The 144,179-nt window shown below is 35.5% G+C and overlaps 1 protein-coding gene across 2 annotated transcripts; it reads left to right on the top strand.

The window, feature by feature from the left end:
- Positions 1-23,800: 23,800 nt before the first annotated feature.
- Nlg3 (Neuroligin 3) lies at positions 23,801-140,426 on the top strand. 2 transcript variants are annotated; one of them, XM_073079420.1, is made up of 12 exons: positions 23,801-23,981; positions 80,884-81,437; positions 98,177-98,329; positions 108,173-108,370; positions 119,123-119,239; positions 120,016-120,141; positions 126,150-126,288; positions 126,722-126,934; positions 128,927-129,065; positions 136,572-136,723; positions 137,179-137,337; positions 137,518-140,426. In XM_073079420.1, the coding sequence occupies exons 2-12, from the start codon at positions 80,987-80,989 to the stop codon at positions 138,362-138,364; spliced, it is 2,694 nt and encodes an 897-aa protein (XP_072935521.1). In that variant the 5' UTR covers positions 23,801-23,981; positions 80,884-80,986; the 3' UTR covers positions 138,365-140,426. The 2 variants fall into 2 exon arrangements, with proteins under 2 accessions (XP_072935521.1, XP_072935520.1); XM_073079419.1 differs by having other exon boundaries at positions 98,174-98,329.
- Positions 140,427-144,179: the final 3,753 nt, after the last annotated feature.

Here is a 144,179-nt window from a genome sequence, read left to right as displayed (position 1 = left end):
AAATTGGGGTATAAAATGAGTTACGACCATAATATAGTTACTGTATATTATAGCTTATAGTGAAAGGCCGACTTAACGGAATAGAACCCGTCTAGTCCTAATTTAATAAAGCTGTTTTTATTTACAATGTAACATAAGGTTACTGTTATTTTATTTATGCCCTTTTTGAACAATAGATATTTCATGGTTTTACTTGCATTGTATTATAAAGTAATAATGTTGGAACGCGGTAAATAAAATATAGATTAAGGAGTATTTACTAATAGAAACATTTAAAAAATGTTAATTGTACAGACACAATAGTTAAATTTAAATAATGCCTACGTACAACTATATGAATATTTTATTAATGAAATGGTTGTTGAAAAAGAAAGTATTAAATGTTTAAAGAACAAAACATTTTATAATTCATCAGAGATTTAATTGAAAATTGAAAGCTGGAATTTCGGAACTCGCATATTTAAAAATTCATTCAAAAGAAATAAAATTCAACCAGGTGGCTCCATTGAAACCGAAACTGAGCCTGGAATAAAAAACTGTAAAGAGAATTCTTCATTAACACCAAAAAAGTAATGAATCTGAAAATCTTGTCAAATTTTGTTTAAACAGTAATGAACAATCTCTTTGATAATATAATGTGTAACTTTAAAATAAGATAACTTAGGTATATAAAAGTATATCACTGTATCAAAAATGATTATAAAATGTTGTTTAATGGTCTTTCCATGCAATTGCCACTCAAAAAGTTATTCTGAATTTATTGAGTTATAAAAATAAATCAGCTAATTTAACCATATATACCATATTATGGTATTGATATAATTGATTTAATATTAATGAAACTTATAAGATATGCAAATGTATAAGTAATTTAGTTAGGATAGGATTAGGATAGTTTTAATAGTTATAGCGACAGAAACAGGTGAAGGAATATCTGAACTGCAAAAATCACAAGTTGCTGGTTAAATGTTATTGTTTACTCATGTATAAGGCTTTCCTATACGATCAATGGTACATTGAATGAAATAACAAATAAGAACCAACGATTGAATGGAAACAAAATAAAACAGAATGTTTAACTGCAACTCCTTTCTGAATTCATTTGGAGATTCTTTCAAGAAATACGTCTACGAAGTATTGAACGAAAGAACAAACAAGAACGAAAGAGTGAATGAACAAAAACAAATAAACTACTCAACGGAGTTGTTTTCGTCTCACTACAAATTACCGTCGCTCCTCCCATCCGGTCGTATTGTTATTTCTTTAAAATGAAAACGACATAAAATTTGAACTGCGTCCTGTTATTGAGTTTCGATTCATTTGTTCTTCGTTCTTATAGTACTGCAATGTTTAAATGGAATTGAAACATCCATCTGCTACTTAAGGGTTGATACACACTGAGGTAAATTATATTGTCTACTATTAAATCTCTTGTTTTTGCTTTACAGCTTTTGCGAAAAGTATTTAAAACGGATCAACTGCTTGTACGGTAGTATTGCTCACAGGCATTTGTTATTAACAACAAATAGGACCGCAGTCTTATCTTATATCGGCCACAAAAAACACCTCATGTAGAATCTCACGGATCGATTTCTTCTAAATCTAAAGTTAAAAATACCTCGTATAATACGCGTACCTCTTTCCATATCAAAAAACAGCAGCTTAAAAACAACTTTCTCCTAAACCAAACAGACCGACCAAGCCGACTAACATGCCACCATTGTATCTGGTCGTAACAACACAGTTTCATTACATCCGAGTTAGAGATAGTCCTACATTGATGAAGTGTACTCAATGAGCTAATGTGCGGACCGCGATGCGGAGGCACGCGCCGCTGCGTGCACCAACACGGTCCCACCTCCGGCTTTATTAGGGCCATTGAAACACCGTGCATACGCTTAAAATATGGAGTTCCGTGCCTGATACTGGATGTTGGATCCATTTTATTATTAGATTGAAGTAGCTAACGAGCATACAGAGCTGACGATAAGTGGCTACTGCTGCCCTTGGATTTTTGTAATCAATCTCTGATACCATAAAAGTCGTGTTTGAGGTCGCCCACAATTGCTATCCATTAGGACTAAGTTGAATACGCCTTAGATAAGTGTTAAGTACATCGTCCTTACCACATCCTTCAAACCGGATCACAGAAACTCTGAACACTACTATTATTAGGCAGAAAAAGGTGTAGTACCGATGATGACTCCGAAGTCGAACCACAAAAAGATCACTTTTCAAAATATTATTTGACATCTTCACCACAACAAATATAGTAGGTATTTAACTAATCAGAAGAGATTGCTTAGACGATAAGCAAAACGTGTTTCAAACCAACCGCTGCTCTCATGAGGAAAGGTTCAGAAATCCTGAATCATACAGTATTTTGTTGAGCCATGTTCCCGAAAAACGACCTAACTTTCAACAACCACTTTATAAAGCTGACAACACAATGTCAAAAGCATTAACATGGCTTTACGATCGCAAGCAAAGGATAGTTCAAACAATCGTTTATGGTCGTCAGAATTGCCTTTTTATAGTCGTCGTTTATAGCGGTCGCGGTAAACTCATTAAGAGCGGTCAAAGCTATCAACAATAACCCGTTACTGGCCTGCTGGGCTTGATCTTCGAGAAACAGACGGGTTCTGGCAAAGTCTAAGTACGGATTAGTTTCATACATATAGAACATTTGACGCACTTTTAAAAACATTGTAAAAACTTCGCGATAAACAAACGCATTGAAATTCAAGGGTGTTAGAATCTTTTGAGGTTCGATTCCAGTGGCACCGCCGCCACATCTATTTCTGCCTAATAACAGGAGTGTTAAGCGCTGCTGTGTTCCACTTTTAAGAGTGCCATAAGAGAGATCAGTACTTATCCGCGGTGTTCCTACTTAATTCTCATGGGTAGTAACTATAAAATATACACATATAAATGTTACAATACATTTTGCGCATTATAACTGTGAATTGTTATAACTTTTATATAAAAAGTAAATACGTAACAACGTATTGTAGTAAACAACAAAAAGTTACAAAACACATCTATAAACAAATCAAAGCTTTCATTGAAAGCTGTTTGGTAGATTAAGCTCCTTACCCCCATTCATTTTTACTGCCGTTAGAGTAGTTTCAAAATTGTACCCCAAAACGAATACAAACAAAATCCGTATCTAATACAAGGTATAACGTTTCATTTTACAGTAAATTATATTGTACAACCCATCAAAATAGTTGTTTTATGCAATTTAAAACTACACACTAATGTAGCCCATATGTTTATAGATTTTAAACCTATAATTGCGTGTGGAATCTTGTATGGAAGAGAAACTTGTGTGAATATTGTAATGGTATTCACTGAATCGTAACGTTTCGAAGGTAACAAAAGGTAATTATGAGTAAAACCGTTTTGTTGAGTTATTTATCGAAATAATGTTCGCGGTTGTTGTAATAATTATTTATGTTTATGTGGGGTCTTCTCTGCGGGGTCCGAAATAATAGTTTTGGCTCTATAATTATTTTTTGTGAAAAATTACCAATAATGGATATCTTATGAAGCGGAGTTGAGATATTGTATATAGTATAATTATATATAGTGTGCGTAGGCTAGTGACTCAAACGTGACTGACCTACAGTAAGAAACATCGAACACGTCCGGGAGTTGGATGGGTGACCACCAGTGGCTATTTCATATGAGCCTCCATTCTCCAGACGTGACTTTAAGTTGATCCTGAGTGAAGTAGGCCAGTTTTCACTGTCGCCATGGAAAAATGACAATCTCAAATGGAATACGTGTTACACCTGAAATAGGTATTTTCTGGGTACTACCAATGAGGATTAAAAAGTGTCTCGTATAAGTGTCTCTGGAGATAGGATTAACTTCAGGCCTTCCAACTTAGTCCTCGGGGGTAGCAAAGCATCTATGACCTCAGATGGGACTCTTATCTTATCTAAGGTTGATAACACGTGTTATATGAGTGTAAGTGACCACTTACCGTCGGATGGACTGCTCATTTGTTACTTCTATTATATAAACTCAATGTTGAATTACAATCCTTATTAATAAGTTATACGCATTGCAACACAGAACGGAAGTTTTCGTCAGGTATAGATTTCACGTGATAAAATATCGCTTAAACATCGAACTTGAGAACTTTACCAAGTTTCCTGAACTGCAGCCAAGGAGAGCCTGATCTGCTGATTATTGAGACATATTGTGTGCCAAGAGCTTCGGCTTCGCCAAGATGTGAAAAGAAACTTAAAAAAGCCTCAGAAAATATTTAAGGACAATTTCTGCTCAATCTTTGTAACCAATGTTAAGAAAGATAAAATTATTCAAAACTAGAAATTCAATTTAAAACATAATTTTACTGTTTGTATATGAATAGTAATACTGTTTTAAGTTATTATACTTTTTACTCGGCGGCGGAATGCAATATGCATGTACGAGTATGTCTTATTTTTGGCTCTCCTAATAACCCGGCCAAAAGATTTTAACATGTGACAAACAAATAACAAATTGTAAGCTGACGTAGCCTATTTGTTTAAGCAGTTGAAAGTTTGTTTTTGTAATAATTCATCCAATAATATTTCTACGTAATGACATAATGTTTCTAATTCAAAAATATTTTTTTTTTCAAAAAATTTTAATATTATTTTAAGTCGGCCGATACGTTGCTAACCCTGAAGACTAAATTGGAATGCCTCGTGCGCAACTAAACACCGCTATTAGGCATTAATAAAGACGGTTGTATTCCAGCACTCAAACCAAAAAGGGTCTTGAAGTACCTACGTATTTGTTCTGAATGTTACAAAAATAATCCACAGTTTAGTACACGTGCACTGAATAAAACAGCCCTATATTATTAAGAGAAAACAGTACAGACTAAAATACGATTCAATATACAGAAAATAAACGAGACGAAAGTATCTACTGTTGAACTAATAAACAGGCGCATAAATAACGTATATAAACATAACCTTTGTCTGTCACGTCCGTTCTGTGTTCCTTTCTCCAAATGTTGCAATGAAAGCGATAAGCGATGAACGATTTTAAAATATTTTTTCAAATCTATATATAGCGGTTTATATCAGTCAAACTAGTCTGCCGGTTTAGGATTCGATTTTTAAATGGAAATATACATTACAAATGGTTTCGGTCTCTGTGATATCTCGGCCTTTGTTGGTATATTTCCATACTATTCACGATATAAAATCAAAATGTGGGGATTCTGGTGAATCTCGACGTAGTCAATTTGAAATGAGAGCTATTTTAACAGAGAGTAAAACGTAGAAAAACATTCATCGCTAAAATATTGGAGACAGTATGAGATGGAGCGAGATTTAGCGGATTAAATCGGATAGAATCCGCTTAGAAGCGAAATTATTTTGAAACATTGAAAAATATATAAATGTATCTGTATACGCAAAAATATTTTATTTACATTCCCAAAATATGAAATCACAAGAATATAAAAAACTTATGCCTATAATATGTCCTTAGGAAGACGTGTTCCTAATTTAATCTTTACCTATAAATATTTTGCCGCTTGAATATCTCGCTAAAGTCATATTATATTCATCGTATATCCTACAGAATAAGTGCCTTACACAATAACCAATACAGCGTAGTCGAACAAGGAAAATCTTATACGAAAATATTCATCATGACTTGCAACGTAAAATAAATAGAGCAATAACTTAGAAACAAGAGGCTTCGTTTCGACTCCCGGGACCGTTTTCCATAATGCATCCAGTTAGAAAACTAATACTTTTACCAAAAAGTACACGCTAAACTATGCCGTATATTGACAGCCAATAGAAGCAGTATCCCGTGAAGGAATTTGGCATCTGTTTGCAATTGTATCTCACTCACAGTTTACACAAACTCAATACTGTTTGTTGTTTGAATCACGTTTCTCAGAACGTGCCCTAAAATGTGGTTAACGTTTAAATTTAGAAGATCGTTTGATGTGAACTGTTATGGCTTGAGAAGGAAGTCCGTAGATTTCTCGTTTATTCAAATTATTTTTAAAACACCAGATAATTATATAGATGATGACATGATGACAGATGTTATAAGATAATGATACTTTTATGGAACATATATGTAGTATTATTATGTTACTGCGTACTCTGACTCGGAAATTGGTTACGTAGTCCGTGCTTCATGATCGGTATCATAAGAATATCGGTGTTATATGTATGATATATTCCATTCGATGAAGTTTAGATATTACAAATATTGTTTACTAAAAACCGTCGCACGTCAACAGCTAAAATAAATGCCTGTAAATAGTTTTCTTGCTACAATTCTATAGTAGTATTATAGTTACTATACCGTGAAATTTGCTAAAATTTCAATATCATCCGATGATATTGCAGTTAAATTTTCTTGTAGCCACATTTCGTTGGTTGAAATGGGTTGGATAGAGTTGATGCATAATTAAATAACACAAAACATATTGCAGCCAGGATCATGTTACGGCTCCAGAGGTACCGAGACCACACTTCCTTTTGGGTAATAAAGGTAATTGTAAACTGTGAGTGAGATGCAATTGCAATTGTTAAGAATAAGATGCGAAGTAGTTTTAATTTAACTTAACTTGATACCATCCGCAAAGTAACGCCTGATACAATTAACTAATAAAGGTAGTAATAAGTACAGATGTGTTCTGGATTAAAGGGTGTGTAAGGAAGATGCCCTTAAACGATTATATACTATTCAGTCCTCAGGGTTAGCAAGGCATTTGCAGCCATCTGTTAGTTCATGCAAGTATATCTTTTAGATAAAATAGAGATTCAATCTCAGTTTTATAAAATACAAAAACAATGCAGAGCAAGTTCACCGGAGGACTTTCAGCAAGATGCATTTTATAGCTCCTTTACGAACTCTTCTTTCAGAATTTCATTACAAACTTACCCAATAAAGTAAGGACGTTTGTCCCAAAATATCAGACCTACAATAATCCGACGACACTCAAAAAAATAATTTAAATTAAAATTATTCGCTTCAACATCTCTCTCATTAATGCGGGTTCTTTCTACTCCTACCTCTTAATGGTTCTGAATTACAATCGCTCCTCCAATGAGCATTTTCCTCTAGTCGTATTTACCTCTCGAGCCACATTTACCTGCCGAGTGCCTCCAAAGGGACTCAAACAATTAATCGCCTTTGTCTCGCAGACCTAGTATAAGCTTCAGGACTTATAGAATGTTCGCACCTGTGTTACAGAATGGGAAACAGTGTATTAACGAGTGTTTAGGTAGACTGTGTTAAATTTGGAAACTGTTGTGTACAGACCTGAATATTAAGATGAATATTAGACTTTCTTCTTCATATAAAGGATATCCAAATTTCAATAACACACGATGGTAGGAGACTTTATTATGATTATCCATATTGGAATATTAGAATACTATTAAGCATTTAAAGATTCGAGTATTTGTCAGATTGATACTGGGTTCTATCTAGGTTGGACGATGAAGTATGGAATAGATGCTAATACGAGACATTTTAGTTTAGTCTTTAGGCACAGTAGCACTTCCATGAATAATCTCAGATAAGATTACAATCATCTGTGGAGTTTGTATAGATGTCCAAAAATGGCTATCGCCAAATATCGTCAGATTGATTGCACGATCGTTTGATACTTTGATTTTTTTCAAAATCTATGTTGAAATTTTATTAAGTCTATTAGAATACATATACTAATGTGTTCAATTAAACAAAACGTTAATATAAATAAATAATTCTATTAAATAAACACTAAAACCAATTCCTTAAAGCAAGCATATCAAATAGTCACTCTGCGTTTGAACGCCAGACCGAGCAGCCCCGCCTGCTCGCGCTCTAAGTGTTCGCTAACCCAGATTTTTTGTCTGGCCTTTCGGCCGGTTCTCGACTACTCGATTTTTATCGGTAGCGGTCCGTGCTTTGTTTATTGCCAATTTATTGGGAATAAACAAAACTCACGTCCCGACGCGTTTGAGTTGGTGGATACCTAACGGTGCCAACGAAACCAGCTAGCGTTGACCCGGTGCGCTTCTCAGACCTCTCGGTCTGAGAGAAACCGGCAGACCCGATCCCACTGCACTTGGGCTATCCCAAGGGTGACGGTAGCAGTTACTTTCCCTTAGGGGTAATTGCATTTCCTTCCCCCTCCCCGTTAGCTCCCTGCCTCGGCAGGGAGGCATCCCTGGTTACCATGGCCTACATGGTAACGGATAGGTTTTTCGAGGCTCTGTCCTCCCTCTTGAGCAAGGAGCTCAACCGCCCCATTGACGCTGTCAAACTCCGCTCCCTTTGCGAGCCCTTAAAGTCCGTAACGGATCCCCTGTCCGTTACCGATTCACCCGCATCCCCTGATGCCACCCCGAGACACGAGATGGACTTTGACGCCATCTCGCTAAAACGCCCCGCCTCCTCCGACGAATCATCGGAGAACACCCTCATCACCGCCCCCTCCTCCGACGACGACCAGGGTTTCACCCCTGTCAAGTCGAGGAAGACCAAGAAACGACCGGTCAAACGCGTCGCTAAGGCGACAAGTGAGACTTCTTCCGAGGCCTCTATCGAAGCCACCCCAGCCCCAGCGGCCCCCGCTCTGGCCCCCGTGCCAAAAGCCTCCACTCTGGCCCCCGTGCCAAAAACCTCCACCGAGCCCCAGAGCTCAACCCCCGCGGCTAAGCCCGCCAAGCCAGCCACGCGCTGCGAACCGGCACTTGCCAAGTGCAAACCGCCCCCACACATTTTCTTCAGAGATAAGTCGAAATGGTCCGACTTCTCTAAAACCCTAGTGGAAAAACAGATCCACTACACCAAGGCACGTAACCTTCGCGACTCTATTCGCGTTTCATGCCCCACCACCGAGGACTTCAGGAGCCTCATTAGGCTCCTAACTCACCTTCAACTCCCGTACCACACGTACGCTTTAGAAGAGGACCGCAAAATCAAAGCGGTCCTCAGGGGTCTCCCCTACGAGCTTCCCACCGACGAAATCCTAACGGATCTAGTCAACCAAGGGTTCCCCGTGGAAGGTGTACACAAGTTGTACAACCGCAACGGGGTCAAATACCCTCTAGCCCTGGCCATTCTAGCCAAAACCCCGTCCTCCAAGGACATTTTCAAGGAGAAGGAGCTCACAATCTGTGGCCTTTCTGAGATCAAGGTGGAACCACCTAACAAGCGTGGCTACCCTGCCCAGTGCCACCGCTGCCAGCTTTACGGCCATGCAGCGGCGAACTGCACTGCCCCCCCAAGGTGCGTCAAGTGCCTAGAACCCCACGCCACACGTGAGTGCAAGAGAACTCGTGAAGACGAGTCCCCTCCTGCCTGCGTGCTATGCACCACTTCAGGGCACCCGGCTAACTACCGTGGCTGCCCTAAAGCCCCCCGTCTCGCTCAAAAGAAGGTTGCTAAAAAGCAGCCCTCGAAAGCAGGCCCACCTCCGGTCAATTCGACCAATTTCCCGCGGCTAGGGGCCTCCAAAACCCCAACCGCTCCCATGAGTTGGAGGAAAGTCGCACCCGCGACCGCCCCACCAACCCCGGCCCCTAAGGCCACTCCCACTCCCCGTCCCACCCAAGACGCATCGGTAAGGGAACATATCATGTTCCTTAAGGACTGCGTTAAGGGCGTGAACCTCGACGAGATCATACTCGTCTCGCAAAAGATGCGTAACGCCAGCCAGGCGGAGCGCATCGCAATCTACTCTGAACACCTAGCGTTGTTCAAGTCCATTCAATGAGTAACGTTCATACTCAACCCCTTCATCCCGGTCGTCAAAAACCTAAAGGCGTCTCGCTTATCTCCTTCAATGCACGAGGTCTTAAGCCTTGCATTCCCGAACTCAAAGAGTTCGTCCGCAACAGGGATATCGACCTGTTGCTTGTTCAGGAAACTTTCCTCAAGCCCTCCCTTAAAGGCGTAAGTCTCCCCTCTTACGCGCTTGTACGTAATGACAGAGCCGACGACCGTCGTGGCGGAGGCACTGCCATCTACTACAAGAGATCCTTCCATTGCACCCCTCTGGAAACACCCAAGCTCACCAATATGGAAGCCACCATATGCAAATTAGGCATGACAGGACACCCGTCCCTGATCATAGCCTCAATTTACCTCCCCGCCAATAAAGCCCCTCTCCAAAGCGACTTGGAGGCCCTCCTCTCGCTCGGAGACTCTGTCGTACTATTTGGAGATTTCAATTGCAAACATACCGTTTGGAACAGTCGTCTGACTAACACCAACGGTAAGAAACTCTTAACCATTTCCCGCGCACTGGACTTTGATATCTTCTCTCCAACAGCGCCAACCCACTACCCCGATCGGGAAGACCAAGAACCCGACGTGCTGGATTTCGCCCTCCTTAAAGGCGTCGCGCTCAATACAAGAGCGATCGAAACACTGGACGATCTGGGCTCAGACCATCGTCCAGTCTCTCTACAGTTAGGTCCCTACGATCCAACTCCCCATACCTCCTCGAAAACCTTCACTAATTGGGAAGGGTACGAGAAATCTCTCACCTCGGCCATAGAGGCCCCCGATTCACCGTATACTATTCCCCCAGACTACCTTGTTAGCTCGGAGAAAATAGACAGTACGGTGAACTCACTCACCCAGCTAGTTCAGACTTCGCTTCATGACAACGCGAAGGTGGTAGAGGTCCCGAACCGCAAACTACCTCGCGAGGTCAGGAAGCTAATCCAAACTAAAAACGCAGCCCTCAGATGGGCCGCCAAGTATCCCACCCCTGTCCTTAGGAGGCGCGCTAACGCCCTCCAAAGGAAAGTCAGATCCCGGCTAGCCGAAATGAGGGACTCCAACTGGAACTCTCTCATGGAGGATATCCAACCTTCTCATAAGGCATTCTACAAAGTCGCTAGACGATTTCGTACCGAAGCCTTCTCAAGCACTCCCCCTCTCACGCGTCCCGACGGCAGCATAGCCTTCGAAGACGCTGAGAAGGCCGAATGCTTCGCAGATAGCATCGCTGCGCAGTGCTCCCCCAGCACTCAACCGTGCGACCCTATCCACATTCACAAGGTGGAGGAGGAGGTCCTTAAAAAGATCTCTCTCCCTGTCACCTCTGCTCCCATTAAAATCACTACAGACGAGGTCCGGACCGTCATCCGCGGTTTGAAACCTCGTAAAGCCCCAGGTCCGGATGGTATCTCCAACCTGGCGCTCAAACACTTCCCCGAGCAGGCACTGACCCTTCTGGTCATTATCTTCAATGCCTGCCTCGATCTCAGCTTCTTTCCAACAGCCTGGAAGACAGCAACAGTTATCGGTATTCCCAAGCCTGGGAAACCGAAACATATTCCCTCCAACCACCGCCCCATTAGCCTCCTCAATGCAATGGGCAAGGTTTTCGAACGGGTGATCCTCGTTCACATAAGAGGGCACCTCTTCCCAATAGATGCTCCCCCACTCATCATTCCTCACCAATTTGGCTTTCGCCTCCAGCACTCGTGCCCCCAACAAGTCCACCGCATTGTCGAGTACATCACAAGCGGGTTTTATCCAAGACGTAACAAGACACTAGCAGTCTTCTTCGACGTCGCCAAGGCTTTTGACAAAGTCTGGCATGGAGGACTGGTATACAAGCTATACCATTCTGGTCTTCCTGATCGCCTAGTCCGCATCGTGGCTTCCTACCTTCAGGACAGAACCTTCCGCTACAGGCACGAAGGTATCCTCTCTCCCCCACGCCCCGTAACAGCCGGAGTCCCTCAAGGCTCAGTGCTCGCTCCTACATTATTCATATCGTACTCCAACGATATTCCTATCCCCAAAAATGGGGTGCAGCTCTCACTCTTCGCCGATGACACCGCCCTTTACATCCAAGGGCAAAAGGAGTCATCTGTCCTCGCCAAACTCCAACGCTCGGTCAACGAGTTAGGAGACTGGTTTAGGAAATGGCGCATCGAAGTCAATGCGGAGAAAAGCTCCGCAATGCGCTTCGACCACAAACGCAGGCGCTTAAACAACCTGCCCTCCGTCAAATTACTTGGGGCCCCCATTCCATGGAGGCCCACAGTAAAATACCTAGGAGTTACCCTTGACCCGGGCCTCACCTTTAGACCCCACGTCTCTAAGGTCACCCATACCGCCCGCTCTTACATGAGCCGCCTCAACGCCATGATTGGCAGACACAGCAAGTTGTCAGCCAGGAATAAGCGAACGCTGTATAAGGTTTGCATTCGACCGGTGTTAACATACGCCTCCCCAGTCTTCGCTCACGCGAATCCCACCATCCTAGACAAACTCCAGGTCATACAAAATCTCTTTTGTCGTCGGGCACTTAATGCCCCCTGGTATGTCAGAAACGCTGACCTCCACCGCGACCTGGAGCTCGCTCCAATACAACAAGTCCTCAGACAATTCTCTGAAGCGTTCTTCAACCGCTCAGAAAACCATTCCAACCCCTTAATCAAGGGTGCAGCGGACTATGCTGCCCCTCTTCCTACCCGCTACAATTGCCGTCGGCCAAGAAATATCTTGACCGACGCTCCTAACAAACTCTCCACCGATGTGGAGAATCTTCTGGCCGCCCACAGGGGCGTACAACTCTCCATAGAGAATCGTCTTCCCGACGATTCTAATCTTATTCATGATACGTTGACACCTTCAGTGTCATCTATCCAGCGGTAGCTCTCTAGGGAGCGCCGCTAGCACCTCTCGCTCCGCAAACGAGAGGTCGCTATCCGATGTCGGCTGTACGGTCCCCTTGGACGAATGCCTTAAAGGAGTTTTTAGTGGGATGGTCCTCCCTTCAGGAGGACCTTTCAGTCAGCCCCACACGACGCAGGCACCGGCCGTCGCGGCCTGTAAGTGCTTGGACGCATTTTTGCTCCTCCCTCTCCGTAGAGGGTCAGCCCTTTTTCCACCTACATCTGGGCGCCAAAAAAAAAAAAAAAAAATCAAATAGTGTTAGAACATTTAAAACTAGAAGGCGTTAAGAAGCATTAAGAAAGGTGTACAACAACAATTTTATTACGAAAGCGTTAACTCGGTACCGAATTCCGTTTAATCCTCTCGGGGATCGCTGGCAGTAAGCAAATGCAGAAATGAACAACTTGCTGCTAAATCTCTCGCTACGAGACAAATAGATAGCGTTTAATATCTCGGTCTCTGCTGTATCTCATTTGAAGTTGTATACGACTACAGTTTAGAGGTGAGGATGAACTTTTGATTTGCTAGTTAATTTTGAATTTGAATGTGTGTATATATTTTATCATATTTTAAGCGGAATGAATAGTGAGCAAACACAAGTGTTTGTTCATGTCGGTGACGAAGCTTAATTCGTGTCCCTTTCTTGCGACTAAATTTAACTTAAATCTAAATATAATGCATACATACATAGACAAATACACAAATACTGTCAGCAAAAACTAATTCTAAATTTATTATTCAGTACCCTTAGTGAGAGGTTTTACGTTTTTACAAAAATGACTGTTTTTGTATTTGTTTACGTATTTGCCCATACATTTCTAATCATCGCCCCTAGCGGACTATATTAAAACTGATTGGAAATGTGTGGGAAATACGTAACCAAGTATAAAACTTCACTTTTGTGAAAACGTAAAAACTTACACTTAGGTTACTGATGTGGGTGGGGATCAAACCTGAACCTGCGTATCAGACTTATATCATTAGTGCTATATTACTCCATCATCAATAACATTTATTCAATCTAAGTATTTCGTTTTTGTATACATTTACATATATTTAGTTGATGATTAAATATTTTCAAGGAAATAGATGTACATTCCTAATTATCAAATTTTAATTAAATGTAATATGTATATAATAATGACAGTTAACAACATATTAATATATGAAATGCTCAGAAAATCCCTTTAAGATATAGGATTACAGTGAAGCCGCCGACTTGATACCTTGTATCGCTTAGCATAACGATGTTGTTAGGCTACGAAGACTGCTACGCCATGCCTACGAAATATGCTACGGCGTAGCTTCAAGCGTTCGGCTTTAAACTTATGGGTAGTTGTTACAAAAGTTTTAAAAGTGGTGGGATTTTTGGGTTAAATAATTTAAAAATTCAACAATACGTAAAAAAGTAATAGGTCTATAGTCTGATTCATAATTAGGTGTCCAAAATGTAAATAAAGGTGTTGACCTCTCAAGAAAATATGTTTCATATGGTAGTTTCTTATTTTTGACAATATTCAATTAATACAACGATAATAAAATAATCATCTAAATAAATTAATTCACATTTTCAAATATTCATATTAACTCAATTTCATTTCATACAGTAATAATAATAAAAAACAAGATTTATGGTAGACAATTAAATTGTGATGACGGTAACACAATCGGGACCCAAAACATTTTTGTACCGTCATTTTTAAGTTTCGTAATTGATATTATTCATTTTCGTGATCGTGGTCGAACACGAATGTTTTCTAGTTTTCATAGCGCGTTTTTTTAAATTGTGTGCAATTATTATTTTTTTGTGTTTAAGTAGTTGAGTTTGTGAAAGTTTTTCGTTTCTTGTTAATTTGTTAGGGTTTGCAATACCTCTAATCGTATTTTGACTATGACATTTCTTTGTTTACATTTTGGATATCTAATTATGAATCAGACTATAGATTAAAGGTGGTAGAACCCTTTGTGGTTCGACTCCGGCGGCACCACCGCCACACCTATTTCTACCTAATAACAGCAGTGTTAAGCGCTGCTGTGTTCCGGTTTGAAGGGTGTGGTAAGGGAGACAGACTTTTCCGAGGAGTTCCAGCTTAGTCCTCAGGGGTAGCGGCGCATCTGTGGCCGACCTCAGGTAGGAATATCTAATCCTATCTGGGGTTGATTACAGATGTCCATGGGCGGCAGTAGCCACTTACCATCAGGTGGACTGCATGCTCGTCTGCTACTCTTATATAATAAAAAAAAAAAAAAAGAATCAGACTATAGGTAGGTATAAAGTAGTCAGTCAATAGTTATCTCATAAAAGTTATACTTTTTGTATAGTTCGTATTATATGTAAACTTTTTAACTTATAAGATGAACTATAAGTTATTTTTTTACTCAATTGTAGAGTAGTAATAGCATATAGTTTGCTTGGTAGAAAATTATCGCAATTACCACATCCTTAGAACCAGAATATGTATGTTACAATGTTTTATAACGAATGCAAAAATAGTAGTGATGACAGGCGGTGGCAAATGTGAAAGAGTTTTATCAACTTCAAGCTTCTAATGTATAAACAAGGATGAATGTTTGTTAAAGCCCTATATTATAAAGATCTTAAAGAAAATACTATAAAGGAAAGGACGTCGTTCCTAGCTTTTTATAAGATCTAAGGAACCACTAAAGCTTTATGATACTTGTAATACAACATATCTTTACTTAAAACTCAGATATCATATCTAGACGTTAAGCAAAGATTTGTCTCCAAACGCAAAGAAAGGCTGTTCTTAAAAGCAAACAGTGCCTCCATGTACACAATGGAGGCAAGGACAAAGGCTTTCCAGCGCCACATGTCACTTCGTGCCTCGCGAGGTTTAGCAATCAACAATTACCCCTAAAACCTTCCGTTTCTTCCTCAAAGATAAATGTGTGGTTTTAGACTTAAGAAGACATTGCATGGTGGTAGAACCCATCGCATTTCGCCTCCGCGGGTACGTTTATAACCAACTAGTTTTTAGCACTAACGCCCGCGTTTAAAAGAAAATAATATGACATACTACTTAACATACACTAAAATGAAAATTCGTACCTTTATTGGAATGATAGTGGCGCCATCTGGCGAAAATTGGTCGTACCAACTCTGAAACCTTCGTGAGCTCATGGACAACAACTTTGCTGAAGATCATCACTTGATCAAATACATAGTTTACGATTCAATCCTTACTAATATCGATTAAAATAATCGATTTTTTGGTCCAAAAGATCGATTCTCCGATTAATTGATCTTAGATCGCCATCCCTAATTCCCGTGGGATTTCCGGGATAGAAACTATACTATGTCTTTTCTCGGGTCTCAGGCTATCTTTGCATCGCCCTATGCACGATCTTATTATCTGAAGTAAGCAAAGAAGATATGAGACCATATATGTTAACGTTACATATACTCGTATAAAGATAATTAATTTAGATTAATGATAAGAGCGTAGTTTGTACCATGTTACATTATAGCGTAAACACCCAACTAGTACACGCGTGCTAATTAAGAATCTTGACACTAAATCTGCTAAGGTTTAGTTACACTAATAACTTAGAACTTAACACCTCAGTGTAACGTTGTATGTACGAGGTATTAACTTCTCCAAGAAAACAAACATAATTGATACACCTATTATCTATTATACGGAGATATTAATATAATAACAGGATATTTTAGCTTTAAGCAGTAATAAATAATAATTCGGTGTCTCAATCAGAGAGTCAGAGGTTCGAATCCCGGGCTCTGATCCGTAGCTCTGATTTTTCAAAGTTATATGTGTATTAGAAATTAATTACCACTTACCTAAAAAATATCGTGAGAATTTAACGTATCAAGTTGTATGTGTCTGACTATCAGACTTTTGGACTATATGCTGTTCAATTAAAAAGTAATTGAATTAAAATGATCATCATGATGCACTGACTGCTAAACCACGCCTGAGATCCGTTCCGATTACAATTGTTTAGACCATAGTCCAATACATGTCCAGTTCGAGTTATTTGATTTCACACATGTTTGCGAATATTATTATGCTATATGTGTTTTCTTATTATATTTCTATTCAGTTTGAAAGTGACAACGAACAAATACGATGATTCGAACTCCGGACCCACAGCTTGAATAACACTGTACTCAGCAACTAAATTACATACAATGTAACATGAACTTACAATTTACACCCTTCCACCAAAATATAATTCGGAAAGAATATTATCCTACTCAACCTTTGAAGGATAACAAAACATTACATAAACGCGAAATTGCCTCAATTTAAATAAAATGACGTTCCTTGTAAATTCGCGTAATCTTCTTAATCCATACATCTGTTCTTCTCAACCCTTCAGCGACCTACTAACCTGGATGTGCGCAAACAACTAGAGAACGGGACATTGAAAAAAGGATATATTTCACGCGCATCGTATGGAGCATAAGCCTGTAGGATCCACCTGAAGTGGGCGGATTTTATTAATTTCTATTGAGATTTTGTTAGTGTGGTGTAAATTGTAACAGGTTATGAGCAGATGTTTGTAAATGCTGTTCATGAACAACCCATTAGTGTCCCACTGCTGGGCACGGGTCTCCTTTCATAATGAGAAGGATTAGGCCATAGTCCACCACGCTGGCTAAGTGCGTATTGGTAGACTTCACATACCTTTGAGATTTTTTTTTATAAATCTCTTAGGTATGCAGGTTTTCTCACGATGTTATACTTCACCGTTCATGCAAGTGATAATTAATTTCTAATACGCACATAACTTTGAAAAAATCAGAGGTGCGTCCCTGGGATTTGAACCTCGGGCCCCTCGTTCAAGAGGCCGAGTTTCTTAACCAAGCTATTATTTCTTGCATTGTAAATGCTGTTGTTGGTCTTAAACTATTTATTGGAATTGACTTGTAGACTTTTTATTATGTTATGTTTTAATTCTGCTTCGTTGGATTTTTCTTTTAGAAGGTCTATATTGAATCGTCTTGTCAAGATTTTGTAGGAAGCGATTAAGGTTCCAATCTACTAAGTTATTCATTAATTACGATCGTCAATACGTACAGCAGGGACTAGGGCAATACCACTACTTTAATATAAAATCAATTTCTATCAGCGGACTTACGAGTATGTGGTCTTTTTTAGTATTTTTGACTACAAGATAACTTTATGAATAGAAGTCTACTTAGAAGTACCAAGATATTTCTTCTTATAAACATTTTAGCTCGAATTACTCGCGTCCACCTCTATCTTGTAACCCGGAAACTTTCTTGGGAATACGTTTGCCGTGTCTGCACAGCCGTCAACTGATCGAGATGGGTAAAATGAACCCTTACCCCGCAATAAGCGGACATGACAGTTGAATAGACCACAATGGGTTGCAAAATTTGCAACAATTGTGGGAAGAAATGAATCTGTAGACCCTACGTTAAATGTATGGTCGCTGTTGATATATTATGTGAATGTATGTATGGTGCTTTTGTGCTTTTGACATTTTTATTGGAAAAAATATCGGGTAAATAGAATTTAACTACTAAAAAAATCCTGTCCTGTCCTAATGCAGTTTCATTAAGGCAGAATGGTGGATATATGGATACTTTAGGAGTATAAAATTATAAGGTTTGCAACAACTTAACAAAATTTACGTGTGTCTGAATGTTTCACTGATATTTGAAACTATTTAACCAATCTGAATAAGACAGTTAGTCCGCGTGGTGCAATCTTCAACTCAGAGAGTTTCTGGTTCGATACCAGCCAGGTACAAAAGCAAACGAAGTCTTTAAATGAGTCTGAGTAAGGGGGAGCTTACAAAAGGTCCGTTAATTTTAAAATATTTTGTTTATAAATAATATTTCACATAGATATCAAATACCCAGATAACCGTAGCCGTATGGGTTTAAGCCTCGGGCGTTCCAAGTAATTCTAAACGCAGAGGCGGTTCAAATAATAGGTGTGTTTTTAGGATAATTGAATATTCATGTTTTGTAAGCGGTTTCCGTAGCTGCAAGTGATATTATTTCATAACTCTTTATATAAAAACAAACCAACGTATGAGTCCAACGAGTCCCTTGAAATCTAAAGATCTCGTTGATTCAATATAATAAGTAAATATGATATTCATACGTGTATGCTAACATTAGGTGACCGATAGTTGTCCCTGTAGTTCTGGGTACAGAATAGGGCTACCGTTTCTCCGGTCTTTCGAAAGAGGTTTCTAAAAGGGGCCATCTAGGTAAGCGAGTGGCAAGGCGGCAGCTCTGAAGGTTTGTTCCGGCGAAAACAAAAAAAGGACACCGCTAGTGATTAAATTTGATATGCGCTTTCTTGCTTTGGAGGACACATTAAGCAATCAGCCCCGATTATTATCATTTGAAAAGCAATTGTTTAACTTATTCGGAGAACTTACGGGCGGATTGATATTGAAATCCGGGTAATACGACGGATATGCTCGAACCCGTAAATTCATTTAAACGTTCGTATTGGGGCAGCACGGTAGGGTAAGCTTTAAACAGTTAGCGTAGCAATGAAACATGAAATAATATATTTTGCCTAAATTTTTTATATTAAACTTATTTAGCACTCATGATTCTTTAATATTGTAACAAATATGCAACGCAAGGTGACCAGATTAATTTCTACCATATAACAAGCAAAGTCTAGTACTAAATCTACTGGTATAAAAGATGTAGCAAGGCACAATAAAATGAGATATTCGAGTCAACTTAATATGTTAATTTCTCTGAAAACTACGTTAGAATGGCTCGTATAATTAACTCTCCCTCACATCCATCAAACACTAACCACAAGAGCTAAATTACTAACACAACGTTTAATTCATTTAAGCCGATTTTATCTAGCCATAAAGATCCCATTGTTCTATCATACACCGCGAATTCAAATACTGGCTCCATGAATCATTAATATCTTCTACTGTTACAATACTATGACCATGATTTATGTGGAAAATATTTTTATAAAAAATATCGAAAGAAAGTGAAAATATAATCACTAATTCTTAACCAATAGTTTTAAGTGTAAAACATAAATAACATAAAAAAACTATTAAGTAAAACAATTGCTTCGTAATGCATGCTACGGTATTGTGCACGTTAGATTTTTTGTAATATAATAGAATTAGTTATGTATATAGCTCTGTACATTCTCAGGTGTTTATGAAACTGAAATAGAAAACAGCATAGAGATAGTGAGAGGTCACTGCGGCTTCATGCGTATCTGACATCAATCTCAATAAATATAGTTGAAAAAAACTAAATAATTATAGTTCAAAAAACTAAAAAACACGCTTTTATGATAAAATCAACTAAAAGGTAGAAAATAATTTTAAATCTAAGAATCAATTATGGAACAGTAAGTAGTATAACTGTGGAAAAGGCGTGGGGTGCTCCATTTATCAGGTTCGAAAAGCACACTTTTTCCACAATTATACTATTTACTGTTCCTTAATTGATTCCTATTGTCATCGGTTTTTGATAATTCTTCAAAATTTTGAATTAAACTGAACGTTCAAAGTGGATAGAAATCGGGTTCAAAGATTCCGTTACTGTTACGTACATACATACATGCATATATACCTACATACAAGCCAAGCTAATAAAAGCGTGTAAATAAAAAGAGTGGAGTCCTACCTGAGATCGGCCAATGATATGTTGCTATTCCTGAAAATTTGATTGCAACACGCTGTGTTTGTGTCGAACTAAACTATTCAAATCAGAATTTGGTATGAAGTATTATTACACTTTACACGCAGCTAAAATACCCACATACTTTTATATGTTCATAGATTCAACTTAGGATATTTAAGATACAGCAAAATGGTTATTTGTTTGTTAAAATACTACACGTGAGGCTGAAACATAAGTCAATATAATTTATATTGTATATTTGTAGCAATAAATACAAGTCCATAAATCTCATACTCCCAGTTACCTGGATACCCTACTCTTGACCCACATACGCTTCTATGAGCACAATTATCACGGACTTCTTGCTCTGTGATTTAATGTCTTTTGCGAATACCTATCTCTTGTTATTGCCTTGTTTGATCTAACCTATATAACGGAATTTATTTTTTAAGACTTTCCTAACAACGAAGTATCTTTTTAATGTTTTTCTTGCATTTAAAGTTTTTTTTTTTATAAATTGTAATATATAGCAATCACGCTAACGTACAATATTATTTGTTCCGTAAAACACACTTTGAGACTTTCAATCATTTTATCATTCATCAATTTTTTTTTATATAAGCAAAAGGATAATGAAAGAAATTGGCTTAAAGCATAGATTAGTAAAGATAGGTAGGTACTTCACCGCCTTGAAATTGAATGAAGCCACAAAAGGCTGGTTTATCAGTATTTTTTTTGAATTCTTGACAAATAAAAAACATTTTTAAACAAAATTTACGAATAAATAACTAATACTGCGTAATTTACATAATAAATAAGTGAGTATTTCAAATATTTTAAGGACCTTAGCACGGAGACGTGGCCAAACTTTTTTACACAACTACGAGTATTTCAATTCTCAAAACTGGTTACATTTTCTTGTTAGGAGTGAGTAATCTTTACTAATTTATGTCTTAAAGTAAAAAGTGTTAAGTATAATTATTAGATGGTAGTTGCTTAAGTATGAAATAAAGCAGAAAAGTAATTGCTTCAACGTTTCTATTTTAAAGATTTAAATGAGAAAAGATAAATACAGGCCTTGCATCATGAATACAAGTCCGGAACCGTCTTCGGACTTCCAGTGAAAAGTGCCAGAAATCAGTGCAACAAACAAAAAGATTTGAAGCAGTCAGACTACATGTTGAGTCGTGAAACCTCAACGACACACCTTAAATTCATTCGCGTAACTCCCTAATACATTTTCCTGGAAACTGTATACACATGTTTATTTCTTTACTCAAAGAAAGATGGCCGGAAAAAACGCCGAAAAGGCTATCAGGGCCGATTCTCTGCATACAAGCCACGATAACCATAACCCAGTCATTCTAAAACCAACTCTACCACTATGTAATAGGCTTAGGTGAAGTGCATTTATAAACTGGCCGGGTTCTGTAACTGTAGTGTCGTAAAAATAGCGTTCCGTTTACGGTGATACGATGATGACCGAATTGTTCCGAATTTACCCGAATAGGGCCAAGTTTCTAGTTTAAGGTATGAGATTTGGGTTTTATGACTGAAATTTATTAAGAACCTTTTGAACAGAATTAACAGAACTTTATCATGACGTAAGTTGAATGAGATTTTAACTTGCACTTGTCAAGTAATAAGATTCGTATGATATAAAATTCACAAATTGCGTTGTTATCTGTAACTTATTGAATAAAAAAAGAAAATTATGCGAAAAATAGAGTTCTTTTTAAAACACTAACAAACAAACGAGCATGCGGTCTATTTGATAGTATATGGCTACTTCCTCATACGCACATTTGTAATCCACCCCAGATAAGATTATATTTCTGCCTTAGGTTGGCTTTAGATTTATTGCTTCCACTGAAGACTAAATTAGAACACCGCGGATATGTCTTACCATACCCACTTCACACGGGAATACAGTAGTGGTTAATACTGCTGTTATCAGGCGGGAAACCTGTTAGCGCAAATCAAATCTAGGAACGCTAATCAAATCTATGTCTAAGTCACCACTTATAAATCGTAAGTGTTGTCACGCTTCATAACGAAGATGTCTACAGCGGAGATTTGAATTCGTTCCAAACTTCTTATTTATTTCACCGTAATAAATCAGATTTTTGTTTGACGCTCGTTAAACCTTAAAGGGGAATAATGTTTACCTATTAAATTACACGATCTTCATAAGTGCATCGGAATAAGAATTACCAGAAAATCCAAAAGAAACAACAAATTGACAGTAAAATACGCACAGCCGTGTGATGATCATGGTAGGCTCCCCTTCTAGGGATAGCAGCGCAAGGTTCAAACCCCTATTTTATCAAAATTGATTATCACTTGCCAAAAGAGCGAAAAAACATCGCGAGGAAACCTACACGCCTGCTAATTCTTTTAAAATAGGTCTGTGAAGTCCATCAGTTCACATTTGGTCAGCTTGTTGAATCTATGGCCTAACGCTTCTCATTTTAAGAGAGTCGAGTGCCCAGCAGTATAACGTGCCCAGCTATGGGATTATAATGGATGTGCTTCATAAAGCAGATTGATGTGACTGTACTGTTTTAATGCAATTTTGTCACTTATGAAAATTTACTCAACGGAGCGCAAATAAATAATTTCTTACGCGTCGGACAACCCATTATGCAGAACATTAATATGCATTCACAAAACGAGAAGTTACGATAGACGTCCATTTGTCTGTTAGGAAAATATCAGTTCATTAAATACCAGTTTATTTTGTATCTTTTGTATAACTTAAGTAGTATTAGAAGATTCCATTTGAAATCGTTGTAGCAAAATGTTTAAACATATAGCCATGATTCATCAAACCGTTGTAAAAAATATTAAAATTTTTGAGCTTTTGAAAAATTTTAGTTTTTGCAATCATTACAATTGGTAAATTCCGAATATGTTCCTATGACTATTTTGATTTGATGTGAGATCTAACGTATAAGGCTTGACAATTCAGTTCTTAGAAGCAGCGACCTAAACCACCACCTAAACGATTTTCGAAAACACACTGCGGTGGGAATATATAGTTTTTATTTTCATTCAATAATCTAACTTATATACATTATTACGTATCACATAGTTAATATATCAATAAAAGATTCCGAAAATAAATGAATATCATGTAAAACGCAAGAAGTTATCTTACAACTATTTATACCATCATCAGGTACGCGAACATATGTCCAATCAAATGTAGACATTAACAAAACGGGAGCCGGGAGAGCGAGCAAATTTCCCCAGACACGTACAAAATAAACGTCGTAAGACATTCACAATAAGTCACATCAATAAATCCGCGACACAATAACAGAATTAACGCGATTTATCGTCGCGCGATTTTCGGTCGAACCGTTAACGAGACCGAACGAATCGGTGCGGTTCGGAACAGTTCGGACGAGTTCGGGCTTCCCACCCGAGGCTGCGCGGGAAAGATGCGCAGTAAACGAATGCCTTCAAACCGGACCAGTGCTTCGCCGCGCGTTGCCGCTCCGACCGCGCCCGGTCCGTCGCGTACGATTGGTAAAACCGTAACCGCGATCCAGTCGCATCCGGTCACCGGTAAAACGGATCAGTGTTGTGTGTGTTCAGTGCAATGGAGTTTAGTGAGTGCAAGTTCAGACTTCGTGAGTGTACTTGACGGAATTTCGTAATGGTAAGTTTAAACATATGAGCGCGTAGCATGTATGTTTGTATGCTGAGTGGGGGAGGAAATGATTAATTTTAAATTATACACAACTCTGCCGTACAGAACCATTAAAGGAGATTTAAAGATTTAATTTTTAGAACCGTACAAGCATTTATTTTGTCCATAAATTGGATTCAAAAATTGGTCGCAAAGATATAGTCGTAAGTTTATGACATTTTTTAAGGTTCCACACCTGAAAAGGAAAATAGAAACCCTCATAGGATCAATTTGTTGCCCTTATATCTGTCAAGACCCCTTTTCTCAGGAATACGAAGAGATATCAAGTTAAAATTCATATTAAATATGCAGGGCTACGGTTTCTTCCAGCTGTAAATAATTGAAAATTATAGGTCAACGCCATCAAATGTAATTACCGTTTATATTACATCATTTTGCATAATTTGCCATTTCACAATAGAAACAAAATCTATAGGGTACTTCCCGCTGACCTAGAATCATAAAATTTGGCAAGAAGCAATGTCTTACAGCACATGTAAAGCAAAAAATATGAACACTGTAAATATGTACTCTGATAAAAAACCGATTTTACAAGAACAAAGTTATTACTTGTCGATGGAGCTGTTATTAACTTATTATTTGGTGAACGGATACGGAACCCTCTATGCGCGAGTCCAATTCACACCTTACTGTTTTAGACCTTTTAAAAATACGCCTTATACGCCTTCTAGTATGTACGTACCTGTGCGTAATTTTTCTTCTGTAACAAACTGATTTTCTACGTCCGTTGCGTGTTGTTTATAATTGCAGTATTTACCACAGGTTTATAAGTTTCGGATAAACTTCCGTTTAGAACATGCCTCCGATCGAACTGAATTTTGGTACACCTATCGATTTCGACCCGCAAATGAAGAATATCGTACTCAAAATACCCGCAAATAATATTTTCAAGGTCAAATTGCTCAAAAACTATTTTTTTGCTGCTATATTTCTCTGAAACAACTGGGTCCACGCAAAAAACATATAGAACAAAAAATATGTATTTCTTTACGGTCTACAACTTTTGTTTGGAACGTTTTTCTCTAACGTTCATATTTATCGCAAAAAGCGCAAAAAACATCAAAAAAAATCGTTTTTGAGCAATTTGACCTTGAAAATATTATTTGCGGGTATTTTGAGTACGATATAAATGTGCTCATGAATAAAGGTAAGGTCTGGATTGGACCCACCCGCTCGCAGGGCGCTGCCGCGCCCTGCTCGCTTAGTTTTATATTGTCTTATATGTTCCAACCTAACCTAACCAATTCAATACGAAACACTATAGGCTAGGCTATACGCAATACTATATTATTGGCTAGGTTAGGTTGGGACAGGGAAAATTACATTACCGACTAAAGAAAACTCCGCACTATATAAATATAACGCGCGTGCTAAAATGAAATTTTCACAATTTAATTTCTCGGTAACTATGGGTATGCGCCAAAAATCCCTTTAGGGGTTGTCTTCGAACATCCAAAGGAAAGTCCGAGCCAAGTTTCAAATCGATCGGACGTGGGGGTTTTCGGAAGTGCACCACATTTTTCTCCCAAACAACTGGGTTTATGCGGAAAACATACAGAACAAAAAATGTTGATCTTTTTAGCGTCTACAACTTTTGTTTGAAACATTTTTCTCTAACGTTCATGTTTGCTGCAATATACGCGGAAAACCAATAAAAAATCATTTTTCAGCAATTTGACCTTGAAAATATAATTTTCGGGTATTTTGAGTATGATATTCTTAATTAGGGAGCCAAAATCCATATGTGTACCAAAATTCAGATCGATTGGAGGTATGTTCTAAACGGAAGTACACCCTAAGTTTCTGGCATTAACCTCAAGTAAGTAAATTATCCGTAAAATAGTAGGTATATTTATAAGTCGAAATAAATTTTGTGTTTTTGTTATAATTTATTGTGTTTTGTTATAATGATTGATATAGTCCTTGTTTTCGTAAATAAACGTTATTATTATTATTATTAAATCTGTACTACGATTAATACTAACAAACACTTCTTACTACAAATAAACGTTAATTTAGGCATTTTATTAAGCTTTAAAATATTGTTATTTCCCATTTTTATTTATTAATTTTAAAAAGCAATGATAATAATAACATAATTATAATTACACACACAATTTACTAAATATTATCTATGACAAACAAATCATATCAAAGTTAAATCAATTTAACAATCAAAAATATTCAAGTACTTTGTACCGATTATTACATTTAATCTCTATAGAAACATTATTAATAATAATAAATGCAAAAAATAAAGAGGTATGTTCTTTAACGGATTAATAGCTACTTCAATGATAAAACTTGTCATTATGTTTTATATTAAGGTAGAAAAGCAAATAATAAATTTCTAATCAAGTCTGAGTCGGTCTTGCGCTAAGAATCCTGAATAAAATGAACACACGTTAAGCCGCATTACCCGCTTAAAGTTTTATTTTAAAACCTTTAAGTAAAAAAAAACAATTGAACAAAACTATCAAATTCATATTCTCTCTACCACACACAAATTGAGCCTATATAGCAAGTTGCGTAATATTTCAATTCAGTCTCCAACGGACAGTTCAGAGTGACAGTTGAAGCGTACTTGACGTATGTATGAAGCCTGTGTATGTATTCAAAAGCACTTGGAATCCGAATAATCTAAGCTTGGATCCTTCAAGGATACCTTCTATGTACGAGTGTTATATAGACGAACATTAGTTTACAGCACTAACAGCGATTAGCGATTAGCGATAATTTTAATCGCCAAATGAAATCTTCAGTTTGGCAAATTTCGAAGGTAGCAGCTAGATACTGCGCAGAAATATTATTGACATTAAAAGTTTATCTTCAACGAATCTGAAGACGGGTTGCAACCATATAATAGTGTAGCGATTGCAAGGCTTATGTCTTAAATGCCATACCACCATATCATCACCGCCTGCTTTAAAGCCAGAATATCCATGCATAAGTATTGACTTAATCCGCAGTAATCCTACCTGTAAGTGACTTCATAAAATAAAGCACAAATCAGTCAACTTTTAAAATCATTGTCCTGGCCTGACCTGACCACTACCGCCTACATTCCGATTTTTCTATAGAACATAAGTATAACGAATAAACTAGCTGACCTGGTAGCTAATAATGTCGTAAAGGTCATCTTATTCTATAAATATAGAATAATATAGATTTCTAATGACTTTACTACAATACCAATCGGATTCTAGCATGATGTGCGATGTCTCGACAAAACAAAATGATATTTTGACTGAAATTTATTTTATTTTATAACCTAAATGGGTAAAATCGTTCAGTAATATGATTTAATGCAGCATCGATTACACATGTAACCAGATTTCCATATACTTAACGGAATCTTTGATCTCAAGAAATGCAAAGAAGATACTTATCAAATCAATAATTCATTAAATACCTGCTTTAAGTTGTAAAAATACTTTAATACTATATTTCGCTCTTTCATCGCTGATAGTGAGACGGATCCATTAAGTGGAGATCCTTCAAGACACAATGGTCTATGGATATACATAGTTGAAGCTCCGCTCTTAATCCATTGTTTAACCCGCACTACCCTCATCATTATGATTGTGTTATGCAGTAGGACTGTAGGTCTGACATTTCTGTAGAAAAGTACTGGGATTTAAGTTTAAATTTTTTGTCATCAACATACTTATCATCTACTAAAGATTTCTTAACCTTAACGATTAACCGCTGTAGAGTCAACTTATCCTGATGATGCTCCGTTTTGGAGCAAAACACGTGTTGGTGATGGTATGTATAGCGGTGTATATTTTTTTTTCTTGCATTTGAATGCATCATTTGTGGGGGGGAGGGCAGTACATACTACATTTTTTTAAATATATACGATCATACTCGTACATACTGGGAGCGGATAGTTGCGTAGTGGTTTTAATCCTAACTTAATAGCATGGATTTCTGCAAAGCAACGCCTGATACAATCAACTATCTAACATACTTATGGCCATCAAACGATTAGTGTCCTAATGCTGAAAGGTCAAGGCCATAGTCCGTCAAAAACAGGTTTTGAATTTATAGAGAACAAATTCATTGGAAGAAAATTTAAATGATATTTCCTTACGATATTTATCTTGTCTGTGAAAGAAAATGAAAGTTAATTACGATTGGTAGACTATAAAGTCTCATTTGAAAAGGGTGTAAAACCCTTTGTAGTGACATAGAAGTCGGTTGTATTTTTTGTTAAAAAAATTTTTTCACCCTTTTTAGTGATGACATAATAACATTTATATTAATACAATATAAAATTGTATAGACGTGATCATGAATGAAGGTAAAGTCTGAATTTACATTGATTGGAACCGCCCGCTCGCAGGGCGCTGCCGCGCCCTGCTCGCTTAGTTTTATATTGTCTTATATGTTCCAACCTAACCTAACTAAATAGTCAATGATGAATTGGCTTTGCAATTTCATTAGAACCCACACCAAATATCTTCAAACAAAACTCAATTATACCCATCGGTTGAGGAGTTATATATTTTGTCTCCACAACCCACTCCGATCTTCATCATATTTAAATGGGACCAACTTGTAGCAATTGTCCACACACGAAATTAAAGGCATTAAAATAGGTTCATAAACGGCGAAGTTGGTACATGGGTGGGGGACTTCCCATCAGGTGCACTGCATACTAGTTTGCATCTTCTATATTATAAAAAGAAAACATATTCTAAATTCTTCGCTTAAATTCCAAAGTTTTGTAAATCTAAGTTGTGAATAACGTTGCAATATGAAAGGCGCTTTTGTACGGCGCCGCGCGATCATGAAATATTGATATAGCGTTTATGCACTTTTTATGTTTTGTTTGCAGTAGACCATTTTTCCCTATTTTGCGGAGTTTACATAAAAATTCACAAACAAAATTCTGAAAAATTTATACCTCGTACGTATGAAACTGCAAACTGAAATAATGAATCCAAATTGACTCCTAAAGTGGAATTAATTTCTTCCCAAAGTATTATCAGAACGCTATGAGATGGGATTTTACAAAAAGGTGAAAAAAGAGCTCTTGCTTTATTGCTAACCTAAACCATAAGAAAAAAATAAAGGCAACATTTCAAAGGAAAAACTTTACACAAATCACATGAAGCCTTGAGGTACATGTACAAGACAATAAAATACAAGAAACGTATTAATGGTTTTCTTAAAATCTATGTGATCAAAGTTGTCGAGAGTGTCTTTCACAAGATTAGGAGTCTATTCGGATCTTTGTATGTGGCTCGAATCGTTCTACTTGAGCTTGTTCTAAGGTAAGTACTTCTCAGAACTTGTCTGAGAAGACTCGAGTAGCGTTCCAATAGCTCTATTACAGTTTGAGCTACTCGTAAAACTATACTTGCATCGTTTACCTGCTATCTAGTGTGTAAACTTAGTGTAGTGAGTTATGTTTGTGTCGTCAAGCCATTACTGTCCCACAGTTGTGCACGGGTCTCTTAACAGAGTGAGACGGTTTGGGGCCATAGTCCATCACTCTGGGCAAGTGCGAATTGATAGACTTTACACATCTATGCATCGATAAGTATAGATATCTCACCGCCTTGTAATTGAAGGAAGCCATTAAATGGTTTAAACGGCTGACAAATGTGTCAGCCGTTTAATGGCTGTCATGGTGTAATTTACGCGGAACAATGCCGACATGTGCAGTTAGACGTGCAAAAACACGAAATCGAAGAAAAAATGCGGAGAAAAATCGCTTAATTCGTAAATGATCTAAAAACTACATTTTTAAAATATTTTTCATACACGAGAATAGATGACAGTGACAATTTCTATTGTCAAAACTGGTTACATTTTTTTGTTAAGGATGAGTGAGTTATTTTTACTAATCTATGCATCTATGAGACCTTTTTAAAAGTAAAATATTTGTTAATTAAAATCTTAGATTAATCTTTTTCAATTTGACTTATTAGGCACTTAAAATAATTTGAGCGAAAGTTTCTCCCAGATATATTTGTGAAACTTTAATTAAGCTTACAAATTAGTTACTAGTTAAAATACACTTATAAGAAGTCAGAAACTAATAACAATTAGTATCCAGCTAGTTGCCTTATTAATTAGTGACTAAGTTGGACTCGTTCTTACAAAAATATATTTTGTACACTTTAAATCCCAATCTAGTGTCACGTGTGCTGTGAACATACACAGGTTTGAAGGTGGTAGAACACTTTGTGGTTCGACTCCGGATTTTAAAAGAAATTAAAAAGTTATTTAGTTAATTGACAAATGTTTTTATAGTCTAGTCAACTTTCTCAACAACGCTAACGACTAGTGACATATTATGTCCATGAGCGGCAGAAGACACTTACCATCAGATGGACTGCATGCTCGTCTGCTACTCGTATATTATAAAAAAAAAGATTACCACTACATGAGAGGACACAGGGCAGAAATCGAAATCCATTTTAGGTCAGGGATCGAATTAAAGTGTTTTAGAATGATACCATTACAATGTGTATGTGCGTCCCGCAAAACATATGCAAGCAAGTTTAACTGAATTTAATTTCGCGACTTTGGAGAATAATAAGAATGGAGTTTTTCAAGCGTTTGGTTTTTGTTATTTTAATAATAATTTCCAGTTTATTGTGACATGTTTTTCCCGAGAGATAAGATTTATAATGTGACAGCTGGAAATAAATTCCATTCATCCATAATTCATCCACTAGCCCTTTTAAGTCTATTAGAATTAGGCTTCACTTAATTTCTCTAAGTACTTGCGTATACTCATTAAGTCTGAACTATTTCTGCATCACATATTCACACAGTTTCTATGAAACCATAATAACATCATCATATTAAGCCTTATTCCAAAACACGGCTAGTATAACGTGAATACGATAGTGCGATAACGTTGTAAGTTTGTAGTTTCGAAATTTTGTAATTCCACAGACACCAGGTGTGACTTCAAAGTGTAAAATGGAGTATGGAATAGGGATCCAATGGATTACATTATACTATTACTAGTATTTTTATGAGTTTTAAGCAGTAAAGAGATAAACGTTTGCAGTCCTCATAATTACGTGGTTAAGCGGTTACTACCGTGCATAGAAATCTATAACCAATTTCACACAGATCAAGGATTTTACCTGAAGAATTCGTAGATGCACTACCACTCCTCGGAACTAATATGATCTAATATAATAACTCTCGAATAAGTATAGTTTGTTTTGTATAAACTATAGACACAATCCGCCCGATTATATTTTATTGCTATTCTACAAATTATATTTTTCTGCAGTTTTATGACAAAACAATTGTTACATTTTTATACATTAATTTTAATGTGATACTCTAAATAAATGTTGCTTAAATTATGTAAGATAGCCTTACAAAAGCTTAACCAAATACCCTCAAGCAAGCATATGTGATGAAACTTGTACTTTAGCTAGTAGTTTCAAAATCCCGAATCCCCGGAGACGGCAGGTGCAACGAATTTCAAAGTGTAAATTGAAATGGTTTTTGAAAGTAATGGGTTTCTTGAAACAGATGGTAGTGTAATTTAAGGGTAAAGATTAAGTTTAAGGATAGATAGGAGTAGATGGTAGGATAGGTATTTTTGTGCACTGTTAGCGTGGTGGTGGTTATTATTAACATTATTTACTAGTTGTCCTCCAAGGGAGTGGTGAGACCTGCGTTAAAAATGTTATTGCTCTGGAAATTTCATGGGTTATATTTGTTTCCGCGGAACCCTAGTTCTTCTTATCAAAGGAATTTAGCCTAGTGCTTAATTGCCAATGAAAGTTCTGTCAAAATCAGACCACCCGTTTTGAATATTAATCGGAATAAACTGACAAAGCAACAAAATAATAATTATATATTATATTTTCGTTGCCTGGAATAACTTAAAATCATGTACAAAATTCAAACTGAAAAGTTACCTATCATCCGATCCCTCATTATATCTACCCTATCTATATAAAGTTAATGAATCCAAAACCCGCGTGACCTTTGTATAAATCCATTGAACTAGTGATCAACCTATATTATCTGAATGCAACTGACCCACCGTTCCGCCAGTGTCATTTGCTGATGTTTTTGCTCATTGACCCAAATACCGATTTCAGTGATGCACACCATTTCTGAGGGTGTGGTGTATTGGTTGGAAATTTGTAATTATTTTAGCAAATGTTCGGCTAATGTTGGTGACTGCTTTTTTATACTAGGATTTACATTGCCTCACAGACAACGTATGACCGTCTACAGCCTAGGTATGTAGTGTGACGATTTTTGGAATAACATTAACAGAACATTTCTCAAAATTCATTTCTGAGTAATGATAAATTATGAAATGTTCCTACATTAAATGAAATGTATGTAATTAATGAATTAGAAGAGTTTTTTTATTTCAAAATATTTATCACCTGTCTACAAAATTCTCGAATGGTAAGGAGTGTCCTTATCACAAAATTCTTACACAAAGAGGATACTAGAACTACGTATTTATATTACCAAGTTCAATACACACATGAGATAGGAAATCATTATAACATTTTGTTTTTTGTATATCGTAACTTGGATGGACGGGGCATCAATATTAATAGTGAATACATTTCTCACCTCCGTTTTGCTGACGATATCGTCATCTTAGCGGAGTCTCTGCAGGACATCGAAGAGATGCTGCACAGCCTGAGTGATGCATCCGACGTGTTGGTCTCGGCATGAACCTCGACAAGACAAAGGTCATGTTTAACGAGCACGTCATGCCGAGACCAGTAATGATCGAAACATCGGCTATTGAAGTTGTTTCTGAGTACATTTATCTGGGCCAAACTCTAAGACTCGGCAGGAACAGCTTCAATCGTGAAGTCGATACACGCATACAGTCGGGCTGGGCAGCATACAGGAAGTTTCGTCAAGTCTTCTCGTCGCCAATACCACAATGCCTAAAGACTAAGGTCTTTAACCAGTGCGGCTTGCCGGCTATGACCTACGCTGCCGAAACGTGGACTCTGACTTTGGGACTAGTCCACAAGTTAAAGGTGGCTCAGCGAGCTATGGAACGAGCTATGCTCGGAGTCTCTTTGCGGGATAAAATCCGTAATACGGAGATCCGGCAAAGAACGGGAGTAACCGACATAGCTCAAAGAATCAGCAAGCTGAAATGGCAGTGGGCTGGTCACATATGTCGCAGAACCGATGGCCGATGGGGCAGGCGAGTTCTCGAATGGCGACCACGTATCGGCAGACGGAGCGTAGGACGAGTAGAATGAGGGCAGCGGAGGACTGAGTGTTGTGGCACACCTTAGGGGAGGCCTATGTCCAGCAGTGGAATAACAAGGGCTGAAATGATGATATCGTAACTTAATACACTCTTGGATTCGACCAAAATATAAGAACAACTTAAAATACACCTATCAGAATGTACACGCTAATCTTAGAAATGGGGACGAAAGCTTGCTTTAAATAAAGTCTAGTAATAAAGTTCAAAGGTTATCAGTTCCACCGAAATACAATAAAAACAAAATAGCGAGACATAAAAAGATAAATTTCTCGTAATTTGGAAGTCAGTCCTTTTGGTACTTGACAAGTTTTTGTGGCATGGAAATACAGAAAGATATATCTGTAAATAAAAGATAACACCTGTAGAGAGTTACATGAATAAAAAATTAGCTTTTGTCTCTTAAGATTAAAACGTTAAACTTACAAATATTACATTTTGTATACATTTTACACCTTCAAATTTAATCCTATGTTTCGTGTTTTACTTTTATTTTCTTACTCGCCAAGTTTCGTGAATCTTTTAAGTCGTGTCATGCTTTAACTTTGGTCCTGAATGCTTAATAAAGTCCTAGATTTTGTCTGTATTTTACAACAAGATTTAATACTTAGGGCTATAGAGCGGACATTGTCATGATTTTTATTCAAAAACTTTTTGGCCGCTTCATACGGACACCATTTTGGATTTATTGACGTTTGAATACGTAATACCATTGGTCTTAAGTCACTGACAGAATTCATTCTTTACATAATTAGATAGTTTTCGAGTAAAGTATCTTTATTATAATATGAACAGACAGACACATAGATTTCTTTTTCTAAAATTTTTCGTTGACAGACCATAACAACAGATAGTAAAACGGAACGTAAATATAGGGAGTTTTCATAATTTCACTACAGAACCCTAAAAATAGAACGAAATTACGACGAATTTCAAATTGTATATTTATATTCCGAATCTTGAATAGTTACACTTAGTACATACATATTACTTATTCAATATACCTTACCTTTTTCGAGACTACTCTCATTGGACACTAAATAAGCATTTAAACAGTTCCGTTTGTCACCTTCCGAAATTAATAAGCAAGAGATCGATATTCGGTGTTCAAGTCAAGGGGCTCTCAAGCGCTGCTTATAACGCGTAACGTTTCGCTTTTCGATAGCGATCGTTTGAAGGAGCCTTAAATAAATTGTAAAGATACTGTTTAATTAGAGCGATTATTCATTTCTAGGCTCTTACTGTAATTTTTTGTAGATATATCCTCGGACTTTGTAAAAGAATTACACTTCATGTTCGGGTGTCTTACAGTTTGACTTTATGAAACAGTCATTTTTATACCATATTTTCCTATCCGAATTCAAAATTGAAAATTCCATCAGCAGTCCAGTTTCATGGCCTGGCGATCCATTTAAATAGATACAACACCATCTATAGGGACACTGACAACATAATGTTGCACTAACGGTGAAGGAAATCCTTGGGAGGATCTTAATGTCTGAATCTTCTTTGGACAAAAGTTTTCACGGACCTGTGAAGTGCACCAACCCATATTGAGCCTGCGTTATAGAGGGTTTCAAACTCTTATCACTCTTGGACAAGTAATCCGTGACCAACAATCGAAGACAATTAGTCGAAAATAATGACGATGATGACGTAAACTTGGCCTCTTATACCAGTGCTTAAACCTGCTTAAACCTTAAAGAAGAGATCCTTATTACATCTATGCGTCTAAACATTAACAAGGACGCAGATCACATCGAAAATACGTTTATAAATATCTTATAAGTCAGGTATATTTTTATGTTCTTGGGTGGCGGTACAATGAGACCGTTAAATTTGATCACCGATTGCGGTAACACTTGACGTTGGAGCTAACTAGTAATGTTCACTAAAATTTTACGCTAGAATTGGGAAGACTGTGTTATGGACTTATAAACGTGGGTAGGGAAACTAAGGCACATAATGGTTAAACTATACTACTTCTCTCTTACTTATAATTTTGTCTTATAGTGATCTTAACTTTATGGACATTTACAGCTCCATATGTCATGGGTGCCATGTAGTCAACCACATATCCAGATCTAAAGTATTCCTTTCATAACAAACGAGTAAGATGACCATTTAGATTACGTTGTAATATTTTTTCAAAGAACGCTGCTAAAATTGTTTATGTATTGTGTTCAGCAACACATACAAAGAAACTATAAGAACCGCATCAAAATCTATGTTTCTCAAATTCTATATCCTGCAGTGAGCTAACAAGGCCTTATACCTTACGAATACATTTCTCGCAGTGCTATTGATACCGTTCACATATCCTCAGCAATTACACCTGTAATAGGATTACAGGTTGTTACCGAGGAGGTTACAGATGTGCGGCTCTACACTCCGTAGTCAATACATTTAGTGGTATGGGATGAGAGTCACTTGTTTAACTAGAATGGGTAAGCGAGTAACGATATCTGAAGAAATCTTTTTTCATCGTAATCTATGATTCCGAATGTGCTTTACATCAGTTAGTCCATATGATATTCAGTGCTACATACTTCGTTTAAAAAAAAAAGTTTCCGCATCATTTTTGCGCTATGTTGATGACGTCATTCAGGACTATCCCTTAGAATTGGTACATATTTTAACTAAGTAAAAATGCCAGGTTTCTAGCACAAAAGTGTTTAGTTCAGCAAAATCACCACATAGCATATCAGTATTGCTTGTAGTATTTCCGTTAAATACCTTACCATAAAATATTTGATACAAGTTTCCTCCTTTTATAACTTCTTTAAATCCCATTATATCCTTACGTGCGATTTCATCTTTCCTCGTTTTAAAGTTGCTCGTTATAAGGGAAACAAATGGCTAAAGCTATCAGTGTAACAGTCAATTGGGTTTGAAGTATCATACGCTCCAGCCAGGTAATCCTATCACAGTCAATTTGGCAGACAATTGTGTCGCCAATCGAAATTTTGAATTGAAATGTATGCAGAGCAAATAGTTTAATTGTATCTTATATACCTGTAATTATAACACCGTATCTACCCGTAATTTCATGGTAATATTATAAGTCTTACCCAAAATGGGAGTGTTTGTAGCATTAATTTTTAAAGTTTTTGTTATGTTCATGTCAGATCATTAAATATGCAAGAAATTGCCGGTGCCCATCCCCTGGATTTGTCCCTTCATACGACATGTATGGTAAGAGAAGCAGTGGTGGTGTTCTAGGCTGATACCGATGCACACGAAAATTATCTTTTAAGTAATTATAAAATATTTTTGTATTCATTCAATATTACAAATCAAGTTTACATTTATAAAATTAATGCATTAACAAAACTTAGGATAAACTTTAAACAATCATATAATATTAATTTAACGAATTTAACATTTATTTATCTTAAGAAAATCTTCATACGTAAGCAACATAGCCTAAAAAACATATTGTATTTAAATAAAAAAATACTTGGAATATCATAAAAATATGTAAAACGCTCTTTGACATTTCATATAACCGAATTTTTAAACACTGGTATTAAATTTGGAATACAACAAATATTCCTGCAACTATAACTACACCGCTTCGGAATTTGTATGATGAAAATTCCAGAATGTTGACAGTAAAATGCATACCGTATAATATGACGATTATGAAATATTCGTCGTTTACGTGTATCCATATTCGGAATATGTGCACAATCTCTTGCAAATCTTTGCAGTGTGTATCAAGACAGAGAACTAAGTTAGAATGTCTCGTAAGTGTATACTTACGAGACATTCTAACTTAGTTCTCAGGTAGCAACGCAGCTGTGAATAACGTTAGATAGAATTTCAATCTTATTAGGAGTTGACTACCCGATATCTACAGTTTATCGTTAGGAGGACTGTATATTAGTTTGCTATTTTAATTCAGTACAATAAGATCGTGGCATGCAATGGACCTATATAGTTGAATAAGTTCGGCACCACATATTTTAAACTAGAATACTGCAATGCAGCTCTGCTGCCTCTATATAACAGAGTTGCTCCAATTATTCACTTCTTATAAAATTCTGTATCATTTGCAGATGATACAAGGTGGGCTGATGGTTGACTTATTGACAATTGGATTACAAACCGTAATAGAAAGAAGAAAACCTTTCATCATATTAATTGGACCCTTGACCATTATCCCCAAAAGTAAACAGCACAAACAAAGGATTGACAGCAATGCGCTCATGGGTCATGTGAATGGACCTACATTTGAGAGTATTAAGGCCCCAAGAGACGCTAAACGCCCTCGTTTCCTGAAAATATATCAGAGCGAGATAGTTCCCGACAGAGACGCAGTGGCCGGTCTCGGTTGAAATTACTCGCCCTTAAAATTTATTGCCGACATCACCAGTGGATTTACTCGCAACGGCCAAGGTACGGGAGATTTTAGGCCGACTGATGGCTAGATCCGTTTGGATATAGCGGAACGTACATTCGGCCCCAGATATAGGTGGAATGATACGTCGGCTTTCGTTTCGCACTATTAAACTTGGCTTGGAATTGGGTCTAATCAAGTTTGTTTTACAGACACTTTTTGTTTTTTTACAACTAAAGCGTCTTTAGATATTTTTAGTATTTATCTCGTCTTAGTAATTTTAATATTTGTTCGGAGTCCATTGAGATCACAAACTTGACCTCAAATCTGCCTATCCATCACCATTTAAGTTAATCCATTGCTAGACGAAAACTTACTCAAATAGCTCAAAGTCAATTAAGATTTGTACTTACCTAAATCTATTTGTCTATCCATCAGCACTTACAGGACGTAAAGTTACTAGCGTAGGCTTCTCCAGGGCCCTTACTTAAGAAAATACGATATCATCAAATTCAACACAGTAGTAAGAACGAAAGAAAGTCTATTTCTACTATCACAGCCCACACTAAGATTATGTGTCGTGGGTGTCATGGACATACACAAAGACGAATGTATTCGTCTCACGTTCACACAGACACACCCAAATGCAGATGTCTGTTTGGCCGGGAATCAAACCCGGAATGTTCCGCCACACCAGTCGTCGTAAGTAAAAATACAATTGGGGCTGCATGTCCAGAATTGTATACCTCAGTAATTTCCTAGTATGTATATTTACGAGAATAGAAAGGGTAGTGTTATTCTAAATCGACGTCATACGGTTTATATTCTTTAGCTACTTTAGTATCGATATTTTTGTATGCGACTCATTGCGAGTTAACGGAAATTTATCGACTATCGAGTCGAGTCTAGTAACTTGGCATGACATGTATGATTGGTCTAATTCTGGAATAGCTCGAAGTTAATCGAAATCTCTTCGTATTTTTGGTTTGAATCGTGACCTGAATGTTTTATCAAAAGTGTAATCGTTCAGCTTCTCAATGATATGAGATAAAGTGGTCTTGTTAATAGATATTATTTTCATGAAATTAAGATTTTAACTACCACCTATGGACATCTAAAATTAATTACAAATGGAATTCGACCCCTGCCAGACAACAGTTACAAAAAACATTACCATCCTTGAGGTTAAACGTTAAGCTAATAAGTTATAACGCATCTTGGGTCTAGGGTGCTAAAGCGTCACATGCGTTAGATAAAAACATATACCTGTCAAAACAGATTAGTGATGGTAGCGCAGCCACCTATGAACCTACCATATGTAAATGTCATGTGCGTAATAGTATCACTGTGACGCCATAATAATGCGTATTATGAGTTCCTCCACAGTGTTTCCTACGGTTAATCTTTTATAAATCAAACAGAAAATTTGGAGTAGTTTAAAAACATTTTCGATTAAACAGTAAGCCAGTAACAGTAACAGTAAGTAAATAGTGGGACAGAAATATTAAAACGGAACTTCCCAATAAGACCAAAAAAGTACAAGCAGTGTCCCGAAAGTTGCGGCCAATTTCGCAGGAAGCTCTTTCGGACATAAAATAATTTCTACGTCAAAGTATAAAAGAAACATCTATAAAACAATCCCTTTTATAATAATCACAGGACCGAGACCTCAAAGGCAGTTTTTGTGGATAACTTCATTTCTCAGAAAAAATGATAAGAGTCGGTCCTTCATCAACAAAACGCCTTTGTTGGTATTGTCGCGGGAATGAATTGCGTTATTATGACGTCAATGCCGCCGAGTTTCCAATGAATTGATTGATGTAAGTTACTGTGCGGTTTTTTGTAAGTACAATATTACGGGGACCTATGTAGGATTATGTGTGGGATTCTGAAAATTAGGCAATTCCACTTATGTGATCCATTACAAACTCTATAATTGAAATTCATTTGCAATAATTTTGGGAACATATTAAATGATAACGTTTAAATGAAATTAAATCAAGTTAAGTGGATTGAAGGTAAGTTCAGCAAAGCGACTCCTGAAGTTGGATTGCTTGCTGTACTTCAGTGTTTTTTATAATTAAAACTAGAAGAAAGCGATACTTTACACTATCGTAATGGGGCAGAAATTCATGAAGTTCTAGTGAATTTGCAAGGACGCCGATGGTGTGATCTCACTAGAAATTAAATAATCATATCTTAAAGTTATACTACGAAAGAAAACTTTAATTAGCAGCACACGCAATTCTATATTTGAAATACATACAATATTACACGTTCATTCATAATGAAGAGTAATTTTCCATTGTGGTTTATCTTATACTGTTAAGGTGCTTATCGCAACACATAAACCACAAACATGAACTCAAGGCTAACATTATGGCTACAAACTGTGAACTTTACCGCGCTTTATTTGATTTATTCACCGCTTTATTAAATATGCAAATATAGTTTATATTTACATATAATATTCGTTGAAATATGTGCACCTTTACTTTCACACAGGTTACTAAGGACATATAACTGTACCATTAAATCATTTCAGCCAAGCCAAGAATCGACTCCCGATTCTTCTACGTGGACTGTTAGATTCATTTCCCAATTGTTCGGTAATTATTCCCAAATTTGAAACCTTTGTAATTTAATATTTACCGTAAGATACATAAAGTCTATATATCCCTATATCACAACCATTTTAAGCGCCACTATTATAACTAGTCCCCCTCCCACTTAAGACTTTCAATACAAATTTTATTATATCTGGACTCTTAGTAGAATGATTGATAACTCTAATCATAAGTTTTTAAATATAAAAGGACACATTAAAATAAACCAGGTAGATTTCCAGTAATACCTGATCAAACAAACAAATAATATATACAGAGAACAAGTGAGTAGAGAATTATTACGTTTGTACGGAGCTCAGTCTTATTGACTTACCAATCTGTTTGTATAGGATCTTTGTTTTATGGTAGCCTTGTACACATATGTCTACTAGCCAGGTAAGAGCAAAATAAACGGGTGAGTTGACAAGCCAAATCACAAAGAATTATAATATAAATACATATGAGTAGGTGTCTAGGAAAATAATAATATTTCCATTTTTACCCGACTGCCAAGGAAGGGTTATTTATCTTGTGTAAGGAATCTTTAGGACTCATTTAACTACACGAAGAAATTCATTTTAGTTTTTAGGGCAGCTTTTATCGATACCTGATCTCAAGCATAATCCAATTATATTTGAATAGGAATCCACGACAGAATTTCTCTAGATCGCGCCAATTCGGCGGAGTTGTGTTAACAGTTTTAATCTACAAACTTAAATTCGAAATTTCTCAAAACATTACTTTCAAAATAGTTATGTCATTTTTTATAACCTAACCTAACTCAATGTCAGAATATAAAACCTCATGTTATGAAATAGCTAGTAGCTAGCCTTCATACATCAAGCGTGTCTTTACGACCAATCGATACTTACCCACTAAACTCCGTTTGCACCCCCTACCCTGACACTCGTGACGCTTTTATGCGCGATCTTAAATTTGTCGTACGTCACTTTTTATGAAGCTGTTGGAAAAGATTTGAAAGTGTGGTAATAGCTTAGAGTAATGGCTGAAATTCCAGCATATATAATAAATAGTAAATTATAAATTCAGGTGATTTAACGATAAATTTAATGTTAGGTAACTTACCTGAAACATCAGTTTGCCTGACACCTCTCATGCCTGGAATATCTATAAAATTTTCACTAAAGGGGTAAGAGTAATGTTTGTAAAAGCATTTAAAAATGCAAATGTCATTGATGCAAATTCCAAAATGTTTTTGTAATTGTTTCTAACGTTGTGTTGCCATATAAATGAAAAAAAAAAGGTTAAGGGTGAACAACCCTTATCACTTGGGGTATGAAAAATAGATAGTAGCTGATTTTCAGACCTACTGAATATGCATATAAAATTTGGTGAAAATCGTTAAGCCGTTTCGGAGGAGTGCGGTAACTAACATTGTGCACGAGAATTATATCTATAAAATAATTTAAATACCTTGGTTGAGGATCGATCCCGAAACCCTCTGCGTGTTAGTCGGGCATGGTAACCTTTAGTAAAAATACCAAATGGCCAATCTACAGGTTACGACGAAAGTTCCGTCAAAACGACCACCATAATAGAAACCGAAATTAGTTCCATGAGTTACATATGTAGAACTTTAATGGAATGTCGTTTTGTATTTAATAGAGCCATAAGGCTTATGTTCCACTTTATTGTAAATTACACTGCCACAACAATTACTTAAACGGGCTTCCCTGGTTTATAAATCGGATCAGTCACTGTACTAGTTAGAAAGTCGATTACTTTGTGCGTAGGAAATGTTATCGATCATACAACCCACACACGTTGGTACTCGTACGTTTAGAATGTTGATGTACGCATAATTTATTATGGATTCGTATCCAAAGGGTAAAAACGGAATCCTACTACTAAGACTTCGCAGTCTGTCCGTCTGTCATAGGGCTCTATCTCTGGAACCGTAATAGATATTTTTACAAAGGATGCATAACGGTGGCCGCTTTAACAACAAATACTAAAAATAAAATAAAATTAAAGGGCCACTTCGAAGGTCTATCTGATATAATTATAGGACAGCCGACATCCATATACTTCGGTCGAAATTCAGAACTGTTCCACGCTAAGTAATGATGTGGTGGTAATTTAGCAATCTAATCCTATTGGTTTAAACGTCTTACAAATATTTTTTAAGTTTTAGGAAGTTTTTATTCATGTGCGACTTCTTAAAACAGTTTTTTCCATAAACTACCTAACCGTTAATTCTCAATTGGAGGTTAATTATAAATTATCCGAGTGGGTCGCGGTCAAGTGTAAGGGTTTTGCAATTAGATATAAAAGGTGATCAAATTTAAAAGACTGAAGGGCTGTGTTCGTATACAGGTACTTTTCGGGGTAACACGATCGTGGATAAGCATAAAAGGTAGGTACAGGTCGTAGTTCAAAATAAAAGGGTCGTGATAACCAAGTTGCGAGTAGTACCATTATAATTATGGAGTATAATTTATTGGAAGCTTCACAGATATTCTACAATAATCTATGTTATGTTTTGTCTACCATAAATTAAAATTTGATATCATCTGCCTATTAGTAATCAATTCCAAAATTGAATAGATTTACAAAGGGTGTGAGTAACACGGACAAGTATCCCATACCACACATAACGTATATTATTATTATATCAGAAATGTATTGTAAAAAAATGTTATTTTATCATTTTGTCAGACATATCTTTGCTTTTGAAAAAAACCATTGTACATTTTTCCAAATGCGCGAACAACTTCTCATACTCATTTTCCATACATACTCCTTTTTGTTCAATATAAATTTCTGACATCTTTATTAATCTCGCTAGCTCGTTCAACGGAAGCGAATCGGAATTCTCAATATGTCGTAATAACACGGATTTCAATCGTTTGTAATCTTGCACCCGCGATTGACGATAAAAATAAATGTAGGAGAATTTATTAACCCTGTATGTACTCCGATATGCATGTACAATATATTGTAGACGTGAATAATATGGGAATACGGGCATACCACGGGCAAGCAGTATGATAGCCTAGTGGTTAAGAAACTCTCCTCTCTCAAGGGATCCGAAGATCAAAGCCCAGGCAAGTACCTCTTATTTTTCAAAGTTATGTGCGTCTTAGAAATTCATTGTCACTTGCTTTAACGGTAAAGGAAAATATCGTGAGGAAACCTGCATACCTGAGAAATATTTAAAAAAAGTCATCAAAGGTATGTGAAGTCTACAAATACGCACTTGGTCAGCGTGGTGGACTATAGTTTAATCCTTCTCATTCTGAGAGGAAACCCGTGCCCAGCATGGGATAGCAATGGGTTGGCTATTACTTATATCAAAGTATTTATTTCATAATGAATATTATGTTATTTGCAAGATTAAATACACTTATTTCTGACTTATTTGTACCTGCAGTCAAGCGATGTGTTAAAGTAATGATTGCCTAGTGGTAGAAACGTATACTCTCAAACTCGGTGGGTTTAACTAACATTGTGACACGAGAATTTTATATATAAGATTATCGCGGAATTGAGACATTTTATTATGTAATGCGAGTACCCGTTACATAATAAAATGACAATAAAATAGTTTTGACACTAAAATATGCACAGTTACATAAACGCTTAGGATTGTTCCTCTATAGATATACAAACCTACAAACCGATAAAATGACTTTATTAATAGATACACGTTCATTCGCCCGGATACTGATTGGAATTCTGTAGGTATTTCATAACAGCCCCGCGCCGAATTCATCTCTTTTGTAATATTAATATGACGTCATACACTGTCCGATATTTCATTATGATATCATACACAATACTAGGTTTTTGTTGATGGTCTTATCCATTTAAATAAATGTATAAAAAAAAATGTGATACATGGTTCCTGGTTCGAATCCTGGTCAGGCACATTAAATTATGACTGATTTCTACTCTAAGTCTGGGTCTACACGTATTCGTAGTAGTATTTGAACATGGCATGCACTGGCATGGCATACAGGAGACTAACAAAACCATGAATGTACACAACAAATTTAATATTATGAATCAATGAATTAATGTGTAATACTTTAATAATATTAATGTAATACTTTATTTATCACTAAAATAATTTTGAACTACAAAGGTTTTGGCCCTGAAAACAAGAGAAGGCTTGTTTAAGCCAACCGCTTAGCTTGCACTTCCCTTTACGTGTCGCGTCACTAGACAGATATGTTCAAGGACATCGTTGAGGGGATAAGTGTTATAATCTTTGAACCGCTAAAAATAAAAATTCAAAGCTGTCTACTGTCGTGTCTGTCTAGTGTTGTCGTAATCTTTGAACCGCTAAAAATAAAAATTCAAAGCTGTCTAGTGTCGTTCGAAAGCTTTGGGTATGCCGTCAAGTCTTTCAAGTGTGTTAGAAAAAGTGAAATTGCTTGAATAGTGTTTTAATCGTTCTATGATCCATTTTCATCTTCATTCTCAAGTCTTTAATATACTATATCTATCTTATTTCTACTTTTGTGTACGTATCTCTAAACAATACGTTTTGCATCAAAATCAAGTGCATATAAGGAAAATTATTTGTGACGTTTGCGGTTTTTGTTTGAGACCTTATTCTATATTTTATCTTTATCCTACTAATATGGATATAATTTTGAAACTTTCCTGTGGTACCTATAATTCTGGAATTTAAGCCTCTGATTTCTAGACTAGAATCATGTAGATATAATCCGTAATCGGTAGGTCACAATATGCAGTATGTCTCGAGGAATGCCTTACGTAAGTGCTTTTCCCTTACCACATCCTTCAAACTAGAACATAGTAGCTTTCGATAGAGCTATTGTATAAAGATAGAACTAGATGTCGAACCACCAAATATTCTATCACGTTTAACAATGGGCCCATCATCTTTATCATGTGACAACCAATATTACTATCTATTAGAGATGTTTTGAAGCCAACGTAAGTATTAGATTTTTCTTTCTTTATAATGTCCAAGATATAATAATTTAAATATAGTCAGGTTGCCCATGGATATTTATAACATTAGTTGGTGATTGTATTGTATTGTGTTGTGAGGCTTTGAAGAAACATTTTTGCACACATTCTCAAAAAGACAGTTTCCAGCCACGTATTTAAGACACGACAAGACATATTACCTCGAGGCTCTGTTTAAAATACGTCACCTTTTACGTTAATAATGCAGACATCGCTTGCTTCGTATTTCCATCCAGCTGGAAGTAATTCCGTGATGAAGTGGCATAAGCGGAAAAATTGTTAAATGTGACCGACCACAGAAACTCATTAGCTGGAAACAGGCGTGGGCGGTTTTAGTATTTCTCACTTTGTAACTTTAGAACGAATGATTTTGCAACTTTGCTATTTTATTGGTTTTATATTTTGTCTTTTCTGTCTCTATACGTTCTTACAATATGATCACGATATTTTCTGACGTAGTAAACAAACATGAATGTATCGCATAGTAAGTGTAGCTAAAAGAATCGAAGTTTTACACAACGTCTTCGCAGGTACATACCTTGAGGACTAAGCTGAAAAACCTCTTGGGAACTACTGCCATAACTAAGTATAAGAATATAAATAGATACCACAGCATAGAAATACATAGAACAGCATATAGCAAGAGTGATTAACACTATATGCTGTGCTTTGTTTTTATTTAAAGAGTCAGGCATAGGTAAACATTACATATTTTACTATAATCATCAATAACAATAACGCATGTGATCGACTTTATAGAGAACTGTATCATTTAGAGTTACTGTATCATCCATGAGCCATCACTTCTCAACATCAGATGGACTGCTCGTTTAATTCATCAATTTCTCAAAAAGCAATCTAATCCATAGCACCTATTTCCTTTTTAATTTCCCCTCAAGTTTCTTTGTGACGACTTCCTTAAGGACATTTTGCAAATCGTCATTATTTTCCCCGAGTTTCCTTAAAGAAATGGAAGTAATCCAACACGATCAGCTGAAGGCGTTCCCCAATCAGTGGACCGTGTTCGCATTGAAAATACCTATCCGCTTACCTATTAATTTGTCTTGAGGTGAACGTTTCGTTCAGGCCTCACGATACGACTTGTCGTTGCTTTATGAAATAAAAAAGACTGTGGCTCGACTCTCCCTGTGCCACGGTTATTTCTGTCTCAATCCGGATTGAAGCTTGCGGTCAGGGAAAAAATATACGTGGCATTCCATCTGGACTAGTAACACTAGTAACACTTGTGGGCCACCTCAGGTAGGACCTAAGCATATCTATGGTTGAATACACAAGTTAGTAACTACGTAAAATATTTACTCAACTAGTTATCCCCTGCTTGCTGTAAATTTTGACTAAAAGCTTAAACCACCCCTACCCCGGGAAGGATGATAATTCAAACTGAGCACAAGCTTTCCATGAGCAGCGCCCGACAGAGAGCACTCGGGTTGCGTTCCCTTGAAGATCGTGGAGTCAAAAAAAGGTACTAATTAACAAGTCGCATCGTGGTCGTACCGCCGCATAAGCTTAAGTTATAAGCCCTTACCTATACCGACCATCATTAAGGTACTAATGCGGAAAGGGATTAAGAAGCGGCTTCCGTATCGTAATGACCCCGTTTTAATTCTTTTTGCTCTGAAGCGGAAAGAGTGATGTACGACCGCGTCTGGCTGCGGGATTTGTGGCTGTAATTTGTTAGGTTTTATGAGTTAGGATATTTTTGTCTTAGCGTTGATCGATTGTAGACATTTGCTAAATTTTATAAAAGTTAATAGTAGTTGTTTGTCCGTTCCACCTTCATGTCTATTTCTGCTTCATAATAGAGCAGCACTAAATTAGAACGGTATCTTTTTTTTTATATAAAATAACAAGCAGTCTGTTTAAATGTAAATGAAATGCAGTAGTAAACTTGTTTTTTATAAGATTAAAGTTGAAAATGAGGATGCAGTACACCTGGTGGATATCTGAAACCTTCGTCTTGGTGTCGTCAGAGGTCGGCTGTCTATAGTTTCGCTTCATCTAAGACTAAGATAAACACCTAAGATTTGTATATCTGTTCTCTACATACAAGCAAGAAGACACAACATTTCATATATTTTAATGAATTTTATATTAAGTGGCTTTTTAATTGTCAAGTCTCCATAGAACGTCGAACCTATCGTATTCATGTGACGTTAAAATTCACTCGCACCCTTTATCCTAAATCATCTAAACAAGCATAACATCAAAAATATTTCCACAAATCTATTTTCATGTCGAACTGGCCAAAAATGGCGGAGCATTTTCCTGAAGGTTCAATATTTAATAACTACCCGCTAACCCCAATCTGATTCATCTCGAACAATATCTCACCCTTTCCTTTTGGGGAAATAGGTATTTTATGCCTTGAAAGGGGCAAGCATCTGCGTCACGGGTTATCCCTTCCGAAAAAATTTAACGGAAATTACATTTCGCGCTCTGAATTATTCATAGCTCATTAAAATGATATTTGGTTTGGAGGTGTGGTTATTATTTTAAAATCAATGTCGGATATATGAAATGACTACATTCACATAATTACGTTTCTTTTACAATTACGTACATGTTATTTCTATTATTTTTTTAACAAAATTATTTTTTTACAAAAAAATGTGTTTCTATACTGAAGATTTCTTGGTATGCCTCACATAATATGTATCCCTTACCACCCCTTAAAACAGAACATACCAGTTATTACCACTGCTATTAGGTAGAAGTATATGTGGTGATGGTGCCTCCAGAGGTAATCCACAATGGGTTCTACCACCTTCATATTCGCGTGTAAAACACAATTTCGCTACCGAATTGCAATACCCTATTACCATTCGCCAAATAACGTTTTCAGTATCAATTTTCGAAACACCACACTTTCACCTACCAATTTTGTAGCAAGTTGCATGACGACAAAGTGGTTTGCTTCGGTAAGATCGATCGCGGGTAAGTGTGTGAATAAATGTAGAATTAGAAGGGTCGAAGGACGATTACTCACGTGGTAACCAACTGCCGTGACGCGTGGCGGTGTAGTGAGTTATGTAGGCCGTTAAGTATACTATGTATGATATCGTATGACTGATAGAGGCTGAACCATAGTAGCGTCAGATTGAGAAGATTGGAGAAGGGTCCCCGTCTCGTCCTTTTTTTATATAATATAGGAGTAGCAGACGAGTATGCAGTCCACTTGATGGTAAGTGGCTACTGAACGCAGTAGCGTTTAACACTGCGGTTATGAGGCAGAAATAGGTGTGGCGGTGGTGCCGTACTATTCTGATAGTACGAAGAAGAAGCAGCAGATGCATAATTTCGATACTTATGCCTGTCTGTTCTGCGTTTGGCTGTAATACTTCCTGTTTATAATTACTCACCGTTACTTGCGCCTTTTATTTATAAACAACCCATTGTTTGCCTAACAAAGATTGAAATTTGTCAATTTCTAGTAGGCAGGAATTATCAAACGTTGAGCTTTAGTACGTGCTTTGAGGATTCGACATCTCTATTTTCCTCTGCGGATTGGTGACATGAACGGGTTAGGAGTTAACTCCTGTTAGATCTTTTCAAACTGCCAATTAGGCCTTCGACATTACCGTTGTCCCCTAGGACCAACGGCTTAGCGTGACCTATAAACCACCAAAGCCACTATCAGTCAACCATCCAATATTTAACATCGCCTGACATCACTTTATACTTTTTATTAAGTTTAACATTTTCATTAGTTTCACACTAGCTGTTAGGTCACGCGTGCATTGCATTAAATCACATTAATTAAATTGAAATCAAATTTTGAAACGTGGATATTTTTAACTTCATTAACACACAGCTAATCAAATCGAACGAAGCGTTGGATGTAATTGATTTTTGCACATTAACTGCCTGTTGAAGCGAGAAGCAATGAACGCGAGATATTTGTGTTACGTGACCCAATAAATATGACGTGATGACCCCTCTGGGAAGATCGGGGTCCCGACAACCGGGTATGACACCGATGTAATTGATAATAGCATTATAGTCTGTTTATAACGGTATTCGTTACATTACAGAACGTGGTAATGGTACAAAAACTTATCGTAAGACTGCGGTGATATTATTTTAATCATGGTGATATTTTGCCATTAAGCAACAGTGTTTGAAATTCTCACCGTCATCCTGAACATTATGTAGGCAGACTGAATTATTTTTCATTGACACATCCATCAAAATGCACATGTTTTCGAGCAAATATTTTTACTATAAATACTTCTAGAAAAGAATTCGGCTATTTGTACGACCACAATGACTTATCAAACCGAACCAATACAATTTAAAAACCTACTCTTACTCGTCTATATTCGTCTGTACTCGGCGAATATTTAAACCGGGCATTAAAATTGTACATTGATAAGTGTTTGCCATAGACCTTAGTATCGTTGCAAACTAAACATAAACAAAACGGCTGAAATAGAGCGGAGAGCGGTGTCGGTGAATTATTCATATGTATTGTTCTTTTACCTTTATTGGGACAGTAACGAACACAATGCATGAATTAATTACAGTTGCATTCGTTACCGAAGTGGGCCACACATCGGTGATACGTTTGAAAACACCATTTGTAATATTTTGAGTTATGTAACGCTTGTGATCTGAATATCTGATGGATTTAATCCGATTAGAAAAAAACTAATTACCTTTTCATGTTGACTTGAATGTTCTTTAGAAGATTGTTTAACTCTTTTGATTGATCTTCATTAAAGATGGCATATATGAGTGCTTTTGAAGGCTCTTTTGCTACTGCTACGAGTACCGAGTTTTGAAGTAATTTGCTCCTGCATTGGAGTAGTTCCTTTATGCTGTGGAATGGATCGTCGCGAAAATTGCTCAAATTATTTAAAGTTATTTAAGCACAGATAATAATTATTTACGCGCTTTTAAATAGTTTACATATATATATAAAAGGGCAGAATAAACTCTACGTGGTTCTATTAGTTCTTTCATAGGCGTGGACAGCTGATTAACGTAAGGATTTGTGTAGAATATGGTACTCGTACATACAAGTTTTATTGCAGAATGGAAGGATGAAAATAATGGTCATTTTTTACCGATGCTTAATATTCGAAATTTTTGTTCAGAGCCAGGAGTCAACTGCCTCATACTCGGAACTGAGCATTTTGAATGAACTAATTAAAGTCAGCATTTATATCTCCGGCATATGTGGGTCAGGCGGAATGAAGTGGCTGAAAGTGTCATGATGTCACGTCGCTTACAATGTAGGTAGGACTGGCCTGGATTTACTAAATCCTCGCACTTCTGTTAAGTTTATTGTATCTTCTATTTCTCTGATATTCACTGACAGACGGTAATTTTAAGCAATGCAAGACTACGAGGCAGACGCCATTTCTTGCCTTGAAATTAAAAAAATATAGATAAAAAATGACAGAAAAGGTAATAATAGAAATCAACCGTTGTTGATGCTACACCTATCTCTGCCTCGTATTAACAGGGTTAAATCTTTAATGTAATAGATAGATACACTTAAATGAGATGTTCTAACATACCAAGATTTTAATCCTAAATTATATTAAAAATGTCTACAAGTATTATCTATAATGGTAAACCTTGGGAATGACCACTAACTATCAGTTTCTTCAGTTTTATAAAAAACGTAGTTATTATTAGCCCTTTTTTAAATTTGTCTATTATGTATGCCCGCGTTAGTCATATCTAGGGATTGAACACTCATAAATTAAATTTTCTGTTATGAACAAAATTCTGTGTGCAAATATCTAAAGTAGATTTCAGATATATCCCCACTTATAAACGTGGAAGTGACATTTAATGTTTTATCTTTATCTATCATAATATTTCCAATATTAGGGGAAACAGGACAAATAAGGGATGAAAGGCAAACGGATAAACGAATATGACAGATCAAGTTGCTCCTAAACTGCTCCGTCATTTTCGTTTTTCTGTTCCGTTGCGTTTATTCGGCTTTCTAATTAAAATAAATATTGGACGTGTAACGTTGCGAGAATTTTTTGGTGAGAAACTTGATCGACGTAGCCGTTGTTCCAAGGGTGTACGCTAAGCTTGCGCGGGTGCAAGAAGCGGGCGCTCCGCAAGTCCTGGGACCAACCGCGGGGGCTCATCGCGTGCAATCTACCGTAGTAGTGACGCTCAACTGATTTGGAGAAACAGTATGCGAGCGGGTAGCCACCGCATGATTCTTTGCCGTGAGACTGCCGCATGACTGCCGTGAGCAGCATAAAATTTGTTAATACATATTCCTGTACAAAATGTGTCGCAATACTTTCGCCGCAAAAGCTTTTGAGATCCCAAGAAGAGCAAGTTAGCAGTTCTATTAACTTTAATTATAAAGTTAGTAAATCCCTCTACAGTACTTTTAAAACTACTTACATAAGTAAAATCTAGAAAATTTTAAAAACTACACTCAATGACTAATTTTACGAGTATTTAAAATTTGTCAACACTAAATTGATTTTAGCCACATATTTGCTATATCTGAGGCTTAAGTTAGTACACCACATATAACTAAGTATCCCTTACCACACCTTTGTTTAATCACACCACCTTACCACACTTAACACTAATGTTATTTGACAGAAGGGCGGTGGTGCCTCCGGAGTTGAAACACAGAGTTCTAACACCTTTAATATAGGAAGCGTTCCAATTTAGTCCTTCTGATAAACTCATCTCGACCGTATATATGATCTAATTCTGGTTATATATCCTTGCAGCATAACCACTTAACATAAAGTGAAAACGCTCGTTTTTGCCTTACATAAAAGCCAGCAGTTTTAGTTTGATTTCTAAACTGGTAAAGTTATAAATTAATAGCATATCAGAGCGTCAGCGGTTTGACCCAGATGTGTCGCGGGCCAGCTTAACGGAATTTGACTAAAAGCCGCTACACTAACAGAAACGCTTTCAGTATTTCGATTTCTACACTAGCGAAATTTTCAGAACGATTCACTTGTGTTTATGCATATGTACTAACCGTAATATTACATTTCTTAATATTACGCTATATTAGAATCGACAAATGAAATATTCACATTATCTAATCGCTAATCGGAATAATTATTCTAATTGGGATTCAACGAGGCATTATTTCACGAAACGTTTAACAATTTATTGCTTATAATATACATTTTTTTTTTGGTGCCCAGATGACAGGGGATGATGAAAAATGCATCCAAGCACATACAGGCCGCGACGGCCAGTGCCTGCGTCGAGTGGGGCTTGTGAAAGGACCTCCTGAAGGGAGGACCATACCCACTAAAAAGTCTCCTTTAAAGGCTTCGTCCTAGGGGACCGTACAGCCGACATCGGATAGCGACCTCTCGTTGAGGAACGAGAGGTGCTAGCGGCGCTCCCTAGAGAGCGACCGCTGGATAGCTGACACAGAAGGTGTCAGCGTATCATGAATACGACTAGAATCGTTGGAAAGACGATTATCAATTGAAAGTTGTTCGCCCCTGTGGGCGGCCAGAAGATTCTCCACATCCGTGGAGAGTTTGTTAGGAGCGTCGGTCAAGATATTTCTTGGCCCACGGCAATTATGACGTGTAGGAAGAGGGGCAGCGTAGTCTGCTGCACCCTTGATAAGGGGGTTAGGATGATTTTCTGAGCGGGTGAAGAACGCTTCAGAGAATTGTTTAAGGACTTGTTGCATTGGAGCGAGCTCCAGGTCGCGGTGAAGGTCGGCGTGCCTGACGTACCAGGGGGCATTAAGAGCCCGACGACAAAAGAGATTTTGTATAACCTGGAGTTTGTCTAGGATGATGGGATTCGCGTGAGCGAAGACTGGAGAGGCGTAAGTTAACACCGGTCGAATGCAAACCAATCATGCAGTTGAGGCGGCTCATGTAAGAGCGGGCGGTATGGGTGACCTTAGTGACGTGGGGTCTAAAGGTGAGGCACGGGTCTAGGGTAACTCCTAGGTATTTTACTGTGGGCCTCCATGGAATGCGAGGATAGATGACTCCTTTTGCCCTTGGATGTAAAGAGCGGTGTCATCGGCGAAGAGTGAAAGCTGCACACCATTTTTGGGGATGGGAATATCGTTGGAGTACGATATGAATAAAGTAGGAGCGAGCACTGACCCTTGAGGGACTCCGGCTGTTATGGGGCGTGGTGATGAGAGGACACCTTCATGCCTGAAGCGGAAGGTTCTGTCCTGAAGGTAGGAAGCCACGATGCGGACTAGGCGATCAGGAAGACCAGATTGGTATAGCTTGTATACCAGTCCTCCATGCAAGAATTTGTCAAAAGCCTTGGCGACGTCGAAGATATAATGTACAGCTGTATCATCATATTTATACCAGACCACTCTAGCCTGAAAATTTGTGATAAATTAAGTAAAAACTTTATTTTGTAATACCTATGCAACCATATTGTATACCAAAGAGACAGTTTTTTTCGAAATGCTTGCTTGAATATCCAACAAAGCTTTACAATCTTGAAAATAATTTAACTGATTTTGAAGCAATATCTATTATTTATGTAAATACTTTTCGTGATTTCCGATGTAAAACATATTTTAAAAAGTCGGGATTCTTTTTATCTAATTTCTGTTTAAATATAAGTTTCATGCGATTATTGGACAGCCGCCGATATCAATAGTCGCTAGTGCGTTACTTCCCTTATAATCAATCCTATATCTTATACCTCGTGTCTGCATTACGAGTTAAAGTAAAATATCGTCAAGTGTAGGTAAATTAATAGCATCGTTTCCCTAGTTAAAATAAATCAGTAAGTCAACGATGTAGTTCACAGCGACACGTCACGTCACCCGCTGACCCAGATGTGTCGCGGACGAATTCAACTAGAGTGCTTGATTCTGCATTATTCATACTGAAGACTTTTCGAAACGCTTTCATGTACACGCTTTAACAGACGTTTAACGATGTGGTTCATTTGTTAACAATCCTGTCAACGATGTTCAGCTAGACACGTAGTAAAACGGTTTTATTATTATATTTCCCAATTTATATAAATTGGGAAATATAATAATTGTATTGTAATTACATAATCGTATTATGTAATTTATAAGTGTCATGTACAATTATACACAGTGATAATGACAAACGCTTGAACCCAGTACAGATATTTACTTATTAGTAAATAACGCGGCCAGAGTTGCGACGACGACAAGTAATAATAATAATTCACCTGTTATCGATTTCAAGGAGGACATCAAATTTTAAATGATTTTATCTGTAATATTTAAGGAGCAAATTAGCATGAGGTCTACCGGCATGCATGCTCTATAGTACATGTGTGAAAGTAAACATGCAATCAACTCCAAATAACATTACATTCCTAATTGATATTGATCACAGATGCGTTGCGTTACTTAGGGGTACTAAGGAATAAGTAAAAACTCCTTTGATAAGCATGTCTTCTTTACCACACCCTTCAAAGCAGAACACAGAAGCGCTTAACACTGCTATGAATTATAACGTAATCAACGTTAATGAATACAGTCTCCAATTAGCTTCAGCAAACTCATCATTAATCATTACATGATGAACAGTTGTTTTATTCGATTTCGTCAAATAAAAAACTGTAAAAGCGTATTAAAATTTCAAGGCAACGAGGCAGAAGACCCGAGTGTACATTATTAATGTAACGGACAGAAATCGTAAAAACGTTTCAACATTGGACCTAGGGTTGCCGATATTTCATTAACAACATTTTAGAGTATTTCATTAACAATATTTAATGTTTGTAACGAATAAAACCTTATATTTATTTTAAATACGTACTATATTTTTTACTTACGAGTAAGTATAGGTTAAGGATGGATTCATGGTTTGACGGCAGCCCTTCTACCGCATCATATATTTCTGAATTGAAACAGCGATGTACGAGTATAATCTCTGTTTTAAAAGGTTGTAAATATGAGGCGTTAATTTAGATTTTAGAGCGTAGCAAAACATACATCGTTAAGGATGCAACAAATATCATAAGTTTGGCAATATCGATATTGATATTGTTAAAATACCTATTGATACTGCATTCGCATGTTCTGCATTTTGTGGTCATGAATAAAAATAGTAGCTTGCGAAAGTTTTGAATGATCGATAAATCGATAATATCGCGGTGACACTTAAACGATTATCAGTTATAAATATATTTTAAGTCCCTGACTGAATTAATTTCGACACTTGTATTAATAACTTCATCTACCTACCTATGTATATGCCTAATCGTGGCCGATCTGAATGCACTCAGTTTGAGCTGATTTCATGAAATGTATGGTGGAGTTACAACTTATAGTCAAATGGACCATTATATTATGTTTCTTATCTGTGCTGTGTTAAAATAGAATATTCGTAATAAATATAAATTACATAGCTATTTTTTGTACACAAAATTTATGAAAACCATACACTTTAATAATACAGTGGACAGCCCTAATCAGAAGCCCTGCTTCATAATAAATTTCGACTAGAACATCCCAATTTCGTTGAACTACCTTCGGAGTTTTTACTGACGAATTTAGGACCAGAAGGTCAAAAGGGTTAACTTTTAACTAATCTTTAGCTAAGGTTTTTGTTAAACACATTTATTTTATTATATTTACCCTGAAGGTCTTACAGGGTACACGGACACAATCTGGTATTTATCTTTTGATTCCAGAGAACTTTTCTCAAAAGTTGATCACTTACCTTTTTGTAGCACAACTTTGATGGCTCCGCCGCCTCATAACATTGTGGCTCTGCTGCGTTTTGATGGCTGTCCTGAAACAAAGACACACAGTTTAAATTTAGTCTTCACATAGAACGCATTTATGGTTGACCTCAGGTAGAATTGCAAGTTTACTTAGCATTGAATAGAAACCTGTGATCAATTATTATAAGATCGCTATGCTTATTTACTACTTTAAGTTTAAAAAGAACCCCTATATACATTTGTATATTGTGAAAATACATTAAGCCGTACTTTACAAAGATCTGCTGTACTTACGAGCGCAATCCACTCGCTTCTAACATGCACTTAATAAACATTATAAAGCTTAAAACTCCATAAAAACAATCCTTTAGCCGCCAACTAAAAAGACACTTGAAGTGCGCTCAAAGCGAATTGTCCATTCTAAGCGAGTTGGGCGACGGAAATTGCGACCGACCTCACCACATCTTCATCAGCCCTTTGTATTAGATAGTTGTAAAGTATTGCTATTCAACTTACGGATTTTAAGTTCTTGATACTACAAACAAACTGTCGACACTATAGCTTTTAGAGTTGATGTTTTGAAATGATAATGTTTAATAAACATATCGGTATCTTGTCACGACTTTTTATTATCATATCACCTGTTTTAATACTGTGCATTAGGAAATCAGACATATTGTCTAGTTTTAAAACCTAAAATATCAACATAATTTCGCTTAACAACATAAAGGTTACTTTTTATCTCGAAATCCTCCATTTCGAGATAAAAAGTAACCTTTATTAGTCAATAATATATCGCCAATATATCCTTGATACAATTCTTGACACCTTATTTACTATGCTGCCTGAGAACTCTGAGGAGTAACTTTGGAACGCCTCGTGCTTGCATCTTTATCTTACCCTTCAACCCAGTACACAACGCTTAACACTGTTATTGTAAGGCAACAATAATTATAGCGGTAACTCCATAGCCGAACTACAAAGTTCTAGCAGTATATATAATTGTATATATGTAATTATTACGTTTGTATGTACGTATTACTCATTCTTGGGCACGATCTGCAGCCCAAACGGCTTGACGGATTTTAACATATGGGGTGTAGTTGGATTTATCTATTTTTTATAATTATACCCAAACGATGAGGCAGACGGGCTACCTGATGGTAAGCAGTCACCGTCGCCTGTGGATATTTGCAACACCAGAGGAGTCGCCAATGCATCGCCGGCTTTGGAGGAGAGCTCTTGTTACACGTTTTTTGAAGATCCCGCCCGTGGAGGACTACGCGTCCAGTTGGTGTGGATGGAACTTCATCCTTCGACGAGTGGTGGGATAGAGAAATGATGCCATAGGCACCAGGTCAAATCCTCTGGAAATTTTGGGAGTAATATATTCTTAAGTTGTCGGGTAATTGTTTTTATAGTATTCCTCTACTTAACTGCATATAGTAGTCTAAACTAAAACTCAACGTAAGTCATTTAGCCGCTATGACGTATTGTCTGCAACATTTCCAACGCGAAGCGATTTGGAATGGTCTCCCACAGGAAATTGCGGGAACGACAATCTCGCGTCCATTACATCAAGTGAATTGAGTTCAACTGGAATACCTACTCTGTGATATTATGTAAATGTACGTCATTTGCGTGAACTCAACATGTATTACACATTCTTCTTACCAAGTTTACTGGCACTCGGGTTAAGGAAAGCTCTCTGATGTGAGCATTGTATGTGAAACCGTTGTAATATTGTTAATAATCATGATAATACGTACATCATTTAATTTTGGTGATATTTAAACGTAAATGTGTCTTCGTAAATTATATAAAAAATAATGATGTACTTTAGATCTATGACGTAATCAACATGTAGTCACATTCGAACAATAGAGTTCCACCGAACTCCACGTCAACAGTGACAGGCTTACAAGTATTTCTGTTACCAGTTCTAATTATGCTTCAGTGCTTCGTTCTTCGAGATTAGATATAATACACATGTAGTCTCACTTACAATGTCGCCATCTATGCACTTAGTTCAAAGAATAGATAAAATAGAAAAAACAAAAATATGTAGGTACGTCACCAATATTACCTGACGGCTGCACTGTATTCAACTTGTCATTCACAGTTCAGTGCTCCGCCATTTCGCACTTAATATTTTTTCTTTATTCGTCCGTGCAAATTATTTTTTAAATATGCCTAAAAGAAAACGTAGTGATACCGATTCCTTGGATTATATTAAGAAGAAAATAAAGAAGCTGGAAAGGAAACTTTTAAAAGGAAAACGCCGTCGTAGGAATTCTAGTTCTACAGATTCTTCGCAGTTGTCAAATAACCATCAAGGTAATTTTTATATTCTTTATATTCATTCAAGTGCTATAGGTTATTTAGTGAACAGTCTATTCAATGAATGAAGAAACATAAACGGCATGCGTTTCAACGACTCGAGTTGTTACCGGCCAATAGTGAATTATTGATACAACACAGTTGTATGTTATTCAATAAAATTTTGTATAAATCGGGTTCACGAAGCAACGCCTCGAGTTCTTCTTACCCGCATTAATTGTACAAGTTATACACTTTGTACCCGCTAATACCTGTTTAGGTATATAAGCAACTTACCGATGCTATACTATCTCATGACGAGTTTTTTCCTTACGTATTCACGTGATACAAAAGGATAGTTTTTGTCATTTAAATGTTTTTATATTATTATATTATAACCTCGTTTATTCAGGGTATATAAATAATATAAAAATATTCGATTTCAGATGACATAATTATTGAATCGGATAGCGTAGAAAATTCTATGGTGGAAACAAATGAGCCGGGTCCGTCGACCAGGTCAGATTACCAACACTCATTGGAGCCAACCATCGAAGACGGAACTGTACCACAACCCGAAGTGCCTATTCAGGCATTAGATGGTTCTAATACCGATGTTGACAAAGGGGCCCACACTCCAATACAGGAGTTGGATGACGCTACTTTGGATATTCTAGGAGCTGATCCCTTAGCCACAAAAGCGTTTGGTAAAGATATACAAAAGGATGTAGCTGTCCGTTTTGAGTTTATAACTACTTCTGGTTTAAATAAGGACGTTCGAAAGGAACTTCTTGAATCATATTTACCCCCAACGAATTGCAGACTTATTGACGCCCCATCTCTAAATCCAGAGATAAAGGCTGCAATTACAGAGATTGTTTTAAAGCGTGATAAGGCTATGCAGGGTAAACAAAAACAAATAAGTTGCGCCATATCTTCTCTTAGCGAAGCTATAACTCACGTTTTGTCTAAAGAGCCTAAAGATCAAATAATCTTAAAATTACTGATGGATACAGGACGTATTCTCTGTGACGCCCAACACAATGAGTCGGTCACAAGACGCAATTTTATTTTAGCATCGCTCAAGAAAGAGTTAAAAGATCAACTCCAATTAACAAAAATCGAGGATTTACTTTTCGGGAAGGACCTTTCAGAGACATTAAAAGCCGCGAAAGCTATTAACAAATCTGGAGCCGAATTGAAGACCACTGCGACAACTAAAGTTAGCGCAAATAAGCCGAAATCAGCACCGTCCACCAGGAATTTAAACTGGAGGGCTCCCCCCGCGAACCGCAGGCCAACGGGGACACCGAGAGCGAAAGAGCCTGCCCCTCCGAAGCATCAGCATACCACCTCATACAGAGGCTCGCGTCCGAGCACGAGTCGCGGCCGACGCTAGATGAAACGGTAAATTATGCTGGTAGACTTTGTTGTTTTTACGATCAGTGGAAACAGATAACCCCTGACAAAACTATTTGTCTTGGATTTGTGGTTATGAAATTCCATTTTCTCAAATGCCATATCAATGCAACACTCCAGAGTGTCCAAATTATTCTGACTCCGAAATGCATAAATTTCAAAAAGCTTTAGGAAAATTAATATCCATAGGAGCTATATCAGAATGTAAACCATGTACTAACCAATTTATATCTAGTATATTCTTAGTACCAAAACCAAATGGCGAATCACGTTTCATTTTAAATTTAAAACAGCTTAACAAATTTATAGATACAAAGCATTTTAAATTAGAAGATTTGAGAACAATGGTAAAACTCGTTTCAAAAAATTGTTTTATGTCCACTTTAGATCTCAAGGATGCATATTTTTTGATTAAAATACACGATAATTCGAAAAAATACCTAAGATTTAGGTTTAACAATAGACTTTTCGAATTTAATGTCTTACCATTTGGTCTCAATACCGCACCTTACGTGTTTACAAAAATAATGAAACCAGTAATAAAATTGTTACGATGTACTGGAAATTTATCTACAATTTATTTGGATGATATTTGTTTAATATCACAATGTTACAATAGTTGCCTTAACAATATTGATATCACAAAGAAACTCCTTTGTGCCCTCGGATTTATTATAAACAAATCAAAGAGCTGTATAACTCCAAGTACTTCTTGTAGATTTTTAGGATTTATAATAGATTCTAATAAAATGGAAATAAAATTACCTTTAGAAAAACGCACAAAAATTAAGACTGAATTACAAAAATTTAGAAAAATGAAGAGATGTCAAATTCGTGAATTTGCTCGGTTAGTAGGCTTATTAACCTCTGCCTGTCCTGCTATTGAGTATGGCTGGCTATATACGAAAGAATTCGAAAGATGTAAATTTTTAAATCTTAAGGTAGATGAAAATTATAATAATTATATGACAATACCATCGACATTACATTCCGATTTTGATTGGTGGATAAAATCTATTGATAGTTCTGTTTGTAGAATCAAGTATGATCAATATAATCTCGAAATATATTCTGACGCCTCAACTACGGGATGGGGTGTCTGTTGTGCGGGAGAAAGGGCAAGTGGTACTTGGAGTTGTAACGAATCAATTCAACACATCAATTTATTAGAATTACTGGCAGCGTTCATAGGTTTAAAAATTTTTGCTAAAGAAGTAAGAAGTTGTCAGATAATATTACGTATTGATAACACGACAGCAATATCATATATCAATCGCATGGGGGGAGTTCAATACCCCCATCTTACAAAAATCACCAAAGACATATGGACGTGGTGCGAGGCTAGACATATTTTTATTTATGCCGTTTATATACCATCAGTCGAAAATTGCATCGCTGATGCCGAATCAAGACGAGTTCATCCTGACGTTGAGTGGGAATTGTCTAATTTAGCATTTAAACAAATCATTAATAATTTTGGCAAACCAGATATCGATATGTTTGCAAGTCGCATTAACAAGAAATGCTCCAAATATGTATCTTGGCATAAAGATCCTGATGCATTTTCTATCAATGCATTTTCCATAAACTGGTCTCAATGGTATTTTTACGGATTCCCACCATTTTCAATAATTCTCAAAACATTGAGAAAAATAATAAGCGATAAAGCTAGAGGTATCCTCATAGTTCCTGTGTGGCCAACACAGCCATGGTACCCTTTATTCCAAGGGTTGTTGATATCTAAGCCATTGTATTTTCATCCTTCTAATGAACTTATCATTTCACATTCTAGCAACCAACGCATACACCAGAAAATTACCCTGGTTGCCGGGATACTGTGCGGAAGTCTTTTCTGAAGAGGGGTATATCACCTTCGTCTATCGACATCATGCTTGCGTCGCTGTCAGAAAATTCTATCAAACAATATGACACCTGTTTAAGGAAATGGTTTCTTTTTTGTTCTAAAAATCATATAAATTTTTACCAGGCTTCCATACCCAATGTTATATATTTCTTAACTGATTTATTTTATTCAGGCGCCCAATACGGGACCCTTAACAGTTGTAGATCTGCCCTCTCTCTTATTCTTGGCCATCGACTCGGGGAGGATGATCGTATAAAAAGATTTTTTAAGGGTTTATTCAGACTTCGACCTCCGTTACCAAAGTACGACATGACTTGGGATACTTCACTAGTCATAGAAACTTTAGCAAGTTGGACACCAAACCAAAATTTATCCATAGAAAAAATTTCATATAAATTGGTCACTCTACTCGCGTTAGTGACAGCACACAGGGTTCAAACCTTTTCATTAATTAACATTCGTAACATTAATATTAGCTGTAGTGAAATTACAATTAAAATACCCGACTTAATAAAGACTTCACTTGTGAATTCAGTACAACCAACTCTTGTACTCCCTTATTTTCGGGACAGACCTGATATTTGCCCAGCCAGGTTACTATCTGATTACTTAGACATAACTAAGTCCCTACGAAATAACCACACTTATCTTTTTATTAGTACGAGAAAACCACATAATAAAGTGTCTCCGCAAACATTGAGTCGATGGATAAAACGCACTTTGAAAACTTGTGGAGTAGATGTGACAAAATTTTCTGCACATAGCACTAGACATGCAAGCACATCTCGAGCTCACAGGCAGGGTATTAATTTAGATTTAATTCGAAAAACTGCCGGATGGAGTGGCACATCTACAACTTTTGCCAAATTTTACAATAGAGCAATAACTGCCGACTGTCATAATCACTCCTTCGCTAGGAGTATACTAGATATTAACAATTAATCTCATTACTTGGTTATAATTAACATATTGTGTAGTTTCATGAAATTACACTTTATTATTTGTTCTTATTTTTCTAGTATTTCTGATTTGTTAAAATCATTATTATACTAGTTTATGATTTTCTTTATAAAATATATGTTCGTTTGAATAACTCACAATATTTTATTAATATTTCACAATTTACTCTCAACATCTACATGTGTATTATATCTAATCTCGAAGAACGAAGCACTGAAGCATAATTAATGATTAAACGAACTTACCTGTAAGTGAAGTTCTATCATAATTATGTGAGGTGCTTCGTTCGAAGAGATTAGCATCCCTCCCTTCCCCAAAAATATTTTTATCGCCCATTAATAATAATTGTGAAATATAGTCTTGTGTCGACTCTAAACTAAATGACAAGTTGAATACAGTGCAGCCGTCAGGTAATATTGGTGACGTACCTACATATTTTTGTTTTTTCTATTTTATCTATTCTTTGAACTAAGTGCATAGATGGCGACATTGTAAGTGAGACTACATGTGTATTATATCTAATCTCTTCGAACGAAGCACCTCACATAATTATGATAGAACTTCACTTACAGGTAAGTTCGTTTAATCATTAATTCTACAGTATTTTGCGTTAAAGGACTTGTTAGAGAAAATATTGAAAAAGTCAGGCTTACAAATTCATCTGATAAGCTATAACAATTGACGGCTTAACAAACTTCACCACTGTCAAAAAGGCCAAGCACGTCTTAATTTCGCATGGCAACGGTTCCACATACAACTACAGGATGTATGAGTAGAAATATAATCTATTAAACTGTGTAAGTGCAAGGATACAATACTCGAAAGGATAAGTTGATCGCATAGTCTTAGGGCGTGGGCTGAAACTTGCGTGCACGCAGGCCAATTTCATCGTACGCTCTAAGGCTTTGTCCTTATTAATACTTTTCTGTAATAACTTTAACACGAAATTCGCAAGTGTAGCGTGGTAAATTTTACTTACAGTAGCGTGTTCGTGGACTCAAATATAGTTAAAATTTTAATTACGTTCACAATAAAATGTTCATAAATAAACCGGTCAGGTGACGTCAGCAGCAGTAATTGCTAGTCTAGGCAACAATGTCTGGTCTATTAAAACTGTCCGCAATTTTAATGTAATTGTTTTATTATTTAATTAAAGTCACGGTGCATCATGCTGTTTTTGGCCACTACTAATTGGGGAGGATATTTTACTGATGTAATAATTATGTACGAGTAAATACAATTGAAATCTTTGTCAATGGTTATTTTAAAATGCTCAGTTTATCATCGCACTGACATTATCAACCCATTTACTGTTACACTAATAGGCAAGATTCGTGAAGTATTTCCACCGTCAAAGGATATCGGTAATCAATCCCAGATGAGATTAGATTTCTACCTGAGGTTGGCCACAGATGCGGTGCTATTCCTGAGGATTGAATTGGAATGCCTCAGTCAAGGCACCCTTCAAAGCGGAGCACAACAATGCTTCAAACTGCTGTTAAAGGCACAAATAGTTATGGCGATAGTGCTTCTGGAGACGAACCACAAAGGGTTCTACCACCTTCAAATTCTGTTTACTTGTCATTATTAGAAACTAAACATCAATCATTAAAAAGGTAAATTCGCATAAGACAATAATATGATAATATACCTTAACTTTACCATATTTAAAGTCCATCCGTATAATAAAACCACGAAAACAGACGAAAGCAAAACTTTGAACATAATATTCGCCTGAATTCACTGCCCGCATAACAGAATAATGTTTTATTTCACGAAATGATATTTTAAAACAACCTTCGCGTGACATTTATTTACGTTACAGTATTTATATTTAGGTCTGCATTAATTATAATTTCATTTCATTGGCCGGCTCGTGGGATTTAATTATGGAAAACATTTTCAGCTACATATTATTATTATGTGAAACTCGATTATGCCATCGGTTTAGTACTATGAGATTCAAATGTTAAGTTTGACAAAGGTTTTTTACACGACATGGAGTGTAATGTTTTTAAGCGTATTTAATTACATATGTGTACATATATTATGGTAAGTGACCACTTCCGCCGATCGACAATTGTTATCAACCCTAGATAAGATGAGAGTTAGAGTTGAGACTAAAGTTGGTCGACCTTATGTCAGAGTCTATAGATTTCAATCAGATATATTACATACCAAAATCAGTTTTTGTATATCGAAAGAAAGAAGATGATAGGCTTTTCTTGCTCCCTTCAGTGCCCAGCAGTGGACTTAAAACCGCAGCCATATAAATCCCCTTTATCGTAATACGCTGTTGTTTAGTGCCCATTGCCGGTCCAAACTGTTTATAAGCCAGTACAGAGTACCATAATACAGTGTTATTTAGTGTCCAATGCCCCATATACAGTGGCCAATGCGTTTTGAGTAACGATGCGTTTGATAATCGGGAACGATTAATGACTTCCGTAACTGCGGACCGAGTGACGTTGCTTCCTGTTATATCGTTTCGTATTACGTTACATGGTAATACTATCGAGATTTTGGCTAGTTCCATGCCTTTTATTTCTAAAAACGGGTTTCTTCTTACTATCAAGAAGGTTGGGAGGAGCAAGGAGCTCATATAACGCGGATTGATAGAAGTAGAACCTTATTTCCCACTATTCTTGCCGCCGCCGACTTCAGAAATATGTACTAAACCACCATTTATTTCAATTATTTTTTACTTTGTAGTGACATAGAAGTCGGTTGTATTTTTTTGTTAAATTTTTTTTTCACCCTTTTTAGTGATGACATACTAACATTTATATTAATACAATATAAAATTGTATAAACGTGATCATGAATGAAGGTAGGTCTGAAATTACATTGATTGGAACCGCCCGCTCGCAGGGCGCTGTCGCGCCCTGCTCGCTTAGTTTTATATGTTCCAACCTAACCTAACTAAATAGTCAATGATGAACTGGCTTTGCAATTTCATTAGAATCTACACCAAATATCTTCAAACACAATTCAATTATTCTCATCGGTTGAGGAGTTACATATTTTGTCACCGAGCCACATTATCAAACCCTTAAATAGTCAATGATGAACTGGCTTTGCAATTTCATTATAACCTACACCAAATATCTTCAAACACAACTCAATTATTCCCATCGGTTGAGGAGTTACATATTTTGTCTTCGAGCCACATTATCAGACCCTTAAATAGTCAATGATGAACTGGCTTTGTAATTTCATTAGAACCTACACCAAATATCTTCAAACACAACTCAATTATTCACATCGGTTGAGGAGTTACATATTTTGACTCCGAGCCACATAATCAGACCCTTAAATAGTCAATGATAAACTGGCTTTGTAATTTCATTAGAACCTACACCAAATATCTTCAAACAAAACTCAATTATACCATTCGGTTGAGGAGTTACATATTTCGCCTCCAGAACCCGCTCTGATCCTCATCATATTTAATTGGGACCAACTTGTAGCAATTGTATATACACGAAATTAAAGGCATCAAAATAGGTTCATAAACGGCGAAGTTATGGCTGTTATATTTACATGGGTGGAGGAGTTCCCCTCATTTTTCCGGAACCCATCCATGGATCCTAACCATATTTAAATGGGACCAACTTTCAGCTCGTCTCTATACAATAAAAAAAGATTTATTAAAATCGGTCCACTAACGGCGGAGTAATTCGTGTACATACATAAAAAATAGAGAGATACCGGCCGAATTGATAACCACCTCCTTTTTGAAGTCGGTTAAAAACTGCGGGAGGCCTGGACATACTTCACTGCTCTGCACGAATCGTTCTTTTCGGTGTAAATTATACAAGGGTACTATTTTCATAATCCGTTCATTGCGCATGTAATCACACAGGAGCAATTGCATTATTTCGTATTGATGTTAATTACAACTGAAAAACTATCATGAGCGAAATATAATTAACAATGAAATTGAGATCATAATTTCGACCATTGACGTAAATAATGCAAAGGTCTCGCTTGCATAATCCGTGGATTGCTCGAGCGATCACACATGAGCGTGCAATTGCATTTTTTATTTATTGATATAAAAAATTAATGTGTAATAAACGAAACGAGCTACTAAACAAATTGAGAACGTCATTTCGTTAAATTGGCGTAAATAATGCAACGGTCTCATTTGTATAACCCGTGGATTGCACGATCACACATGAGCGAGATATTGATTTGTTACATTTATTAATCTAAAAGTTAACCTGAAATGAACGAAACGAGCTAACAAAGGAATTGAGAACATCATTTCGATAATATGGCGAAAATAATGCAACGGTCTCATTTGCATAACCTGTGGATTGCTCGAGCGATCACACATGAGCGAGCAATTACATTGTTTCATTTATTGATCTAAAAAGTTATCATGAAACGAACGAAACGAGCCAACAAAGGAATTGAGAACATTATTTCGATAATTTGGCGTAAATAATGCAACGGTCTCATTTGCATAACCCGTGGATTGCTCGAGTGATCACACATGAGCGAGCAACTATCTCATTTCGATTGGTGTTCCCCCTATTAGTTTCTAGTTAATTGAGTTTTGGAATACCCTATTAACTGGCGAAGGCTAGTTTGATGGTATCTTGTTTAATATTAAAATATACTTACATTGACATTCCTTAAAAATTCGACTTGTAAAATTATTGCTACTTCATTATTAACTATCAAAAGGTCGGTTCCCAAATCGACCTAATAGGTTTTTAACGATATACCAGAAGACTCTGATCTGAGTAATATAGTCGTAAAGAGTATAATATTAACATATTGTTAAAAGTACTAGCCTAGTCGTTACCACCACGCTTATTTTGGCGTGTGCCTATTCAACTGTTACAAGCACACAAAATTGCAATTATTATGAAAATGCATTAATTACGCATATTTCTGTACAAGTAAATCGTATAAGCCAATTCATCGGTTTCTAATCTAAATCAGAGATTTGTACAAGGCGTTTAAACTTAGTCCTCTGTTAGTAGAACCGTTTGTGGGTCGACTCCAGAGGCATAACTGCTATACTTATTTCTGTTTCATAACAGCGATCCTCACTGTTCAACGATGATTTGGTAAGAGTAATTTGGTAATTTAACGCAATAAATCTAATCTTATCTGGGATTGATTATAAATTTCAATGGGCGGCAGTAGGGTAGACTAAAAAAATCTACAACATTAAATAAAACTTAACTCCATAACTAATCTCGAATTAGTTCCACAAACGGTAACAGTAGGTAAATGGCTTCTGACACACAAATAGCATTTCAAAACTAAATTAACTTGAACTGCTGAGCGGCAACATCAAACAACATAACAGCTGTTCATCTATTATTACGAATAGTTCGCATATGCACAACGTATAATTCTATACATATCTGGTCGTAATCTCATACTAACTTATTCATGTTGAACTATTAATAAGCGTTTTGAAGGTGGTAGAACTCCGACGGCACCACCGCTACACCTATTTCTACCTAATAACAGCAGTATTGTGCGCTGCTGTGTTCCGGTTTGAAGGGGGTGGTAAGGGAGACAGACTTTTCCGAGGCGTTCCAGCTTATACCTCAGGGGTAGCGGCGCATCTGTGACCGGCCTCAGGTAGGAATATCTAATCCTATCTGGGGTTGATTACAGATGTCCATGGGCGGCAGTAGCCAGTTACCATCAGGTGGAATGTACTCGTATGCTCGTCTGCTACTCCTATATCATAAAAAACAAGCGTTTATCTCTATAATTCCAGTCTACTTACAAATATAAAACTGAAAGGATTTGAAGTATGCAAACTTGCACCCTTTACTTATTTAGTCTGCTTAGAGAATAATTATTTAAAGATTTTTACTTATTTTAAAGTGAAAACTTACTTAAAGTTTTAAATAACATAGCATAACAGGTTAAAATGGGCCAATTAAAAAACGAATTATGTTTGTGTTCGTTCGATCGTATCTATCACTAACATAATCGAAGTAAAACCTGGACAACTTAGTTTGGTATCAAGGAAATATTATAAAATTATATGTATTAAACTAATCATGTAACAAAACACTAACTAATAACAACCAAGTTAAACTTTGTTAGATAAATATATAACACAAATGTAATATATTAAAAGGTTCACGGAACCCTCAGTACCCAAATCCAATGCGCACTTGGCTGCCTTTTTATTCACTATATAAACCTCCTTTCTGTTCCATTTTCCATTGCGTTTGTAATGACTACTTATTTATCATAAACACTTACGTAAGCACTTAATCATAATAACAAATGGAGCTCCGACCGGTAGTAGGCGAAGATGGATTACGTACGAAAACAGGAAGTCCTTGTTTCTTTTTTTACATTGTTCAGTATTATATTACAGTGGTATGAAAATGTTTTTTTTTAAACTCCTTTATTGAAATTGTATATTCTCTTTTCCATTCATAATTTTATGAAATCGTAATTATTTATTATATTCACACCAATTTCTGCGTAGTAACAGCAGCGATAAGGTCTACTGTGTTTCGTTTTGGAGGGTTCGGTAAAAACACACTTATCTAAGGTTTTCTAACTTAGTCTTTACATATTTTTGTACGGAAAAGAAATAAAAAACGGGCACAACGGTCACCTGATCGTAAGTGGTCGCACACCTATAATTAATCCCTGATGGGATTGGAGTCCTACCTAATGGTGCACACAGATGTTTAATTAATTGTAGATTAACTATAAACGCTTCGAGTAAGTATCTGCCTTATACGTCTGGTTTGAGCACCAATACCGACGTATTGCTACCCTGCATTATAAGGCAGAAATAAAACTTTTGCTACTTAAAATGTCATGTAAATTTTTAACCTGTACCACTTTTGTTACAAAAATACATCGTACAGTAAATCCTACTGTTTAAACTTATTTCAGAGTCGGTTATTTCTTTTAACCCAGATAATCTGAAACAAAAACATTTTTACGAAGTAACTCCGTAACTGCGAAAATAATGCTTTTTGTTGAGATAAATCTTCTTAGTGCATTAATGTGGACCGAGTGATGCGGCTGATCGTTGCGGCTTGCGTCTTGCGGGTGCTGCGTTATGCGGCTATTGAGATTTATATTAAATTAATAAACTCGTCATAAGTAGTAAACGAAATTATCACTTGCTTAAATGGTGAAGAAAAACATCGTGAGGAAACCTGAGTAATCTTAAAAAAGGGTTTCAAAGATATTTGAATTCTACCAACTCGCACTAGGCCAGCGCGATGGATTATGGCCTAATTCTTTTCATTCTGAGAGGAGACCCGTGCCCAGTGGGAGAGTAATGGGTTGATGTTAGTAAACGAGTAGTCCACCCGAGTTAATTGATTACTATCACTTGCCTGTAAATGTAACAAGAATATATATTTTTTATAATATAGGAGTAGCAGACGAGCATGCAGTCCACCTGATGGTAAGTGGCTACTGCCGCCCATAGACATCTGTAATCAACCCCAGATAGGATTAGATATTCCTACCTGAGGTTGGTCACAGATGCGCCGCTACCCCTGAGGACTAAGCTGGAACGCCTCAGAAAAGTATGCGTCCCTTATCACACCCTTCAAAATGTAACACAGTAGCGCCTAATACTGCTGTTATTAGGCAGAAATTGGCGTGGCGGTGGTGCCGCCGGAGTCGAACCACAAAGGGTTCTACCACCTTAAAGAAGCCTCATAATCTAGCTGAGGTTATACGTAGATGCACTGTACTTGTGAACTAAGAAAAAAGGCGGAAGTCAAACATATATGTTGCTCCTTGACGACTAAGATTACATAAGTCCTATAAGATCCTAAGTCCAACGACTAAAATGTAATGCTTAAAAAGAGATTCAGGAAACACAATCCAACAATGTTGCACTACTGTGATAGATCTAAAATACTGGGGTGATGTCGCCGTCTAATGAAACAGTACGTTCCTGTAACTAGTATGATATGTAAATTTACGAACTTCTGGAAAGTCATTGAACCTTGTGACCTTATCGATCACTCTCCCAGCAGAGGATCATTCTTTGGGCTGTCATATCTTCCAAGTCTATAACTTTATCTTATTCTGTAACTTGTTTCATTGCAAGCGACCAAACTTTAAGATAAACTTTAATTCACAGCTAATATTTAAGATACTTTAGATTTACTACGTGGATATCCCTATTATAACTAATTATGTAGCAAAAGTTTTAAGCGCATTTATGTTCTCGTATGTTGTAAGGCAGAGAACTTACACGAAGCAGTTCAGACTTTCAAAATCTATAATAATATACTACATAATTGCTATCTGCATTAAGCCAATTTTAGGTGTAAATTCCTAACTTCCAAATAGTATCCAAATGTGCTAATAATTAATTTATTATCTAAAAACTCTAATATCTATTTAACTGCTTTAATATACAATTTTGACCTATTTTTTTTTGATCCATTACTTTTCTTTTCATCAAAACACTCGTTTACCCCGAAATTGTAGTAGAACAATGCCCTAACATTTCTTAGCAACTTTCAATCAAGTGTACATCGAACGATTGAAATAGGTATATCAATCATCAAACTTTCGTCCGGAAGTTTATTGCTTTCGGAGAATTGGTGTTTTTATGAGTTCTCAAAGAGATTTCCCGATTTCCCCGCTTCGTATTTTTATATTTCGCCCGAAATAACTTAGATTGGAGGTGGTCGGACGGTGATTTTTTGATGAATCCATTTTGCTTTATTGCACTTGGACTAGCTTCGGGTAATGGACCATTTTACGGTACCTTTGGCTCCCATTTTGCCTTTAATAGCGGTATTTCGCTTTATTATTTATGACCTCATTTTTTGAGCTTAAATCCGCTATTAAATTATATCTGGATGTCATGTTGAGAGCTAGTTATATTGGCAGCGGCACGCTTACTGCAATGTAAGTTGTGGTGGAACATTGCTCTCTGTTCCGCTACCTCACAAGCCGTGTGGTTACATTAAATTATACCTGATATACCAGGTTATTGAGTATATATTAACAGCTAGTAACAGCGACAATACAAGCCCGTTTCTTTATTAATTTCACAGTCTCCATAGAATTTTTTCTGACATGTTGTATCTTTACGATTTTTCAGAAGTACAGTGCGTATACGAACATGCGTTTTGGAAGTGTAGTGGTTGCGGGTATATTCCTAGTGAATAGGTAGAACACGTAATTTTTAATTCTTATGTACTTACGTCTTCAGTTCCGCTCACATTTTCAACGTAAATGATTTATCAACATTTACGCAGGATTGTCTCATATGATCAAAGGGAATTGGACCACAGATCATCACGCTGGCCAAGTGCGGATCAGTAGACACATTAACAAGTTTAGTATGAATAAACTGTTACTCCCAATTGACATAAGAAGTCTGGTTTCCTTACATTAAAATGCCGTTTCATATTTATCGCGAATCGCTAATAAAACGAAACATCAAATCCGCATCCCGCCGATAATCCCTATAATCAATTTCATGGGCTTCATCAAATCGTTCAGACGCTTCGCTCCAAGGACCTCAGCGCATTGTTATGAACACATTAAAACAGCCATAAATTGAAACTTTTAACACGTTTTTCAACTCAAATAAAACATGACACGAGGTCGTAAAATCCGGCGCTGATGCGTATTACAACGACGACACGACTATTTATCGTGACCTACTTGTAACTATGTATTGATACTTAACAGAATAAATGTGCTGGCATATCGTAGTGTCACGTTGTGTGTCAGGTAATATGACATATCAGACGGGCTGGCATACTACATTGTCAAGTTACATAAAATCGAACGTGCTTGGTTCGTAGTAGCGAAATTAAGTTAACAAACGAGAGTCTAGGCATTTTTACTTTTATGATTGGCGATCGCTAGTGCCCACGGGTATCTGTATATACCTGAAGAGGATTTGAATCCTATTGTTATTCGCTAGCTCTAGGTGCGTCGCTACCTTTGAGGACCTATTTTCAAAAGTCTTATTTAGCCTTTTATAGTCTTGCTCTGTCTGACTCGTTTTTCGCATCTCTATGATTAAATAAAAATTAAAAGATATGTTGCCATTACACACAAAATACACAGGATCTACACCTTCCATAGTTAACTGAATCTACGCGTACATTGGTTATAAAATTTTAATCATTTTCAGGTTATATTAAAGTCATGTATAGCCAACGTGTACCTACCAACTAGTGTTTATTAAATTTTGTGAATAAGATAATATTGCAAAAATCGTGTGATAGTCTTGTAGTCGGGAGTTCTAAATGTTCCCGTCTACAAGATTTGGGGTCAAGTTATTATGACCGGCAAACTGCAGCGTCAGCCTGTAACACCCAGCTAGTGGATTATAAAGAAAACTGTTTTCGTGCGATGTTCCCGTTTTTGATATCTTTAAGATACTAAAACGTAGAAATAATAAAGTTGGAACAGCAGTTATTTTAGGATAACGGATTTTTATTTTCTGCGACATATCGTTAGAGGACATTTACAGAAATTCTTAGATTAAGTAGTCCTGCTTCTGTGTTAATATTACGTAGGTATATATATGTTTCTTTGTAATATATGTTTCCTTTATAGATTAAATTTGTTTTTAACTTTCTTATTACATAAAGTGATTTTGTTATTGGTATATTAACATCAAGCTAGATTTAGATAATGCCAATAAACGGTGGAGTAACTCGCTAAACAATGACTAGTATGTAAACGCCACATAATTTTACACGCATGTCGCATAGTCCTGTAATTTCCTCTGAAAAACCCTGCGTATGACGGACGAGCGTCGTGGCGAGTGCCAACTATACCCGAGCGAGATATTTACATATTCGTACTTGTGCCTACTCGTCTGTTAGCGGCGACTACGTAAACCTGGCATCAACGGTACTGTGAACTATTTTTAATATCTTTTAATTTACCTTTTTACTAGACTTTCGAGTAACAACCTTGTGGCAGTTCATTATATTCGTCATTGACAGTATATACTGTATTTAATTTCATCAAAATATTTCAGCATTGAGTAACTAAATCATGTCACAATAAATCCACATTACAAAATATAAGCCCTAATCCAATTTGCTCTTGTCACTTTGATAAATGAAATTCAATTTCAGCCCAATAAAAATTGTATTGATAAACCGTTGATAGAATTTTATTGTACAAATTTATTTACACGAATCTTTTTATATAAAAAAATCGAGAAAAATTGGTGGCTGAGAAGATGTCGGTACCGATCGAAAAATATACGTTTAACCTTTAAGTGTAGGGTTTTAGAATAAGACCTTGTCCCTTCTTTTTTTAATTCATGAACCTTACCTCCAAACACTGCTATTATAACTTGGATATTGTTGATGAATCATGAAGGGTTCAACCTCAGGTAAAAAAACTTTATATTTCAAAAACTTCGACGACATGTTTATAAATTTTGATGGACATTTTTTTCCAAATTTCAAAACAAGCTTTCAGTAACACTAATTTATTGTTCATAATCTTCTCAGAACTCTTCTATTAGGCATCCATGTCTTAGAGGTTCAACGTCTTGAATATAAAATGACGCCACTAAGTCCATCACGCAATGTCATCCAAACTAAACCTGTATGCAAAATATCAGCTGAATTGAAGCAAACTAGTTAAAAATTCGGTTGCAAGATTTGACCCTCACTCCATACAAAGTAACAACGCAAGTCCCATAAAAGCTTGTAATAACACTTCTTTCGAGGAGTAAATAAAACGAAAACGACTCGTTATACAATGTATCAATATGTTATAGCAAAACATAAACTATGTTATATTCCCCGGAGCCATAAAGTCTCAGAGACTTCATTCTATACGGCGCCGCATTCCCTCGACGCGACGTCTGCTCGATTCCCCGCGATTCTAGTCAATGCTTGACAAATGACATCCACGACTCCACTATTTTAAAATGGCATGAAAAGAGTAGATTTCTCCAGATTTTGACGTGTACTGAATGGTTTCAAATCTATGTTATAAACTCATACGTTTTACGTTTCAGTAGTAAATGTGAGACGACCCTATTGACAGTGAGAATGTAACGTTCATGTTGGACTGATGGTAGTTAAACGAAGTTCCTATATTTGGTGAAGTAATCGACTTAAGGATATATTTTAGCTTATTACTGATCTAAAGCTCAAAACAGTAAATTCTGCTGCTTCTGTGATCGGGTTTACAAGATTTATTCAACCATTAGTGCTTACAGGTGCCCCATAATACAAAAGCTACCTTAAATTAGGAATTTTGACGTAGTCACCTCGATTGGCTATAGCTTGGACAAAAAATAAAGAAAGATAATGCTGTATATTCCTGGACTTTATGCTTTAAGCGCCTTTTACTACTATTACGGAAAAGGAATGCTGCTATTCGCTACCATCACATACCATTCGCTTCATCTATAATACCTCGTACGATAAGAAATGATAAGAAATTTTAATTCATAATGATCGGATCTACCAAGGTATGGAACCAACCCGAAATCGTCAGCGGTACAGATTACCATACTGACCGGTTCACAGCTCAGATGGTCGTAAGAGAGTTTAATAAGACACCAATTTAGCGGCAACCTAATTACGTATAATTTCCGAAATGAAACTCTAGAGTAGAAAGGAACTGAACAGTGCCAAGTGACGCAGTAAACATCAGTGTCTTGGCCACTTGGCAACGTAAGCGCCTCGGATATCTCGGCTGGTTAATTAAAACTGGAGGTTTTTGGGTTAAGTCTGTTAATCGTTGGGATGAATTTGTACCGTCAGTTCCCTGTTGGTAAAGCTTGGTTCTTGAAGTTTGGATGAGATAGAAGAAGAAAAATAATTTGCTCCAAATGATGACGTGATAACGAATAAAATTATTTTCAGCAGGTATTTTTCCCTCCTAGACTAAGAGTCCAGGATTTGAATCTTCGTCGCTTCTCCTAATCGCTCTCCTATTTGACGGTATAAATATGACGACTGAAGAAAATAAAAGGGCTGAAGGTAGCAATACATATATAAATAGTTATGACATTAAGTCCGTTTTATTATAATGGGTTGCGTTGGGTTCCAACTGCAAAAGCAAGATGCTTTTGTGTCATTACAAAGAGGTCATTCAAAATTTAAAAAGAGTTATATATTTTAAACTCCGTATTTTCCGTTTGTAGAACCAACATCTTAATCTTATATAACGAACCACATAGCCCGACGTTATAAATCCCAGTTAAAAGAAATTTGCTTTTAAAAGAACCATTTAAAGAAGCTTCCTCGCTAAGCTGTTATCCTGGTATTTCGCTTTACAGCACTTCTGATGTTTTGGTGGAAACTTTGTGCACGCTGTTCTGGCTTTTATTATCTTACAGCAAGGGTCGTTTTGGTGCGAACGGGTTAAAGTTTGTCGTGCTACATATTCGGAAGTCAGTTTCTGTGTTATCAACAGTTGTAAAACTGCTAAACTTGCTGCACGTAAAAGTAAAGATGTCGAAACTCGCAACATGAAAACAGGGCGGTGTTTTCAGATCGTACTTAGGAAGAGTCAGAATTGACAGAAGAGATTGAAAAAATTTAAATTCTTGTCTCAAAGACAAGAAGATACGGTACTAGTATACTCTTCTATTCTGAGGAGTCTCATTTCTATTATTTGTTGTATCACCTCCAGACATCACTATATAACTTATGTCTCAATTTAATACCCTATGCCCTATTGTATTGTATTACCCACGTACAAATAATTAATGCACTTATGTAGCAAGGTAGAATTACATACGTATGATAAAATTATTGGTTATTGCGTACTGAAATAGTTTACACTTCAATTATTAATTTAGAACTTTTCAGGTTATTTAATGGAAACTAGTTTTTATGCGAATTAAAAGAACCTATTGAAGGAGAATATCTAATACAGAATAAATTAATGGAATGACAAATGAATTTAATGACAAACGATGTAGACCGTTCAGGGCAGTTGAGTTTCAAGATTAATGGAGATAAGGTCCTTGGAAATAAATGATTGGGTGAAGCCTAGATAAAATCTAAACAAGTTAAAACAAAGACTAAAGTATAAAATTGGAATATAGTAGTGAAGTAGTGGTAGGAACTTTACGGACCATGTTTTACCAAGGAAGTTAATGACGTGGTTTTTCTCAAGGACACGCAATCTATTGAGTAGATAACAGAACTTTTTAATTTCTCTTGAAAATTTTCAAGTAAACCTTATATATGTTTTTTTTATAATATGGAGTAGCAGACGAGCATGCAGTCCACCTGATGGTAAGTGGCTGCTGCCGCCCATTGGAATCTATAATCGACTCCAGATAGAATTAGATATTCGTACGGGTGGTCGGCCACAGATGCACCGCTACCAAAGGACTAAGCTGGAACGCCTTGCGAAAGTATGTCTTCTTTACCACACTCTTCAAACCAGCACACAGCAGTGCTATAAACTGCTGTTATAGGGCAGAAATAGGTGTGGCGGTGGTGCCGCGGGAGTCGAACACAAAGGGTTCTACCACCTTCAAAAATTCTACCAATCCCTTAAATTGCACACATTATATATAATTGTTAAACAAAAATTTTCTCCCCTAAACAGTGTTGAAGTTAAATCTGAAGATAAATTACAAATTATACTTTATAGCAAATATATCAAGAAAATATGTTGTAATAATTTAAATATTGCAAATAAGCTATATTCGTACCAATAACCGAAATTAAACTTCCACGTAAATGTTTGTTATTGTGTACAGTAGAAACGAGATTCGTTCAATATATTAATTAGGACTATAGTTTTTCCAGTACCTATGTACGTTTATAATAATTACAAGGTTTTTAATACGGGTTCATTAGGGTGCTTGTAAACTACGCGTGTAAAATGTTCTGGTAAAATAACGTAACATGATTTTTTAAAATGAATATTACGTGTTTGTTTTTGGAAACAGATATTAGTTTCTTCGTGCGTCAGCGCAACAGGTTAAACAATATTTATCTGCCACTTATTCACATTCCACTATTCATATTAAATTCAGTTTTTGTCTACCAAAATAAAAAATTGACAATTTCTACGAGACAGGAATTGTCAAACCTCGGTCTTAGGTAGGCAAAACATCGGATAGATTTATAATTAATAAAGGGCGATTGACTACAACAATATCATGCATGTATTTTTCGATCGATTTTCACTTTATTTCATGAAAAGGCGCGATGAGAAAGAATATCAAAATTAAGAAGGTACGTAAACTCAATCAACGCTGTGTATGTGTGTTTATAAACCGATCTTCACTCCATATAAAAATTGTTGCTTTTATAAAGTAGATAAATATAACCGTTCCGACAAATACTAATTCTACGACTATTCAATAGTTCCAATTAAATAGCATCAAACACCAATTTAAGCGGTTCATTTGGCAGATAAATAAATAATGATTCGCATTGTTTCCTCTGTTCGAACGCTCGTGTTAATTAGCTAAACAATGTTGCCAATTAGATGCGTTCTTGCGCGGCCTCTATTAGGCTGCTGAAAACTGTGCGTGCGAAGTCAGAATATTGTATCAATTCACAAGGAATTTTAAAGACTTTTGTAAAAGAAATGAACGACAAAATAATAGTTTCACTATTAACACGTTCCTGTCCCATTGTTATTCTCATATGGACTTCACACAATTCTCCTCACAAAATGAAAGATCAACACTCCACTAGAGCCAAAAAGAACGATCAACTACAATAACTCTTAACATTAATATCTTATCCATCTCTTGTTCAAAATAGTGCATAAGTGCATAAAACGCATCGTGTTACACGCTACAATATAAAAGTGACTTTCAAAAGCGCCGTTTTCAATTACCTTAGCTATTTACATCGGAACTGCGTGGAAATAGCGCAAGTAACCCACAATCGTAATATCTACTATAGGAAGCTAATTTGGAGCGAGTAGTTTGTCGATGATAATTATACGCCACATTCGTATTCATATGAGAACGTGGTGGAAAATACATTTGGTATACATTTTGGGCTTGGAAATTAAGGGAAAATTACGTCCATATTCTTAGGGGATTTTTTGTGACCCGAATATAATATCTTGAGAACTTACTGTCGCAACAAATTACCTTGTTTATTATAATATCTGTTTATATACCTTAAATTTCAAAAACAACTGTCTCACTGGCATGTATTTTAAGGAATTACAAAAATAAATAAACACAAAAATATTTTTTTAATAATTTTTAAAAATAACTGTTAAGAACATTGGAACACATATATCAAAAATAAAACACGTCATAGAGAGCCAGTCAAATTTATGTATCACGTCATATCCGGCCAATCAGTGCGCTCCAACGCTATAAGCCGAATTGATCGTAGAAGCATGAATCTTCACAGAAACAATGGATGCGGCACACACGTACAATATCGAAGCGAAGATAGGAGACAAACGGGGCGTGTATCCATTGGCATAGACGGAGCAAGTTATTGCCGCAATAAATTTGATCTCGATAAACAGGTTCTCGTAAAACCTTTGCAAGGAATCGTGCCTCCGCCAACGGGCATAAAGTTTCTGATAGCCGTTTGAATGCTTAGACAAGGGTAGACAAGATTACGGGTGCTAATCCCTATCTGTTCGTTGTTTGATGTTTGTTTGCTTTTCCAAACGAATTGAGCTAATCTCCTATTTTTCAACGAAAGTGCCCTTCGGTTTTATTGAGGTACCTACCTGATTTTATTGCTAATAGTTTGCGTTTTCCAAGCCAATAGTTAGAAGTACATTAGGAATTCTATTTCAGTCATTAGGACATCAAACGTACCCTTGGTTTATGCTATTGCATGAGTCATTCCATTTTTCATGTTTATCCATTTGCTAAAGTCAAGGAAATTACTAAGTAGTAACTACTACGAGTAGATTTTTAAGGATGCCTGATGCGTTATGGATGGATTGAAAATGTCTAACAGAGAGTGTCCGCGAATCCTTGACAAACCTGGTTTGAACTTGCGTTACGTAGTAGTGTCCAAGGTTCTCCCAGTTGGGGGGAAATGTAAATGGGGTAGACGTGTGACTTAAAGATAAGGTGAAATACGTATAAAAAAAATCTATAACGTAACCTGTTTAGTTATTTTATATGAACGTAAAATCCGAATCCTTTCAAAAATAAATCATTTTATTGTAATGTTATCTTTAATATCTCTGCTAATTAACATTAACAATAAACTATTTCAATCATAAGGTATGAAAACATAAGAAATATGAAAAAAAAATCAACAGTGCGCCATATTTTGCATTTCTGGACAGAGCCACCGAGCGAATTCAAACAAAACATCTTTTTGCATAACGGTAGATAAAGAAAGCAATATCGTTTACTATAAGTGCAAGCGAGACAGTATTAGTACGTACAACTACAAACAAATCACTTCTTTATCTGCAGGAAGGAACCGGATCACATTTTGCAGTTTCTTTTGTTCTCTTTTTAAAGCTTTTCGATGTTGTTTTTTGGCAAGACGTATTTCACTGCAAACCTATTTTAACCCCGGTGCATCGTTTCTGAGTACAATTTCCTGTCTTATGGTCGTCGTGGACATGCACAAAGATGAGTGGAAATTCTTTGTATTCCTCTTTCTACTAGGTGTTTCCCTGCCCCAGAGCAGATCTACGAGTATATACATCGTATAGAGTCAGCTCCAACTTAAGAGATCAAATTTGGTATTCTGCTCTGAATTTGAAATTGACTGCCCCATCACACGGACCAAGTTGCGTGGCCTTTTGTTACATATATTAAAAAAAAAATACTTTCATTTCGTAAAAACAATTTTTATTTCCAAATAAAAGAAAAACAAACCAACACCCAGTTCGTTTTAAAATCAGTGCGAGTAAGTATGTACTACAATACAGACAGAATACTGCTATTGGCGGCTTTCATTATCCTTTCAACATTAACGTTGAGTGTAATGAATGACCTTTCCGTCAAAAGCTACTTTGAATACCCTTTAGAGATACAAAAAGGTCGCCTAATAGGATACATAATTGTACCACTTGTCCCTTCGAATGGATTAATCTAAATGTAGATTTGTAAAATAATTATTTCCAGTCTAAAAAGGTTAATTTGTTCTATTTATATAGCAATCATTGGTATAGCCCGACTCTATATGAAGGCCGTTTATAAGTCTCAATAGCAGTAGATGTATTAAATCAGATTAATCGTTAAAATATACATTGCATACGTTTGATCCATTACATATTTGTCTCGCAATTTATTTCTGACTTTTAGATAAGCAGCAGGCTTTAGTACGTCATAACACTGATAAAATTGATCAAAGACACGTCACATAAATTGGATTCTTATAAGTACCGACTCTAGACAATAAAACCCAGTCCTGAATTAAAGAGATAATCTTGATTACGGTCTTATGGCAGAAGACTTTGTTATTGCCAGTGACAGCCACATTCCTCAAGTCGTAAAACCTGATAAAATGATGCCTAAAGCTAGATCAAATTTGTTTCAGATACCTCAGTAAATGTTCCCGAGAAGACATATCACGCAAAATGGTCGACTTATAGCACTGGGCAGTCCACACTACGACACACTGTGGCGGCGGAAGCGGAAAAATGTTAATACTCATCTTAGCTTATTTCATTACACTACCGGTACTAACTACTAAGTTCGTCAAGGGAGATACAACGATGGAAGACAAAACGCAACCCTTAATAAGTTCAAGAGTGGTAAGGACTAAGTATGGTGACATCCGTGGTTTTATAGTTACACCAGAATCTAGATATTTGGAACCAGTTGAAGTATTTCGAGGAGTACCGTACGCTTCACCTCCAGTCGGTTCATTGAGATTCATGCCCCCAGTATCTGGAGCTCAGTGGTCAGGAGTAAAAATAGCTGAAGAATTTAGCCCAGTGTGTCCACAAGTACTACCAGATATAAGAAATGAAACAGCTGTTTTGAAGAGAATATCAAAGGGACGGTTGGAGTACTTAAAAAGGATACTGCCGTTCCTCACGAACCAATCAGAAGATTGCCTCTACCTGAACATTTACGCGCCAGCTCAAGGTAAATATTTGATTATTTTACTTTTTTTAAAACATATAGCTTAACACAAGGACATGGATTATTGGCATCTACTAACGCATATCAATCCCAACACATTATTATGCCACTAAATAAAATAAAATTTTCATTGCAAATTGCAAATGGTTTTATGATGTTTATTTTTTTGCGTATTATTTGGACATAACTTTTTATTATTATCATCCATTGATTTAGATTTCAATGTCAAGTACAATGATTGAAAAAAGTAGATCAAAAATATTTTGGGCGTTATTGTCATGAAACCGAAGCTAGAGACAACAATTTCATTAAAACGAACGTCTGCAAAGTCATAAAGTTGAAAATCACGGATTAAAATAGTGGTGTGGGTAAATCAAATATATCAGGCACTTCATCGTCATTAATGGCACAGAACGAGCCATATTGTGTTCTCGTAAATTGTAAAATGAACATTAACCTGGGAGGCGTTGCTCGTAAAGCAAGAAATACGAGGCACATACATACGCTTAACTAGTACTCGGATGGAGCGATTTCTGGTTTATCAGTTGACGCGTATATAGATAATGGAGCTACCAAGAATGTCTACCTAAACTAGACATTCTTCAAGATATAGAAGATATTCTTATAGAGAGTACTAAATTTGACTGAAAATAATTATTCTTCCACTGCTGTGCACGGGTCTCGTTCTGTCGTTTGCATAAGTAGAGCTAGTAGCATATTTAACTAGATACACTTATAATTGCGTATTCTTAGAGATATGGACTTTAATTGAATGGAAACCAATTATTTAAGTATGAGATATAGTAAGGACACTTGTTTTTCAAGTCAGAAGCAGAACTCATCAGCACATAATTCTACCAGTGGTGTTTATGCAGACGGATATTTCCAACCTTAAAAATATAAAAACGTATTTATGTTTTGAGAAATGTGATTATTCGCTAGCGAAGACCAAGTTTTTAATTTTTAATTCAGCCTTCATTTTTAATTCAGGATTCCGAGCTTAATTCAAGATTCATTTTTACGTCACAAAATGAACATTATGTAAAATTAGGTTGGGTGTTCCAGGGACAAAATAACTTGTTTACTCGACTCTTAAGGACACCTAGCGGGATTTTGTTTTATTACCCCTGAAATTACCTCTTTATTATCCTTGATTTAGTGCTTTTTATTAGCTACGTTGGAGATAAGGGTTTGTATCTAGTACTTTCTGAATGTTTTAGTAAACAAATAATTATACTTGTGTATGCATTTTGTGTATGCTTGTATGTAAAAATGAATAAATATTATTCAGAGTCTATGTATCAGAAAGTCTGCAATCTAACCTCAAAGATACTTATTTTTCCATATTGTGGACGCTTGCCTAGAAGATTTACATTACTGAGAAATTAAAAATTAATCTGTTTAACATAGCAACAAAGGAGATTGTAATATAACCTGTCATTGAAACTTTTGAAATAATGAATTTAATGTAATTTAGGACAGACGTTAGCATATGAGGAATATTAAACAAATATACCTTAGAAATTGGATACAAAAAAGGATCCGTGTGGATTATAAAATTTTCGTACTATTCAGACAAAAATTTGGCTTCATTATTTAATTTCCATCCCTTTGAAGGATTTGGGGGATTAAATACTTTTACTGAATTAATTTCACCAGAAAGTGTAATTACGGCTACTTGGTGACTGACCAACATTTGAAAATTAGAATTTCTAGCAGTGCTTTATTCTTTGTTGAAGGACGAAATTTAATTAATGAGAATGAAGCAGCATTACTTAAGATCAGGATTAAATTCTCCAAGTATCCAACTAACTCTTACAAATTTATTTAACTGAATATATATAAGATTGGTAATAGCTGTAAAAAGGTAATATATCGTTGTCACTAAACTGACGTTCGTTTGATATGTTGCTGTAGATCGGGACTGAGTTTCAGTTCCACCACTTTTGTGTTTGAATAAAATGACTAATAACAACCGTTTATTACATTAGATTACTGAAAACTACACTATCAAGTGGATATAGTGATAGAATAATACGAGAACTTTTGTTATGTATGGGAAAGAACGCACAACTTAAAATTTCAAAAATAATATTGTCTATACTTAATACATCAACTATTTTGTTGATTATGCTTTCAACTGTTCGATACTTCTATATGAAATACAATGCAACTTTGAGGCTAAAATGTATCGAACTAAAAAGAGATAAAACCAAAGACCCTAAAAGCTAAAAAATCTATAAATGACCCAAATCCGGGCACTCGAAGTAGTCACAGGCATATGTAGGTTCGGCTGTATTTCCAAAATGCTTGGCTCTGGTATTACGAGGAAACGACACGTTCGTAGCAGCGCCGCCTTGCCCGATTTCGAGTCTTTTGTTGGAAACATTCCCTATGGTTACACTTGCGTTATGCGACGTAGCTTTTACCTGATTGGCCTAAAAGATGTCGACAAAACATAATGGCATGCTCGCTATGAGTTTCCGAATGATCTTTTTCATTATCCGATATCGAATTTGGAGACATCCCAAATGTAGCTTATTGAATATTTTACGGTCTAAATTAAAATGGATTGCATGTACGTAATAAACCTGTTGGACTTTGCCTTGATACTTGTGCATTTTTAATAAGGATTCGTAGAACACCATGATGATGACATCCATGATGTTTTCATCAATAAGACATGAAAATCTCCTTTATGGAGAAATATTACGCAGTAGCTTTCTTACGCTGTCTTTGCCTGTGTTGCATTTACATCGTTTTGGACCTCTTCCTGGAGTGAAAATAAAATGTGAAATGGAGGGATATTTTCATATTTACTTTCTTATACTCAATTTTTCAAATCGACTTAATATATCGTAGATCTTTTTCCAATCTGGGTTATGTGTGCGAAGCTTAAATTGTAATTTACCTATATTATATATTTTCCTGCTATAAATTGAACCAACAAAGTCAGCAATTTATTTTGACTTATGAAACTTGAAGGGTTATTTGGTTCGATATTGATATAATAGCTTTTAGGAACGCTAAAGTTCATGATTTAGAATGGGGGTAAAGTTGCAATTTTGGCAAAGTATACAGTGTATAGTGTTTTTTTTTTAATAGTGCCAAGTGTCTACGTGATATATGCGTACTTATCTACTTACTTTAGAGTAAATTATACAAAAATACTTTGTCGTCAATACTTTAACATGAAATATACTTTACTATGGATTTAAAGAATTCGACTTACCTTTGAATTGTTATGATTCTTTCTCCCTTTTATGCGTTCCGCGAATATTCAGCTTTGCAATATTTCGTATGGATAACAGTACGGATACTAATGTGAGCTATCATATCTATTCCTGTTTAGAGCTTTAGCTCATCTTCGACTTTAAAAGCTTGTTCATTGATCGTTTTACTTTTTTGACGTACTTAGTTAAATAACATGCTAGTATTTGATCTGTAAATAACGTCACCTTTGTCACTATCGTCAGAGCTATTTCGTTATTGCTATCAGTGTATTCAGCAGGTTCGTGTGGAACGGACGGATCAATTGACTATTTGCATGTCTTACGTAGCAATTCATTCCTGATTCAAAATGCAGGCGATGGGTATTGGTTCTCATTGTTAGACATTTAGGACATTTTAGCATCAAATCTACTACATTTTTATTCTTCGGTGGAGAAATAATTTTAATTATAATAAGGTAAATGGAGGTACAGAGATGTAATGGTGGACGATTATTTTGGTTCAAATATTACATTTATATTTTAACGACCCATCTATCAACGACATCGCTATAGCGTCTAAGTACATATTTGAGTTCAGTCCTTCAGCTTTAAAACATTATTTAAATAGAAAATTGATTTTCGAATATTATATCATGTATATATATTGTTCAGTAATTTTATGATTATCTATTACAATTAACAAACTATTTATGTAAATCATAAGTACCTATAATTTAGACTCAGATACACTTCGCCCAGTTTTACAGACTCCTAAGAAGTAATGAAGTTACAATACAACGTATAAGACTCTTATATCATTAAAACTTCAATTTACCGAACTTTCTCCAGTGTGGAATCGGTATCACGTATTTTCACAAACACCAGCACAGACGCGAGGAAATCGATTGACCTCAAAGACAATGGACGTCGATTGGAATTGATGGGAAACGTCTAAACTCGCTGTGTCTATATCGCAGGTGGATTGTGAAAATACAAGTATCGTTTAACACAGAGAGAGTAAAAGTTTCGTAAAATTATTTTTTTATTCCATTTTACTGTTCGAAATATTAGGAACTTGAAAAATACAAATAGCATCTTTCACCCACTAAATTCTGGTAACTTATGCCAATTTAGTTTTTTTCGGTAACATTTTTTTGTGAAGTCTGGTCAGTCTAGGTGAAAATCTTAACATTCATTTCATTCCGAGATTTGTAAGAAAGATCTATAAAAAATGTATTTTTATAACAGCATATACATGATATATTTTGCACATTAGAAGTCGTTATGACGGGTACTTCAGCAAATATTGTTAAATTAAATATCACATTTTAACGAAATATCTTTACTTAAATAATATAAGACAATATAAAGCTGTTATATGTAGTCAGTGAGTCTAGTTTTACTGTTGCGGTAATGATCAGTTTTTGATAAAATAAAAATATCGGAACTGACATTTTGTGCCTCAAACTAAATACATTAATATCAATTGCAGCGCAATTAAATGTAGCACTATTCTCACAAACATGTCAACAGAATCATATTCGAATGTTCCAATATCATTACATAGTGACTGACCTCAGGAACAATGGACGTCGATTGAAATAGACAGTATCCCGCGGGCGTTCGCTATAAACAATATCTTTGATATGTCTATTTCCTATACATGTTAGTAAATAGAGTGCTTGTGCTGTAGCTGCAACTGATCTAATTGATTGGAGTATAGTGATTCAATAAGGCAATATGTATCGGTTATGGAGACGTACGCGTGTATCGCTACGTTGCTTCTATGTAGTTGTGATACCTGTCTTGAAATACTTTGGGTGAAAATGGTGCATTGTTAGTCATAAAGGGAAACATTTTTGACTTAAAGCAGCGTTATAATTATTGTACCTTTATTAATTATTAGACACTAATAAAGTGTTCTAACTTAACTCCGAAAGGCGTCACGCATTTGAATACTAGCACTCCGCAATCAGTGTCCATGATACAAAATCTTCAGCTCCACTTCATCTGATTATTTTGTTAGAAATTACTCTGAATCAAAAATACAAGCACAAGTTCCTTCACTATTTCTTCTCCAATTGAAACATCTTGCGAAGTTTATTAAAAAATATTCTACAAATAATGTTCTTTGAATAAATGATTTTAAATTGATTTGATTTGCTATAACATAAAGTACTGCAGTATTTCCACACGCCCTTATTGATTTCCGGTCAAATAAATGCGGTATAAAACTGCAATCATAAAGCTTTAATGCCTACGATATCGCGTGCTGAAAGTTTTCAACTAAAATATTTGGCAAAGCCGCAATATAGACCACTGAAAACACCTAAACTAGGTTCAGAAAGTTTTTCCTTCATTTTTGATTTATGGAGGATTTTTTTTTTGGTTTTAAAATGTGTATACTCATTTCATGTAGTAGTTAATTTGTTAAGTCATGAGTTGGCTATATTTTAAAGGTGGTAGAACCCTATGTGATTCGACCGGCGGCACCATCGCCATACCTATTTCTGCCTAATAACAGCAGTGTTAAACGCTGCTGTGTTCTGGTTTGAAGAATATGGTAAGGGAGATAGATATACTTTTCCGAGATTACAGCTTAATCCTCTTAGCCTAGCGACGCATATATGGCGGACCTCAAATGGGAATTTGGTCTTGTCTGGGGTGCAGATGTTCATGGGTAGCAGGAGCTACTTAACATCAAGTGGATTGCATGCTTCGTCAGCTCCTCCTATAATATATAAAAAAATAATTGCAGAAGATAAAATTAAAAAAAATGTGTTTGGTACCATCTCAGATCAAAGACAAATAGTAACATAAACAGAAATAGAAATTTTATAAATGCAGCCTATATGTATATTGTATATGCCTTCTATTGATTATCAAATTTCGATCTTTGGTAGATGGAGGTTGGATAGGTTGATTATCAATAACAGCTACTAGTGCTCTAAAAGAAAATATTAGAGCGTATTAATTTATCCGATTGCTGTTTACATGAATTATGCCCATTCATTATAGTTCGTCAATTATTTATTTGCACAACGTTCGTATTTGCATCAAAATCATAATTTTAGTAACTGAAGCGAGTGTGCGTGTTTCGCGATTATGTCAGTATTGATAATGTATACGAAAATTGCATTCACTCCCAACGGCTTGCTATCATTATTCATTCATACATATTTAGAGTCTACGTATTGTTATGATATATATTCATGTTTATTGTGGCGTATGAAAGCTCTGTACAAAATTTATTAATAAATTGACAATTTTCGTCCGAATAACTTTTATCTAAATTTTTGTTTGATTGCTGAAAAGTTTGTTCGTATTAGTTCTGTACCCTTACCATGAGTTTTTACGTTTTGACAAATATGACTGTTTTGGTATTTGTTTACATACAAATTCCAAGCAGCGCCCCTAGCGGATTGTATCAGAACTATAGTGTCAGTAACGTAACATTAAATGTATAAATTGACAAAATGGCATTTTATGTTTTGTCTCTCTTTTTTTGCGAACATGTGAGGCAGACAAACAGACTTGAGCACTTACTTATTGTTACGTTTACTCAGTCTACTGAAGCAAACGGAAAATAGATTAAATAAACGTAACGTAAAATTGTGGGATCGTTTTGAAAACTCATGGTAAAGGTACTGCTTGAGAATTGATTTGTCTTTCAAAATAAATTACTTGTATATGTCACATTTTTTTTTAAATTCGCGTATTGCCTCTGTAGAAAACTAGCTACTTTTTGTGCACCTGTACATTTCTGGTAATTATATCTCTAACCATGTGTATAGGCTTTCATTTGAACGCAATATAACTTTATGCTAATTCAACCTGATTAAGAAATAGAGAACAAATTGGTTTCAAAATGCTCTAACTCTTAATAAATTAATTACTGTAAATAAATTGAATGTGAGTAGTGAATGACATAAAAAAACGTATGCCGTAGAATTTCTGGGACAGTATACAAAATACCTCGTAAAGCTGATGAATAATATTTTAATTGGACTAAATGAGATTTATTATTCGCTAACATATTTCAATATCTCGTGGGAATGCCACATATGACTAAAACGTATAATGAGGTCTAAATCACGTAATGTTAATTTACATAGATGGCGCTGCTAACTATGATTTATGCAACACAGTGTTTTGGTTTGATTGACGATTCGTATTCATGGACGCGTGAAATGATAATAAATTGCAAATGATCGATGTGAATACAATCAAATACTGGCCATTGGGACGACAACGGCACGGCACGGCACCGGTGCTGTCAGAATGTCTGTCAGTTTTGACAGTGCCGGCTATAGACAAATCTAAATAGATACCATGTGTACCAAAAGTATGAAAACAAGCGTGCCAGATTTTTTACCTATTGTAGGAGATCTACCTTTTTTTTATAATGTAAGAGTAGCAGACGAGCATGCAGTCCGCCTGATGGTAAGTGGCTACTGCCGCCCATGGACATCAGTAATCAACTCCAGATAGAATAAGATATTCCTACCTGAGGTCGGCCACAGATGCGCCGCTACACCTGAGGACTAAGCTGGAACGCCTCGGAAAAGTCTGTCTCCCTTACCACACCCTTCAAACCGGAACACAGCAGCTCCTAACACTGCTGTTTTTAGGTAGAAATAGGTGTGGCGGTGGTGCCGCCGGAGTCGAACCACAAAGGGTTCTGCCACCTTCAAACTGAACCTGAACCTGACATAAATAATTGAAATATCGATTTTGAAAAGAAAACCGAAATATAATCATAATCTTTTATCGATATTCAGCAATTAATTAATCCATCGAACAGTTCTTTGGTACTGTTCAGATAGTTATAAAAACATATACAATAACGCACTGTCCAATTCGTCATAATAGAGCTTTGCTCTGACTTTTTACACGCTAAATGCCTTTTGATACCCAAAGTACAAAATTAATCTTGCATTTATTTATATATTATATCTATGGTGCCGTTGCTGTGCCGTGACGCTGTCGTTTCAATTTAAAAAAAAACCATTCAATTCGATAGTATTGCGTGTGCTGTTGAATGAAAAATTAAAAGATTTAACTATTTAAAGGCCTAACCGCACCTACGTATTCCTGCCCTATAACCACAGTGTCAGCACTAATGTGTTCTGATTTGAAGGGCGTGGTAAGGCAGATAGACTTACAAGGTAATCCAACTTAGCGCTTGGGATTAGCACCGTATTTGTGACCGACCTTTAATATGTTTCCAATCCTATTTGGTTCCTAAATGTTGTAATTATAATTTAATTGATTGTGTAATATTTTATATTCGTATCATTATATTTTAAGTTGTAATTTTATAAAAAAATTAAGAGCACGCTGTTGATAAGTCAATTAGAAAGATACTTCACCGCCTTTAAATTGAATAAAGTCACAAAAGGATGATTTATCATTATTTATTTTTAATTATTGACAAACTAATACTACGTAATTTACGTAATAGATAAATAAGTATTTGAAGCATTTCAATTCTCAAAACTGATTACACTTTCTTGTTAGGAGCAATCAATCAATGTATTTTACTCATCTAAGGTGCGGTGCATTCACGGCGTCATCTTGTGTCAAACAGAAGACGATCATAGATCACGCAAATAGTGTCAGATGAAATTCTCGAGACATCTAATCTAGTCTTTGTGAAGATGTCTACTATCTACGTACAGTTGTTTGGAAAGATATCGGCGAACGTGCACAGAGGCCTAATGACCTAGTTCCATACCCTATGTTGTGGCAGGATTATCGGACGGATAGATACTCGTAACAATATAAACAATATAAATTGCTGGTGGTTTGTTTTCAATATTATTTTGAAAATATTATTCTTATAAGATAGTTAATTGTATCAAGCGCTACTTTGCGGAAATCCATGCTATTAAGTTAAGATCATCATCATCAGTGTAAGTTGACTCTGCGATGGTTAATCCTTAACATACGAGTACTGCATGGTTTAAAAATATATACCATCATACATATTTGTAGCGGATTGTTGCGAAGTAGTTTTAATCTTAACTTAATATACTTATAAGCTTGAAACTCTCGCTATGTCATAGTTGAAAAATTCTGTTGTTTTTAGGTATAACTTAAACATAAGCAATAATGCCTTAATTAAATTATTCTATTATAGGAAAAATTCGTAAGTGGCTTAACACGAGACCTTAGTACTATTATACCTATGTATTTTCATATTACCAAACATATTGTGATTTTTCTATCATTAATTTCAATTGATTTTCATGCTGACTAACCATTATTACTGAATCAAACTATCCATTTTTACGTAGCAAAAATCGAAATATGAAAATTTCTAGTAGACAGAAATTATTAAATGGAAATATAAAATGTATTATTAGTAACAGGAGTAAAAAGATATTTCTCGTTATTTCCAATTGGATTTATTTGAAAAGTTATTCCCAGACCTAACAATTCTTTTCCTTAGACATTTATTGCTTTGTCTTTTATTTAGCCTTGACGTTTCAATTGGAAGAATAGAAATTTATGACTTACAAAAATGAATTTCCATTAATACGCATTGGGGCGTACAAACTGACAGAGAAAGGTATATTAATCGATGGGCAGAGGTCAAGCTTACGTAAACGAAGTCGCGAGCGAAAACTAGTTATTATATTTGTATGTATGTAGGTGCCAAAGGACTCAGATACACTAGCTTATGTCTACGCCATCGTCTGCGTTTGGCAAATATGTGAAACTGTTAGTATTATGGTATCGTTGATCAATCATGATATTCCTTTGCTTTCACATAGATAGTTTTCGATTCAGCTTGACCACTCGATAGTAGTAAAAACACCGGAGTTCAATGAGATTGGTTATAGGATTTTCACGGGGATAAAGTATTAATCACTCTGTGTGCCTGGGCGTAAATTTAACGTAAAAATGAGAAAAATTTAAATAATCACTGGTTTTATACAAAAGTGAAATTACGCGACACATTTAGTATATGTCATATGTACTAATATTTCATATGAAGTAAATTGTTCATTTGCTTACTTCATTAAGCAGAAAATCAAATTCGGTCTAATTGGTACTCTATATCTTACGAGTATAGTACAAATATTACTATTTGGTAAACTTTTATTTACATCTCATTAAATTATAGGCGACTGTTTACCGATTTGCATTTACATAGAGATCTTTAGCAACCATTAATCAAAAGTCAGTATTTTTATTTGCATGTATATAAACGTATCAATCAAAGACATAAAATTCTATTACGAATGAAAAAAAATATTTTTATTAAAAATGCCGGTTTTTTATTGTTGTTCTTCATAATGTGTAAGCTACTATTTTTTCGCAATATTGTTTATTATAAGCTAAATTCTAAACGTCTTCTCAAATTGTAAGTATTCCGTTTTTACTTCCCCGGTTTTACTCGCTTGAATTGCATAGTACTACGTAGGCAAATCTTGCTTGCTTATATACAAAACGAACGAATGGAAAAATAAAGTGACCGTTTATAAATACAGATAACATAAATATATTTGGCATCCTGGCGCCGTATTGGCTGAAGGATTCGTTTCTTATCGCGGCCAAAAGATTTGACAATGAACCCTTTTTTGTATAATATTTGTCCAATCATAACAAAAGCGTAGCAAGAACACGAGAGGGTTTTTGCGTCGTGTTTGTGGTCAACCCATTATTGTCCCACTGCTGCGATCAAATAGTTCCCAATCCAAATGTAATATTGGATAACATAGCCTGTTCAATAAACAGGTTATGTTATCCTGTAATTTCGATGAATCCAATGTTATATGTTCCACCTCATATGTTAAAATCCGCTTAGTCATTTGAGCTACAGGGCATACCAAATAATGAGATATACATTCATATTAAGCACGATAAATTAACCTCTGTAATCGAGTAAAAACATAATTACAACTCCTGGGGCCATGTTTCATCCCCGGCGAGGTATCCCTGTAGTTCCGGGACAAGAATAGGGCTACGGTATCCCCTGCCTGTCGTAAGAGGCGACTAAAAGGGGGCTTCTGGGGTCGTGGGTGGCAAGAGTGGGAGCTCGAACCACTCAGCCAACGGCCCCGGGAAGGACGGCGGTATGTGTGGTCGCATACCATCGTATGCACCAGACGGTGCGGTGAGCGATAAGCTCACCTGGGCGGAGCCCGACGGGGCAATGCGCTAAGAGGACTCCGGTTGCGTTCCTTTGGAGATCCCGGAGTCCTCTACGCAGCGCTGAGGACGGCCACCGGGGGGGTTTTAGTGCGGTAAGAGTCCCACATAACCCTGTGTCGCTCCCAAGGCATCGGGTACCTTTTGAAGGTTTCCCCCTCGTCAACAAAAAAAAAAAAAAAAAAAAAAAAAAAAAAAAAAGGGGCCATGTTTCATAGTAGTCATAACATGAACAAACCCATATCTCATCATCATTTATAACTTTCGCAACAATAAGTCGGCCATACCACTTCCTCATAGAACAACACTAAAATGAAATAGAACAAAATGGGAAATATTCTAGCAAGAAATTCCGTCTTCCATTTAGAATCCTTCGATAAAATAAATAGCCTTCGCGCCGTATCGCGGATTCGTGCTGCCTGAAGCCTCCTTATCGCCACGACGGATCGACAGAGGGATCAATCTGATTTTTGTACCGCTCTTTATAAATCTAGCTATAACTTTCTTCCCGCACGTGACTTCTCCAGCGTTTTCTAGTGCTCCTCATATTGAAAAATCAATTTGATGTATTGTATTTCTTTCTTGGTAGAGTAGTGCAGTATAACTTATTACGTGAAGTTTCTGTGAAATAGATTCTTTAGATACGCTTTTTTAATGTTGGGTTATGATAATAAGAATATTAGTCTGCCCAAGTAGTATATTTTGATGGATAGCGAATTTATGTTAACAGCAATTAACGGAATAAAATTGCGCCACATTAATACTTTCAAACCTTTTGCCATTGATTGTTCCGTGAATGTTATAGTCTACCTTTTGTTACTTTCTGTTTTTAAAAGTCAAGTAATTCTTTTTGGCGCAGACTTAATGTTGTGGATTCCGTCTTATGGAAGAATACTATGCATATATTTCCACATACGTACATATGAATCTTACACACTTATAAGGTAATAAAACAGGTTGTCCTTGCTCTTATAACACAATGTATTGAATCACCGGAAAACATATTACTCCGTAATCTACGACTTCTGACACAGATATATTACGACATGTCAAATTTAAACCAAAGATGCAATAGGCTGCACAAAGTTACATTTGAAGCGATTATAGTTAAACAGAATTTAGTGTTTTGTAAATTTCTGGCACAAAGCACCAGCGCTTCACAACAACTTAGAATTGCGATATAGAGATTAAACTAGAAGACCGATTTAAACTAGTTGGCGTAGTAACAGTCTAACTTCGTACCAATATTTGGTTAGTACGCAAATATTTGTTTTGGTCCGAGTGTGTATGTACATAAATGTTAGCGAGTACATTGAACATTCCCAGAAAATCTTTGTTGAACTAACCTCGTCTGTACAAACTGTTTAATCCTGAAACATCTTGATTTATGCTCTTTAATGTTTTGTGGAAATTGTATTCTATCTTATAAATCGTTAAATATTATTGAACACTAGCTGACCCGGCAAACGTTCTGTTGCTATATAAATAAAAAAATGTTAACGGTGAACAATGCTTATCACTTAGGGCTATGAAAAATAGATAGTAGCCGATTCTCAGGCCTACTGAATATGCATATAAAATTTGGTGAAAATCTGTAAAGCCGTTTCGGAGGAGTACGGTAACTAACATTGTGACACGAGAATTTTATATATAAGATAAATAAAAACAAAAGAAGAAAGTAAAGGGCACTTGGAACAAATATTTGGATGAATAAAATTTAGAAGTATGAATATAAATAGAAAGGAATATATTAAAGAAAATAAAAACGATGACTGCAATAAAGAAGATCAAATATAAGATTGATATCGAAAAGATGGTGTAGGAAAATAAGATTTGCGTGACTCCATTAATATTATCAATAAATTTACTTATCATTCGATTGTATGAAGGTTATATTTAACGTTTACGAATGTTTAATTTTCATTCCAAGAATGCTGGAGTTTTAATAAGCCTGTCGAAATATAGTAACTTGTTATGGTTATGGAGAACTGTACTAATTGTGTTCTACTATCGTAAATAAATTATTCTATTTGATTTGAAATACTAATTGATCCAATCTAAATAAATGTTAACGAAATAAATTTAGTCTCCACGGAATTAATATATAGAATAACGATCGTAGGAATATTTGATCAAACGTAATGATAACATTTGAAACAACATCTAAACTAAAATGATTTTCTCCGAATTCTGAATTTAGTATATTGTTTGTTCTGAATAAGAAACACGAGGCGGAGTCAAATCACCCAATACGCCGATACGATTCGAAGTAAACCATGCGACATACATTATTTGATTATCGGAATATTTGCTACTTGTATTAGACAGATACGAGTATGTTTATGGGAAGGAAAAGTTATCTCGTTATTTTACTAGACACATTCGATCATATTGTAAAAGACATTCTTCACCTACCAAACTACTACTACTTCTGCCAAAAAGTGGTTACCCCTTAAAAGAATCATCTCCTATAACCATAAACAAAAATGATATTGTTTTTATTGTTTGAGCCGCGTAAGTTTTTTTGCTAGTTTTTCAAAAAAGGTTCGAACAAAAACATTTTAAGCATTAAAACATCCAAACTATATAATTATGTAGTGCATTTATGTATTCTCCTAAAGAAGTTCTTAAAAAGTCTGCAAGTATTTTTTCTCCTATATAAAAATCATTTTAAAAGAGTACTTCTTGAGTCTGGAGTTTCTCATTAAAATTCACTAAAACATTGAAGGCTCGTTCAATAGCTCTTCATAAAGTCTTATCAAAGAAGGGACGAATCATATAGATGACCACTCCGCCGGAGTCTACAATTTTATCGATCAAAGCAACACTCGTGTGGCTCTCAAAGACCTATCAAGTGACCGTTCTCCTTTATTGGTTGCCAAATGCTCATAAAAATAATATATCGATATTACACCCAGTCCTTCTGTTAGGACGCACTCCAACCGAACATATTAGTTCGGTAATGGGCTCCCAATATTTGTTTGAGTGCCGACTGTCGTTACAACTTTTGTGATTGTATATTGTTTTTTGGATAGTTTTATTGCTTCTGAGTTTAACTAGGCCGCAAATGTTCTGTTAACCATCCAATGGTTTCAAACGATTACTGGTACGGTGTCTAAAATTGAATTGTAAAAGTTTCTATAGTATCATCAAATTTAAAAGCTTTAGTTGAATGCCACCCAAGTTTTAGTCAATAAAGGATTTATAATTCTTTAGAGACTTTTCCGGCTTCGGATCTTCTGGTAACTCCTTCTTTATTCTTGTATTCTAAGTTTTGCACGTATTCTAAGTCACAGAGTATCTGCGATTTCAAAAAATATTAGCAAAAAATATTCATAAAATAGAGAAGCCTACTAAAATATTTACGTATCTTTACAATTTTATATTAATCTACACTTCATTACTTCGCACAATTTGTTTAACATAGTTTGGTTCCAAGTTAATGGCTTTCATGAAAATTATTTCAAACAAAATTATAATTGGGGGCTGTTTATTTAAAACTTTTTTAGGGGATTTTAACGTTTGGAGATAAGTTTTGGGAATTTGTTATTAAAATAAGGAAAGCGAGACTAAATTGTAGGCTCATTTACATGACTTAGGGAGTTATTGAGGAGTTTCAAGAACAGCTCTAAAATAATCAGCTGATGTAAATGAAGGCAGAATTATCTTCAATTTATGTGGAATACTTTTTAGAACTAAATTATTCAAAAGGTCGTTATCTCAATTTATGAGATGTATCAAGGTGACACCAAGATTGTTCATGCTGTAGTCTACAAGGAAGTAGCTTACAGTTGCAACTTCTTAATGTTCAATGTCTTCGTATCCAGCTTCCAACGTTTCGACTCTGTACAAGGAGTGAGCAATATTTGACCAGCTAAGAAGTCCTCAGTTTTAATTCACTTTTCTCCATTGGATTAAACTTATGGGGACATTCTAATCTATATGAAGAGCTCCTATGCACAATTTCAAACTCCTAGAAGGCGTAGTTTTTCCGGGACTAGAATAGGGCTACGGTATATCCTGCCTGTCGTAGGAGGCGACTAAAAGGGGGCTTCCGGGGTTGCGGGCGGCAAGAGTGGGAGCTCGAACCGTCCAGCAAGCGACCCCGGGAAGGACGGCGGTATGTGTGGTCGCATACCGTCGTAAACACTACATGGTGTGGGAGGAGCGAAAACTGCTCCCACAGGGTAGAGCCCGTTGGGCATCGCCCTTGGAGGGCCTTGTGTTCCGTTGGAGATCCCGGAGTTCTCCAACAAGCGTTGAGAACGGCCACCGGGGGGGTTTTAGTGCGGTAAAAATCCCACATAACCCGGCGTCGCTCCCACGTCGTCGGGTACCTTTTGAAGGTTTCCCCCTCGAGAAAAAGAAAAAGAAAGGTCTAGTAGTTTAAGCAAAATCCCCTGGCGCGCCACTTACATTTAAATTTAAACACCTTGTAAAGTTCAGCCAAAGTCCATTACAAAGAGACGGAAAGAATAGAACAATCTATACTTATAATTTTGTAAAATATTACATTTTAATATAATTACATATTATAAATAAGTTCAAATTCGACCTGAAATAGAAAATGAAACCAATAGAACGTATCATAAAGATAAAAAGTAAGTAAGCCTAGCGTCCTTCAGGAATGACGGTCGGAAGCCGTTTTATTAAACCTCCCATTTAGCGGAATGGCGTCACACGCCCTCCATTCCCTTTTTATATTTCATCCTCACAAATTAAAGCCAAGGGACTTTTGTTTTTTACGTCTTTCTTGTCTATGATACAAGATTTTAGTGACATTGCTGCCATTACGTTAATTGTAAAAAAGAAGGATTTTTAGTCTGTCAGCAATCTTGGTTTTGTTGTTTTACAGCAGCCTTTGTGAAGATTTAGTTAGACGGATAACAAAAGGTTGTTTTTAAAGTCCGATGAAAATTGGATGGTCAACCACAAACGCGACTTTTATTTTAATTAGTAAAGGGTGTCCGATTATTTGGAGAGGGGGGACTATTTACTAATATTGACAACAAAAGCAATGTTTCTGTAAGACTTTGAGTATCTTGTGATCGTCGTGAACCCATTTCTGTCCCATTCTTGGGCGAAAAACCCTTCTCGGTGAGAGGGTATAGGTCTTCACCCGCCGCACTGGTCAAGTGCGAATACCAATTCCATTCAGAAGTCTACGAAGACTTAATACATTTTTGAGTACTTCTTTATGATTTTTAGGCGTGTAGTTTTCCTTACCGTTTGGCAAGTGATAATTAATTTCTTATTTTCTCGTCTCGCGACTCATTATGTGCCTTCTTATCCTTCATAACAAAACATAGCAGCGCTAATTCCGTTGATTTATGTATTTTCATATTAAATTTAGACATTTTATTTCAGCAGGTGTAAGAGACGCTGTGGCGAGGTATCCAGTCCTGGTGTTCGTTCACGGTGAGAGCTACGAGTGGAGTTCTGGAAATCCATATGACGGGACTGTCCTGGCGTCGCATGCGGGCCTCGTGGTGGTCACCATCAACTACCGGTTGGGAATTTTGGGTAAGTCTTTCCTATCTATATAATACATTTTTTGTTACAACTGTGTTTTAAATCAGTGCAGAGTAGAGTAGGGTCGCTAATTATTATTTTTTTAATTTTAAAAATATTTTACAAAAAAAATCAGTTAGAATCCATTATTATCCTATATATTTTGTTATCAACCATACTTATGTTTTGCCAACTATAAATCTATATTTGAAAATTTCTTCATACAAGATATTGTAATTTTTGAATCTTTGGCAAAAATGGATAGATCGATTATTAAAAACGGGGGTTACTCACGTAAAACATTTATGATTATGTTGCAGAGATTGATATCGCTTATGACAGCCGAACAGCGTTAATCACTGCATCGTATGTCTTTCGAGATGACGCTACGATTTTATTACCGTAATCGAGTTTTTGCGACATTTCGCGATGTTTGCTGCTCTCTCGTATACGGGTTTACGGCTTATTTATGTGTTTAATCGGGTTTTATGTTATGTACTGATCCCCGGGGGGTCATGCGTTGACTTTCTTGGAAGCATATATTTCTAGAAGAAATAATTTTGACGTTGTATTAAGATTTTGATAAATACAGATATAATAGATTCGTTATATAGTCCGTATCACCATATAATAATTATTATTATGTGTTTGTACAAAAAGAGAGAAAAGTGGTTAAGTTTAATATGCTGGTTATATGCAGACGAAATCGCCACCAGAAACTAGTATACTATATTCGGTCGTAAATACGAATAAAGTTGTCAAAGCGTCTTACGAAGCACGTCTCAAATGAATGATGATCACGTTGAGGTAACCTTCATCTACGCAGGACGTTTCCCGGGAATAATGGCTGGACCTGTCATTTAATTTCCTTTTTACCACCCGAGTAAGTGCTAGGAATTTTTCTAGAATTTTCCCCTAGGTATTTTCGTGACAGCTCAATATAGGTACACTCATTTGTTACTTCCAAATTTTGTGTTATAACTGGTTCTATGTTAAATGCCGCGTTCGCACACGTGCCAAACATCAACAAACAGTTACAAATTCAAACGTGAGGATAGACCGATTTATTTGGTTTTTGTAGATTTGCAAGTGCTTGTAACCGATGAAATGAAATATCGGTTTCTTTGTAAATCAAACCTTGGCCACACGGCCGCATGTTTATGCGTTTGAAGCGGTTTGAAGTAAGTCTTGAATAGTAGTTAAAGTATTTAAATATAAGACAACGCCATCTAGTGACTTGTTTTTCAATAATATAATTTGTAACTTTCGTTACCAGAATCACTTTTTAAATGTACCCTACAGCTCGTAATTTGTACAAACACAATGTATTATTTCTTTAAACAGAACCACTGTTGTCTCCTTAAACTTTTAAAGGTATTTTTGTTACGATCATAAATCTTGTTCGCTAAACTTTGACACCAAAATCCACATGGAATCCTCGCTGGGATAATGGAGGACTTTCAACAGGACTCAAGCTAAGTTTGAGGGCTTTAAAAACTTCCCGGAATTATTGTCTCGCAGGATAATATGGTGCTTAGCGGCAATTCTGCTTTATTTCGGCCATTGTGTGGCGGAGGCGGAATGACGCTCTTCAGATGTCTTGTATTAACATGTTTGTGTAACTTGTTTCAATAGGGATTGAAAGCCAAAATTGTATCAATTGTTTACTTTATGACTGTGGAGGATAATTTTTGAGCGTATGTATGTACGTTTGTGTGTATATATATATATATATATATATATATATATATATATATATATATATATATATATACATCCCATATATATATATATATGGGTCCCTCTATTGCCAACTTATCATATAATGCTGCGCAGAAATGTTTGTGGGATGTATATATATATGTGTGTGTGTATGTGTGTGTGTGTGTGTATGTTTATCTCATTCTTTGGCACGCCCTACAATTTAAACTGCTTGACAGATTTTAACGTATGTGGTATCGTTATATTCTCCTAAATTGTACGAGGAACGCAGGCTATAATATTTGTCTAGTTGAAATATTATTCATACATCTCAGTGTGTAAATAAAACTTATTATACTCTACTACACAGCCGAAGCGACGTTAAAAAGATAGTTATCTATTTCCAGAGCGAAGGAATAAATTAAATAAATTCCAAGAATGTGCCTCGTTAAGCTCTCAAACGAATGCTTGAATGTTATTACATATCACAATGTAGAGACAATGTCGACGGATCTAAGTTATGTAGAGCTGTAGCGATCTTAGTCTGCGTTATATTGTACAGTTACGGAGTTCCGTGAGTTAGTCAAATTGTTTCATATAGGTACCTACTCTACAGTTACACAGAGTTGTCGGAAAATTTTGTAGTAAAGTAAGGAAAAGTTACTCGTGTTTAGTCTTTACGAAATACATTTTAATTTAAGTTTTTAAATGCACTGAATGCAGCAAATACAGAATGGCTTCATGGTTGAAACTTTTTTGTATAATATATGGAATAGCAAACAAGGATGCAGTACACCTGATGATAAGTGGCTACTGCCATCCATGGACATCTGAGTAGTCAACCCCATATTAGATTAGCTTTTTACCTATAGTTGGCCACAGATGCGTAACTACTCCTGAGAAGTAAGTAGAAACGCCTTGGATAAGTACGTCTCCTTTACCACAACCGTTTCAAAAACGGACACGGCAGCGTTTACCACTGGTGAAATAGGACAATAATAGGTGTGACGGTGGTGTCTTCGGAGTCGAACGACAAAGAGTTCTAATGCCTTCAAAATTAAGATATAATGTATTGAATTTGAGATTTAAACCATTTAGCATTATAGTTGGTTATTAAATAATAAAAGAAGAAAATAAATATCTGCTTCAGGAAAGTCATTAAGCAATATAGGCATATGTTAATGAAATAAGATAATATTCACAAATAAATTCATGTAATTTAATCGGATTGTGTAATAAAATGTAGAATTTGTAGTATATTTGAAATTGTAAATATCCATAACTCCTGAGGATACGATTAATACGACTGAGTAATATTTTCGATGCCTTATTAATTTTAGCTTAGATTTATTAACATCAAAATAAATATTATTTAACTTACAAAATATTGAGCTACGAATTTCAGTTTTACTTCACGAGGTGTTAAAAGGTTTTAAGCGTAACTTTAAATCATTAAACGGAAAGGTCGGCTTTAATTAATATCACGTTATAAATGTCTTTATTAATAACATGGAGTGAGCGTCAGAACAAAAGGGAAATTAATTAACATAATGATATTAAAGTAGAGAATCATTATAAAAGCAAAAACACCCAACTACATAATGCATCCAACAATATCTTATTATTTTAAAAACTGTAAGATATTTGAAACTGAAGGGGGGAAGTACCAAAAAATTAGACATCTTTATATAAATTATATATATATTTCTTATGTGTGTGTGTATGTCACTGAACTCCTCCTAAACGACTGGACTGATTTTGATGAAATTTGTTGTGTGTGTTCAAGGGGACTTGAGAATGGTTTAGATTCACAATTTAGTCCCTGGGAGAAGGTTTTTAAATTAATTTTTAATTCGTAAGTAGTTATAGAATCGGAAACTATGCATTTGATCAAGTGATGATCTTTAGCAAAGTTGTTGTCCAAGAGCCCACGAGGGCTTGGGAGTTGGTAAGACCAATTTTCGACAGATGGCACCACTGTCATTTCCATACAGGTACAAATTTTCCGTTTTATGTGTGTCATATTATTTCTTTAAAATGCGGGCGAAGCCGCAGGCACCACTAGTAATATATAAATACTCTATAAAAATCCTTTTGAAATAATATTTAGCACCTATATGCTAGTATTAGGTGTACTTGTAGCACCATAGTTGAACCACGAAAATTTCCACAAATTCAAAAGTAAAATTTAAGCAATTATGTGTGGTTAAAGGTATCTCGGCTTACTTCGTAAATAGTTTCCAGTTTTGAATTAAAATTTAAAAAGTATAAATTTCAATAGATATTGCCGAGAGCTGAACAAGGGGTAATATAATCATCAGCGGCCGTGAAGTGGAAATATTAAATTACTCGGCAAGAATAAATAAATTCGCAAAGGATATTATTCGAAATTTCGGAAACTTCGCAAATTGTTTGAGGAAGTACCGTTAGTATTCATTGTACAGTTAAAAACAATTCGCCTGTTGAAATAGCTCGCGTAATAGGTTTGTTGGCGTGAAATATGTACTTCATTCTATAATTTGAGTTTGAATTTACGATTACCGTTATGGCGCATTCGGAATTACAGCGCTAAGTGTGTATCAAATTTAGTGTGATTGTTTCGAATTTTTGCTCATTTTATCCGCTGCAGTGCGCCACCAATTTGGGTGTTTATTTAATGAAATCCTCCGTCACTTAATTTGGTCCATTAACAACAAATTTCAAAGTATTTTCTGTGTTTATGTACTTAGTAATAGAAAAAGCTCCTGTTTAAAATCCGTCCTCTTAAATGATCAATGAAATTGTGTGTTGTCTACCATTTAATATTAAAGTTCTAGTTAGCAAAAGAAAGCCTATTAAAAAGGTTATAAAATGTAGGCTATATTGCTTAATATTTAATGAAGTTACTAAATCTATACAATCTTAAATAAGAGGAGCTGGTAATATAATAAGTTTCGTAGCATGATTTTAAATGATATTCTTTAAGCTTAGGCAGATTTTGAAAAAGCTTATGCATACATATATTCACTTACTTTTTAGGGTTCCGTACCCAAAGGGTAAAAACGGAACCCTATTACTAAGACTTCGCTGTCTGTCCGTCTGTCACAGAGCTCTATCTCTGGAACTCTAATAGAACTGTAATAGAAGTGTAATATAAAAAGGGGTCCCCATACAACAAACTGGTATTTCCGGTATTTGTCAAATAAACTGTTGAGCCGTTATAGGTAGACAGTTAAAATTTTCAAAATGTATGTACTTCCATGGCCGCTATAATAACAAGTACTAGAAATTAAAAAAAGAGGAAATTTTGGTGGCCGAACCGTCCGGTTACCGGTTTGACCTTCACTTGCCCAATTATTTTATAAAAAATATATCATATCTATATAAAGGAAGTAAACAAGAAGATGAAAAACTGATAAATTAATTCAGTGTATCATTCGTTAGTAAAGCTTCTGAAAATATAATTAGATAAATGCTTTGATAACCATTAAGTATGCCGATAAATTATGTGTCATTTAAGTCTATTAAGCAATTTGAATTTATGAATAATATTTTCAATTATGTTAATAAATTAACGATTTAAGCTAATCCAAAATGTCTTATTGCTAATTAGATTCGTAATTAACTGCGAAACGGAAGGAATTCATTTCCTCAGCTCGCAAATCTTGAGCGTCCCGTAAGAGGATGTATAATTTATGTATTTAAAATTAATATAATCATCTCCACCGCCTCGTATATATGTGTGTCTACTTAGTAATAACAGTTAAGTGATGCCGAGTTCTGGTTTGAAGGTACGGTGTCTTAAGCAGGGCAACAAACTTGGTAACAACACATCCGTTGCTGACCCCAGATAGAACTCCAAATATATATGGTCTCGATGTCTAGAGTGACAGTGTCTATTTACCATAATATCGTCATCTTTCTTTCTTTCTTTCTTTCTATCTACATCTACGGATTTGTTGCTTATATTAGGAGCTAATAAACTCAATTGAATTGCACGGATTGACGAACAATATCAAGAATATTTCTAACATGAAAAAAAGGAAAGTAATCCTTATCACGTAGCCACAGGGTTCGCCGTTGTGGGGTACATACGAGCCCCGGACGCCTGCCTAACGATACACATCCCAGTAGATGAGTCTGTAAAACCACTAACCTTCCAAGCTTATTTGTAGTCTAGAATCGTGTCAGGGTATAATTTCACAGGGTGCAAAAAAGTAGGCATGCCTTGGTCTTCCTGACGTATTCCTAACTGCACTTAACAAGACACATGCGGTAGAATGGCTAGTGAGAGGGCATATACAGACCGATTGTATGATTTCGCTAAACAGAAGACGACGACTGGTCGTAAGAATCGCTGTAAAATAACTCTGGTGATTTTTTTACATCTACCCTCCTATAAGTTAACAAGCACAACACCGACAACAACAACCGTAGAACAACCGTCGAGAAATTCCTTTGCTATTTATAGGATACTGTATGGCACAATAACGTTTCATCTCCACTCCAAAACACGCTAACCGCTTCATCGAAAAAATACGATCAATAAGGGCCTATTTTTTTAACATTGGAATGACAATAGAGCCAGCATTTCGCCTGACGTGCAAGTGAGCAGCTTACTCAACAGTAAGCACATCTGTAACCAACTAAAGTAGACCACGAACGGTGCGTTGTCACAATAAGAAGACTAAGATGATCGCCTCATTTATAAGCCAGCCGGCATGCAGGACTCGTTTCACGCTAGAAATAGCAAAATGCGTTCACTTCAAAATCATACCACAAAAAGTAAAGAATCGTAAGTACCTACTTTACTTATCAAGATACCAATTGGATAATAGTAAAATAGAAACAATATGAAGAATGTACAAATTTGTATCGAAATAAAATTAATCCACGTGCTAAACTTTCCCCGACCAATAAGAATCTTGTTCTGTAATATTTCGTTCGCTGAAAATTAAATCATTTCAAAGAAACAAAATCTAATAGAGTCAGCCGCGGAAAACGTGTCCTGACTCGCAATGACTCTACCTAGAGATCTACTAACCAACGCTTTTAAACAACGTCTCGTTGGGAGGTTTTTAGTTGGGTAACATTTATAGAGTTGGAAAGAGAGAGTTGTAGGAAATTAAATGAAAAGGGAACGAAAAACTTTTATATGTATGTATTGTTTTTATAATAGTTTGGTTTTACAATATTTATGTTTATTAATCTCATTGGTTATAACGCGTTCACTACAACTATAAGAGGAGTAAAGTTTGGAGCAAATTGTATTTAAGCCAATCAATAGAAGTAGAGTGTAGGTTGGTTGGTGGCCTATCCTTCAAAAGGCTTTATACAAGATCTAGCGACTATTCTTCAATGATAACAATTGGGTCCAAGGGTGTGCGCATGAAAAGCTACTAACGGTCACCCATCAAATTTTCAGCCATATCTATCGCTGAATAACTAATATATAAAGTATATTCTTCTTCTACTAGACGGGATTGCATTAAAATAACAAATTTCAATGTATTTTGACGGTGGTGGGGCTCATGAAATTGTAATTTTTGCACTGCACCTCACCTTTACGCCTTTCCTGATGCTGTTGCTTTCTTACGCCTTATTTTTTACATTTACTTAAAGATTCTGATACACTTATGTAATTTTCTTTATATATCTTGATGGCAAAATAAATAAGACATGTTTTTTACACCGATAGCCTCACTGTCTTGGACAATGACAAATAAGAGTACACTAACGGTACATTCTGAGCCAAACATAAATAATCTCACAAATCCATAAAAGGATATTTGAAATAAAATAAAAAATATGTTTAAGTATGCGATAAGTTATTTTTTTCAATGGTTCCAGTAGAAGATTTTGGTAAACTAAATTGAAGATAAAATATAACAATGACATGAGAAAATGAAGAACTATGATAAGTTGAAAAGAAATTACAACAACAACAGCAGTAATTCATTGAAAGTAAATAAAATACCATTGAACTATATGCCTCTGGAATAACAAAATGCTTGAAGGCAAGGCTCATGAAAATGTAAAATTTTCACCGAGCTCGCCCTGTCAGCGGTGTAAATCCTTGCAAATCCCGAAACCTGTACCGTTCCAGGATTTTCACTTGCAGGATATTCCTGGAAAATCGATTTTATGCATAGTAATAAAGCTACTTACACTTTTCAGACTTGTACATAATGTCGAAAGCCATATTCTGCAATGGTATATTCCTTTTTGTTTCACTACTAAATATGGAAGATGATTAGGTTTTTAGATAAGAATGATAAAAAAATCTTGAAGATTTTTAATCTTTTTGTATTACATATTTAGCAGCACTATACCTACTATTATATTTAAATATAATACCAGTTAAGCACTGCTGTAGTGCAGTATTTTAATTTGTAAGACACGACAAGGCAGAGACTAATATGCGATGCATTTCAATTTAGTAGCGACGCGTCTTTTTTTATAATATAGGAGTAGCAGACGAGCATGCAGTCCACCTGATGGTAAGTGGCTACTGCCGCCCATGGATATCTGTAATCAACCCCAGATAGGATTAGATATTCCTACCTGAGGTCGGCCACAGATGTGCCGGTACTCCTGAGGACTAAGCTGGAACGCCTCGGAAAAGTATGTCTCGCTTACCACACCCTTCAAACCAGAAAACAGCAGCGCTTAACACTGCTGTTATAAGGTAGAGATAGGTGTGTCGGTGGTGCCGGCGGAGTCGAACCAAAAAGGATTCTACCACCTGCGTCTGTTGGGACACAGACTTTTGGAATCGATTATAATACTCACGCGCAGTTATTTAATACATAGTGTACTGCATGCTCGTTTGCGTTCTTTATTTCGTTAAAATTCTCGTAACGTGAAAAATACAGATAGCAGGAAAAGCAGATGCTTTATGCTTTTTGTCATCTGGCGAAATGATAAAAGGTGAGAGGAATATTCTATGCAAAAATAATTCAATTGTGAACAGAGTTGTGGGGCAAGACGCCATTATTGCGCAAAAGGGGCACTTGTCTCAGTTAATTATTTTCTCTCCGCGGTAGCCGGCGTCAAAGAGAAGGATTCTCTAGATAACTATTATTTTAATTTGCGCCGTCTTGAATTTTCTTGGATTTATTCCACAGATTCAACCGCAATCTTGAGATTCTGTTCCGTATTTAGTTAAGTAATTAGGTGGTGCTGGAAGAGCTCTTAATTTTTTTCATATACTATGAATTACCAAATGAACATATTGTATTCTTGATGATAAGATAACAGAATATTTTCGTATTTCAAATTCTGTATTACTGTGTTTTAAGTTAAGAATTTTGAAGAAAATCGATTTAGAAAATTGTAGAATTATGGAATTGAGACATAGTAATATTTTTTTTAATTTCATTGTGAAAATAAGTAAACATTACCTAGGTCGTAGACATATAAAAGCACTTCCATTGTTTAAATGTTATCAAACACACGCAATTTAATTTCTAATACAAAGCTTACCTCCTCGTGGTTACGTAATAGAATTAACATTAAAAGAAACATAATAACACGAACGTTATTACAGAAACACATAAAATAGAAGCTTGAACATCCTAATGCCCTAAATACATTGAGCTAAGTGGATTAGAACCCGTTACCTAAATGAATTTGTTCAGATGTCGCACTAAGCTCTTTGTTTGCAGAGGACATTTTGTACCTCAGGCCTTATTTTTTCTCGTTACCAAAAGGTTTTAGATCAAAGAAGTGAAAGACATTTATGTTATCATATAAATAACGCCAGAAAGTAAAGAAAATTGGGGATCGATTTGAAATATGTATCCGAATCGAGAGGATAATTTTACAAAGAGCCTTCGATAACCAGAATATCTGAAATAAAGGTTTCGGGATTTTGATTTCCCAATAGGGAATGTGACGAATTTTTTGTCTGGAAATAGACTTTCTAATTATTTCGGTATCTTTTCTGATATTTTCATCATTTATCGTTAACTTTTAGGGATCGGAAAAAGTGTGTCAACCTATAAAAGTAGTACAGTCTATATTAAGCAGCCACAATCCTATAATGAACTAGTTTACACGTTATCTATTAATTGAAATATCGTATTATTTGGAAAATTCTTAGCATATTATATAAAACATTTAGACGATTTTCTTACGAAGTTACAAACTTACTTACCTACATTCTTCCAACAGGCTTCCTGAATCCTCGCTCAGACGACTTCCTTCGCTCGCCAGCGAACTACGGCTTGATGGACCAGATAGCAGCCCTCCACTGGATCAAGGAGAATGTAGCAGTCTTCGGTGGTGACCCTTCGAACGTAACCCTCATGGGCCATGGCACCGGCGCCGCTTGTGTACACTTCTTGCTCACTTCCTTAGCAGTACCCGAAGGTATGTCATTATGGAAAATTTATTACAGTACTGGTAAAATGAGTTATGTGAGTACGTAATCACGTAATCACCTTCATTTATTCTAATTAAAATTACAAGTTTATGTCAAATTATTACATACAAACACCACAATTACAAACAGCTACAAATTATGATAAACAATGATAACTCATGTACGTACGTACTCACGTAACTCATTTTACCAGTATTGTATTATACCATTAGTTTTTACATTAGTTTTACAGAACCATTACCGTGAGTTTTTACGTTTTGAAAAATATGACTGTTTTGGTATTTGTTTTCGTATTTGCCCATACAATTTCCAATTAGCGCCCCGGGCATTTTGTAACAGAACTATAGTGTCAGTAACGTAACATTAACATTTGCGAACATGTGAGGGAGACAAAAAGTTCATTTTCACTTGAGCACTTACTTATTGTTACCTTCACTGACAACTCATTCTACTGAAGCAAACGGAACAGAATAATGGATTGAGTAAACGTAACGTACAATTGTGGTATGTTTCGAATACTCGTACTAAGGGTACAGATTAGCATTATTAATGTCATTACTTATTTATTTTAACGTATTTGTTGTACTGTGTTCTTTACTTTGGCATTATAGAAGTTATTCTCGAAATTCTTCCTTCTTTTTCAGCAAAACTGTTTAAGACATGTAAATAATTATTTCAAAATAACTATAATTAAAACATCAAGGAAATTGAATACTAGAGAAACTATAAGAAAATTTAAAACTAAAATTCTTAGCAATTCCGCTGCATTATTAAATAATGTGAAGTAAGACACTTCTAAGTTTTAAATTAAACTACAAGATTAACCGAATTCCAGGTTATTTATAAAAGGATTTTATTGAGAAAAGGAAATAGATCCAACACAAACTGTCCTGTGTAAACTGATTCTACGTCTAGCTTATCAAACTTGTAGTAAATATTATACCTCTTGACGCTGTCAGGACAATATTGTCATAAACTTGTGCTTTGTGAAAGGGTAAGGTATAAAATATTCGCTGATTTTATTTTCAAAGTATATTCTTCTTCTAAGTAACTTCTGAGTTCATTTGGATGATTCTCAGCTATGTGATTACGGTAGGCACTATTGTCGAAATCCTCATTTTTATTTTACTACTAATGAATTTAATGTCCAAATCATTCTCAACGTTGTGCAAGGTTGGAGTGTAAGACCTTTCGTTAGCATTTTAGTATTTATATACACTGTATTATACTTCCAAAACAGATTTTTTTACTACAAGAAGTACTACTAAACAACTTAGTAGTAAAAGTCAATTTTGGTACTTAATAAAACTCCAATAGCAACTGACAGATAACTCACAGGTTTACTAGAAGACATTAAAACACAAATTTCCTTATGCAACTAACATGTGCAATAAAAAGTATTTTTTCCTCTAAGAGGTTAAATAAGGTATTGAAAGCTCATAATGAAATAAACGTTTATTCATAAACGCTCAAATAAGGAAAGTAAAACAAAGAATCAAAACTCATTCACATTGAAGAACCCTATGCAATAACTCATTAATTGCCGCTATCAGAAGAATGGCGCTCGGAACAAAGAAACAATGGGTGTTCCGCTTTCCATTCCATCGGAATTGTTCCGAACCCGCCATGAATATGCAAAATGGCTCGCGTTAGGACGAATCGGGTATCGTTTGGTGTATCATGAGCATAGTACGATATACTATGAGCATAGTATAGGTTACAAATATGACGTAATTTGGTAAATAAGTATTGAAAACTAATTGGGAACTTGGGTGAAAAGTAAGGTAGCTTAGTATTGATGACTTGCTTGCCTACCTACTATATCAATATACCTACTGCGTAATAGGGTAAATCACGATGTAAATTAATCTTTATAAATGTACAAAAAATGTCTGTCTAATATTTTCACCAAAAGGAGTTAAATGAGTTTCTAGAAAAAATAAATATACTGTTTTTAGACACTTTAATTTTGTTTTGCAAGTCCATATTAAAACCGTAGTCGCAAATTCACGAATTGATACGTAGTTAAACGTTAAATATTATACATAATTTTAATTTCAGGGCTGAGTTTGATAAAATAATGTTAAAACTACTTAGCATACTCAAAATAACTGATGTGGAATACGGGATCCTTTATCCTAAACAAACAGTCATTAATATTGGCTCACCAAAACATTTAGCAAGCACTACGCTTCTAAATTGTAATTAACATTCATGAAAACTTAATTGTTTGTTTGTATACAAGTACCTGTGTAAGCACTTATTATAATTAGTTTCGGGATAAACGACCCACGTAACCCACGTTCGCATCCCCTCTTAGTTATATGCACATCTACATATTTTAGGTGTTTTAGTGTAGTATTTCTTGTAAAATGTATATTTTGGTGAGAGTCATCAACAAGAGCTTAGTATGCAGCATTTATAACAGCAGCGCTACTGCGTCCCGTTTTGAAGGATGTGATAAGATACATACTTAACCGAGGCGTATTAGCGCTTAGTTTTCAGGGATACCAACGCGTGTGACCAATCTCAAGTGAGACTTTTGTCTCTTGGGGTTGATTACGGATGTCAATAGGCTGCAGCAGTTCTCCTCGCGGTAAGCTTACCGTGAGAAGAACGGCATGCTAGTTTGCTGCTTCAAAAATATAAAAATAATATATTTTTGTCCCGTTTTACTATATTGCAAGGTAAACGCCATTATGCAAATGACCAGCTTTGGTAATACTTACATGCAACTATTTCTGTGAATGTTAGTAGGACAGTTAATTCAGTCTTGTTTATTCAAAGAAAACCGGGTCTAGATGATTCGTATTGTATAGAAAAGATAGAAAATAACAAAGCGAAAGAATAGCGAAAGATAGAAAAATGTATTCCTAGTTCAGTATTACCGCATCAGTGTACATTGTACGGTATTGTGGTATCAGGGGGCAAGGTCGTGGGAAGTGGGTTAGATAGAAGGGCATAGGTGATCTTTTATTGTTATGATAGCTGAAACGATGAGGCAACTGGGGCGCATTATTCAAATGTTAAAATAACAATGACTCTTATATTGGTTTAAGCTACAAAGCGTAATTATTGTGCCGTTACTCTTAAGCATTGTTTAAGAATAACTCGTATGTTGTAAACGATTTTATGTTTGGATATTTGAAAATATGTGTACTCGCAACTAGGGAAGATTTGTATCTTCTACCTTGCTTCCCCCAATCTGTACTGATGAATAGCTTCAAAAAACAAACCTACGAGCAAGGAGTTACTATTCAATTTTTGTAACTAAGAGAATGGAATCCAACTCGGGTTGATGACTAGCTTAATATGTATTCTCTACCAACCCGATATGGAGCAACGTGTTGGAATATAACATCCAGGCCTCTTCCAGTTTTGGGCAGAGTTCTATGTCTAATAGAGGAAAATAAAAAGTTCCCAAAAACCTAAGTTTGAAAACATTACATATCTTAGAACCCAAGGAAAGACCGGCCAATTTCTATTTTGTCAACTTGTCGGATTATTATTCGCCAGTGGCATAAAAGAAAGTTTTACTTGTCTCATATATTTTTGCAAATCTACCAGCATTTCAAAAGGTGTGACGATATGGATAAGAAGCGGCGAAGAAACTCCATAACACAGACCTTTAATTTTTTTGGATCTACAATGATAAATTTAACCTTATGGAACATGTGGAATCTGAGTTTCTATAGACCACTGTTTCTTTAGAGTTTCTTTTCATCTGTCAAATAATCGCTTAGTTTATAGCACGCTTTTTATACGTTTGCCCACTTTAAATTCAATTAAGGACACGAAACGCGATAAAAATATAAGATATTCAAAAGGCAAAAGTGCTAATTCAGGCGTACCACTAAACCTAGTAGCTAAAAATAAACCCTTGTAATTAGGAAGACAAAAATATGGTCAACTATTTTAGCCAGCCTTTATAGGTCAAGTATGTAGAACGTAGGCACGCGGCCTCTTTAGGCTTAAAGTGAAAATTGAATTTAGGGCGCAATTTATCAAAGTAATTTCGAGGTTAAAACTGAAATTGCTCATTATAAATTACAAGCGCTTTGTTATTCTGCACGTAAATAAATATAAGGTTTTCTGTAAGCGGAATAAGGTGGTTGGCTACATTTTTTTGTATAAAAGCCATAGTTTAGTGAACTGGTCGTATTCCAAATGCGATTTCTTAAAAAATCTTTACATTTTGACTATGGTAGTATCATCGCCACTCTTCTCTGTATTTGCTGTAGTGTTAAATTTTAAGTAACGATAATTATGCAACTCCAAATAAGATTAGATTCCATCCTGAGGTTTCCGCTGGGATACGAGTACGTCTTCCTTACCACACCCTTCTAAGCGGAACACAGCAGCGCTTGACATTGCTGTTAAGGAAATAGATGTGGCGGTGCCGTTGGAATGTTCAGAGTCAGTGGTCCTACACCATTTGTGGTTTCTATGGTCGAAATCTTAAAATTATTTCAACATAAATCTTCATTTGGAGTAAATATTTACTTAACAATGATTTATGTTTGTTCATAAAATATATGCGGGTATTCATACATAAAAATGTCAATAGCCAAGCCTCAACGACACAATGCATACAAAATATGATTGAACCGAAATCACATATCAAAACGAAGTCTGGATGTCAATTTATATGGAATAATTTTAGTTTACAGTATTCGACAGCCAACCCAATCTGTTTGCAGTATTATTCTGGGTGATTTTATTCGTGATTTTATGTTTGTCTTCATATTATTGTGTTTATTTGTTCTTTAAAACATGATGTCTTTTTACATTATGTTTGTATAGGTATATCTGTATGCGACATCATAGATTTTAATTGGACGAATCAATATGGATGAGTAAATAGTCTTACAGATTCCTTGACAAGGATCTGATGATGCACTTGACGGGTGTAGCAAACACAGACAAGATGAGGTAAGAGTGTCTCTTACCATGATGTATTTTAATTTATTCTCTGTAACAATACAATTGTCGCCGACCTGAAGTAAAACCAAATTTCTACCTTAAGTTTAATATCATTGCCATGTAGAACTGCATGTGTTTCATTTAATAAAGAACAGTTTATCCTACTTTTACAAGTGAGAAATTGGTGTGATAGTGACGAAGTCAAACAAGAGTCTTACCTTTTACATAACGGCTTCTACCAAACCCACAGCATGAACAAAACGTATATAATAAATAAACTTAACGTCGTACGTCCATAAATCTCGCACACTCGTATAGCTGGAATCTGTCGCCGTCACCGGATTATACGATGAACACCGACAAGTGAACCATTCATCACTGAACTCGGATTAGTGAGTGTATTACTCCGGTTTTGAGTTATGCTTCGCCATTGACTGTGTTCTCTTGCCACGTTTATTGCTAATCTGTTACATAACTAACTAGCCACCGTCGTGGCTCAGTTTGATAATTATTTGGACTAATATCAGATCGCTCCTGTGGAAACTTGATAGAAAGTTTATAGACGCTTTCTACATTACTCTACTCATAAACCCACAGAAGCTGTTAAGTCTGATAACTAAAGATGGTTGGATGAAAACCTTATTTGACAAAATACGCTGCACTTTAACGTTATTACGGTCGGTTAACTTGCATTCTTAGCATGCAACTTCATTTCTTAAGTTGCATCACACTATATAAAACATAGCTTAACTACCAGAGCTAAGGTAAACAATAATAATCTGGTAATCCTATTGAGAGGTGGCATATACATCTAACGTTAAGCTACTTCGCGCATTTCGGGAGGAAAGGCACCCTAATGATCACTCATAAACTCGTACTCCTAGACTAATATTAAATAACCCTTTAAAACATCTACATACACATTTATTTTTATTTTTCAATATTTATTGTTATGTTCGTGTACATTAAATGTGTTTCGTAAATTTCGTTTAATAAACAGATAAAAGCGTTGCAATTCAATAAATACGTGTGCAGCAGTTGACTTCACAATTTTGAACGCAAACGGCTTTGTTTGGTACAACGTTCGTTGTTTATTCAAAACACGCTTTCAAATCTACTCCAGACTTATTGGGAATTCTATTTTTTTCGCCACCAAACTGATTTATTTGCTGGACGTAAACGGGGTGAATGAGCTTTTGTTTGTTTTTGCTCTGAAAATCTCGAGCGAAATTCATAGCTACGCCAGTTCAAGTTTAAATATTTTTACGAATATTGCAGTAAAATTTTAAGGTTTTTTACTGAGTGGCAAATGTGTTCATAATGCGAGGTCTAAATAATATTAGGTCGGTATCTTTGATTCTTAAAGTATGTACTTCTGATTTTTTGAATTCACGGCGTTTAATTTTAGTCTTTTTATATGCTTGCTGAGAACTGGTGTTGCCCAAAAATTGTACAAGACCTCGAACATTCTCCACTACGTTGCTCCGTTGCGGATTGGTGGAGCAAAGTAGTGTGTGGGAGATTTTCAAATCCATAAGGACACCGCTAAGTTGTGATGACTGCAATTTAATTATTTTAATCGAGAATTGTGGCTTAACGAGTACTCCGAAACGTAAAAGCTTACATGAAATTTAGCAGTAGCAGTAACCCATACATTTCCTGACCGCGGTCAACATTGTTTAACTTTGCAGACCAGTTTTACACGTGTGACTTCCTACTAAAATAAATATTTACTACCACTCTTAAGCCAAATAAAGCAAATTTGAATGCAAAGAAATGCATATTTAAAATCCAACTACGGGGATCATTGTGAATTCATTTTTATTGTCCGAGATATGGATCTGTGACCTTAAGGCCCCTTGTGTTGGACTGATTTCTTTACAGAACGACGATTTTCTATTCTATTCAATTGATAAAAGGAGATAAAATGAACGAATCTCTCTCAAATAAACGCTTGAAGATCAGTGGTGCTTGTGAATAGGAAATTATATCGCACTGTTAGCAAAACTGAGCGTAAACTAATTATAAGTTACTTATCAAATAATCTAGTAAAAATATTTAGTCCAAAACTGTAGAATTTGGGTTTTACGAAAGCATTTTGGTAAGTTTAAATAAAAATAAAGTATGTCTTCAATTCCTACGCAGAAAGTGTATCCGCACAATATAATTATGGTAAATAGTTTTGGTGGAATTACTTGTTTGTACATTTTGCATGTAGATTCACACATATATTAGAGTATTAATTTAAGATTACCTTTTATAATAGATGATATCGACTCATTAAGCAAACAGAATCATCTGTGTAATAACTACCTACTTAATATAAAAGTTAAACTAATTATTAATTTGTACACTTTCATTATAGTAGTATGCCGTAATTTAACTTGTCTCATTAACGTCAAAACCAAATCCACTAGCGTAAGAATATTGAAATTTATGGGCCATAAAATCGACTTTCGAGACACTGTTTGTCTTACTTAAGTTTTTTTGGGAAAATATACTCTAAGCGAATCGGTAAGCAGAATTTTGTCATGTTCTTAAATTCGGAACGATCAATTAGGAAATGAAATAACGATATCCCATTTCTAACCCAAAAATGCATTTTCCATATTTACTTATAATAAAGATACTATTCTTCAACTTACTTGAGAGGTATGCAAAAATGTTTGGAATTTAAACGGAAGAAACCTACTCGTATAGTGTTTTGTACCTTTCTATGCTTTGTAAAATGAAATAACTAATGACGTCATGTCGTCTGATATAGTCAAAAAGGTCTTATTTTTACTCAACTGTAGAGGGTAATATTTTTCGGGAATAAGTATGTGTCATTCTTTGTTATATTAACGATTTTTACTTATGTAGTGTCGTTGGATACGTCTAAATTGTGGGAATGTTTACGCTGTATTTTTAAGCAGTCGGATTTTTTGTTTTAATAATAATAATTATTATTATTTATGTTACCTTATTAAAAGTCTCCTTACCACACTCCTCAAACCAAACCACAGTAGTGTCAGTACCGCTGTTAGTTATTAGAAATTGGTAATGAATTGTTGCTACAAACGCCCTAGTATCAAAATAAGGGTGTAATAAAGGACAGTTTACCAGAACTTGTTTCAGGAATGTTATTATGAAAACGTAGGGTAAATATTTTAAGAGCTTAATTACCTCGCTGTTACTGTACGTTATTTCGGATATTATCCAGGGTATGCTTTAAATGTTTCTAGAATATTTGCGGGGATGACTGAAAAACTTGTCCCAATATTTCAGGCAAATATTTATAATAACGAAAGTTATTTCGACGATGTTTGTATAAAGTCAGCAATGCATTAAGTAAATAATTTTGAAACCAGTTTATCTTCTATATTAAAAATGATTTTGCATTCAAGATAAATCTGTTATTTATGTAGTTGTTCGAAAATAATCTGGGGCAAGCTAAAAATATTTCTAGAATATGTGGAGGAGGCTAGAGAAAAAGGTTTATCTATTTTAAAAGTATGCCAATGTAAGGTTGGTTGTTTTATTCATTTGTGTAAATTAAGCAAGTTAAACAATACTACTTTGGATACAACGTGACTAAATTTTGTTACCCATCAAATCCTGTTAGCATCACTGACATGATCTTCAGGTTAAATAATGTACTAAAATTTGCAAATGGCATTTGACTCTACCTTAAAAATGCTAAGAACTTAATATAGAGCCATTCTTCATGCCACCTATTTGGAGAATAATCCAGAGCATGCAGAAATGTTGCTGGTATTTTCGCAAAGAAACCGAGCTAGAATAGCTGCCCCAATACCGGCGTTTGTATGCAGTCTTGCAAATTGCAAGAAAGAAAGAAATTTGCTGCCCCGACTGAAATATAACCGGCCAGAATACTCGGCAATTTCAGCTAACTGCTATACAAATTTTAGTGTTGCTAACGAAACGTGGATTTGAAAAGCCTGAATGGAATCTAGTTATGAAATGCTTAATGATATCATGATTAAATGCAGTGTCAAGATAGAATTTGTGTGGACATTTCATTACATGATTAAACTTTTTTTTTTAAATTCTCCTGTTTTTGCTTCAAGATAAACCTTGTCTTCTACTATTTTGGTGACGGGTTGATCCGTAATTACATAATCATATTGAGTGTCTGTGCAGTGATGTATCAAGGACGTCCAGGTCTCCAGCACCGGATGGAACATCCTGTCAAAAACAGCTGGAAGAGCGAATGTCCTGGTGCTGGAAAAGCTGGCCGACCTCCTCGATAATCATAAAACTTTCCTTAGAAGTACATAGAGAACTATGAGCTATGGAAAGAAATGAAGATATTCGAAAATTTTAATATAATTTAATAAATCGCAATAAACGAAAAATGCTTCTGACATATTTTCTGTTGTATGTACATAAGTCTCATAATGTTTTTTTTTTCCGTTTACATATCTCAAGGAAAAATATACACATCAGTGAATAACAACTTTTCAAGCTTTTTTGAGCGTTTATTGTGTTCCTGTCAGTCAGATTCCCTAACATTCACGCCATCCCATAGGCGTAAATTTCGTTATATTTCAGTTTATCTTTGATCAAAATATTCTGTTTTCAGTATAATTCGCGAACATTTCTTTCCGTGCCATTTCATATAACAGTCTACTTTTCGCTTCCGTTGGTATAAAAATATTGCGCAAAAGTCAACTTCCCTTGGTCTTGCTTTATTTTCAAACCCGCTGGATTTCGTTCAAAACAATGTTATGTTTTATTCATGGGGACACTCCGCCCGGTATTGGTATGTATGGTGACAATATTTTCAAATCATATCACCTCCATGTATGGGACGGTCCATTCTTGTTTTCATATTTTAGTAACACGCTTCGGAAAATTTATGCTTAGTTTCAAAAATTCCTCCTTTACATTTTAAAATTTGTCCAACACAGCTACACTGGGAGAATATAAATTGGAAATACAGCGGTTTTCTATTTTTTCGACTCATTTACTGATTCTTCTGAAATAGGGAACACTTATTTCTGTAAGCAAATGTGTTTTAAAAACATCGTATTATAATGTAAAAAATGTGTATTCAATGCAGATCTATTTATGTACGATGCAGTATGACTTTTGACACTGCGTTTTAATAACGTTCGCGCTATATTCTGGCATAAACGACAAGAAACAATTTGTTTGTATGTTTGTATGAAACTTTAGTATTCTGGATCAATAGTGACCACTATTTATGTCTAGATAAACTTAAAAATTTGGCAAGTGATAAAAGGACGCCATACAAATGTTGCGCTAGCAGTAAATAGTCCCATAATTTACTCCTACATGCAATCTCGAGTGCGGAGCCTAAAGAGCGAAGTTCACAAAAACTTAAATAGGAAATTCTGTTACTGACGTCGCTATAAAGTGCGCTCTAATTTCCCCGAAGAGCTCGGGAAAATTCTGGATAAGACCCAGCTCTTAGAGCACTACATCCCGCGCAAGTTTAACACTGTTTTATCTCCAAGTGACTTGATTTAAGATGTGTACAAATGCTGTATCTTGTGGTAGCCCCGATAATGAGCAGTGGGTCTTAGTTGTCAAGAGCATAACAGTCATTAAAATAACTGGTCCAATTTGACTCCTAACCTGACTTATCTTTTTTACTATACTTTTTTACTTAGCTATTTACTATCCTAATGCTGGGTCTATACTCATAAGATGCGTAGATTACCCAGTATATGCCGACCTGGCTAAGCCAGGATTGGAAGAATTACCAAGACAAGAAAAAAAGTACAATAACGAATTTATAAGTGCTTTGATTACTTTTTCCTTATAATAACTTTTATATCTTGTTGCAGGCCTGCTGTTTCACAGAGCAATCTTGATGTCGGGATCAGGGTTGAGCCCCTGGTCACTAGTAGCAGATCCTAATAAGTACGCCGCAATGGTCGCTACACATGCGAATTGTTCTCCAGGTAAGTTATGACGGCGTCGAATGTGATAATAGTCAACACGCTCCGTGCTTCATTGCGTAATGTGACGTTTCAATAATACATTTCTGCCTTCAAAATACTCCCTTACCATAACTTTTAAACCAGAAAATAGCAGCGCTTAACTTGCTGTTTTTTTAGGTCTGATGATGGTACTTCCAAAGTTGATACACCAAGGGGTAGACAATTCAAATTATTTGTACTTAATTCATATTTTTATTTGTTACCTAGAGGAGACAGAAAGCTGTCGTGCTGTGTTGATTGTATAAATTGCGTATATTGAAATCGTTTGACATGAAAATTATTTGTGTACAAATGATCCAGTATATTTATTTCGAAAAATATCAACCAGACATATTTTATGTTACTAGTATTTTATTTATAAATTTCTATTTAATTGAGTTGAAACAGTTTATTTATCCAGAATTCTCAATATAATTCTGTTGAAAGTACTTGTATATTCATTCGTATTATTTTAGTTATTTATGTCAGGTATATGAATATTTTGATATCTTACAGCTAGACAATGTTTACTTATACCAATTATTTTGAATATTAAAATGACATATTACAGAAGTAGTTTATCAAACATTTCGATAAAGATTATCGTTTCCACCTTGTTCCATAGTATTTGAAAATTATTCATTCCTATCGATAATTTCTTTTAATTTATAGATTATTTTTTAAGATTTTTAAGATATATGCTAAGGGTATAATAACGACATTCTTAAAAGTCGTTTTAATCTATTATTTTTTTACAGACCTCACTCCACCAGCTCTACTGCGGTGTCTAAGAGATCGGCCATTGGAGGCCCTGCTGTCAGTACCTGTACAGGCACCTGACTTCGCGTACGCGTTCGGCCCTAGTGTAGATGGTGTTGTTATAGGTAAGATTGCAGTAGATACATTTCTTATGAGTCTAGTCTCAAGTACTGTCTTTGTGACTACTAATAAATAATTCTAGATAGAGCTGTCGAAGCTGTTTACGATACTTCTTATGACTAGTAGGTACCAACCTACTGTCCCTGTAGTTCCGTGACTGGAATAGGGCTACAGTATCCCCTGCCTGTCGTACTAAAGGGGGCTTCCGGGGTTGCGGGCGGCAAGAGTGCGAATTCGAACCGTCCAGTAAGTGACCCCGGGAAAGATGGAGGTATGTGTGGTCGCATACCGTCGTAAACACTGCATGGTGTGGGAAAACCGAAAACTGCTCCCTCAGGGCAGAGACCGATCGGGGCATCGCGCTTGGAGGACTCCGATAGTGTTCCGTCAGAGATTTCGGATTTCTCCAACAAGCGTTGAGGACGGCCACCGCGGAGGACTTTAGTGTGGTAAAAATCCCACATGACCCGGCGTCGTTCCCACGTCGTCGGGTACGTTTTGAAAGTTTCCCCCTCCAAAAAAAAAGAGGTACCAACCTATGCGAATACAAGTGAATTTCTACGAGAGTATAAAAAGCCCAAGTAGATATTGTACGAGTATTATATAGGTATGAAAAATATTGACTTTCATGTGCTTAATCAAAATATCATGTACTGAAACGTCATATTTAAAATGTAAAAGTCTGTTTGCGAGTTGTTGGTGAACTTCCCGATTACTCAGACATGGTGATCTAACCTAAACTAACTTCACACTTCACACTAGGTGACTAGAACACAACAACATTACCGCTATAAGGTATAGCGCTTCCGTAGTCGAACCACAAAGTGCCTTCAAATGTACACTTAGGCCCGAAATTGCTTTCGATTTTAGGTACACGAGGATACTCTTACGAAATCAATTAACGCATAACACGAAGGCCAGCGAAGTTTTTACCAACAAGAGAGATAAAAGAAAACTTCGCGGATTAGAAGTGGAAGTGAACTGTGCGTGCCGAGAATGAACATTATGTTTCGGAAACATGAACATACTCTTCATTGTTTAAGCTTCGCAATTAATATTTATTGATATGAGCAGGGCTTTCGATTATGTCTCTCATAAACTGTTATTGTGGAAATGTGAACGGTATGGTATTCGTGGCCGACCACTTGAATGGCTTAGTAGCTATCTAAGTGACCGGAAGCAATGTATTGAAATAAAGAGTATTAATCCGATTAGTAGAGAAGAGGAAACTTACCATTCAGATTTAAAATACAATAGAGTCGGCGTTCCTCAAGGAAGTATTTTAGGACCGCTTTTATTTATTATTTACATAAATGACATCATTAAAGTAACTAATCACCAATTTTCTTTCATGGAAGGAACATATTAACAAACTTTGCACGAAAATTAGTCGTTTCATCTATCCTCTATGGCGCCTCCCTAAAATTAGTAATATATCAACAGCGCTAAAAGCCTACCACGGTTACGTTGCGTCTAACTTAAGATTTGGTATACTCGTATGGGGAAACTCCGTAGATGTGAACAAAGTTTTTATAGTACAAAAACGTTGTATACGGGCAATCTGTAACGTAAGTCAAGACACGAGTTGCAAGCCTCTTTTTAAAAGATTGAAGTTGCTAACATTGACTGGTTTATACATCTATGAGACTTGTATCTTTGTAAGAAACCATATGAATCTATTCAAACAAAAAAGACAATTGTTATTTTCCTGTTAGAAACCAAAATAAAATATGTATACCATCTGCCCGAACGGTCCTGCGTTCTAGAAACTCTGAATGTATGAGTGTAAAAATATATAATAAATTATCTAATAATATAAAAGAATTAAAATGTAACATGTTTAAAAAAACACTACGTAGTTGGCTAGTCGACAAATGCTTTTATGCACTAGAAGAATTTATCCAATAAACAATCTCTTATATTTATGATAAATTGTCTAATATAAATAATAATTTAATAATCTAATGTATCAGTTGTCTAATGTATATCTTAATGTAAGTTATTATTTAATTTTAATTCTAATTGACTCAATTTGTACGCCACCATGTGGCAAATGTGAGATTCTTATATGTCTGTAACCAACATCAAATTGTAACCACATTGCAACAAATAAAGATTTCATTTCATTTCAATAATACTGACCGAAAAAAAAAACCTTACAAGATACGCGCGAAAAACTTAAGCTTTCCCGGGTAGTTGGGTAGTAAGAGAATATTATGAGTTAGTACAAATTATATTATAAAGATTTACAATTGAATGCATGCTAAATAAGACCAGCTTGGCAACTGGCTTCTCGGAAAATAACTAACGTGCTAACTGACAGCAAGTAATTTATGTTCGTGCTCACTATATTTGATTAAGTCTGTAGCACATATCCTGTGCTGCAAGTTACTCTAATATAAACCATCATACAGAAAATTATTGCAGAAGATTTAGCACTCGGGAGCACTCGGAGTTTCAATAATATTCTTATTCTACATTTTAATAAACTCCTAATTAAGCATCCAATTCACACGATTTTAAAGTACTCATACTTCATTTACTCGTCTTACAGATCCTCATGACACTTTTAGAACAGTTATTTCGAAAACATTACAAGATAGACAGACAAAACGATTGACAAACCCCTTAAAACGATGAGACTATAAGAATAAATTTCAGAAAACATACCAATAACGCAATCGTCAATCAAAAAGCATTTTTTTTTTTAGTTTTTTTGAGTTTGAGTTAAATAGGAGATGAAAACTGTCCAAAAACTTATCTTTATTGTGGCGCCACTGAAATATATTTTTTACTTAACATCCATTACTTTTCTTATTGCCGTATCAGTACAGATGCCACATTTTTTGAAGTAGCAAATAGAAAAACCGAAGATTTCTATGTTTTATATTGGCAGCAAAATCACACATCCAATTTACGAGTGGTCGGTGCCGATTGGCTCTTGATTGGACGACTGCACGGCTGTGTGATGACTACACAAAAACAAGGGGAATGGAACCGTGGGACGTAGGGAAGTTAGGGTTGCCAATTTCTATATTTATTTTATTTTTCAAACAACTTAAAGCTAAGAAAAGCCCTCGACTGGCCATTTGCGGTATTGCAACTGTCACCAATATATCGTTAGTTTTGTAGGAGCTTTTTAATTTTTTTACAGGCATATACTTAATTTGCAAGCCCTGGGTAAAGTAGTGAATAAACTCTGACGAATATTAGAAATGACAATTTGCAAACTATTTGCCTATGGAAGTGTTTGCAAATTGTCTAACACTTCCCTATGGAAGTGTTTGCAAATTGTCATTTCTAATATTTAATATATTTATGTAAGTCTATACTTACAGAAAAAATATATATTGGATTTGTTATACACATTTTAACGTATCTTTCACTAAACTGACACTCACATAAACTTTATACGAACCTTTTTCAATGTTGTGTTTCACAAATACCATTAATCACCTGCGTCGTCTATCCTGTAAAATGCAGCGCCGCAAAATATTTTCGCGAACGGGAACCATTTCCGCATAACCGAAGCGTCAACGGCCGATAAACTTCTCATACTGTATGAGACTTCGCAACTTCGCTTCGATATTGTCGATAAAAATAAGGTCGTAAAGCTGCAAGTATGAAGTGGAGGAATAGAAACGTTATTTGGAATTTAAAGCATGAGTTTTATGGAGTATGTGGAAAGTGTATGAGCTGATAGTTAGGGCGTTTATTTGCCGTACGTGTTTACGGTCGCACGTCCAGTATGCATATACGTATCTACATGAGCTCGCTGCGGTCTCAAGATTACAGTAACCGTAAAGAAACGACCAAGGTTTAATAGCATTAGCACATATTTTTTTTTATCTAACAGAAATAAGTAATTAGAGCACTGCCGTCAAGAAATAATATGTGTAACGAATTTCGTACAAATCATACATAAGTTCTACCAAAATACATTACACTTGCGTTGCTACTCCCGAGAGGGATGAGATATTTCTGAAATGACCCACAAACGGCTTTTCAAATCAGGACACGAATCCCTGCTAACAAAAGGTAGAAATAGATGTGGCGGTGCTATCATTAGCGAACGCCAGGATTCCACCATCTGTACTATAAAATTCTAAATATGTACAAAAAATGTTAATTATAATAATTTGAGCTAAATATAAAATTCCATTAGGTGGGATTACACGAAATTAAACTCTTTCTGAAACGATTCAACTCGCCTTTCACTGATTAGAAAAGTTTGGACAACAAAGCTATAATTTTAAAGTTAGTGCACTTTAGAGAATTAATTTCGAAGTAGTTTACACAACGAGTGCTGCGGGCTTTCTGTTATTTATTTAATAACTATAGGTTTAATTTGAAATACTGCTACAAAATGAGATTTGTGCGCCTTATAGCGGTGGTAAGCGTTGTTATGGTTTGAAGAGCGTGGTAACGTAGAGATACCAATGTGAAGAGGAAATCTTCTACTCCATTCTATAAAGGATCTAGTTTGAATAAAATCTTTTTTTAATTTTATTTTTAATGAGCGCCCTCACTACTATAAAAGTCCCAAAGGCGTAGCAAATCAATAGCGTAGATATGTATATTGCAATTTTTTATAGTACGAAAACAAAAACTATAGAAAATGGAGACACGGAACGTTCTGTGTGCAAGTTCGACTCGTACTTGGGCAAACATTACAATATATTCCATAGCATATTGAATTACCACATTACCACCGAAAAAACATCTCTTACTTTACGCATAGTATAAAATTCAAAGTGTCATCAACGAAATAAATCAAATTTTGTCAAGATTCTCGCAAAAGTTATAGTCTTGATAACTTCAATGCAGACCTTTCTGCTTCTAAACGTGCAGAATCCAGCGCTGAGCGTCCGAGCTTCGTTATTAAATCGCCCGCAAAGTTTTCTCATCTCGCGCGCTGCTGACGATGTTCGTTACACCAGCTCGTTGTGCAAAGAATCTTTTTGATATCTTTCTCTTTGCACCGACAAAGATATCTTTCCCTTTTCACGCCAACAATTGCCACGACGTAAGATTTGTTTTGGATTTTATTGGAAGTCACATAGATTGGGTAGTTACAAAAGACGTAGATAACGTGATAGGTGATCTATTGATATTTTTAGTCAATTCTTTGGATGAACGGATTATGGATACGATTATATGTATGGCACAATCTTTCAATCAATGCTAAGAACGCTAGGAAAAACTTAAAATACTAAATACGCATTTGCTTTTCAAAAAATGTATGCAGTCGTGAATTAGTTTTCAATAAACCAACTCCGATAAGTTATATCGTGTGAGGAAATATTGGAACTTTCAACTCAATTTCTTGGTGTATTCACAAGAAAATCATCCTTGAAATTTCCGTGTCAGTAGTGGAACAAGACGTTATGAGCCATTTACGTGAGTGCCTTTGTGATATGAGCTAAGTCGAGAGCGTGGCATATAATCAGTAGCGACCGCATTATTTAACCACGATGCTTACGCTTACTGAGTATGCGGGAATGCGTGGATCTTCCATGTCGCGTTGTTCCCCGAATATCCCAGGTATTCGTGAAGTCGGGGTATGCGTGATGTTGGAATCCTTATTTGTGATTATATCATTTTTATGGACTTTGACACGATAGCATGAAGAATGTTAGAGTGGTATAAAATTATAAAGTACAAACTCGTAGTAGCGATACCAACACGGCACCTTTTTTGGCCTTATAATAGCATGGGCATCATAGAAATAAAACTTTACTTGATTGTGTTATAGAAGACGTCTTAAGAAAACTTATATATCTAAGTGACAGATCTCCAAAGTGTTAAATCTTCAATATACTATCGTTCGACATGGACAGAAACAACCCAAATATTAATTAGACCTAAAGTCATCGGTGCGATAATAATATATTATGACTGGTTACAATTTACACTACAAACCTTTTTCATTTTTATCTGAACCTAAATGTATAGTGATACCAATAATAGAGAAGTACAATGACACATCTTTCATGACTTTATTTCTCCACAGACACAGGTGATCTCCTCATCAACCCGGACACTGGGTACGACTGGGGGCAGGTGGCGAGGCCCGTGCTCGGCAAGTCCACGGCTGTCAACGTCATCAATGCCGTCCTCATGCGCAAGAGCGCAGTTGCTCAACTTACCAAGTATGTAAAAATTATTATTATTATTGGTAATAACGATAAATTGCGTAGCTGTGTTATTAAATTATTATTAAAAGCAATTAATTTGTGCTTTAAAACAAATCAATTGTTGTAAGACTATTAAAGAAATAGATGATGTTACATCCAAAGGATTTCATCACTAGTTGCAATATAATTGAATGCTATATAACGTTATTTCTTACATAAGTTTCTATGTTTTCGGTATGATGTAATTAAGTTTATTTATGTGTCCAAATCTTTTATGTATAAAACGCGTAAAACATTAAATGAAAACCAATGTGACAAGAAAGAAAATAATGAATACGTAATTAATATATCTAACGAATTTATGAAGCGAAGCTTATATACATGTTATGAAGTTTGTAGCGAATTTAAATGTGGTGTATTTGGTATCTTTAAGACTAATTATTTCCAGATATGACCTCATGTTAGGCGTGACTAAAGCCGAAGCATACTTCGCGTTCAGCGGTGACGACGTCCAATACGGCATCGAGGCGGACAGGCGGTCCAAGATCCTCAAGTCCTTCGTTAGGAATACCTACAGCTACCACCTCTCTGAAATCCTTGCAACTATCATCAATGAGTACACGGATTGGGAGAAGCCGGTTCAGCATCCTATTAATATTAGGTAAAATTTTTTTTTTTATGATAAAATGGATATGATTGTATTAGTGACTGGCTCACCCTGCCACCCTTATTATGAGATTTCGTTGGATTCATCTTAATTTCACGAGAGACATAGTCTATTTTTTTAAGCAGACGGGATATTTTGTTTTATTTATAAATGTCTAGTCTTTGCAACAAACACTACATCTATTTCTACTTTAATGCAGCAAAGAAACGCTATACTTAAATAATTATAGGTTCTAATTTCATTTTTAGAGCTATTTATTTCTCATTACCTTCAGCTCTTGTCGATTTATTGACTGGCATTAATATTCGGTTCAACTTTTATTCCATTTGGAGTTAGCAACTGATTTTAATTAGCTCTATTAAAGACTTAATGGACGTCGAGTAATTTTTTGCACGTAGTACGTCTAGCAAATAAATATTTTCTATTTCAAAGGCTATGCTTTAAATGCTTCTAACTTACGATTGCTCAACTAGTATATCAACAACAACTTTATCAACTCAGTTATAGTAAAATACAATATGATTACTAAGAAAAAACAGAGAAAGAGCTCAGACTAGCCGTAAGGAATTTTTCTGAGACCGCCCCCACGCATAATTATTTCAATACAGTCACTACGCAATCCGTTTATGCATGTATGCATGACAAGAACAATATCTTTGAAACTGTAAAATCCAAGTAATACGCAACCGGACCAATACCCTTGCCATGAGTTTTCAAAACATCCCACAATTTTATGTTACGTTTACTCAATCCATTATTCTGTTCCGTTTGCTTCAGTAGACTGAGTAAACGTAACAATAAGTAAGTACTCAACTCTTTTTGTTCGCAAAAAAGAGAGACAAAACATAAACCGCTATTTTGTCAATTGAGACATTTAATGTTACGTTACTGATACAATCCCCTGGGGGCGCTGATTGGAAATTGTATGGGCAAATCATAGATTAGTAAAGATACTTCGCCGCCTTGAAATTGAATGAAGCCACAAACGGCTTATTAGTAAGTTATTTTTTTTTAATTATTGACAAATAAAAACATTTTTAGAGAAAACTTGCAAATAAATAACGAATACCGCGTAATTTACATAATAAATAAATAATTATTTCAAATATATTAGGAACATTTTAGCACGGAGACGTGGCAAAACTTTTTTCAATTCTCAAAACTGGATACATTTTCTTGTTAGGAGTGAGTAATATTTACTTATCCAAGGGGCAAATACGTAAACAAATATCAAAACAGTCATATTTGTCAAAACGTAAAAACTCATGGTAAGGGTACAGATGTGGTCATAAACCGGCGTGATATAAAAGACCCTAAACATTTTATTGGTTGGTCCCAATACTTATTTATATGCTTTATTTTTTTACTACCTACATTATAGATGTACTTCTCAGTCCTAATCCTCAAATCAGTGCAGAGCGAATCCTAGCATCTCGAGTTCTTTATCCCAGTATCAAAGATGACTTAACTTTATAGAACACTTAAATTGAAACAACTTGGGATTTCCAACTTCCTGTCTAGATTTTTAAGATCACAATAAGAGTAAAACGAGTATCGCTTAACTCTTTCCGCATTAAACCCACAATATAAAATTCCGGTTCGTTTAACTTAGACGATAAGAAGGATTTAGATTTATAAAAACACATCACCATAACAGCTTAGTCTACCCGTCTGGATTGATATACTTTTTAAAACATCACTGAGAACTTTCAAGCATATAACTTTTCAAAATGTCATCACTGAATCCTGTTTCATATGAAATTGTTTACATATCTATGGCAGAATTGACATAAGATCTTAATTTGTTACTTCTGTTATATTAAATACAAAAATGATTGTAATTTAACACTGGAAACGGCCACTTGTCCATCTTTGCTAGCGATAATGGTCCTAAAATCATTGACCTGATCTAATACCTGTCCGTCATCGTTATGGACGTGGATAAAGGTCCCAGAATTATTGAGTTAATGGCACTATGTTCCCCAGGGATGAGACGTTAGAAGCGCTGAGCGACGCGCAAGTGGTCGCCCCGACGATCCTGACCGCCGACACGCACTCGGCGCTGCGGAGGAATTCCTACCTGTACGTGTTCGACTACCAGACCAAGTTTGGTGATTATCCACAGGTGAGTTGTTGCTCATGTTTTGGTAGACTTTTCATAGGAAGGTGTTGCTTGGTAATTATGATTGACTTTGCGTTATAAATACGAATATACTTTATTATTATGACTGACGTACTGACCTTCATGAGATTTTTATAATAGTTTTATAAAAATATTTATTTCTTAACACGGTACAAAAGACGGTATCTTGCCATGTAGAAGCGGATTCTGCCAGACAACCGAGGAGCTTAAGCGAAATAAAAGTGAAAGAGTAGATAGATAATTAAATTGTGTATACTGAAGCTTTAAAGCCATTACTTACAATACTTACGAACCGAAGCTACATAAAATTTACAGGAGAGTCATTTAAAATGGAAATATTCACAAAAATAATAAAATAAATTCACATAACTTTTGGATTAATTGCCTTTCAAGCGTCTATACTATTATTTGAACAAGAGAGGAAATAATGGATGAGAGCTAGCAGTTATCTCAATGTTTAGGACTTACAACAGACTGAGTAATCAATCAAATGGATTTGCTGTCAGGTAGAAGGACTAACGAGTTTCATAACTTTATAATAAATAGCGAAAGATTTATTGATGTAACTACTGTGTTTAAACATAACAAAACCTATTCATAAATAGGCAGTCATTTTCATTCGTGTTTTATATTAAATAATAAAAGTATTTTCAAAACTGAATACAATTTATTAATCAACGAAATTCTGATTGCACTAATGAAAATTCAACATTAGAAACGGTTGTCCAAAACAAACGGCACTTAGAGTAACCAGGTACAGAAACAGAGCCAAGTTTTGTCTGCAACTGGAATATTGCTGATCTGTTGGCAAACATCCACCAGGTTCATTGATGGGAACGTGTAGTTGCCCTAAAATACTTGCCAAAATACACATGCAGATCAAACAAACGTGCTGTGATTTGAAGATGTGGTGTCATTTTGATCAGCGTTGCTGTTATCGTGTTTGGTCTGACTCCAAAAGTTATGATTGTTGCTTTTGCATTAGAAAGACGGGTTATAATGTGGTATCACGTTTTATGACAAGACTTAACTTTATGGCAAAGTTATTATACGTAGCATGCGTGGTGGAACAGATACTATTCTGACATGCAAAGGGTTCCAGATAGTATTCTTGACAGATATTATTACTGAATACATAATTCGGTTTTCCTTCGTAGATCTACATACTGATTTGTGTAACTATTATTATTAGATGCCCATAGTAGACGTTTAAGCACCTAAAATATAGAAAATCAAGAAATGGTAAATCGTAACAATATATAAACTGTTCTCTTGGTAGTTTTACTGGGCTACCACTTATTTGATGTATCGAACTTATTCTAATATTATCCTGTAACTGCAGTCCTATGATGTTATTTACCTTTACCATAGATATAGAATGTCAATTTATTTCTCATGATTTGTTGGTCTTTAGTGTAGCAAAAAAATTCTAAGTCCATGAGTCTGACAAATAAAAGGCAAATAATATTATGTCAGTATCAGCCCTATATAATTCCTCGTCATAGATTATTGTACCCGGAAAAGATAAAATCAACTTAATTATACATGTAAATTAGGTGTTGAATTATTATCATTATTGCTTACCTATATTACGTTAGTAGCTACATTTTAATTTTACAGAATTATTCAACATCATTGGCTACCCGACCATATTGCTCGTTAATTCAAATTATTAAGTACGCAATTTAAATGTTAAGCATGATTTCGTAATTAACATTTTCCGATTCATGAATTTTTGATCCAATCAAAAGTGATTTTGCTGTAAAATTTCATTTAATTTTGCGACACGTTTTACGGAAGCGATGGCTTGTTAATGAGTTAAAAACCGCAATGTCGGTTTTTTCTTCTATAATTTTGTGCCTTGTGACTATGTCAGTATCAGTTTCATATTCAGTAGGTATTCGCTTATTATTACTTTGAAAATTACCTTTAAATACTGAAATCAGTACCTAAGCGTAAATTGAAAATACATACGTACCTACGTTTTTAATTTCATTATATACTATCCTAATTTACTTGAAACTGCAACATTCTTATTTTTTGTCTCTCGGTACAGGTTAATGTATCAAAATACGAACCATTCTGGAATAGATTTTGTTACTAGGCTTGAAGTGTCTTTAAATTTTTAAAACCTTATATGTCACAATAAATGTTCCTTGTAGGATGTTCGTAGAGTAAACCGCATTAAAAGCTGCAGACACACGGATATATCAACACACAAAATAAATATGTGCTCACAAAACTATTTTTAGGCTCCCTGACCTGACCAGTGTTATTTATTGTGTCAGATATTTTACTACAAAAGTAAGTATTGTATTGTTGTACACTGGAGGACTGTCGGGGCTCTCAAGTTGACTCGGTAAATACCCTACGAGTGCTAATAAACCAGCCAGAAATAAAAGAAAATCCAACTAACATCCATTCGGTAGCAAAGTTCACAATGATCAAGCCTTGAGCGATGCCAAGTAATTAAACAGTTCCCAGACAAAACGACCTCTGCGCGCCAGCTGCTGCAACGTATACTGAGATCTTGTGTAATCGGCTTACTTAGGTAAAGACATAGTTCCGATATAATATAACGTTATTAAAACCGTTTCGGGCCATCATACCATACCATATTATTAGTTATCATCGTTTCATAAGGACCAAGGAATCGAAATTAAAACTGTAATCAATTTCATATGCACTTTTCTGTTGAATTTTCAATGCTCGCTGAAGTGTAAAAGAGACGAAGCGTATCAAGTTTAACGTGTATTAAAACAAGTGTTTTTGTCTACCGTTTCAAACTGAAAATACCAACTGTTGTGAAAGTGGTTCACAAGATGCGCTTCTGATATTGTTATAAGAGAACAGTTTTATATATCGATACGAAAACCACATATCAGGTCATAACCAGTTTCAAGAAAAACTGATAACTACAATAGAAAAACTACAAAGATAATATTAATTAGGCCTGTAACAAAGTGTCGTGTTCGAGTAAGTATGTGATTCGCATTGGTAATTCTTCTCAATATTCGATTGTGAATTTACGGAATTCTCATTCACAGTACGAATCTCTCGTATCTGTTTTCTGCATTCGTATTGGTTTTTATTGCAAATACTTTTATGAGATTCTACTGGCAAAATATTTATGGCATAAAGTATTGGTATATTTTTGATATCGTTAAATATAATAATTCTTAAATCGTTTCTAGTCAAATTTCTTACAATATATTTAAATGCCTTAAATTATAACAATTTATATAGCAATTGTTTGAAATAAATTCAGAGAAAATAGAGAGCTTTATGAAGAAAAATACTTTCTTTTAATTTTATTTTAACGTTATTTACTTTTCAATCCTATTTCGCCTTCGAAACTTTGGTAACGAGTATTAAAGTTTCCATTCGCATTAGTTACAACCCTGATATTAATATAGCGGGAAATCTCAAGTTGGCTCGTTTACTTTGAACATAGACGGATGTAAAGCTAATTAGACGCAGCCAATGAGGTGGTCAGGATACAACCTGTTCCAAATTACTTTGGCTTTTAGTGAAGCAGCGGTTTAAACTGCAGTTTAAATTTGGGTATAGTTACACTAGCAGCGAATAACGAACAGCGAACAATATAAATAGATAGTAGCTGCAAGTTGGCTTTTTATATTTTACTGCTATAACTATGGTAACGATAATTAAGTCATAGTGATAGTTACTAACACCGTAACACCGTAATGAAAGTAGAACTCTATGTGATTTACCTGATATTTCTTCCTAATAATAGCAGCGTTAAGCGCTGCTGTGTTCTGATTTAAAGGCTGTGAGAGAGACATACCTATCCGAGTCATTCCAGCTTAGTTCTCAAAGTAGCGGCGCATTTGTTTGACCTCAAGTAGAAATGTAATCCTATCTCGGGTCGATTATAGATAACCATGGGTGGCAGTAGAAATTGCCATCAGGTGGACTATAGCACGTTTCATATTATGATACAATGTAGTCAAACTGTCAACTCACTTTTACTTTGAAATGTACAGTCAACCTGATAGCAATTTCACTAAAACGCACGAACACGCTTCGTTATCTCACAAATGACACTAATTATTTTTGTCTGCTACAAAGAGTTACTCGCAACTTATGAGACAGATACCTTACTCAACTTAAGATCTAAGCACATGGCGTTACTAACTTTAAATTGCTACATATAAATTTATCCACACTATAATATACTTGGCAACTTTGTGAACAAAATTTTGTGAGGAAACGTATGACCCTGAGAGTTCTTTACAAAGTTCTTAATATTGTACGAAGGCTGCTAACTCGTACTTGACCAGAATGGTAAACTTTAATATTGTTACAGTGAAGGAAACTTCTATTAGGGAAAGGAATAATGGGTTCATGATGTATGATGACAAGGTATCTGAAGTCATGTTTAGTATTTTACGCAATCACCCAACTTTGAGAATTTATTCTTTTACGTTAAAACGAGTGATTATATGCGTAATATTTATATCGCACATAACTCTATAGAGTCAGTGATTTGCAACTTAAAAATTAGAATCCAGAGTCAACATATAACCATGGATTACTATTTTAGAGAGATTGTCGTCGGTCGTTGCCAACTGTCATCACCTTTCCTGCCTGTCGTCAGTAACAGTCGTCGACGACAAATACCACGATTGACAACTATCGGCGAAGGTTTTCGTCAAAAACTGTTGCTCGTGTGTTACCTCCCTAAGATGCTACAATAGAATGTGAATCCTTAAGGCGCAACTATTCATCTAATCTAACATAATTCAATAGCTTAAAATAACGACAAAAATGTATTTTGAACCAACAAATTAAAATCGTTCGTAGCGTCGTAGAAAATCCTTTACATTTCTCAGAAATGAGATTTATCTTTTCTACTTTTTGTATTTAAATACTTCTTTGTCTTCTTATTAATATTCAAAGAGAAGTCATTTCTGCGAAGAAGTTAAAGACACATTAAAATATTGTTTAAATTTTATAAAATCCTTCTTTGTCTTTGTGAAAATAATTTTCTAGAACATTTTGACTAAAACTTTTAATGAATAATAATATAAATGAAACTTAACAATAATATCATCAGTAAAATTTCATCAAAACTATTTTGAAAATTTCTTAATAAAGAATTTAAAATTATTAATTTTTCAGCTAAATGAACGATTTACATTAACTAACATTAACATTCGAAAATTTAAGCATTTGAAAATTATATTTATGAATTCAGTGGTTCGAAATTTAAACATTGGCGTTTCGAATTTTAAAATCATATTGAGAGAGAGTCGCAAAACGTTCCATTTCATTTTCAATACAGCGAATATGAAAGAAAACGTTTCTTCAGATTTAATACCGCCTTTGTGAATCGGAGCATCGAGAGTCAAATGTTAGGGACGCGCTTGAAGGAAGCGACCAGCGAACAAAGCCAGTTCCCAGTTGGTAAATTGTTTTACAAAACTGAATTGTTAAATAAAATATGTATTTTTATATAAGTACAACTGGCGGTGTCGCATTTTTATTAATAGAGATAACATTTAGAATAGAAAACAGACTTACACGAGGGATTCCAACATATAGAAACAGAAATCTAATTACGTCATTAAAATGTTTGCTTTTCCTGGAATTGAACTCTCTGCGGGTTCGACTGGCATAACAGTAGACTCGTATAGTCGTAGAATTTGTTTCGACCTAAATTCTTCCAGCGAAGAAATTCGCAAAATTCGCCTTTCGTACACCTACAGATAGGAGAACAAGTATCCAAAGTCATATCGAAATATCACAAGTCAAACATCAAACGTGAAACCGATTCGGATGGATGTTTTTCATCATCCCGTGCGATGTAAATATTCTCGAGCACAATAACTGTAAATAACATTATGGAAATCATACAGAAAATAGAATTTACAACTCCGTTGCTTATATTCAAGGATTCTTTGCGCATCAAAATACCCTATTGTCAAGATTCTCAATGTTATCTCGAAGATATAAAAGGAAAATCTTACTGATTTATCAGCATATTTGTAGAGCATATCTAAAGATTTACATGATTTATGACTCATATATCTATATGTCAAATTCAGTAATTCTTTGTCTCTAAGAATAAAGTAAGCAAGCAAGAAAGAAGTGAAAAGCCGCTTTGTTGTATATTAAAATTCATATCTGAGGGATTTTAGACGGAGCTCCCTCCATTCGTGGTCGATTACAAATGTAAGTGGGTGGCATAGACCAGTTAATATTGGATAAGCACGTTCGTATGCTGTGTACTTACAAAAATATATATATATATATATATATATATATATATATATATATATATATATATATATATATATGTATATATAAATATATATATATATATTTCTTATGTGCTTGTGTATGTCACTGAACTCCTCCTAAACGACTGGACTGATTTTGATGAAATTTGTTGTGTTCAAGGGACTTGAGAATGGTTTAGATTCACAATTTAGTTCGTGGGAAAAGTTTTTTTTTATTTATGTTATATAAAAATGAATATTTGTCTATATATATTTTATAGAATCGTAAACTATGCATTTGATCAAGTGACGATCTTTAGCAAAGTTGTTGTCCAAGACCCCACAAAGGTTTGGGAGTTGGTAAGACCAATTTTCGACAGATGGCGCCACTATCATTCCAATGAAGATACAAATTTTCTGTTTTATGTATGTCTTATTATTTCTTTAAAACGCGGGCGACGCGGTGGGCACTACTAGTATTATATGTAATATGTTAAATTTCGTAAATATTTATTTATCCGAACAATACACTTAAAAAGCTCACTTGTAACTTATATTAAATATTGAATTTCTCAATCAAGAGATTCATAATTGCAATTTAAATTAAACATTCACCAATTTAACTGGGACCCTCCGGGCGGTCCGTCAATTATAAAGTTCACTAATTTCATGAATGTTCTATTACTGAATTCCCACCCACAATTCATCTTATCCCTCATAGTTTTAGTTTAAATAATAATTAAATTACAATTCTGTTATCGTATCACTTCATTTGTAATAGTTGCCCCAATAATTAAATTAAATCAAATGATTTACTGCATATTAAATTTATTATTTTCAGTTTAATGAATTGGAACAATATTTATGAATACACATATTTTGGAGGCATATTATAACCAGTTTTATGCACCACATGCTCTTTGTTGTTGTATCTCACTTGTTTGTTAAACGGATTTAGTAAATTTTTGAGGCACTGTACAGTAAAATTTCACAGGTTATATTTTTCTGGGTTCATTCGCTTTAGTATTAACGTTATTACTAAGGAAATCAATGTAAGTATGTATGTAATGTAAGTAACCTGTTCACTTGTTTCCAAAATGCTGGCCAAGATGAGTATACCACATCTTAAAACTGTGCGTTAAGTGCCCTAGAAAGCAAAAGTAATTTAGAAATGGTGGGCTGACTCCTCAAACATATTCCTATACTTTAAGTTACGGGTTACTAAGAAACTAACTGTTTCCAGCGGCAAGGCTGCATCCACGGTGAGGAGCTGCCGTACATCTTCGGCGCCCCCCTCGTGGGCGGCCTGGCCCACTTCCCCCGCAACTACACTAAGGCCGAAGTTGCCCTCTCCGAATCGGTCATGCTCTATTGGGGCAACTTCGCGAAGACCGGGTAAGTGTTCTTGCAAACTTCTAGTTACCCCAACTTGATCTTTGAAGTCGAAGTTGGGAAGTGTCATTCACTACTATGGAGTAAACTTATCTGGTCGATTGGAATAATTTTTCAAACGGGTAGTCACTTAGTTTTTCAAAAATCTGATTAGCAATGTCAAGTAACATTTTAATGACAGTTTTTAAAAAAAGATCGGATTACCAATAAGAAAATAATATTACAATTACTGGTAAGTTAAAATCGTACATCACAGAATACGTATTACTTCATATTAAGAATGTTTAACACAGCCTAGCTTTATTTAAAACATGTTTAATAATGTTCTTATTTACGTCTTTATTTTTCATTGTAAAATTGTTAAAGAAATTAAAATTTATTACCACACGATGTTCAATTTACAGTAAGCAAATGTCAACAACTAGTATATATTTAAGAAAATGTATTCATTTGTACAGAAATCCAAACGAAGCCCAAGAAACTGACCCCATTAGAGCTGGACGGCAAGAGCGAGTGAGACTGAAGAATATTGAGTGGACAGCGTACGAAGCTGTTCACAAGAAGTATTTGAACATTGATATCAAGTCAAAGCTAAAGAATCACTATCGAGCACATAGGTAAGTAAGGTTTAGTAGAAGTTAAAATCCAAAACATTTTGATGTGTGAATTAACATTAAAATGTGGAAAATGACAATTTGAAACTTTTAAGATTCCACATGAAATAGAAGTCTGACGACATACTATCAACTTTTTTGTAGGATTTTCTTCAGAACTTTCATATCATCTATTGTCCACAGGCTATCGTTCTGGTTAAATCTAGTACCAGATCTTCACAGGCCTGGTGGAGAAGATGTTCCTCAATCACATCACCAACTCGAACACGAGGATTCATCTCTACAACCCACTTTAAAGACATTTACTCCTGCATTCAAAAAGACGACTGAAATCGTATTAACCGACACTGGCGTTGCCACAAAAGTACCGCTATTGACGATACTGAATGTAACCGCGCCATTGAATTTCAATATAGGCGGACTGAATATAGGTACGCCAAGTACTGGCTCAGAAAGTAAATCAGACACGTCAACCGCAGCGCCACCGGAAGACGGATTCGCTGCATACTCCACTGCCCTTAGTGTTACTATAGCTATAGGATGTTCTTTATTAATTCTTAATGTATTAATATTTGCTGGAGTGTATTATCAAAGAGATAAGACACGAATGAATGGACAAGATGGCCATTCGAACGGCTCGCACCTGAAGAAGCGAGTCGAGAACGGACAGATGCCGAACAATATTTGCGGGGACCTCGAAAGTGCCCTGTCCTACCAGACGAGCTTGAAAAACGACCCCGCGACGATTTTGAGCCATCATCACACTCACTCGCATCACCAGCTCCCGCCACCCGAATTTGCGGACCTACCAAGCAACAACGTGGCGGGCATGGCAACCCTTCCTCGTGCGCCGCCACCGCCTAAGCTCGGCAAGAGTAACATCAATACACTGGCGAGCGGCCAGCTGCAGGAGAACCAACCCCTGCTCTCTGCGCACCAGATGCAAATGATTAACACGAGTACTCTCACGAAGAAGAACACGCAGTTGAACGCTAAGTCGAACGTGACGATGGAGGAGCTGCGTGTGTGACGTCAGCGTGCGTGACTGCAGCGCGCCGGCAGCTGCAGCGACGTGCCGCACCACGACGAGATCGTGTGACTCCCGCCGGACCTTCTTGAGTGTGTCAACGATTATATTTGACTTTACGTGGCCGCTCGCATAGAGAAGGTGTAAATTTGTGATTAGTGATATGTGACACTTTTAGGTAAATATATCGTTTAAGTTAAATATTAACAATGAGAAACGGTGAAACGTTTGTGGCTCAAGTGACCATTTAGACTTGTCGGTTAGAAAATTATCATATCCGTTAATGATATAGGAAGTGAATTGTTTATAATCGATGTATCGAACGATAATTCAAATAATTAAGCTGTAACTAGAAGTGAAGTGTTTTAAATCGACGAACCGGACGTCATAAATTTCAGTGTTAGAAAGGTGAATTGTTTAATCGACGTATCGAACGATGTTTAAAATAATTTCATTGTACATGTTTGTAAATAGTACATAGGTGAAATTTAAATGGAAATTGTGTATATATAGGATAAAGAGGCTCAGCCGCATATCCATCCTAATTACGACATTAATGTAATCCCGAGAATAGTGCAAGTTAATAATTAACGATATGGTGTGAATTCTGTCTGCTATCGAAGTTTGAAGGATGTCTGTATAAATTATTACGTTAATGTCATAGCTGTTATAAATGATGATAAAGTTTAGATAGACAAGGAAATGTTAGATAGTAAACCGCGGTGACTTTGAAGTTACTGAGAGGGGGTATTCTAAGGTTAAACATTTTCAAATTTCGATAACAAATTAGAATAGCATTGGAATTATATTGGAAATTTCTGTATAAATTAGAGAATTTATAATAAAAGTTACTGAGAAACACCAATTTGATTATCCGACGGTTTATCGACTTAGAAGCAATAATCATTTTCGTCTACTTATGAAATCAGTTTGTAGTAGTTTATTTCAGTTAATGTTGCTGACTATAAATGTCGTCGATTAAAATTTGGAGTAGTTTAAATTAAATTTGCTTTTTGAAACAAATTCGAATCATCTTATACATTTAAATTGAGATTTATCAAAAGCAAACCTCATCTCATGATTTATAATAACAAGTTGGTTTGGCTTTTTTAATTTTGACAAATTTATTTAGCTTTTATATTAAGCTTCAATTTAACATTTTGATTTTTTAAAACTGTTTTGCTTTACTGAAATGTACCCAAGTTTCTAGTTAGCAAAACCTTGTAGTTTAATTTTTAACATAGACGGACCAATAGTTTGTTGTATATATGTAAATAAAATTAGAGCGGCACAACAGGTTGTAAACCCATTAATCCTTTAATATTGGAATATAAAAAATATAGAATGTGCTTCTTGTATTGGCCCGACGTTTGTGTAGAATCAAATACTCAGAAAAGAAGGTATCTAAACATAACTCCTTGTATTTAATAATGTATATGCCACAAGTTTATGCAAAACACTGTTTCTTCCACACACATGACAAGTGTTGACTTCTTTTATATTTTTTATATTCTAAGACCTAACTTATACTGACTGAAACCGTCAATAACCTTTAGTGGTGTTAGAATCAAATTGTTCCAACGTATTGGTGTAGGTTTTCTTTACAATGCAAAGGCCCAAAGTGGCCACTACTGCCAATGTATGAGACAACACGCAATGACCGATTCTTTTACCAAAATGTATTTACAAAACATTTTTTTAAATTGATCTGGTATTATTACAGAGGCGTTGCTACTTAAAAACTATGTAACCTCATTTACCAATAACTTACAATTTTTATATGGCTCAGTGTGAAATCTGTCTGGGACAAGTATGAAGAAAAATAATGATTTACTTATAAGAATATTTATTTTTAATTGTTAATACAACAATGTATTAGACGGAGTAGATGTCAGAAAACCGTTGATTTTGTCGACTGAAATAGTATTATGTAATTTACTATACAAAGTGTAAAAATGTATCAATAACGAAAAGGAAAATAACAATGTAATAAGTATTATTTTGTTTGAAAAGTCAAAGTAATGTAAAAGTTAACTGAATGCTGTTCATAAATGGGCTATAGATATTGCATACACAATACAAATGCAAAAAAAAAAACTGAAATCACTACTGAAATCTAGCCGGCTAAACACATATCGTGGCTACGTCAAATTATAATGAAAACATTACAGTTTTACTAAGATTGCAGCAAGCATTGTACGATGCAGAGGGTATTGCAGCAAGATATTTCCACGAAGTAGTAGCTCGTAACCCTTCTCACTCTAAGTTAACTCAAACTTTAATAGCCCCTTTACGGACTCACTAAGTTTACTAAGATATATATTACTTTTATATTTTACATTACGTCAATGATCCAAACTACTTTACAGAATTAAACTAAGCTTCCTCATTTCATATTTTTTATATTTATAAATATTTAAACGTTGACCTTCCATCTTCAAGGTTCCACTAGAAGGCCCGTCGTGATTTCAACTCATTCATTGCAACTCATTGATCCTACTTTTGTTCCTACTTCAACGCTATAACACCAATCCGTTTTAATTTAATAACACCTTAAATAATAACAATCATTGTAATGATTTTGCAGAAAATATATCGATAAAATATGAATAAATCTAAGGACTTTACGGCCATTTTGATTTTTATATTCTTTCAAGTATGCAATTGACCTTATAAATGTTAAATCCGAATTTACATTCGAAAGGTTAAGCGTAGTCTATCTGTTTGAAATTCATTTAAAAAATATACATTCTTATTATAACTCATTTAAAATTATGAAAATTTTAAGTGTCTGTCTATTACGGTTCAAGAGATAGATCCCTGTGACAAACGGACAGACAGCGGAGGCTTAGTAATACGGTTTCATTTTTACCCTTTGGGTATGAAATCCTGATAAATAGACAAAAATAATAAATGTTGAAATATACATAATAAGTAATTTGGGGTCCTTGACGTAAATCATAGATTTATTTAAATTTGTTTTTATTACAATCCAATGTTGTAAGAATACGATGTCGGTGCAGTCTGTACATAAAATTTATTAAGGTACTTACCGAACAGACTTAAAACTTTTAATAAATAAATGAAAACTACATTTTTCGTATTATTTATATTCAGTTTTATAGGTATATTGGATTACAGGTATGTATGTATAAATAGTTTTAATAATGAATGTAATCTTGTAGCTTTAGTATTTGTTCTCGCTCCAACATTATAGAGAAAGAACGAGAGGTAAAAAAGAAATAATTTCCAAACTACTGAATCAACATTTTTGACAACAACACAACAACTTTGTAGTGACAAAAAAGGTTGTATTTTTATAAAACAAGTAAGCTCTTTTGTAAGCACAGCTCTTTATTAAATTCTTAATTATTATGGATGCAATGGAAATACAAAGAAGTACACGTAGAAAGGAAATAACTCTTTGCAGGCGTGGCTCGATGTCAGAATAGAAGATAGTCCCTAGAGATGATAGTTATGCACATGTTTGTACCTCTATGCGATAACTGCAGAGTTTCCTTTAAGTTAGTTCAATGTTGGTAGCTAGACGCAAGTTCATACAAAATCCCTATAGAGCCTTTAATTCATAACTGTGATAACAGATGGCGTTGCATATAATTTAAATTGAGCTAGTATCGACTGAATTCAAAGTATCGATTGTACAATCGATGAATGTCTATATCTATTGTACTTTGTGTGTACATCAAAACCACTAGTATACACTCATACAACCACAAGATGCATCTGACGTTGTTCATCTTTATATTGTGTGTGTTTTGAAGGTGGTAGAACCCTTTGTGGTTTGACTCCGGCGGCACCACCGCCACACCTATTTCTACCTAATAACAGCAGTGTTAGGTGCTGCTGTGTTCCGTTTTGAAGGATGTGGTAAGGGAGACAGACTTTTCGAGGCGTTCCAGCTTAGCCCTCAGGGGTAGCGGCGCATCTGTAGCCGACCCCAGGTAGGAATGTCTAGTCCTATCTGGGGTTGATTACAGATGTCCATGGGCGGCAGTAGCCACTTACCATCAGGTGGACTGCTCGCTCGTCTGCTACACCTATACTATAAAAAAAATCTTTATATATCAATTGAAATCGTTTGAAAGGTGGTTGAACCAATACAACTGGGCTTGTATTACCCCCACACATATTTATAGAGTGAAGCAGTTCTTACATTTCGGTAGAAGGGTGTGTGTGGCGACTAACTTACATATTTATTAGGCGTTTATTTTAACCCCCAGGGCAGTGGCATTTGTGAATGACTTCAGATAGAACGCCCTTTCATTTTATTCGCAGTAATAGTCCGCGTAAAACTGCTTGTCCGCTCTGAATATAGAAATGAATCGCGTCGCCATAGCAAATTGTATGACTACACCTGCTCGCAACAACTTTACAGCGCATTAGCAGTTTGGCGCGGACTATACCACTTAATATTAGGTGGCCTACATGTTCGTCTGCTACTTCAATGTTTTAATTAATAATTACTTATACAACCAGGACTGTGTAGACTACATTTATAGCATCGTAGCACAATTTTGAATAAATTTATAATTCAATTTAATGTACATAAAATATTTATTTTATTTAATAAATTTAAAATTATTTTTTATTGAAATTTAATTCAGTTAAATATTAAATTTACGAGTATGCAATTATTAAATTGCATTATTCGTGTCGTACTTTTCTTTTTGTAGCACTTTTAGTTCGGACGTTTTCAAGAGCAGATCCGAAGTCAATTGACAAAATATTGACTACAAATCGTCTAATAAAACATAAAAACATCCCTTGCATTAAAAATAAAATAAAATTCCCATTCAACCCATTCATAATATAAATAGAATCATTGAGTGAATTTATTAACGATTTCATTTCTCGCCTCCGCGCTGCGAATAAATTATTTTACGGCCGACTATGAACAATATCCGCAGTTATCCATGCCATCCGTATTTCGCTTATTTTATTTTCCTGTTAAAAGTATAAAATAAACTGTGTTATTTTTTTATAAATATTTATACTGAAGATATTATAAAAAGGTATGCCCGGGTTTTTTATTTTAAATATGAATCGAAACCACAGTTAAATAATAGAAGCATAAACTTTTACCTGTTTCATAGTATTAGCATTAGTAATGATCGATTAGATCATATTATTATTTTTCACAATATTTATGTCACAAAGCTACTTCATAAAATTGGTTTCAAGTAATATACGTAGTATGTTCAAGTATTGAAAGGAATTGAGCATCCATACTTTTTCTCTTTTTTTTCAAAAATAAAGGCAAGTAGTCTTAACAATTGCGGTATAATGCTATTGCTATGTACTATTTATTTAATAATATGTGACATGACTTAATAAGAGAATAACTTCTAATATTATGGTTGCCATAAACATATAAAGAAGAATACAAAAATACCCGACTCTGTATACTCAATATGCTATTTACTCCCTATTATGTCAGCCCTTTGGCTCACGTACTTACAATATGGATGAAGGCTCGTACGTTTGTATGTCGCACGTGATCAAAAGCCTTCATAAAAGTATGGGACTGTCCTCTGATTATTAACAAAAAAAGAATCATTCTTTATATTCTATCTCACATATTAAAATCATATCACTATAATTATATTTAGAAGAACCAAACAAAGTTATACAGTTACAGTAAATATAGACTAAATTTCAAACTTTGTAATCAGTAAAAAGAAAATATCTCACAAATAAGTAAACGAAAGTTTCTTTGTCACTCGCAAAAAAATATAACAAATGAAACGCGTCACATACTCAGACAAAAAAGAAGCATAGAGCCTTTAATTAAAATACA

This window comes from Epargyreus clarus, unplaced genomic scaffold (assembly GCF_041222505.1).
Source record: "Epargyreus clarus isolate Ecla_fem2 unplaced genomic scaffold, WU_Ecla_fem_2.2 ptg000014l, whole genome shotgun sequence".
In the NCBI taxonomy this organism is placed as follows: Eukaryota; Metazoa; Arthropoda; class Insecta; order Lepidoptera; family Hesperiidae; genus Epargyreus; species Epargyreus clarus.
The sequence above is the reverse complement of the archived record's forward strand: the minus strand, read 5'-3'. Positions and strand labels throughout refer to the sequence as shown.

What these genes read in the sequence shown, in the direction of transcription:
- Nlg3 (XM_073079419.1), top strand. Translation starts at nt 80,987, where the DNA reads ATGTTAATACTCATCTTAGCTTATTTCATTACACTACCGGTACTAACT. An exon ending in CTACCGGTTGGGAATTTTGG is followed by an intron (nt 98,330 to 108,172) that starts GTAAGTCTTTCC and finishes TTCTTCCAACAG; the next exon opens with GCTTCCTGAATCCTCGCTCA. An exon ending in TGTAGATGGTGTTGTTATAG is followed by an intron (nt 120,142 to 126,149) that starts GTAAGATTGCAG and finishes ATTTCTCCACAG; the next exon opens with ACACAGGTGATCTCCTCATC.